This window comes from Photinus pyralis, unplaced genomic scaffold (assembly GCF_008802855.1).
Source record: "Photinus pyralis isolate 1611_PpyrPB1 unplaced genomic scaffold, Ppyr1.3 Ppyr1.4_LG6, whole genome shotgun sequence".
Taxonomy (NCBI): Eukaryota; Metazoa; Arthropoda; class Insecta; order Coleoptera; family Lampyridae; genus Photinus; species Photinus pyralis.
In genome coordinates, this window is record NW_022170663.1 from 2,601,105 (window position 1) to 2,739,849 (window position 138,745).

At 36.3% G+C, this 138,745-nt stretch overlaps 1 protein-coding gene across 2 annotated transcripts; it reads left to right on the forward strand.

The window, feature by feature from the left end:
- The first annotated feature begins 33,811 nt into the window (after positions 1-33,811).
- On the forward strand, positions 33,812-91,382 carry LOC116175175 (protein apterous-like). Of its 2 annotated transcripts, none has more exons than XM_031493294.1 (2): positions 33,812-34,372; positions 90,868-91,382. In XM_031493294.1, the coding sequence occupies exons 1-2, from the start codon at positions 34,325-34,327 to the stop codon at positions 91,375-91,377; spliced, it is 558 nt and encodes a 185-aa protein (XP_031349154.1). In that variant the 5' UTR covers positions 33,812-34,324; the 3' UTR covers positions 91,378-91,382. The 2 variants fall into 2 exon arrangements, with proteins under 2 accessions (XP_031349154.1, XP_031349156.1); XM_031493296.1 differs by having other exon boundaries at positions 90,871-91,382.
- Positions 91,383-138,745: the final 47,363 nt, after the last annotated feature.

Genomic DNA, 138,745 nt, shown 5'->3' on the forward strand with positions numbered 1-138,745 from the left:
CTGTAATGGGTTGGAGTTTTTTAAAACCAAATTTACACGTTCTTTACGTCCTAGAAAGAATTTTTTGATTACAATGTAACTTAGATATAAAGTGCAAAGGACAGATTCTATTTTTAAAGTGCTTTTGTTTCATTTTTATATGAATGCGATTTATACGGTGCGAGGGGAATTTTTATGCGGAGTAAAAGTGCGGGGAGTCGGCGTTCAACCATCGAGTAGTAAAGGTGGTGATTAGTGTCTGGAAATTTGCAGTACGCGGTATACGCAGTTAGCGTACTACGATTTCAATACGCAACAAAAAGTCAAAAGCGGTAGTGTGACGTCGCCGAACGTTTTAAAATTGATATAGCGTAAATAAAGTTATCGAGATATTTTACGCCCACATCGTTATCTAAGGGTGGAATTTGGGGTCTGCGTGCCAACGTAGTTTGTTTCCCAGCCTGGAAGAGGAGCCTATGCAGCGTTAGTTTTTCCCGCCGGCGTATTGTTTTCCGCCAGCGAGTATTTTTGGGTATTTCCACCTTGAGAAGATTAGATTTGGGAAATTTGGCAGTCCACCACCACCAGTTTGATTTCCTGTAACGACAAAACCGAACGCCTAGAATGCGAGGTCACCAACCTGTTCCCAGCGGATGTAAGGCGATTAGATAAGAAGCAACGCCATTACCGAGATGAATTAAGGTAGAATTTGCAGTTTTATATTTGATAAACTTGATTAAATCGTGAAGTTTGCGTATTTTTGATCGATCTGAACAATTTTATATTTGACTTTTGGGGTTTTATGTATTTTAGGGGATTGTATAACAGTTAAATTTGATTAAGGTACCAGTTAAAGGAAATGTCCGTTATTTTTGATTATTAAGCTTTACCGTTCTTTTAAGGGCGGAGATATTTATATGTTTTAAATCCATTGACTTTCAAATAAAGGTATTAAGGATAATTAATGTTAATTCTCTGTAATTTCTCAAGGAGGTCAAGAAGTTTGCTTATAAAGGAAACCCAAATTGTTGCCTTTACATACCAATCTCGGAAGCATATGAGAGTAGTAACGTCAAAACAACATTCTTCCAAATTTTGGTTACGTTTTTATGATTAATGAATGTTATACCGTGAGCTAGAATAGAACGAATTATCTTCCTATTTGCACCCATGTTATTATCTGAGCTAGCGGGTTAAAGAGGTACAGAAGGTAAGTCCTAAGTACTTTGAAGAGAGAAAAAGAAGATTTTTCACACCGACACGAACCTGAAAAATTACTGTTATTTTGTAAAGGGAAACATCCACGGCAAAATGGCGTACCTACGTTCAGTTTGTTAGGAAACCTTTACCAAAATAACGATAAATTGCGAGCAAGTTAAGAAAACCGCCGCAAACCACGCATACATGATCAAACATAATGAATTCTTTTGTAAACGAATATTTACTTTGACGAAGAAAACTATTTGTAAAACATAAAATTGTGTATGTACCACGGGCATAAACTGATGTTTATACTCTCGGGCGACTAAAAAGCTCTCGGGCCATTGGCCCTCCAGCTTTTTAACTCGTCGCCTTCTAGAATATAAACATCACTATTATGCCCTTAATACATAAAAACTATTATAAACTGTCATAAGACTTTATTGCGTCCTAGTTTACCGTTTTTCCTAGTTCACTCCGTTGTAGTTTTGTTGTAGTATTGTAAAGGCGACTTAAGTCCCTACTGGTGATTTGAGTTCAGATAAGCACTGTTTGCTTTCATGTTAACGACTCGAGCCTGAGAAGAGTTTCTTTCTGTACTCGGCGGTTCTAGGGTACCTAAACATTTTGATTTCAGTTAACGTAATAAAGATAGATTTTCCTTTTTGTGCAGTGAATTTTGTGAATGAACGAGCTAACCTTACTTTTACAGGAGTTTGCCCCCTCAATCCCCATTTCTTTTAACATTTGTGACTTACAGATTAAAGGCGAATTTCTAAGAAAATAAGAACGTAATAGGTTTTAATAAAGATTATTGCTTTTTATTCATTTATCCTTTTCCATTTCCTCGAGGCCAGAAAAGGACCATCGACTGAATGCTAGTCGGAGCCCAACAACAATTGTTTTATGTAAGAAGAACCACCCCGAAATAAAGTAGCTTGAAGAAGAAACTTGAAAAGTAACCAGCCGATTACAATAGACAAAAACACTTGTTGGCAGCTTCGGGAATCTTCATTTTGTCTTTAAAAAAAACTGAACATAATCACTCGATAGCTTGATAAGCAAGATGAAAGAGATTCTCGACGGCTGTTCTGACGGTAGAAACTTTTAACTTTCACTAAGCAGACAACTGCTTTGATGACTCCGTTTACAAAAACCTTGCACAAACTTTTACAACTTCACTGGGTTATTAAGACTGTTTAACTTCTTTTACACACTATTTCGCAAAACGTTCGTAACTTACACAATTACACGCTCCTTCCACCTTCGGGAACTAACAACAGCACCCCCCCCCCCTTTTCACCTTGTCTCGCGTATTTAAGGGAACACCACTTCCAGAAAATCAGGTTTTTCGAGTGCCCTGATGTTAGTTCATGTTCTTCCAAGCTACAAGGTTGATTTCACACTATTCATTGATCACCAGAACAAAATCTTGTGTGCGAATGTTTGTCTTTTTCTGTCTAAAGTCAGTATATATAAGTCTTATTTTACTACGCAAGATTTTATTTAAATTCCCAAACTTAACGATGTACGCAATAACATATTGTTAAAATATCGGTTACTGAAATTTTTTGCGTACCCCTTAAAGCCCAATTGCAGGGGTATGCGTACCACAGGTTGGGAATCGCTGATCTAAACTGAAGAGACAATGACGAATCGTACCTAATTTGTGTCCGAGGGTAATGAAATGGGTTAAATATTCGCAGCTCGTTAATCTCTCTAATTATTACCCGATGTGGGCAAATCACAAATTGCAGAAAAACAAGAATCCGAACATTGCTAGATATGAGCCATTTCTAGTCACAAGGCGGTAATTAATTAGTTCTTCATACTTACCATATAGGGCGGGTTAAAACCGACCATCGTCAACCAAGTGTATAAAAATATTGCGTCGCGATAAAAATCGTATGCTAATTAAAAGTAAACATGCCTACGAGAAGGTATTTCAATTTAAACTTATTGAAGAAATTTTTCAACGTAATGAGTTATAAGCGGTCAGCAAGTCTGAGCTATCTCTGCAATCTGCTACTGGTTGATAGAAGTCTTCTCTCAGCCGACTAACAACTTCGATATAAACTTGATCACTTTGTAAACGTCAAGTCAGCATAGCGAACTATAACAGCTACATGAAATTGTAGAGATGCACAAATGGTATAGGTACTTAAGGAATTCTTTCCTTTTCTTTTTTAATTAAAATAATGAAAAATGCTCCAGTACAGATTAGTCGATTGTCGTACGTCTTCTTTCAAAGTAATGTCAGGAGGACTAGATTGCGTTGCGAGAAGGGTTCAATAATTGTGTTATTCACGTGACTGGACGCATGAGACTCTTTGAAAGGCATACGGTCCCGCACGTGTGTTAACGGAAGGCATTGGAAGAGGTAATCGAAAAGTACTTGTAGTTTATTCGAATAAGTAGGTGGTTTATTAAGTTTATTTCGTTAATGTCTTTCTTGCTCACTGAACATAATATGCTCTTTGTTTGACCTAAACCAACAACATTTTCTATATTGGAAGTAGAAATAAAAGTACTTACCTCAACAGAAACTACCGCCCTAGGAAGCAACATCCTCCGAGGTTTTCTTATAGGACTCATTTTCACGAAGGGGTGGATTTCTATTGAGAGCAAGTTTTCTTCGTTGTTTTAAATGAGGAAGTAGGTATCCTCTGAAGAAATAGTGGTTCTATATGGTGTATTATTATAACGAGCGACAAAAGCGAGTTTATGATTTTGGACTTTCTGTCCGTTCGTTTGTAGACACGCTAACTCACTAACGGTTTCGAATTTTCCAATTCTAATTTTATCAATAGGTAGACAACGGTTAAAGGGCAAATTAATTAAATTTTTGCTAATATTCGTCAACCGGAAGTGGCTTTGTCGCTCATTGTTTATATTGGTGCAGTTTATTTAAGACTATTTTGCTGAGGGGTGTTTTAGTGCCTCAACACATGTACCGAAGTATGTGAAGTTGGAGTACAGATCGAAATATAGAACTTTTTTGTTCTATTTCTGCGTTTCATCGAAATTTTGTGCGCTCATGGTTTTCGAGTAAAATGAATGCGAGGAGAGTCGTTAAATATGTCTTTTTGTACTCATCGAATGGAAAGATAATGTTTCCAAGCATCCTCGATGCACGGGAAAACGACTTTCCCGCATCGCGGTGTTTTTTAGTTTCCGCTGGAGAGAAGGGGTTATGCGCGTTCTTCGGTTGGTAGTACTTATTGAAGTCAACGAACGTCATGTCATGGTTAACTGTCATCTGCTGTAAAATCAATTAAACCGTTGGTTGAGGGTATTTAGTGCGATTAATCGGAAACAGACGTACACTAAGTTTTACGTAAATATATAAACAAGAACTTATAACGCAATCAAATTATTTTTCAGAATTGGAACTCAAGAAAAAGTAAAATTTATTGTTAAAACGTCTTAAAATGTGACCAGTGACATTCTGCAACTATTGGCATATGCAGTTTAAGAAAGCACATATTAACACACACAAAGCTTCCAAGGATTTTAAATGTAACGAGTGTATTTACGCAACTCAAGATATTCAGTGCAAACGATGCAATGCCGTGACCAGTAGTAGCACTCATTGCAAAGGCAAAATATGTATTAACCAAAGATGTGGAAGTTTTAAATGTGACCAGTGCAATGGTAGTTACAAAATTATGTTACCAACCAAACATATGATTGTGTTACCAACTCGTGATTAAAAAAAAACTAATTTACAAAACTTTATTAATTTTGACCTTTTTTTACGTAATTCGTTACAAAAAATATTGTACCTAACTCTTTCGGAAAGAATTTTCCCGCATTCGCACTAAATGCAGCACTCCCTACGGTCGTGCTGCAAACAAAGTGCTCATGCGGGAAAATTAACTTACCGAACTTGTTAGGTAAATAACTAGTTCAGCACTGAAGTCGAATGGAGACGATTACAGCATTGTGAACCTGTCATGCAATACAGTAACGTCGTTTCAGTAATCCTTTCATACTTCCCTGATGTTACTCAACTGGAGAGGGCGAACTTGAAAATAGGTGCAGCTATTAGCTAACTCCAGAATGTGAAACGGATTGTCAGAAGGGTCTACCGTACAAATCTAACCTCATTGGCATTCACCGGCCACAAAACCTCCCAGACACTTCTCCGATAAGAAAGCCTTGACCTCATCTTCGCAACATTGCGCTCTTTATATTATCTCTCCGTCCAGGTGCTGTAGATTCGCCACCTAACACAACCTAATAGTCCAGGAGGCAGCGACATTTTTTGTCCACTCTTTTCTGTAGAGCTGATAGTCTGCCATTTTATTGTTTTGATAGTACAAGTAAACAAAACGGTATAGTCCGGTCAAAATAGACATTCCAAATAACAAAAACCCCGACAGACCTGAATTTTGGTACAGACCTTGGGTCCACCAGTAGAAATAAAGTACCAAAAGTCCCCATAGATCCCATGTGTGCTAAAGAAGTTATTCAAATTTTCGGTTTTTTGGATTTTTCTCGAAAACGATAGGTTTTATTAAACTTGTAGCTCAGAGAAAAATTGTATACAGAAATGATGAATTTTTCTTTAAGAATTCCTAAGATATTTTCCTTTGAAAGAGTTACATTCTACACATTTCCATACCGCCGATGAGGTAGTATACTCGCCGCGTTTTTTAACGTGGTTTCCCCGGTAGGCCTACTCCACGATCTATTATGACGGATTTTTATGGAAAAATACTGTACCTACGGCATGATGATTCTTGATTTTGAAATTGATATATAGGTGATTTAAACTGTAGTTCTGATTTCTGTTAATATTTTAATCTGATTCCTCCTTTTCAAATTCGACTTCAACAGTCATGTCTTCTTAGGTTTCTTCTTCCCCTTCTTTACTGGATAAAGGAGTTTCATCCGCTTCATCGCCACAAAATAAGCTCTTTCGATACTTGCATCAATCAAAGTTTTCATTCCACGATTTTGACATTTTTTGATAATATTAATTAGTAATAGTAGTAATAGTAGACGCTAGTAATAAACACATGTATTCTTTTGAAAGGAACATTCAACACTAACAGTATTTCACTTAAGCGACTTGAAAAACGCAAGTTATGAGCGTTTGCCACGCAGACAATAGAGTAAGCAGATTTTGATCAAGGCCATGCGGTAGAAAGGACTGGATAAGAGACTGAGTATCTTTTGAGTGTATATTCTCTGAATTGTATATTTCATATGTGTATATAAGAGGCACAAATAGGCACTTTTATTTATTAAGTGCTTGACTGTATCCTACGTGGCATTTGTACCCATATCATGTGGAATGTAAATCCTTCAACCCTTAGAACGCCGATATCTTAGGAATGGTGATTCTTAGGAGAAAAAGTACAACTATTTTTGTAGATAATTTTATGATCTACAATTTTTGTCTAAGCTATATGTTTGATAACACTTACAGTTGTCGAGAAAAATAAAAAAAACCGAAAATTTTGACCTTTGACCTTGAATAACTTTTTTAGCACACATGGTATCTATGGGAACTTTTGGCACTTTATTTCTACTAGTGTACCCAAGGTCTCTACTAGATTCAGCTCTGTCGGAGTTTTTGTTATTTGATCAGTATTTTTACGTCTATTTTGACCGGGCTAGTAATCTACCGCGTCGGCGTTGTTGCCTATATGCCTATGTTAATAAATGCATGCCTTATATCTACAGGAATGAAAATTTTTACAGTAATTAAGTATACCTAAAAATGAAGTATGGTAATAGTCTACAGAGCTGGAAGCGTTGCTATCACAAATCCACCACCCACGCAAGATGCATAAAAAATTATTCAATTGAACTTATTTCTACAAAGATGACATTTTTGTTTCAAAAAGTTGATATCATAAGAAACCAAAAAAATTGGTCTAACGACCGCGTGATGTTGCTAAGGTCTCGGTAGACTCGCTGGAAGGTCAATTTCCCGAGCGCAGCTGCTGCACCGCTCTACTGAAAGTACCTCTACATATTATACAAAGTGATTCAAAACTGAGTGCAAAGATTTTAAGGGTTATTTACCAGCCAAAAATAAGCAATTTTTGTCATACAATCGTGTCTTGCTTCAGGGTGTAAAAGTTTCTTTAAAAAATCGGTTTTTTGTCATAAGGACCTTCCATTGGCGGAACTAAAATAAATAAAAACAGATTTTTTAAAAAACTTTTACACCCTGTATCTACAAAACGAAACAAGTCAGGACATACGATTATATGAAAAAGAAAAATTATTTTTGACTGGTAAATACGCCCTTAAAATCTTTGCACTCAATTTTGAATCACCCTGTATACACGAGCATAAAATAAAAACCTGTAAAGCTGTTTCTTATATACCGGGTGAATATTTCAAAAACGAACATAGGCAATTAACATGGGAAAAAGGTTTTTTGCAGATTGTTGCTCCCCATAAGTTAACTTAGATGTTTTATAACGACACCAATCGAAAGAAGATTTTTTCTCTCATCTATTGATATGCGAATATGATTCATATTCAGTTAAATTTCTCATTATTTAAAAAAAAATTCGGCAATAAATCCAATTAGGTACCAAAATCATGTAAAACCATGGAAATTTAATTGACACAGACGGAATGGGACGCTCATTAAAATGCATTGAAAACCACTAGAGTAACTATTTCAGCTGTAAACGTCATCGTTTATTATAAATACTTTTTCCTCAGTGAATAAATTTTACAAAAAAAACTGTTGATATTGATTTTGACTTGAATAACCTTTCAATCTGCATTTTGTCTTACAAAACATGGTTTAACATGATTTTTGTAAATTGCGGAATTTTTTATAAAATAATGAGAAATACAACTAAAAATGAATTCATTCGCATATCATTAGATGAGAGAAACAATCGTTTGTCGGTTGGTGTCGGTTAACATGGGGAGCATCTGCAAAAAAACCTTTTTCCCATGTTAATTATCTATGTTCATTTTTGAAATATTCACCCGGTATATAAGAAACAGCTTTACAGATTTTTATTTTATGCCCGTGTATAATAATAATTTAGAGCTACTTTTAGCAGAGCGGGAAGCGGGAAGTCATGTAATTGGACCGGTAATCTTCGATGTAACTTTAACTGCTCACCATTATTTACAAATTCTCCAATAAACTTTGTTAAAGGATATTCTAGAATCTAGACAACGTATGTTTCGCAGAAAGAGTTGGTCTATGGTACCTCTACCAACAAGCTGACTGCCCAGGTCACAATTCACGAATTGTACATTAAAGAATAAAGTATTGGAAGTAGCTATAACTATAATAATAATAATAATAATAATAACAATAATAACATACACAACTGCGCGAAGCCGTTCTAAAGGCGTGTTATAGCATCAATGGCAACATGTTGCCTAAAGTAAACTGTCTTGAAGTGTGTTTGTCTAATAATGACCAGTATTTTAAACATCTGATGTAATTATTTTCATTGTTTTGTTGCCTCGAATAGATTTTTTTTTAAATTCATCACAGACTACTTGATTAAAATATAAAAACCGTTGATATAACTGCTATCTTACTTTCAACCTTATGCTATGATAGCTCGTTGAAAAGAGAATTAAAAAATCTATCAAGTTATTTAAAAATCCAATATGGCGCCTATTTAACTTGAGGAAGTTGGTAAATGTTCCTAAAAAGTAGCCATTCTGAATTTTTTTACATCAATTCTAAATTAAGCGTATCAAAAACAGTAACTTTTATATAAAACTTTTTTTATACCTCTTATACTTTCGATGATACGAGACATTCAAGGAAATGATTAATTTTGGTTTTTTTGAATTTACGTCGAACCTATGCGACATTTTGAATTTTCATAAGGAAATTTTAAATAAGCATCTAAAACTGCAAAACATTGCCCTTAACCAATGGTCTATCTTTAGGTAATAATAAGAAAGTTACCCATACCTGATACCCATGCAATACCACGCGATCTGGAACACAAGGTATAAATGTCAAATTCGGTAATCAGTCGCACTCGCGATTGTTTTGTTAATGTTATTAAAGTTATTTAAAAATCATCTTTCTTCCCTATCTTTTCTTGTTGTTCTATCGCTTCTTCAACGTTTTTATTTTGTAATTTTTCAACCGTGTTTAACTATTCGTCATTCTTGATAATGATTTTTGGATACAGATTATACTGGTTCATATAATTCAATTTGTGTCTATGGCAGCATATAGCGTGCATGGGGACAGGGTTCTTTTTACTCTGAATGGACCACAGATATTACTACACTTTTAAAATATTGTCAGAGATTCAAGCTACTAACATTTCACGAGTGTCTTGATTTGACATTTCACGTTTCGAAGTTTTTCGTGAACAAGCTTCATTTCGTAGAGTTTGACAAATTTACTAGATTTTCACAGCGTTTCCTTATTTGATTTTGTTTATAGGGTCCCCAAGCCACCCTTTAAGTGCACATAAAATGTACCCCGTTACCGTTTCAAAAATTATACATTTTTTATAAAGCTTATACGTGGTGAAGGCAATCATTTCTATAGAACTTATTTTTTTCCTTGTTTGATTTTATTTATAGAATACAATATACGAATAAATGTGTGAATGGGCAATAATTAATAAAATACTAAATTTAGCATAAGCAACAAACATTCGTCGTTCTAAAAGTGAAATTCAAGGGCATAGCGTGCCTAAACAACGAAAATTTCTTTTTCACAAAATTCACCTTCCTAATCAAGGGCCATTATAAGGTTTACAACCTTTTTTTGCACATACACTTCTTAGCACTAGAGTAAGCTTATTGATTGCGCGATAAGAATTGTTTGAAAAAGTATAAGGGTGGAATCAATACAAGCGTATACGAAAAGCAACGTTCTCAGCACGAACATCAGATAAGGATTCTATACCCTTCATCGTCGCAAGAACATTATTTCTTCCCATTTTATTTTTTATTTTTAATGATGTACCCTTAGCATCGTATTATGAATGAATGTTGCGTTTACACGGTGAACTTCCGCTAATTAAACTATTATATTAAAATCTACCTAGTTAATCATACGAACATTACATATTTTTACATAAATATTGAATTAAGGAACAATAGAAAGAAGCACTGGCTGCATAGCATAAGTGTAAGAGTTATTAATTAGAAGTTTTACGGGACCCACACCATAACGTAAACATTTATGGCCAATTTTGAATATTTTCGAACGGTACCGATTGTTTGTCACGTGAGAAGCTCGCGGGTCAAAATCTCATTATAATCGCCATTATTTTAAGTAAATTGATATTGTTACCCGCCTAATTGGTTAATTATCAGAGGTTTACCCATTCTCCCACATATATTAAAAGACACTAATTAACGTGGTCAATACTCATTAGTGCCAAAATGCAAAATTTTACCCCGTTGAAAAAATACAATTGCGTGTAATTCCAATGATAATAAAGAGAATTCGTAAACAAGTGAAAATGAGGCGTATAACTGAAAAAACCGAGATACAATCGGAAAAGTCAGATTTTATGCAAGAAAAAGCCACAAATTGGCCCCAATTCATAAAACAATAAAATTATTCTAATTTTTTTATTATAAATCTTATTGCCGTTTTTAGTGTGCGTTCCTTACGACACCCAACCATTCTTTCTTCATAATAGTTTGTACACTTGACTATTATTTACAGCAATTTGAATTTCTTATTCCGATCGTCTACCGCTGTAACTCAAATGTATTTCGGGAGTAAGTTGCAGGGATATGAGCTGTTACCGGGTGACCTACGTGACTTAAGCGCCGTACACATATTTGTAGTGTTTTAAACGTTGGAAATGAATGGCACAGCTAACCATTTGTTTCTTTCATGTAAGGGTTTGCTATTTCTAATAGTTTGTTATGAATCATTGATTGAGCAATGTCAACTTTCTTCTTTGTAGAGATATATTTTTGAATTTTAACCACAGAGACTTCTAGTATACACAAGCATATCGCATATTCTAAAAATCGAAAACTGCCAAATGTCAACTGCCTTATTTATAGAGATACCTTTTTGAAATTTTAACCAAAGATTCTTCTACTACAGGTCAACATATCATATATTTCAGGTGTACGAATAACGGAATAACAAAAAAATGAAGGTTTCGCCATGTTGGGTGGCATTTTTAGAGTTTGAAGTACAATTGATTCTATACTTCCTACTATTCTAACGGAAAGAATTAAGGAAAGGAATTGGTATCTACCATCTACTACCCTTCCTCCCCGGAAACTCATCGAGATTTGTTATAATTCTTCTCTGATTTCATTTAGAGCACGTAGTGTCGGATAAGAATACTTAAACAGGGAAAACGGAACGTCTGGACGAGACGTACCTACATCTGCAGGGTGTTAATTAATGTCATGCAGACATTTCAGGGGGTGATGTACTTGTCAAAATACGAAAACAATGTAAATATATACGTGGTCTAAAAGGTGTCGTTTTGGTTATACAGGGTGGCAAAGTTGCAAACTTTGTCTTGTATTTTGCGTTTTCTCTCTTATGTTCTGTGATAATTGTTTCAAATTTGATACCTACATCAATATTTTTTAGAATCTCGACAATAAAGTATCAAAATAGTTGATCGCAGTATACAGGGTGTTACATTTTCTTGAATCGGCTACAATTTCATCTTTCAGAATTTTTTTTGGAGCACTCTGTATGAATTTCGGCATGAAATTTGAACTGTCTGTTCTTTCGTTCAGCTTTCTGGTCTCTTGCACTATTCTTGTATGTGTAATCGTTTCTCGATTTATTTGCAAAAATAGCCATCGATGGAAATTATGTGTAGGCGAAAAAGGCATAGTAAAAACCAGTTAGGTGTGCTAGGCGGCCGCTGTCTTAAGGGGGGCATGAATTATTTCCAGAGATGCTGTTTTTGAAAGTGAAACGTGAATAATTTTTACATACGGCAACATTGGTCTCAGATTTTTTATACGCATGCCTGTTGAAAATGGGGGGGGGGGTGTAAACCCTTATTCTATCCTTCATGGTATTCTAATGAAAGGTCTCACCGAAATACATTTTGTACAATTTTGTACAAAATATATTTTCCCCCGCGCCTCTTTTTCGCGATCAGTGAGCGACGGAGTCCTTGGGGGGGGGGGGAGAAATTAATGTATCGTTCATTAGTCTTCTAAATTACTATTCTGATTAAACGTCTCAACGAAAGGAACCGTTTCCTACCAACTACCACCCTTCTTTCTGACCCCTTAGCAAAAGAGGGGGATGAGGGGTGGGGTGGAACTAATTTTATCCTTTATGGTCCTCTAATGAAAGGGCTCAACGAGAAGATTAATGTCTACCAACCATAGTCCTCCTCCTCGACCCTATATCGTGATCGGATATATTCCCCCCTCCACAGCTGATTGTCGGAGGAAAGTACTCTCAAAGGCAAAATGAATCGACTGGACGAGACATTATCTGTTGGTGAAAGGTCCTAGAGTAACGGACATTCCTCTAATTATATAAATATATAAATTTTATTTTGTGCTCCTAAGTTTTCATGAGCACGACCTTCAATTCTAAGGGATAATGAATGCAAAAAGGAAAAATTTGTAGAGAACTAGGTACCTACCAAATGAAATTGCTCCGGTTTGAATTTTAAACTCAACTAAAACATGAAAGATCGGCCTTAATCATTTAAATCCGCAGACTCAGATTCAGCCATATGTTTTTCGAATTCTAATGTCTCGTGAGGTAAGAAATGGCAGTTTTGTTATACTTGCGGACGCTTAACCCTGAGCAACTTACCCCTAAAAATGTTTCATATATACAGAGAGGGTATATATTATCTAAATTCTGTCCAACATGTGGTCTTTCGTTTGAATCCTGGTGAGAATTTGTGAATTTGTAGTTTATAGTAAGAGATGCGGGAACGGTCCATTCTTAGACTCCCAAAATCTGAAAACTCGGTCAACTCAAGAACGCCGGCAATTGATCATGCAGATTCAACATCGATTATTTTGCATCTGAACAATAATGAAGCATAAGCGGAGGACTCGCGTCCCAAAGAAAATTGAAACAAAATCTGAAAAATCAAATTCGCCTACTTTGTCAAGTTTCATTTATGACCTCCCAATTAACGTAAACGCTAACATAAATACCTAATAAATATTAACAAGGTTATTTGAATTACCTACATCGGGTACATTAATTTTAACTATTTTGGGCAGCTGCGTAAAACACGAACTTATGAATTTTATTAGATTATGTTTTCACTACCATATCAATAATTTATTATCGAATTAGGTAAGCGACAGTGCGGCGTTTTGTAATTATTCCTTTAGGATGGAATTAGAATTAGAGAAAGTGGCCGGTTTGGGGTAACAAACGGTAGTTTTCTGTTCCCAAACGACAGTTTGAGGAACATCACCTTAAACAACTGCCGCATAAATTGTTTTTCATATTGTGTTTAGAGGACACAATGAACATGACGTTTATATGGAAGAGATTAATTACATTTTCTTCCAATTAGCGATGAGTTAATTGTACGGAAGTGGCACCAGTTCTTTTTTGGTAATTGGTAACGCGGAGACGGTGGTTTTTCCGTTAGTTTTTCGTTTTATTACCAAAATAGTTATAATTCGTTAGAATGGGGAATTATGTAATTGCATTCGAACTGTTTTGGGGTGATAATCTGTACATCTACCATCAGCTCCGAAACCCTTTAACTTTTATGTGAAGTTCTTCAATATTCCTCTTGTGAGTGAGTTATTCAAAACTGAGAAGGAAGGATGTCAAGGTGTTGCGGTATGAAGAACTATTAGGGATGGAGTACATGTTTTTCATCAACCTCGTGCCAAATGAATGCCAAAAGGGCACTTTTGCTTTCGTAACCTTATTTCGCTTAATTCCAGTTTATGTCTCAAATTTAATCAAACGTGACCACGTTTTGTGGTGTAAGGTCGTGCTCTGGGATTTTTCCGACGCATGAATACTATAGAAGAGAAGATTACGAGGCCAAAAGAATACTTTTGCATTCGGAATCTTATTTACCGTAATTCCAATTCATTATAACTTAAATTTTATCAAAATAGTATAAATTAATTTAATTATTTCTTTGAAATTAAACTTTGAGGAATTAATTCATTCCGAGTGACGATTTAAAGAGTGATTTTTTTTTCTGTACTTACATACATATGGTGTGAGCCTTACAATGGATATATTTTTTATATCAACAAAATGATAAATGTGGTTGTTGTAGAAGCTACGGAGAATCCTAATGACGTATTTTTCAATAATTTCAATTGATTGTTGTAATTTAAGATTTTTGCGTTAGTATGGGTTGTGACCAACGGGGGGTGGTGGATTCATTTGGTTCTCTCTGGTTTTTAAAGAAACGGCACTTTGTATTTTTTTAAATATTTCTGTTTAATAAAAAAATATAGCCATTGTAAGTTTTCAAAGACCCACTCTGTATTGGCAACGTTTTCTTAGTTCTTGTTTGAAAATTGTTTGCTTTTTTATAAGTTTACACAATATTCATACGCGAAAAGGGATAATGTCACTACAAACGCGTTAACTGACGTTGTTTTGAGGTGCAAGGTTGTGTTTTAAGATTTCCCCAACAAAATAAAAGGAAAACATTATAAAAGTATATAAGTACAGAAATTTTATTGTTTTGTCTGATAGCTTTGGTTTTCTTCTTTGTAAAATTGGAAATGCATAATTTGTCATTTCTAAGAGCAGATTAGGTTTGCAATATTGTATGTCTTTCTCTCTTTTCCCTTTTACCTCTCTCTCAAAATCCAAGTAATTTCAAATAAATGAAACGCAATAAATAATCGACCAATCCCCTTTTGGCATTACTCGTCCCATTTGGATTTTATATTTGAGATATGATGAATTAGAATCAAGGTAAATAAGATTACGAATGCAAAAGAGCCTTTTTGGTAACTTAGAACTAATCTCATTGCAATAACGTTTTTCTCGTTTTAATCGAACCACAAAACAAGGTCACTAGTTCATTACGGCACCAAGACTACGACCTCGGCTGGCGGTTGGGTATCTTCTGGAGTCGTCTGTGGGCACCGTTGTTGGATGAATGTACCTGTAGGTAACTGACACGTCAGCTGTCGGAATCTGCATCCAGCGAATGATCTGGTGCGCCCTGGCGGTATCGGTCTCAAGCACGTAGGAACAGTTGGTCGGTTCAAGTACTCGCGGATGATGTTCCGGCGATGCCGACGTTCCTTCTTTGGGGTCACTGGCGGCATTTACCTAGCCCCAAAGGGCTTAGTCTTCAGGCTGAGGAACACTGAAGAGTAACCATTATCGAGGCTAAAAAGCGCTATTGGGTCTTGACCTGCTAGAGAACGAGGTAAGACTGACAACTTCCACTTGCGGTCGCCTTATAAACTCGCCGCGCATGAGCGCTTGTGAGTCGGAGTCTTCGTTTTTACGAGGGGTGGCGAGCGCGCGCGAGGTTGTGTGACGTCACAGCGTTTACTACGAATGCCGAGGGCGCGATATTACGTGGCGTCACAACCCTTATTTTCTTAGTTAAAAGAGATACAGAAAAAATGTTTATTATAGAAGTTTATTTCAAATTACAGTGGAATAATTTGGCGTTTTCAAAATAGGTATACGTGGTCAACTAAAAAAGACAAAGGTAACCTCATTCCTTTAAAGAGAACACCCTGTATATTTTCTTCTAAAAAGATAGCATACGTATTCAATTCTCTTTTCGAACACTAAAATTTCAAAAAAAGTTAATATTGGTTCAAAAGAATTCAAAAAGGTTTTAAAAAATTTCAAAATTTAGTAATTTTTTTAAATTTTTTTTATATCTTTCAACCTTTTTCAATTCGTTTTTAAATCTTCTTTAATCTTTTTGAATTTTTTGACGAGTTTTTTAAAATAACATTCTTAGTGTGTGATACTTTTGAAAATAGAACCTATTTAGCTTAAAATATACACGGTGTTCCATTAAAAAAAATGAGGTTAGGTCCAATAACTTTTTTAGTTGATTCTGTATGCTTATACTTTGCAGATTATGCAGCAATTATTATGATATGCGTTTTTCTGTATCTTAAGAAAATATAGATATTCTGAAATTGACAATTTTTTTATTTTCTCGCGTATGTCTTTATATTTAAGTGGGCCCTCTTGGCAAACATATTTTTCAGACATTATTTTGTTTTTTCGAATTTCGGTTACAATTATTGAGGAAGCGGTTTTACAATCTGACTTCAGTGCATCTTTACTGTGGTTGACCTGCATCAGAGTCAATCCTGTCACGTCAGATAGGATGGCACTGCTTTTTTTCAAAACCCGCCGCATAAACGACCAACTAGCTCAGCAATGATAACGTGTAACAGAGAATGAAGTACTTCAGACTTGATAGTTCGTAGGCCATATAGAATCTTCGTAAACTTCCTCGTATCTTACTAAAAAGTTGAGCGCTATTCAGTTTCTTTAAATGATTGGAGCCTCTTCGTATGAAACTGGGAAGTATTGAAGGAAAGCGATAAAACATAATAGTTACGATTTCCCCCAACTCAATAATCCAGTGGTTTATTTAAAATTAATGAAATCCCCACAAATTCAAGAGAATCAAACTTGACATCCGCATGTAAAATAATCATAACAAAATTGCGCCCATAATGACAGTACCAGTATCCCATAAAATAATTATACCTACCCATCTTACTTTTAATGAAGACATGACTAGCATAGGAAGAGAGCTCCGATCAATTCACTTTAAAACAAGGAAAAGACACAAGGGACCAGCCCTTAAAATGATTTTTGCTTGAGAAACCAAAATACTTGTATTCCAAACCACGATCGACTGCGTTAATGTGCGTGTTGCAATCCCCGAAAGAGGAGGCACACTCACATTATTTATACACCACCAAGATCAATTCGATCATGCATCAATAAGTTAGTGAAGTACAATCCCTTGAAGAGGAATAACCCACTAGTTAAAAATTTGACCAATTGAAGAAAAACCCGTTGAACCAATTTCATCATCTCCGTTCCCAGCGCTGTTTTCTGTACGTTGTCATACATAAGGTGTTGTATTATTGTACAGGGTGGGTCAACGATTGCGCGGAGTAACTTAATGCCTTGAATATAAGATTTTTCGATAGAGTGCTTTTGTATTATGATATGGTTGACTATTCTCCACATTTTAAAAATATTTGGAATTATACAGAATGCTCCCACAAAGTAGGGCGCCCAAATAGTGCATTTTTTAAATATAACCCCCTGTATTTGAATGCATTTTTGAATTCTACGTGTAATTGTACGTCTTTTTTATTATATGGTTAATATCCGGAAAACTAGTAGTTTTAAAGATAATTCGATTTTTAAGAAAAATTGGGCATTTGCAAGCGTCAGTATATTGTCAAAATTATTACTTAAATTTTGATTGCAGGTTTTATATCTTATCCTGAGTTAAGTAAAAGTCAAATAAATACATCTACAAAAGAAACATTAAAAATATAGCTTACAGGGTGTTTTTTGGTAGGTCTAAAGTTGCAAAATTTCATATTAAAAAATCTCACTTTTTTTTAATGGAACACCATGTATATTTTTCTGTCATCTTTTAGCTCCTTCAAAAACCTTCAACTTTTGATAATAATGTCCTATACCTATCTAATAGCTTTCGAAATATCTTGGTTTTCCTGGTTTTTTTATATTCTAATCTTAAATAAGTTATATGTAATTTACATAATAGTGAGGTGGCCATGTAAAAAAGGCAAAAAACAAAAACTGGAGAATAAATTTGATAGTAAAAACATAAACAAAGATCTTGGTTTTTCTACTTTTTATATTTTAATCTGAAATAAGGTCTAATTTACATAATAACGAGGTGAATATGAAAAAAAATAAACTAATATCACTGACTTGTAGTCAAATGTTTTTACTTATTCTCCAGTTTTTGGACTTAAATTAAATTGTTTGAAAAATAAATTAATCGATATGATTTTCGTTTTGGACGAGATAGATAAAAATTGCCTTTTTTTGCATGTCCACCTCACTATTATGTAAATTACATATAACTTATTTAAGATTAGAATATAAAAACCAGGAAAACAAAAGATATTTTAAAAACTATCAGAGATAGGTATAGGACATTATTATCAAAAGTTGAAGGCTTTTGAAGGAGCTAAAACATGACAGAAAAATATACAGGATGTTCCATTTAAAAAAAAAGAAATTTTTTAATATGAAGTTTTGCAACTTTGGACCTACCAAAAAAACACCCTGTAAGCTATATTTTTAATGTTTCTTTTGTAGATGTATTTATTTGACTTTTACTTAACCCAGGACAAAAGATATAAATCCTGCAATCAAAATTTAAGTAATAACTTTGACAATATATACTGACGCTTGCAAATGCCCAATTTTTCTTAAAAATCGAATTCTCTTTAAAACTACTAGCTTTTCGGATATTAACCATATAATAAAAAAGACGTACAACTACACGTAGAATTCAGTAGTTCTATTTAAAAAATGTACCATATTGACGCCCTACTTTGTGGGCGCACCCTGTATAATTCCCAATATTTTAAAAATGTGGAGAATATTCAACCATATCATAATACAAAAGCACTCTATTGAGAAATCTTATCTTCAAGACATTAAGTCCGCGCAATTGTTGACTCACCCTGTAAATACTCGTACGTCTGCATTCCCCAAATTATTATACGCCGGACAGGTCGTACATAAACATGGACGTGAAATTGTAGCTTGCACCCATCGGAGCTCGTTAACTAAATCAGCTGCAATAACAACGGTCCTCAATTAAAAGTTACAGCGACATTGCACATTTTATTGAACCATTTCTTTGAGATTTGTAGACCATTACTGACTTCTTTCTTCTAGAAATGTCACATCTTGTTTTCATTGCCTGGGCAATTATAGTGAAATGATGGAGAAACTATTTTAACGGTGTGGATGATTACCAAGAATTTAGTGGACGTGGATGACATTTTAGGATAGGATACTTGTATCTTTATTCAAGTGCCGGACAATCATGATCAAGTGCCCAAATTTGTGAATACCGTTATATACCAATTTCAGTGCCTAGGCAGTTATAATGGTCTCCAATAGTCAAATAATATACAAACGTGCCTTGTATAGTCAAATATGCAATGTTCGGGTTCTATATCATCTGAAACTTAATTGTGCTCCTTTTCTGGGCCATACATTTGATGGGGTTGTCAATAAACCCTTAAACAAATGCAAGAATTTTTGTAGTGTGGGTTACCAAGTTCATGGGTCCATTTTTTTTAACGAATGCTAAGTGCTATCCGAGATTTAGCTGTGCGCAAAAATTGACAGTGAATTCGAACTGATCCTTGCGGAACTTCACCGATTGCGCTCGTTTCCAGATATACCAATGGGATACCTTGGGATTGAATTAAAACGGACTTATGGAAGAACAAGGTGAGTTGAGATTTATCCTTTCGTAGTGGATTCGAATTTCCCGCAATGGTTGTGTATTCCAAAATTCATTAAATTACCTTAATTAAATAAAAGTCACGATCGCTAAAATAGTATTGTCAAACAATGTGCGAATGTTTTTGTTGACGATAATCTGTATTTAATTTCCAAACTCACAACAAATATAGGCGGCATCGGGAGCGGGCAAGCAAAGTTATTACCACCGGTCACCTTTTATACGTATACAGATGCCATTGTATGGAGTAGCCGTTTAGTAAAAGAGTTGTCCGTTTAGGGTTTGACTATAAGGTAATTAGGTGGCGGTTGGACAAAGTCCACTTATCAGTTATGGATTAGTTGGCGTTTGTCCAACGTCAGCATCACCTGCCCTCTAACGAGACGCATACAAATTGGAAATTCCTTCATCGCACCAATACGACATACCCGTTCGGGTAGTTTAGAGCTTTGAAAAAGTGGTCGTTTTCACATTTTAAGAGGGTTTGTCTATTCAATTTAACATATGCGTGGAAAGAGGATTATTTATACCTGATTGGCTTCGGAGTTGTCACTTTTATTTCTTTTGTCGAAGCGGATGGGTACGTAAGTACCGAATATTTTATGCGAATTCAGTGAGAAATTCTTTATTCCAAGATCCAATCAAAGTTAGCACGGAATCTAATAATTAGGTAAGATTGTCTAGATATTGGTGTATATAGAAGTTGAGAGAGAGAAGTTCCCTATCTTTTGGGCGGGGCTCAATTCAGTATAGGGATTAGAGATTTTATCTTGTTTATATTTGCACTAGTAGTATCTTCGTTAAATATTTCTCAAAACAAGTTACCTACTGTTTTGAAGTACCCACCTATGCATAAGAAAACACTTTAATCTACCACTTTACATTTGAGAAACAAAACAATTTGCAACAATTGTTTTCAGTAATTTGTACAATACAAAAACGAGATAAATAAAATCTTGGGAATGTGAATTTGATATCAGCCACGTCATCAAGGTCATAAAGCGGATCGTTTATCCTACTATCATCATTCTACCTAAATAGGATGATTTATTCTAGAATAGGTCGCGTGGGATCTCATAAGGTTCCGAATAACCGTAAATTAAACAAATTTATGTCATTTACTTACAATAAAATTAATTATCAGAAAGTGCGTTCAAAACAAGACAACACAACAAACAAAACTGGAAACAACCCTTGCAATTTTGCAAAAGTTGTGACCACCGATATGCAATTGCGGCGTCATTATAATCTTGACCAACTTAAGAATTAACTTAAAAGCTCAAGAATCAATTCATGGACCAACTGAAGAGAACAGTTCAAGAACGACATCGTTAACTTTCAGCTTCATGCTAAATGAAAGTACATGTAGCTAGATTTTTTTAAATGCTGAATTTGTGGTCAGGATATTCAAAAAAGGCAATAATATGCAACTTAAGAGTATTAAATTGAGAGTCAGCTCAAAAACCATTTCAAAATCAATTAACAATCCTGAATCAAACACTAATCAAGACTCAACTCTAAACCCAAAATCTGTAATAATCGCTATTTGCTAGGTAGTTGAAATTGTCTTTACATTAATATATAGGTACAAGTTATACCTCTGAGCTTCAATGGTTCTGAAGCTATTTCAAAAATGTACAACGGGGCAAGCTACGATAAAGCCAATTCGACGCAGGTAATTGTTTATACATATCTTTATTGATTGGCTTCCCAGGTGGGTTTTGCACGAACCGATCACGGAATAGACGCGCTGTTTTCTGTTGAGTAAATTCTGAAGTGTTGCGTTCTCGAAAATGCTGCTGGAACTTTCGCCTGGGCGCTGCTACAGCTCTATAGAGATGATACTTAGTTCTTGATATAATTTTCATTCTACTAGGTATAATTACGAAGACGATTCACTTAGAAAATACACGGTTCACATGTGCACGATAATTGGCGCAGTTTTGGCGTCTGAGGCTGCCCATGAAATCACTTAACTTTCGACGACGAATGGACTTATATTTATACCCATTCTCACTACGACGAAGGGTTTATAAGTTCTGCGCAACTCTTTTACCAGATTTTGTCAATTCGACTTCGATATTAAATAGACTAAATAGACGCAACAAACTCTCTTTCTCTTTGCGGTTATTTTACACAAATGACTCACACATTTACCTCATTCTGAATACGTAAATCATGTGAAATAAAATTGCATTTTTTAACCGCCATTATCACTTTATATTTCTAATCCCCTTTTAGCGTTATCACGGTTCAATCATATCCCAGTTTGAGTAATCATAATAAATGAAACAAATATGACTTACCTACTTCGAATACAACACAGACATTCGTACGCTCAAGGCTACATACATGCCTAAATGTTGATTACGCATTCTTAACAATTAAAAAATTCCTGTATAGGAAAATTCCGATCAGATACAAGTCCAAAATCAGCTTAAAAATCAATTCAAGAACTGAAGAATCAAGTCCAGTAATTATCCACTAGTATTTTTTGTTATCGGTTGAGGTATATTGCACGCGATTCCAAAATGTGCAATAAATTCAACACAAAATTGAACCCTGAAAACTGAACTAGAAAAACACAAGAATTAATTAGAAAAATAAAGCCAAACAACTTAAGAACTCTGTAACAGAGAATTAACCCTAAACGAAAATCAAAAATCAAATCAAGTATTCACTATAGTCCCAAATTAAATCAATTTACATCTTCCATCTGTAGCTGGACCCTACGTGAGTATAAAATGTGTGGCAAACCTCGAATGTGGTAATGTAAGGGTGCTACAGAAGAAAATAACGCAAATATGGAAGAAATAGTGAAAAGATGGGAGCAGTTGGAGTAGCAACGAACAAAATGACCAGCAGTGCAATGCTGGGGCTGTGGTAAAAACCATCCAGCAGCCCTGGCACTACACCTGTGGTGCTAGTGAAGAAGAAAGATTGCAGCAGGAGATAACCATGAAAGATAGTTATCCGTTGCTCCGAATAGATGACACGCTAGATACTCTTACGGGTGCAAAGTGGTTTTCCGCCTTAGATATGAAGAGCGCCTACTGGTAAGGTGGTTTGGATCTTGAACATCGCTGTCATGCCCTTTGGTTTGTGTAACGCTCCCGCAACGTTTGGAAGATTATTGGAACTGGTCTTGAAAGGTATATCCTCGAAGACGTGCCTTGTGTAATGGGACGACGAATTGTGAATGGTCAAACGTTCGAAGGGCACCTACAGAATTTTGAAGAAGGGTTATGAGGTGCCAAACTCCATCTTAATACAAAGAAGTGCAACCTTGTCGAAAAAGAAGTAAAAGACCTTCTGGTTTCAAAGAATGGCGAGATAGTGGATCCCGACAAAATTGGTGCAGTACAAGAATGGCCCCAGCCAAAAGATAACTCACAACTGGAGTACAAAATGAAGAACAACACGCACTGATAATAACTGGGCACTCCAACAACTCCTAATAGCTCAAGAAAGCGACTGTGATTTATATCTACTGATATAGGTACTGGAAAATGGAAGAGAAAATGCCAACCTCGGATGAGGTATACAGATATGGCCCAGTATTAAAGGCGTATTTGGCTCAGTGGAACCCGTTACGGTTAGAAGATGGACTTCTTAAGAGGTTAGAAAATGATGATGGCACGACCACAAATGTACAAGTACGGTAGAGCAGAAAGTCTGAAGTACTGTGACAGGAAGGGCATCTAGGAGTGACCCGTTAACCTTGGTTAAGGGGCCGGAACGATTCTACTGGGTGAATGGCAAACAAGATTTGGCGTAATGGTGCAGGAAATGGGCAGTTTGTGCCACAAGGGCCAGTAGCGAAGAAGAAAGTGGGTAGTCCATTTGAAAGAATAGCTATTGATATCGCCAAGGATATCGCAACCCCTTCCCAGAGACAGATTCTGGAAACAAATACATTTTGGTGGCCATGGACTATTTCAACAAACGGACAGAGGCATATGCGCTACCAAATCAAGAAGCGACAACCGTTGCAGAACGAGCCCGAGCAACAAGAAGCAGCGAATGATTCTAGCGAAACCACCATAGTGTCCATAGTCCACTTCAACAGAATTTTTGGCACATTACTCCAGTACTCAGAAAGCACGCTTTGGTGTTGTACGTGAGTAGTCTAAGGATTTGTTTGAAGGACCAGCGGAATACGCTTTGGCTCATTGCTCGGCTCATTGCATATAGATAAGGATGTGAAGATGTCCCAAGGTAGTGTGATAGAGTTCAAGTTACGGTTTGGGCGCACAAAAGAAATTTACTTGCAACATTCCGACGTTGGTATTTAGAGTGTGTTTCCTACAGGAACAGGGGCGATTCCTGTATTATCTGGTAAAAACAGACCGGTCTTGTAATGAACCTGTTCCGAAGATTTTTGGAATGCACTATAGCACTTGAAACGGCAACTACAAATTTCAGGGCACCGCACCAGCGTGGAAATATTGGTCTGTTGATTTATCCCCAGAGCAACCGTTCGTGTGTGGAACGAGGGCCGTCGTGCAAGTACCGCCACCAAGTTCGCGCTACAAGACAAGAGTTACCCGAGACTATGTCTCCGATATAACCGTCGTCCGTGTTCCGAGACGCAACAGTTTTAGGGGTAGAGTAACGAATATTCCAGAAATCCCGGTAGAAATCGAGGCGCCATGAAAGATTAGGATAAAGGGCGAAGGCGGATGTGACGCAATCCTTCCGGCAAAAATGATGTGTTTATCTAGAACATGCCGAAGCGTTCTAAGAACACTAGAATAATTGTCGTTTACTATACAGGATGGTAGAGGGGACCAAAGCAAGCACTTTTTCCTAATAAATCGAGGGTCTAACGTGTTTCGTTCGGGAACCACCCTCAAAAAAGTGGAAAAATTCGCATTTCTTCTTTAATTTTTTGTCTCAGCAACAATAAGAGTTACATAGACTGGTTTTGGGGTATGCCCTTTCCGATTTTGCAAATATTTTTTCAACATTCCTACCATCTTCAAATAAGTATAACTTTTATTTGAAAAGTGTTCGATAATTTTGTTCCATAACTCATCAAGTATGTACAGGGTGAGTTAACGATTGCGTGGAGTAAATTAATGCCTTGAAGATAAGATTTTTCGATAGAGTGCTTTTGTATTATGATATGGTCGAAAACTATCAGAGATAGGTATAGGTCATTATTATCAAAAGTTGAAGGTTTTTGAAGGAGCTAAATGATGGCAGAAAAATATACAGTGTTCCATTTAAAAAAAGTGAGATTTTTTAATATGAAGTTTTGCAACTTTGGACCTACCAAAAAAAGCTATATTTTTAATGTTTCATAGTAGATGTATTTATTTGACTTTTACTTAACCCAGGATAAGATATAACTCTCGCTAGGAAAGATTGCCTGTCATAGAACACTTGACACCGGTCATCAAAATGTAAGTAATAATTTTGACAGTATATACTGACGCTTGCAAATGTCCAATTTTTCTTAAAAATCGAATTATCTTTAAAACTACTAGCTTTTCGGATATTAACCATATAATAAAAAATACGTGCCTACAATTACACGTAGAATTCAAAAATGCATTCAAATATAGGGGGTTCTATTTAAAAAATGTATCATTTTGGCGCCCCACTTTGTCGGCGCACCCTGTATAATTCCAAATATTTTTAAAACCATATCATAATACAAAAGCACTCTATCGAAAAATCTTATCTTCAAGGCATTAAGTTACTCTGCGCAATCGTTGACTCGCCCTGTACAGAAGAAATTTCGTGGAATTCTCCCAATTATCGTTGTCCGCCCAAGAATTGCACTGGGATTTTTTTTCGAATTCTCAAAAACTAATTTCAGATTGGTTATTTTCATCTTCAACCACCCACAGATACCAAATTTCGTCGAAATCAGACCCCCATTTAGGGGTGCGCCCTTTTGTCGTACGAATTTTGAAAAAAAATTGCAAAATCGGAGGGGATAAACCCCAAAATCAGTCTCTGCAATTCTTATGGTTGCTGAAAAAAAAATTAAAGAAGAAATGCAAATTTCTGAGAGTGGCTCCCACACGAAACACGTTGGACCCTCGGTTTATTTAGAGAAAGTGATTTGTTTTGATCCTTCTAGCACCAAATTTTTTTTACCTACATATGTGTGACACCCTGTATAAGCAAATTGTAGCGTATTTCAGTTCAGTTCTATCTTCGGTGTGCTTGTATTATTTATGTTATAAATTGATAGTGATAAATAATAATTATTGGTATAAATCAGGGTATAAATTAATCTTTGCCGCAAGATATACCGAGATCATTCAACCCTCGAAATGTGGAGAAACTGTACGGCACGCTACAAAAATTGACGAGCATTATTTGTAGGAAAACCATCTAATTGAAGATGGGGCTGAAGTCAACTTGACCGATTTTGATTCTGAAGGTGGCGAGATAGATAGATTTTTTGACTGCATTTTGAAAATACAAAGTCCTGATGGAAAATTGCAATATTTCGGTCCAAGTACAAGACATTGGCCTGGGCAGGGAGTATTTTTAAATCTTCTAAATTGTAATTTATGACGGAACTCGTATAATTATACTGTCCACCAATCATTCCATTTACAAGGGTAATAAAATTTGAGATTTCATTGGGAGGTTATATTTTTATGTCTAATAGAAACAAACCCATCAAAAGGGGTACTTCTTGCAATTCGGGCGCTTCTTGTACGACTATGGAATAAACCAAGGGATGAAGTGTATAATATTTGCTATGGTAGCCTCTTTTACGTATTCTAAATACAATATTGTTTCTTCAGTGTTTCTACGTGTGGCAAACATTGAATAAGAAGGTTCAAGTAAGTATATTTTTTTTTCAGCTGTACTTACCTACCTAATCTCGTAGCGATAATGAAAATTTAACCATAATTAGCGACATTAGCTCTCTTATATGCGTGTGCTTGTAATTTTTTTTATTATCCGTTCAAGTAACGTTTGAATTTTTAAAATATGTATAATTTTTGTGGCAATTAGTGCTTATTACCTCACGAAGTATACGTTAACACCAAAATAACATTTGACATTATAATAGAGTAATGAATATATAAAATCGCCGACAATAAATTTTAAGCAATTTTCTATGTAAGCGTGACGCAAACATGCTTATTGTGCAAGGGACGAGCCTGAATTTTAACCGTACATGAAATGGTACGTTCTCATATGTTGATGAAAAATGTAAATTTTTGAAAAATACATAGTGAGGGAAAGGAAAATGGCGGATCTGAAATTATTACCGAATCAGGAGCTTTTATGAGTAAATTAGCAATAAAAGAACAATGTCTTTTGGGCTTTCATTAAAAACTGGACCGAAACTGTAGGTATATTTCACCCTACTTAGTTGGAAATCCGGGCAAAGTAAATGAAAAATCTTGACGTACTAATTAGAGCCTATATTTTTCAAAATGTAAAAATAATTAAGGTGCATTGTTTCATTTCTCACGCTTACTGATTAAATGCAAATAGCTTCGCAATTTTGGTAATTATGGAAGTTCATACATTTTCATTTTTGTGCTCGTTACTAAATTTGGATACGATCACACAATCGCGCAATTTTCCTTAATTAATTAATGCATCATGCAGTACTAGTCAACCATACCAGTATAACTGTAGAAAATTCGGTGTGAACCATGCGAATATTAATACAAATAATCTCTTAATCATTTATAATGTAAATGACAGGTGGTTATTTCGGCAGAAAATCTGAAGATGCATAGCAAGTCGTCCGTGATATTAGCGGTGTGAACGACTTGTTTAAAAATGATTAATAACGCGACATTATTTGTCTATTATTTACTTGCACACTAAACTTACAATAGTCCATGAGAGTCTTCTAATTGAAGTGACGTTTAATCAATCTTTCATCGGGAGACCCAAAAAGTATAGGTATTTAGCCGGTGCCAAGATCTTTAAAATTTCACAAACTTATCTGTTGGGCACTCGCACCAAGATCAAGGAATCGACGAAGCAGAAGTTATGAAGTGACAGGTGTCAATTCTGTTTAACTGTTAACAGTTTTTAGAAAGGTTGGATCTATGAGAGAAGAGTGGCTATAACTATGAAGGGCAGATGACGCTCGTGCCACATTGTTTGTCAATTTGCTGCACCAGATTATTTACTTTGCTTTTGTTGTGGCTGTGTTGTTCGAAAGGTTTAAAGAATTTCTTTCCGACCTAGAGAATGGGACTGAATGGTCGAATTAAGGTGTGTTTTTGTGTAACGTGAATGAAAGAATTAACGCATTTTTCTCAAGTGCAGGATATTATCGGAGGACCCCTAGCGATTGGCAAATATTCTGTATCTCACCCGTTGTATTTTAGTATTCCTTTTGGTAAGATTTTATCGACATTATTCTATTTATTCGGTTACTACCTTTACGGTTGCACTTTCACAATTTTCAGTAGTGGAACCATGGTATAAGCCGGAGCATCAGTGCAAGACAATGGTGCCTCCTCTCCCCTACCCATCCTTATGAGATTGAGTTTATTCGATACATAAAACCTTTTTTCTCCAACCACCTGAATAAGACGCTATTTTGTTGACAGTGTTCGGTACGTAAAATTGACGTTTTGCGGATTAATCGCTTTCACCATGGCAACTGTACAAAAAGTAGATAGGTACTTTTGGTCCTAGTACTCCTAGTACCAAAAAGAAATTGACCTTGAAAGTTGACCAATTAAAAAATTACAATCACGGAGATATGTCACATTGACATCGTTTTACATTGCAGGTTATATTATTTCTATACATACAAATCAAATATTTTTGCATATTCAATGCAAAAATGTTACCTATACGTATGTACAACATGTATTGAAAATGATTTACGCTCGTTATTTTTATTTAAACCATGTGTAACGTAATTTACATATTCGATGAACGTAATTTTACAACCCGCGCGTAACGCCATCTACTTCAAACCCATTGCACTATTATCTGTCATTTTGAATTCAAAATTTGAAAAAGTTAATTGCAATTAATTTTAATTAAAAAACTGTATGGTAAGTTTTTTATTTCAATACAAAATATAACAATATTAATTGTGTATACAATAGAAATGACTGAAACTGATAGCGACATGGATTGCACTCCGCCAGAGATTATAGAAACGGCAGAACATGCTACCTCAAGAATTGGTCCCTACAAAGTCGCGAGAGGTGAGAAGTAAGAAGTAAGAACGAATAGGTTATAAGTTAACCTAAAAACTAGAGTGGCATGACACGTGAGGACAAGAAAGCAGTTCTTATACTAGTAGTGAAACTGTGACTGAATCTAAATTCGAATATAATTTGAAGTAAAGTAAAGCAACTATCTTCCTCGTCCCGAAAACTGACATTTTTTGTACTAATGAAACAAATAACTATTTATAGTAAACAGTAGTTGACGAAAATTATTTTTATTTTCTTAAATGACAGTCTATCTCCATTCTGTGCTCATTTTATAGAAATGCCTTTTCACACATTCATTACAGTACAAAGAATTCTTGAAAGATTCCTCAAATGATCTAGGAACAAAAAATTTTAAATACCTTGCTGCAGTTTGGCCTTTTATCTCCTAATTTAAAAATCAAAACCTGGTATGATTGATGTCGAATAAATACGCACATATATAAATATATAAAATTAATTAATTGAATATAGTAAAAAAAATAAAGTGTATACAATTCCATTTTCTTTTACATCTTCCTTGTTTTAAAAATATTAGTTTGGTTCTTAAAAAAATCTCCTATCTCATGATTACGTATCAATGCTAGATTTGTCCCTTATATACAAATTTATTTTTTATACATAATAGATTCATAGTACACCTTTTAATGCTAAACAAAATTTGAACCCAACCAAAGGAATAGTATCACTGAAATTAAATACAAATTCCCAACTAATAAAAAATATCCAATTATTATCAAAAAGTGCATTACAAATTTGATTCATGCAATTGATTTACAAAGGGCAGTTCCTTATTAGGAAGATTATGATTACGTTAAATAAAATTCATAAAGAAATTCCAAAAAATATCCGACCTTAATACAATACAAATATTTAAAATAACGTAGAGTTAAGGTGTTTAGTTCAGGTTACAATAATTAATATCATCCTCCCTTGGAAAAAACAGCTTCAACTTAGAAATATGGAGAATAGATCGCTTCATGATGATACAGCAGAACTTTTTGTACCGCCCTGATGGTAATATCGGCTTCTTGTTGAATAGAAATGTCAATATCGTGTATTAAAGTATTAATTTTAGGCGAAATTGTCTCAAGAAAAAGTTGTAGGGAATGAAAAAATTAACAACTTTGTTCGCTTAACCTCAAATTTTCCGAGTAAAAGAGAAAAACTGTTTTTTGTCGCTTTCTATTTTTATTTTTGCGAAAAAAAAAGTCGCAGGGGTCTGAAATTTGGAGGAAACATTTTTATGGCATAAAACAAGACAATTTTTCTGAGCCGTTTCCGAGATATTCACGATTTTCGTAAAAACCACCTCTTTTTCAGGGGGGTTAAAAATCTATTTTTTTTTATCGTACAGAGCTGCGTGAGGTGGCAACATTTTTGGAAAGACATAATTTCATAATCAAAAAAAATATCATCCCGATAGAAATTTTCGAGAAAATCGCCAAAAGCGGTAAAAACTTTTTGTTCAGTATATTCAGTGTGTCCCAGGTAGAACGCACCATATTTTTTCGCGAACGATTCACCAGGCTTTTGAAATTTTCATTTAAAGTAGGTGGGCGCTATGGCACTGGGCCGCAAGACAGACATTAGGACGCGAACATTGGACCGCGGACAATGGGACGCGGACATTAGGAGGAAACGGACATTGGGAGTTGGTCCCAGTTTGGGAGGCGGAAGACGCAGACGCATTGGCACGCGGATATTGGGATGCGGACATTAGAACGCAAGCATCATGTAGGTCACCTTCAGTAAAAGGTATATAATTAAATTAAAAACCAATGTTATTTTATTTATTTCATCTGTATATGCGCTATAACGTCTCGTCTTAGCCTATACAGGGTGTTTCATAATTGAATGTCAATATTTAAGGGGGCGATTTTTGGGTCCACTTTAAAAGAAAACTTCGTATGAACCTATGTCCTAAACGTCTTAATTTTTGAGATACATGGTGGTCAAGTTTTCAAAAATAAATCATTTAGTATTATTAATATTTGTAATAGCACTTTAGATATTTTAATAAAATTTGGCATGTATGTACTATGTATTCAGAGGCATTTTTTAACGTGCCACATTTTTTTTATTTTCAACCAGTGGCGTTCGTACGGAATTTCATATGCCCATTTTGGCAGACATTGATGGTATGCCACTGATTTCTCTGAAAATAAAAATTATTCTTGAAATCCCCAATTATTTCTAAGCAAATTTGATCCCTTTGGTTTTTTTCAATCCGATGTGAAAACTTTTTACTTGTTTTCTAAATTGTCCACACTTATGGAATGTTGCTCTATGTTGTTCTAGCACCACGCTGTTTGGTATCTGTATTTTCCATGGTGAGCAAATACAAATTACAAGTCACACGTCACTTGTAAAGTCACAACGCGTCTAATCGGTTAAACTCTTAGATTAGGAAAGAGTATGGATACTACGTGTGCCGTACAGCCCGTGTATGAATCGTGTTACCTTTTTAAGCAAGCCGGTCATTATGTATGTGGCACAAATGTCATTTAAGTAACATGGTTTTTTATGAGTTTTTGCGCTTAAATTAAGAGGAAATGCACAGAAAACAACTTTAAATCATAGTGAATTGTGCAGATTGTGGATGCAAAAGCCGGAGTGAGAAAGAGAAACCGGGAATTTCATTTCAGACGTAAATATTGAAAATGTGCCTAATGCCGTTACAATATATTTTCCTATTTTTCATCATAAAGCTTTTTCTTTGAATATTCTTCTTTTAATATGTTAAAATTCATAGCTTAATGAACGACTAGACTTAATTTCCTACAAGAGAACCAATCCCATGCATTCAAATTTTGATAACAAACGTCTTCAAGGACGGAATTATTCAATAAACTCCATAGGCGTAGTCAATAGCACTCCGCGTTTTTCAAAGAGAAATTTGGTACGGCAACAGCGTTTACGTGAAAAATCAAACAGAAAACAATGAAGATTCATATTTTATTACAGTCTCTGGAGGGACAGTTAGTTTGACAGGCATTCCCGAAAAAAGAAAAGAGGAAGTTTCGTTTATACCCGTGTCTGATTAATAAATAACGCAACGCACGAATTTCATTCGCATGTTCCACGTGCTTTATTATTAGTTAAAAGTAGTTTCTTTTTTAGGTACTTCTGCTATTTATCTGCAATTTACGGATGCTACGCCACTGGCCAATTTCATTATGTGGCAGTCGGCAGATCGTAACACTATCGCTTGCGAATTATGCGTCCATATTCTTTCCTTGTCTAAGGTTAAACTTAAATCAAAAATATACCCATACAATTAAAAAGTTTAAACAGTTGTCAATTTAGGTGGTAAGAGATCAGTAGGTCTAATGCGTTTAATTTTAGGCCCAGTGAGTGACAACACTCTGTTACTAGGTATAAGTTCTGACTAGTTCGTAGCAATTTGACGAAGTGCAGGTATATAAATATTAGCAATATTGCTCAAGTTAGTAGATAGAGAATGACAAATTTGTTATCATTGCTCATAATATTGCTAGAATTTTGTGTGAGCAATCTTGCAAACTTGTTAGTTACAGAATTAGGCTGAATATCATGCAGCCAAAAAGATTTTCTGTTTAAAATCGTGCGTCGAGTTGAAATAATCAAGGGATCAAATCTGCTCATCCTTCGTACTTCGAATTTTGGAACTTTTTCAATAAAACATTAAGAAAACTACTTAAGTAAAAAAGAATTATTTATGACTACTAATTCTGTTGACGAGTTTTTATTTTTTTAAGCGAAAACCGTGCGCATCGGATTGAAAAAATAAAGGGACCAAACATGCTTATAAATGATTGGGGATTTCAATAATAATTTTTATTTTCAGAGAAATCAGTGGCGTACCATCCATGTCTGCCAAAATGGGCATGTGGCATTCTGTACGAACGCCACTTGTATGAAAATTAAAAAAATGCGGTAGGTACGTTAAAAAATGCCTCTGGATACATTACCTAGGTACATGTCAAATTTCATTAAAATATCTAAAGTGGTGTTACAGATATTAATAATATCGAAATCGAGATCTAAATGATTTATTTTTGAAAACTTTACCACCCTGAATTGAGTTAGGTAGATACTTGAGCCACTTGAGGACTGTATGAATATTATTCCAAATAACATAAATTATTACTTTCATTTGTGCGAGTAGGTAATTTCAGCTCTTGTTTTCAACAAACTATAGTGAGTTGGTGTTCAATCTTAGGTACCTGTAGGTAATGGTACCTATCTGTACCTATAGAAACATTTTAATTTTAATATAATTCATTGAGATATACAGATACACCCCTGGAACATATAATATAAACGTATAGGATCGAGCTCTGTAGAAACTTATAGCGCTATACCCACTTTGTTCAATTAATCGACCAATTCTACAACAACTGTCAGAAACTGTTTATAGGTGTAGGTAATAGTTACCATTCTTAAATAGTTACCCACCCAAATAGTGTAAGGGCAGTATCTGTGACGTTAAATTATACGTTACCTTAACATTGATTTTTCGTAGTGATGCTCCTTAGGTAAGTATTAAACAATTCAAACTGTTGATGCGATTGTAAAAATTCTATCTTTCTACAAGATTATTGTGTTTCTAAAATTGAATTAGGTACACAATTTTATTTCAGGATTTACTACAAAAACGTCAGGGGTGCCAATGAGAATTTCACCATAACAGAATTTTATCAATCAATTCTGGAAATTTGAAAAGTAATATAAGTTTAATTCATATCGATAGGTACCCTTTGTTTTAAATCTGACATTCGAGTTAATAAAAAATGAGAAATTGCATGAAATAAAGTCGCCATTTCTTTTGATTTGTGAAGTGTTTTATGATTAAAATTCGTCTCCTATTTATAGCGTTGCTTTATGGGACTGTCCCTCGTAGGAGCGTTACTGTTTAAATACTCACAGGCATATTATTATAGGTATTGATAAAAGATAGTCCTTTCCACAATTCTGCCACTGGCGTAGGTAAAGCCCCTCTTCAAAAGGAGGAGTTTAGAATGAACCTTGCGCTTTTATGTGCGCACGGTTAGCAGCCTTGTACGGTCTGCCGTACTGCGCGGTTGCAAGCGTGTGTGTGCCATGCGCGCGAAGTTCAATATGCAATATCTACATGTGCACCGTGTTTTGGTCTATTTGTTTATATAGATAATAATAAGTGTCAAAATTTGTGTGCGGAAGCTTCCCGTTCAAAAGTCTCCACTTAGTGAATCTGTCCAAAGGACGACCTTTAGGTACCTATTTGCAAGACTGTTACGCAAAATTTCAATCGGGACCAGTACTCAAAAAGTGATTGTAGCACTCAGTAAACAAGAGGTGCTTAGTTAAGCTTAAAATAAGTGCATGAACTTTGAATACTGAACTTTTCCAGTGAACTGTAACAGTGATAGTGCGTGCCAAGAAAAAAGAAAAGATTAAAAAAGTAACAATCACTTACAAAATAGAAAAGAGAAAAACCTGACACTGTTTGTGTTTAAGAGATTTGTGTTGTGCTACCGTCGGCCGGCCGCCTTAAAATTAAATAGGTCCGGCGATTTCTTGTGGTGATTTTTACTGCAGATGGGAGTGTTCCAAGAAGCGAACACTCGCACGCCCGGGATGCATTGGGTAAGTCAAAAATATTTCGAGTAATAAAATTTAACAATAAAAGTCAACGTATCACGACCAAAATTGGAGAAACGTGAGAAGCGCGCGGCGCGCCGTTTTAAATTTATGGCGCTCATTCTTACGTTTTCGTGAATTCTTCTTGTAGCGCGCGTTCATATATGTGAGTCATTATACAATATCAAATTAAGAGGACCTTCCCACACATCAACATCTCAATTATTCCAACCGTGGAATTCGAGAAAAATTGATGCCATTACCGCATCTCTCAAGCAAGCGCTCCCTAATCAGTCCATATTACTACGACGGCACCACAAATGCGTGCCTGCGTGTAAAGAAAACTATAATCCTCTACAAACACAAACAAATCGCCTTCGGCAATCTCGATTAACACATACTTTACACATCACCTTCTGACAGCCACAAAAAATGAAATTATAATCCAAATTCGTGTGTTAAATTAGATTAATTACAAACGGCAGCAATCGATACGATAATTATAGTGAATTAAATATTCGACTACGGCCATAATTACAATAATTACCGGGCCGTAATTAATGTTTAAAAAAATATCCGGCACTAGAAAACCAATTTTTTCTCCCTTCGGCTTCTGTTTTTCTAACGCTGCGCCTTTAATTAAAAATTAAATCGTCAATGACGGCGAAAAGCTTCTAAAGGAAGTTTACCATTAAATAAATTCCAGTTTTTCTAGATTTTGTACACATTGTTACACGATTTAGGTTTTTGCGTAAGGAAAAAATTACGGAAATTAGGTGTATACCGGCGGTGGTCTAACGGGAATTTGACAATTTAAGTCTTTCTCGTTCTAATTGAGTCCTAATAATTTCGGTTATTTTCGGAGTTTTTTTTATTAAAGTTCAATTTTTGAGATTTTTGCTTACCCTGTATAGTACCTATCTTCCCATATTTTTGTTTGTTTGAGGTTTTTACTTGAATATCTCAGAAATACGGTACTCTTTCATTTAGCTATACATTAGCTAGTTTCCCTTCAAAGTTCGATCTAAAAAGCCCTCAATACATTGCGCTTCAACTGTGTCTTTTTGTGCAAAATTGTGCCTAACATTCCGCAATTTGTGCGTCACTGCTGAGACACAGAAAGTTATCGCAATACGAGAACGAAGGGTTTCAATCGCGATCCAAGCTCATGGCTTGAATTGTGCTAGTTTTCCGATTCGCAAGAAATCCTAGCTCCCTCTCCCCTAATTTTAAGTGGTTTTGAGTGAATAATTTTGAACTTGTCAAGTCGGTATTAAGTAATGAAGAAAAACAAAATGTTTACTCCCTGATGTTCAATTGTGTAAATACCTATACCTACCTTATATTTACACAATTGAACATCACAGGGAATAAAAATTTTGTTTTGCCATCGCATTTTAAATCAAATTTAAGGGAGACTATACCTAAGTTCAGCAGTCCTCCAGAGATATATCTTCAGTTTTGCTTTTATTTCGCGGAATTTCATTTTTTATTGATTTTCTGGATTTATTCAAAATCCCCTATCATAAAGATTTTGAGATTTTGCAAATTTATTTTTAAAAATGTAGCTTGTAATCTGCAGACTTTGGCTAAGAGCTCGTATAGAGGAACGCTTGTAAAAAGACGAGGAGTGTACATGTACCTATCGGGCTCGTATAGTTAACAACTTTAGGGACGGGGCTACAATATCTGGGGTCGGCGACATCTGGGCGCCATCCCCGAGCGTAAACTTGGAGATTTTTTAGTTTTTTTCTATCTTCTTCTACAGTTTTTCTCCGATTGTTTTCAAATAGGTCTCGTCGGAAAGACGCGCACAACTCCTGCGTGGCGGAATTTTTTTTTCCTAGCGGCGAAATGAAACCACCTTTTGCACGGCGCGCTTCGAGGGGTAGTCGACTTTGGGGGCCCAAAAGTTTCTTAAATCTCGAATCGCGGTTTCCGTTTCTCATGTCGCCAATAGAAGCTCGAGCTATGGGTAGTACCCAAAAATTGAGAAGGTACTATTTTATGCCGGGTTTTTACCGACATCCACCAATATGCGAATTGCGAGTGAACGGGACGTCGGAACTGTATACCGACAATGAGAATGTGTTAACCCCCGATAATGTCTTGCTGATGGTGGAGTTAAAACATCAAACTCTAATTGCGAGTGAACGGGACGTAGGAGGTGGGTACCGACAAAGGGAATATTGTAACCCCCGACGAGATCTTACTGATAGTGGAGTCAAACGCGAATTGCGGGTACACGCGGAAGTGGTAGGCGGGTACCGACAAAGTGAATGTGATAGCCTTCGACAAGATTTTATTGATGATGAAGTCAATACTGGCTAATAAAACACTGATCTGCCATACAAAAATGCGCTGAAGTCCCTTTAATCTCACACGAGGACTTTGATAATTTTTTATAATTTATTTTAAAAATGTGTACCTATACTAGCTATAATGATAGGTTTTCATTTCATAACTTAGACCATTGGCCACAACAAAATTTTTGAACTCAAAAAAGTAGTACTTACCGGGTGAGTTTTTTCCAGTGTATGCGGACCTAGTAAAATAATGGAGGTGGAAACACTTTTGATATTTTTCTTGGTGTTTTATTGTAGAATTCAGGGAATTTTAAGAGTAACAGTAATTATGCCCTTTGAGATGTGCATATACAGTGTCACCGAATTTTTCATATGTAATTTTTGAGTAAAAAGTTCCTTTATATCATTGATGATCGCGTGCTATGGTTCTCTTTTTCAGTAAAAAATTATGACTTTTTCCTTTCTTTATGATTCAATTACGAGGACATACCTACCAATATTGTCAGATGACCAGACCACTTTGGGAAAATGTTCTATAGACACACTACATTTACATTATTTACTGTAGGTATTTTGCCACAATTGTACTCGACATTTACTATCTTTACTGTCATTTATCTCATTTTCTTACTCGGAGTATACGAAAACCGAGACAAAGAACTAAATATCGTGCCTTGTCCTGTCTTTTGGATCTCTATGGACGGAACAACACTCTCAGACTAATGTAGATTTAGTAGGTAAGTACTTAAGTTACTAAAAATATACTTACCTAGGCTCCGATTGAGGAAGTTAAAATAAATTACAACCTCTACATTAGTTAGGTTCAATACATAGTCGTAAAATATGACTTGTCATACAGAAGTACCTAGTTCACTAGACATAATTGTGGAGTTTTTCTTCGTGTATAGGTATAGGTACTTTCAAGTTCTTAATTGTGTCTTTATGTACCGGGTGAATATTTTAAAACCGAACATAGGTAATTAATATGGGATAAACGGTTTTTGCAGATCGTTGCCCTGGTTACTCCCCATGTTAACTTAGAGGGTTTATAACTTAGACCATACAGTACATGGACTGCTAATTGTAACTAAAATATGGTCAAGGACATCGCCTAGGTATGTGAGTTTCAGGGTAAACGAGTCTGTCCGAAGTTGTCCGATTAGACACGATTTGAGACTGTCAACCTATAAATTAACAAACGTCAATTAATTAATCGCGTAGATATGGCAAAAAAAGCAAACCTATTCTTATTTGTGGACGTATAGAAGATAATAAAGAGTATTTAAAGCTTCCCGTACCACGCGGTTACTATAAATCTGCTCTTCATGCGATCCGAGTGGTGTTCATACGACTTTAGTTTACCCTGAGATTCACATACCCACGACTACAGTGCCCTCTATCCGTGACCACCCATTTTGTATTGAAAGCATAGGGCGAATAGCAGTCCATGTACTATATGGTCTAAGGTTTATAATGACACCAAACGAAAGATGATTTTTTTTCTCATCTTGTGATATACGAATTAGTTCATTTTCTGATGCATTTTTCATTATTATTATCGAAAGTTCGGCAATAAATCGAATTAGCAAAATCATGTTAAGCCATGGAAATTTCCTAAAGAATTGAAATAGGCGAGGAAATAGGTTTTCACACAGACGGAATGGGACGCTTTTTAAAATGCACGGAAATCAAATATCGCGTACTAGAGTAAATATTTCCGCTGTAAACGTTGTTTATTATAAATACTTTTTCCTCAGTGAACCGCATTTTACAAAAAAATTAATGCCAGGCGTCATAAACTGATATTGATTTCGACGCTTGAAGCTGCTTTTGGTCTTAACATGATTTTGGTAAGTGGATTTATTGCCGAATTTTTGATAAAATAGTGAGAAAATACACCTGAAAATGAACTAATTCGTATATCATCAGACGAGGAAAAAAATCTTCTTTCGATTGGTGTCATTACTAACCCTCTAAGTTATCATGGGGAGCAACGATCTGCAAAAAACGTTTTTCCCATGTTAATTCCCTATGTTCAGTTTGGGAATATTCACGATTCACCCGGTATAGACATCCCATGTTATTGTAGATCATTTTGGCCTCGATTTTGGTATATACAACTGTTACCTATAACTTTCCCGCCAAAAATTGTGTCTTCGTCTTCTTGGTTGGCCGAGAGCCGTTATGAACCCATTGCATGGACTAATAAGAGGATCCTTGTGGTGAATCCAGTTCGCATCCCCAGCTACAATTGTATAGAAAAAGTCTTCATTTTGAAATTATCTTCGAAGATTTATCGTCTACACGGTTGGGAATCCATCGGGACTCTGATCGTGACACTTTCCTCACACTTTGCACTTCCATAAGGTCTTCCACAGCTGTGGACGAGGCCGTGGATCATCATGAATTAGTCCACTGCTTGCACTACCAGTTTATTTTCTCTACACACTTCCACCTTTCTTTCATGGATATATTCTTTAGGTCATTCCGAGGGACATTCCCTTCTTATAATAAAAATTTCATAATGCTAATTTGTTATGTTTAATATCACATATTTTTGCCTTTCTAAACCGAGTTTTAAACATACTATAAAGTTGGCAAATGTTAAGCGAATGCAATCAAACTTATACAGATGACACTATAAAATGAGAAACTTGACATGAGAAAATTGTCGTAATAGGCTTGGTTTCATCGCTAGGTAGGTAGCATAAAAAAGCTCCTCTCGTATATCGCCGAATGTAAAGCAGTAATTCTCATTGAGAAATTGCAGCGTGACTATAGTTCCAAGTAGCCATGAAATTGCCTATATTAATCTCAGTGGGATGATTTTGACACCATGATGCTATTGCATCTCTTATAACCGGTTTGTGAAACCGTTATCATCAGTTAATGTTTAAACACCTCGTGAAGGGCATTGAGCCATAACCACATACGCACATTCTACTTTTTTTCTTTGAGAACGTATTGCTAAGTCATATGGGCAGACTTTGCTTCAAAGCAACCTTTTTTGGGCAACCCTTGAATTTGAAGAACCACATCATATCTTCACCAGACTACACCTCCCACAATATTTGATGTAGATCATATTAAAATTGTCACGTTGTCCTCGAGGGCAGCCCATGTAACATACGTTTAATAACAATTAGATTAAATTTGGCGCATGTATCGACCGATCTACAAAACAGCAGAGTGCGACATCAACGAAAAATGAAGTTAAAAAAAATCCTATAATTAAATCCGATCTGAACAATTCGAGGGCACACAGAGACGCATAAAAAAAGTTCCATTTTTAATATATTCAGCGGCAGTTTAGTTGATAATGTAAAAAAGTGTTTAATAATTATTCATTATTAAGACCATATAGGCGATCTTTTAGTTTCCCTTTATCGTCGTACATACAAATACATACAAAACTTTATTTTATAGCAGAAGGCAATTTAATTTAGACGTCCAAAATAGCAAACTGAGATTATTCCATCGTTTTCATTGAAACAATATTGTATTCTATTCTGAACTTCATTTTATTTCTTCCGCTGCGTCCCATTTTCGATAATAATGACAGATGTAATTGGAATGCACAATGATTTGTTTAATTTTGTCTACCATTGTCTTTAAAGTGATCACTTTATCTACTCTAACTGTTAAAGAGGCACTTATCCCACTCATTCAAACTGATCTATTTATTTATTCATTTATTGCCCTACAGGTTTATCGTCCAATTACAGGACAAAGTAACAATTAGTGTTCTGATCTGCCACACAAAATCTCTTCAATATCACACAAGGACTTTGTTAATTTTTAGTTAGAAATTTGGTCCTGTACAATAATTTTATTTATGTTAATATGAATTTCGATTTTTCCTACATTTTCGTTCCAATACATGCGATCTTGATTTTCGTAAGAAACATCATAAGACCTCGTTAGCGGAAACGTATAGACTGAAGCCAAGATTACTGGCTTTCTTATATTGATTGCATCGACTATAAACTGGATTTACTTTGTGCTTATACTAAAGATTTCACTAGATTCGGAGCAGCGAGAAGTTTGTTCTTTATTTTGCATAGGATTTTAGGTATATCTTTTACCACGCGCACCTTCGAAGGTAGGTATTGCATTGGCATGACTACCCACTTTTTTGCCGGAAACACATGAAACACCAAAAATCCGAATTATGTCCGTCGGTTTCTCGATCTGTCTGCCTACCTGTACTTTCATTTCCGGTTAAACGGCCTAATCGATTGGAACTAAATTTGGATACACATATTCTTAGACACAAAAGCAAGACCTGCAAAATCATCACGTGAGTATAATACGCTCGGGGATGGTGCACAAATGTTTCCCGCATCGTGTACCCCCGTCCCTAAAGTGAATTACACGGCCCCGGTAGGTGCATGTACTCTGCTCACTAGGTTTATGGGGGCACGGAAGTTTATGGCATAGACCTCTGCTGCTCTGCTTTTTGCCCCAGTTATTCCGAGATTCCCTATCCCTGTCTTTTGTTTTGAACCGTCTGTGTACTAGTGTGTAGAGCCTTTCCTAAATGTGGGCTTATTTTCCAATCATCCCCCCAAGCATGGTGAGTGGCTCCTCGCCTAGTCTTGCTGATATTTTCCTGCTCCCCAACATGGATTTTCTCTAGCCTATTGTTGTGGAGGTGAGGCCTTTGTTTTCAGTGACCGCTTCGATGGCTCCATGCGAGGTGTTATCGAAAGCACGCTCTGTATCCGCAAACGCTCTTTTGACATAAGCACCTTTTCAAGTTTGTATGTTAAACATGTCGATTTGCCTTTTTGATCGGCGTGTTGTTGGGGAAGAAGCGGATGTCTTGCTAGAACCTGATGGCTTCTCATGAATTGGTCTAAGACTTTTTCCATTCTCTTCAACGGCAACGGGCTGCGCAGGTCGATTGAGCGTTCTGGCCCATTTGGTATGAACACCACATTCACCTCCTCACCCGTTTTGGGTATGTAAGATAAACAGATTGTGACTCTGTAGAGCTTACATATAGTTTGCAGTATGTGGCCCAACAGCACATTACACAGTTGGTATGTTCCTAATCTGAAAGTATTTTGGCATATTTAATGTGGCTGATTTGGCTTTTAGGGTTTTAGAACAAAATTTGTGCATAATTACTTACCGAAATGGCAGATATTTGAAAAAAAAAAAACGTCTTAGGCAACTACAACATTAAGGTTATGTCGTGTTCAAGAAAACTGTATGATTGTTTTCGACATGAGTCAATAAATGTCGATCTTGGTATCATTTTGAGAAAAAGATACTGTGCAACCCAAAAAAATTGCGATCGTTTTCCGAAGCAAAATTGGTGCATAAATAACGATTTTAACATGTTAAGCCTTAAGTAATAGGGGCGTATGGGATCGCTTTCCAAATAACATTTATGAAAAAAAAAGGTTTTGGCATCTTTAGGTTACCAAATAGGCACACGGGCTGCTCATGTATCGAACCGATGAAATTGAGTCGACACGTCAAAAAAATTGGTCATAGGCAAAGATAACATTTTTTTTGGGTAACAACCTAATGAAGAGTAAATTCACTGCTTGACCAAAGACCAACAACTAAAAAATTAAGTCTGTACCAGAGTTTCAATTCTAAAAATTAAACCAATTTAAAAAATATGAAGAAAATCAAAAATCAAAATATTTAGCAATTTCAAAAAAGCTGAACATGGTTTTTAATTTAATTGGCGAATGCACTAGTTGCTATGTTAAATAAAATAATATGTAGAGGGAATCAAAAAAGAATTTTTTTTAGTTATCCAAAGAAATGCAAAGTATGGAAGACCATAGACCTGACTCGGAAGAAATGTAATCCTTTGAGAGCCTTTTAGCATTAAAATTACCTCGAAAATAGTCTAAAGATCCGAATTTTTTTCACTCAGACATCATACAAATAAGTGCGAAAGGTCATCGTTTGTAACTTAATCGAATCTTTTGTAAAATGGATTGACTGGAGCTAGCGCTTGGCTACTATAATCTGTAATGAAGGCAAATTCATGACATAATTACATTTCATTTTTTAAGCAGTGCAAGGATTTTCAGAATTTTAAAAAATCAATGCTCGCATACGTCTGTCCGTCTGTCATTGTTCGCTTATATAGATATAGATATAGATCACCGCTAAATTACCTATGTGTAAAAATTGTAATTAACTTATGAATATTATTAACCTAATTGATGTGAAGATTCACATAAATCAATTTTTTCGAATCTCTTTGTATTCGATCCTTTATTGTAATCACAACTGCAGCTCGTTAGCGTTAATGCATTCAATACTTACCAATTGGCAAAAAATTCAATAAAAAGCGCTATCTTCCCGATGTAAGTCTGTGCCTAGGCGCATCAGATCAAAAAACAACCGTTATTGAGTAACGTTTTCAATAAAAATTTTGAAATTGTCATTAGATAATGAAACGTTCGTGCATAGGGTGAGTGCGTGCTCATATATCATTGCACATTATCATTTTGCTCGAGATTTTGCTCCTTTGCGGGACAGAGAAAAGCTTTGGAATGCAATTTTCCCAGTTCGAAGAAAAGTGGAAAACTCGTTACATAAAAGCCGTTTCTAAAAATACATCAGCTATAAACACGCTGAAGTTTATTATCTTCGATTATTTATGTTTTTTGTTAGGGGTCACGAGGGTCCGTCTGCAAGAGATATTTGTCGAATAGGTCAAACCTTTCGACTATTTTAATCGACATGAAACGCTTGGTACCTAAATATTTGTAAATCGTTAGTTACTATGCAAAATTATGCAGAGAGGGGCTTATTTCAACCAAAAAAAGTTTGGAGATTTCTATACACGCATGTTAGGGTCATAAATATAATGTGGTAGATTTAATCTTTTTGAAATTTAATTCACCTCGAAAACATGTGGTAAATTTATATCTCGCGGTGATTTCGCAAAGCACACTTTTAGGGGACGTTTCTTATGTGTACCTATACTCGAAACTGTGGTAATAATAATTATAACGCGTCGCACAAAGACTTCCTTAAGAGAACAGCACCATGCTGTTATGTAAATTAATTTTGTTAGTTTCTTACAGTTCGTGAACCACACAATGTAGATAGCACGCTTTGTGCACATTTGAATTATTTTACTTATTTTGTTGACGCTCCGCCACAATAGAAAACCAAAATATTATACCCAAATTTACATTTAGTTAAGCTCACTTCTAATTGGTGTTGCAGCTCGCATAAATCTTCCTAAAAACTACATTTAAAAAGTAATAATATGTTAGTTATAATTGGATGAGAATTTTCTTCGGATTTCGTAGATTATTCGAAATTTTTTTGTCATGCCAAATGAGTTAACATGCCCCCTAGTCGGCGCAAATTGGTGGGTTTTTGTGGGGGACGTGCGTGAAATGCAAATTTTAACTCTTTTTTTTAAATTCCAGGCGTTATAAGTGTTTTTTTCGCTTGCAATCACGGATTTCGTCCTCACATCGAATAGCTATTTCAAAACCAATTTTCCGCATAAACAGTTGTGTTATTATTCATAAATGATAACATCTGTACCTATAGTCAGTCACCAAATCATTTTCATAACTTGTAGATAATTCCGCTCTTATCTCGTTTTTAATGTTAGTGTTGAACTTTTCTTTCAGGCGATAGCCTTCCTGTATCTGTGCATACCACAGCCACTATTTTTTATCTTTCATCAATTTTCTATTTTATCTACTTAGGATAAGGACTCGTGGAAAATGTTAAAATTATGTAATATCCTACACATTTTAAGCATTTATTTAAACAAAAGTTAACAATAATATCTTAAAACGAATATACATTTAAAAATAGCCCGCGTTATGTAATCTGAATGCTGCAGTTACGCAGGAGTGTCTGATGCACGTAAGTTATGGGCCAGCTTGTATTATTGCATCAAATCATTCTGGAAAATTTAAAGAGAATGTACGTATTCTTGCTGACAGTTCGTTTAATTAATAGCGACAAAACATTTACGCAGCGGGATTCATGTGTTATACATTTGGAGCATAGTCCAGTCAAATTAGACAAAATAAGGGCCAAACCCGGAAATTTGAAAAAACAAGCTGAAAATTGGCGGACATGTGCAGGATAGTGCCAGAACCAATTTCCGAAAAGTCCCAAAAGATCTCGGTTGGGGAACGGACGCCATATTGAAAAAACTACCCCTAAACTCGATTTCTCGAGTTTTGAGCCAAACTAATGAACCAATGGTCTGATTCTCGTTGCTAAGGTGTCAAAATGTTTGTTTTAAAGTGTATTTGGAGTAAAAACATAATTCGGCACATAAAGCAGCTCTTGGAAATTCGAACTTTTTTATGAAAATCACCCCCAACCTGGATTTTTCACGTTTTCGGCATTTGTTGTTTTGTTTGCTCAATCCTAGGATTGGTTGGGCGAAGTCCTCCACCTTTTCCTATCCTGCGCTAATCTTTTCAGTTCTACATAACTACCCTTCCCTACGCCCCTAACTATTTGGTCTATGTGTTTAAGTATCTGTGGTCCTTGCTTGTCCTCTCTGGTCCGGTCTTGCCCTCTGCCGTACTTTCTATAGCTAGTAGTGCTATTCCTCCGTGTCTTAGCACGTTCGCTATCATTGTATCTCGTCTTCTCTGTACGGTTGCCAACATTTCCCTATTTCCCGTACTAGCTCCAAGATTGCTTCGTTTGTTATCCTATCCATCCAGCTAATCCTCATTCTATCCTACTTTTGCCTGCTTATCGTCCAGGTTTCGCACCTGTATGACCTACGCACTCCATTTGTACGTTTTTAGCAATCTTTTCCTAATTCCTATATTTATCTCGGATCTTAGCAGGTCCCACTTTTATTCCAATGCTTTTTTAGCCTGCGCTATCCTGGATTTTATATCTTCCTTGCAACGATTATCTGGTGTAACCTTACTACCTAAATAGCAAAAGGAACGGTTATCTTAGAAAGTGTTCATTTATGTAATACGGAAACTGGTTTCCTCGTCGGCAGCTAAAGGGGCGCTAGAAGTTAAATCACCTTCTGTTTCCAATTCCTAAAAGAAATAAATAAATCTGGAAGCTACGGTTTCTTAGTAACGAAACACCCAAATTTATATCACGTTTCGATACCGTGCGTTCAGGTGTAACGGTTACTTTTGTAAGAGTAGATCGGTGTCTGATTTTTACTCATAGTATAGATTTTCGTCATTGTGTTGTCGTTCGGTCTCAGAATGTTTCCAGTTTAAAACCTGTGTATGGATTGATTATTTTCACGCCGTTTTTTTAGTTATGTGCGAATAGTTGAAAGGATTCAGCTTATTTACATTAATTGTAAAATGAATTTAAATATTTTTTACGTGCAACTGAACCTGACTGCAAATAATAACGAAAAATATAATGAATAAAATAGTATTCATTTAGTTAGTACTCTCAATCTTGTTCTGAACTTTTTTTAACAGAAATTTTGACATTCAGATAGAGAAGGTCAAGAAGAACGATTACAAACATCAATACTAATTATCCGAAGCTTTATTTAACAACAGTAGCCGGAAAAGAGAGAAACCCATGATGGGGGTGGTTTTTTTAAAAAAGGTCACATTTGCAAGGGCATCGTATTATACAAAATAATTATTTCACTCAAAACAAACGTCAAAACAACCATTTTGACACCTTGACGACGAAATTTGGACCATCCGTTCATTTGTTATGCTCAAAAATCGGAAAATCAAATTTAGGGGTATTTTTTTCAAGATGGCGTCCGTTCCCCAACCGGGATCTTTTGGGACTTTTCAGGATTTAGTTCTTGCACCATCCTCACCAAGTATGCCAATTTTCAGCTTGTTTTTTCGAATTTCTGGGTCAATGTCTACTTTTACTGGACTAGCAGTTTCATTTGCTAATCAGTTTTCAATAGCAAAATTACAAACGAGATTACAAATAACTGCTGATAATACCAAAGTAATATAATTTAAGCAGGAACCAACTAAGTAGACGGAGAAATGGTAGCCTCAGGTGTCATCATGAAGTAGGAACGCTTTGTCATTGCTTCGAATTCAAGAAATTACCACGAAGAGGTTAGTTCCCATGTATAATTGATAACACAGATTACACCTTTTTTTTGTTAGAGATATTTAGGAGTCTTTTGATAGGCTTCCTCTAGTCCTCGTCCCATTCCGGACTCTGTCTGGTAACTTGAAAGAGGGCCGTATCCTGTTGCCCACGTGTCGGCTTCCTTCTTTTAAATTCTCTTCAAATACTCGCTATATCTCGTGAACGGTCTCAGCAAATAACCCAGTTCACCGTGGCTCTCCTCACCGAGTCCATTCAAAAGCGGAATCAGCGTGTGTCTATTGCTCTTCCCAGCAATCTCTCCCTCTCCCATCTTTCGACGTTCTCCTTCATCTTGTCTAGTCGAGAAGCGACTGCGCAACTCGAAAACAAAAAATCAAAACGCCAAAACTAATTGAAACCCCATGGCACATTATCGCCAAGTAACAAATCTGTGTGTCCCTCGGAGGATCGATTAAACCATCATAAATAATTAAAACACAAGAAATGGGAGGAAACTGAAATTTAATTCAAAAGTTAAAACATTCAAATCAAAATTTAAATAAAAGTTGCCCTCTCTTAACTGAGTGTAGCTCTAGGGACCTAGAGAGTAGCTACTGAAAAACGTGGAAATGGAAATCTGCTCACTTACTCTCTTACTTCTTTTAGAATTACATTAAAGTAGTTTTCAACCGAAACGACAAACTTTGGAAAATTTTATTTCCCTCATAATCATGATATAACGTTGATATTTAAAATACGATGGTAAATAATATAAATATTCGGGATGATAAGATAGTGGCAAAATACCATTGTCATTATAAACTCCAAAGGGGGGAACATGATCATAATGAGCATAATTTGTACTCGTGGATAAGGGGGGTGGGGGCGGAAGAAGTGCTAATATAACATTCAATTTTACTTGGATTCCGGATCAAGTGAAGGTACTTCGAGAAATGAGTTCCATAGCGAGGTGCAAATCATTTATAATTAAAATAGAATTATAAACATAGGCTCTAAATTAAACATGAACAAAGCAATCTCGAAGGTTTAATTTTATGGACCCTAATCAAGACCATTTGAAATTACGGGGCTTTCTTTCGGTTAGACAACATTTTTGAATAGAGAAGTCAAGCAACTCACTAATAGACCAGGGAAATTAGAACGATTTTACCGGAAAGCTGTAAATTTTTGCAAACAGCTCGCATCGAAATGCGGTTTTCAGAAAAGTACGAAGAAAAATGTCATCCCCGGGGAACCTCGAGTGCAGGTCTGGACTCTGCGACGGCGAAAGCCCCCGAGTAATGATTTTCGAACAATTTTTCGGCACGGTTAATTTTTCACTCCGCAACACCCCCGTATCGCCACCCCTGAGCATCTCTGGCCAATTTTAAGGGCAGATATGGACTCGGCGACCGCGAAAACTCCAGAGTAATGGTTTCCGAACAATTTCTCGGTAAGGTTAATACCCTAGTGCATCCCCCGGAACCACGTGGCGCCGCGTCTATGTATCCCCGGGAAATTTTGAGGATATATCTCGATTTGGCGACCACGAAAATCTCCGAGCGACGATTTCCAAGCGATTTCTATATCTTTTTACAATTTTGCAAATAATGATTACATTTTTTGCACTCCTGACGCAACTTTCAAAAATTGGCACCAAGAAAAATCTTGACGACTGGGGAATGTTAACTTTCTTATTTTTCCAGATATATTTTTTAAATTTTAACCAAAGATTCTTGTAGTAAATACAAACATATCGCATGTTGTAAAAATCAGATGTGCGCATGCGGAATGTCAACTTTTTTGTTGTGACCCACCAACGGATTTAGAATTAAACGGAGAATTAGTTTTAACCCTCTCTCTCCCCGGCGACACCGAATTCGCTCGGGACTTTATTACACAATCATTAGGGGATGTTCAACCACACATTTCCGGAAAAATGGGAACTCTATGAATTATTTTTTCTATATTTCCTAGACTGATTGCGGTATAAATGCAGTACGGTTCCAAATTAAATTTAAAGAAATGCTGAAAACATATGGTATTATTTACGAACGTAACTTGAAAAGATCAAAAAGACAAAAGTCCCTGCTCGGGCGCCAAATTTATATGCGACGTGCTTTAAAATTATACGGAAAATTAATAAAAATATAATTTTATTAAGGGAAAAAAAGCAGAATTACTCAACTCAACGGTCAACTCCGGCGCCAGCAAGGGATGCTGCTGCAACCTTTTCCCTGGTCAAGGAGGTCGAGGGTAGGGATGGTTTGGGGATCGGTCTCGGAAGCCTCAAACAAACTTTAACTCATATAGATCGTATCAAATAAAGAGTGAAGTGTTTATAAGGGCATAGATGTTTAAAAGTTGAATGTTCTACTGTACAGGGTGTCCCATTAATAATGGTCACATGCCATATCTATGGAACCGTTAACTGCACCGCTTAGGGAAAAAAATTTTGTTAACAAAAGGGGCCAATAGAAATCGCTGGAAATTATTTTCAACTTTCTAGCTTCACCGCTAGAAGGCGTACGATTCATGGTTAAGTAGAAGAATGACTTTTTTTTCTAAAATATACCCAACAAACATACATAGAAAATACATGCATAACAATTTTGTATCAATTTTGCATCATTTTGATGAATAGAGTTTTTGAGATTTTGATGAGTGATAGAGGGCGCGATGTGATATTAAAATAAACTTTGCAGTTTTTTTTGAAAATTTATCTTGGCCCCTTTTGTTAACACAATTTTTTTTCCCAAAGCGGTGCAATTAACGGTTCCATAGATATGGCTTGTGACCATTATTAATGAGACACCCTGTATAATGCATCAAATGAAGTTGTGTGACGTGCGATATTTACTGTTTTATCACAAATAAAAACACAAGCTTTCAATGCTGATTGTCTCATTACTCTGTTAATTTATTGATTGACCTGGTCTAGTTCCATGGGATTTCAGTTTGTCAAATGCAGGAAAACAGGTATTTATTTAATAAAGTCGTAGAGTGGTAGTCACATCCATTGATATTTTGTATCTAATTGTTTGTATGGTTAGTGTCAGAATGTCAAGTAAGGACAATTTTTAGCGCATTTTTTAAGATTAAAAAAAATTTGCTATTGTTTGCGTTTTGTCCGCCCGTCCGTCCGGACCCACTTCTACCGTTTTGAACTACTTCTAGGGGAATGGTCCTAGAATCCTGGAATTTTTTGCAGTAGGTAGCCTATACCTTGAAGGTGTGCTAGACGGCCATCAAATTTCGCTATCTAAAAGTATTATTTCCTGAGATGCTGTATTTGAAAGTAAAATGTGCATAACTTTTACATACGACAAAGGTCTCAACGAAAGGAATTAATTTGTACCCACCATAGCCCTCCTCCTCGGTCTCTTGTCGTGATCGAGTGTCGGAAGAAGGTACTCACAAAGGGCGATTGAAACGTCTGCAAGAAATATATTCATTGGTGATGTCAAAACAAAAGCTATTTCGGTTTAAAAAATGCGCTTTATCTGCACAAGACATGTGCACAATTTATATTACTTGTTTTAATTTCGATATGTTGTTAGAATTTTTTTTTAAATAATTGTGGAATATCATGCAAGGAGGCTCGTGATTGTTATCATCATTTGGCAATCCATGTCTTGTCGGTTTCACATATTGTTGGAAATTGGGATTAGTAATAATATAACACTTTATAGTGCATTTTGGCCTTGCACTGTTATAATCCTTTAGGAAATTTATTGTTTCCTTGAAACTTCAGAAGATTGTTAAAAACACAAGAATGGACCTTCTTTGTTTTGCTACAAATAACAAATTGTAAAATCACATTCTGGACTGCTGATGAATTTTCTGTTAAGATGACTGTGATCTTTAATAGGGGAAGGGGACAAAATGAGCATTCACTAAACGGGACGTCAAAATGTTTGAAATATCAGAATAAGAACAACCTTATAATTGTACGAAATGACTTACATTAATTCGTTTAATTACTATAATTAGTTCAACAGTTTTGATTATCTCTGACATTAAGCGATAATACTATAAATTAAAAAAAAAGCTCATTAGTATTCACGCCCCGCTACCAAAAAACTATTATAGTTTGATTCTCGTCGAAATTTACAACCGGAAGCGGATTATATTGAAAACGGAAAATTAACGACTATTACCACAATGTAACAAACTCTTCGGTAACAAAATAATCTGCTCAATTTTACAGTTTCCTTAATAATTAAGAATCTAAACCGTACAATTAAATATCATTAGAGACGGTAGATATAATAATTTAATAGCTACACGGTGCTCATGAATCCCATTAACGTAATCTCGAAAAAAATCTCGATAGGATAAAAATAAAAAAAAAGGAAACATCACAATGCAAATTATTCGGAAGCGGGCGAGAGTTAAAAAATATTTATAAATGTCGGTATACTTTCTGGCAATGCCAAAAACTGGATGGTTACCTAAAATATAACTCTTAAATAAATTATTCTGGCAGTCATTTGTCTACGAATACGACGAGTACAGGGGATATCCTGGCACTTTACGGTGGACCCGGTAATTAACGATCTTAAACAGACATTTTTCAAAGCCGAGCTACATAATATTTCACATAATAAATTTGGGGAGTGTCAAACGCGAAGCCTTATTTATATACTCGACTTCGTTTGAGATTGGATGGTGTTGGGTTTGCATAGAATTTGTAGCGTCAATGACATAAATCAAATAACGCTTTTAACGTTTCAGATGAAAGAAACGCTTATAAATAAATTACATTCGCTAAATTCGAATTTCGCGTCGCGAGGTTCCCAAGAAGCGCTAGGTATATCCATAGCGTTGATGAGATTTTTTTACAAATTTGGGAGAACAAGAATTGATGTTAGTAGGTTATCATAACCCTTTTGCATAACTTTATCAGTGAAATAAGCATAGGGTGTAAGATTGGGGACTACTGTATCCTTTTTCGAATAGTCACAACTTTTGTTGCTATTGAGGCCAGAGAAATTTTTAACATTTCTTGGAAGATTTTGTAACATAGTGGGCGAGATAAAGTTTTGAAAAACGTCATATGAGATGAAAATTGTTTGGGGAAATTCTGGGGGAAATACGAGGAGGTGGCAATCAAATTGGAGGCCAGATTTATTAAGTAACATATAGCCGTCTCGGTAGCTATTCAGGGTGGCGCATCGATAAGGAGTTGAGCTATTTTCCAAACGCGTCCAACCTCCGCCCCAACGAAAATCTCGAATTTTTATTAATTTGAGAAATTTAGCAGTTAACCGCCTCCAAAATTCCAAATTTTCAATTCACACCTGATGTAATTTCGGGAACGAAATAGAAGAATTTAACTTGCGAACTCTTATCTAGGGCGTAATTTGGACTCGATTAATCACAAAACCAACAATTTACAGATAAACAAATTTATTCGACATAAACCAATCTGGTCAAACAAACCACCACCAAAGGAAATGGAATCGAGCTGGAAGCCGGATTATTGAAATCCATATTACCCCAAAAACGACCTGCTTTCCTGCTGGCGGCCCTAGATTTTGAACATATTTAAAGTGTCCGCCAAAATTAAGGAAATATAATCACCAAGAATAACAAGGAAATACAAAATATTAAAGAAATGTGGAGTATCCTTTACTACGAAATAAACTGCAAAGGTCGTAAATCAATACTAAGCACATTGGTGGCAATATTGACATGTAACTTAATTGATATAGCTTAAGGAATCTATATCTGTGATATAAACACAATGTAAACGCTTACAATAAACATTATCAGTTAACAATCGTCGAACTGTCGGTAACGTACCGGGTTTGAGATATACAATCTGGCTCGAAGGACCAAATGTAGCGTTAGGGTTGTAAACCCTAATACCCACCAAAGCAAAGCTTACACGAGATAAAATTCGGTCGGGGATTATCTTATATCTCAAACCCGGTATGTTACCGACAGTTGGATTATTATTAACTGATGTTTATTGTAAGCGTTTACTAGCTATTTATATCACAGATTTTACTTCCTTAACCTACGTCAATGTCGCAAATGCTGATGCGTCGACCTTGACTAGCTTGTTTGATTATCTTGCGTTTTGCATTTCTTTGTTTTTCCTGAGAACAGTTCTTTCTTAAGCTGCAGCTTGGGCCATGGCAAGACAGCAGGTCTGTTATAAAGGAACACCCTGGCCTGGAAAGTAGGTCTGTTCTATATCAACATCTTAGGCTGACGCGTCGGCAGGAATGGAGGCCAGTAAGAAAACAGTTCGCTTTTGGGGTGATACTGATGTTTCTGCTTCCAGTTCGATTCCCGTGGTGGTGACTTCTTTGACCCAATTTTCCAGAACTCCTGTTCAGTGTAGTCCAGTCCCGCGGTTGAAAAAGGGCGTGCCAAATTTCCCCTTAACTGTTGTGGTGTGCTGTGGTTGAATCGCAGATGGCGTACGCCTCGGCGTATGCAGCTTCTGCGGACCAGATTTGTTGCCCGCAGTATCCAGTAATTTAGTCGCGCCAATGGGAATGTGAGTTGGTTCCCACCATGAAGGGATCTGGCATAGGCATCCTTTACGATTAGTGGGACCAAATACCTTTATGGAGGAAGTTTTAGTGGATGTTTTTCTTGTGTCGACATGTAGTCCCATTGCATCCAGGAAGGGACTGAGTGTCTTGAGGTTACTTTTGCGAGGCAACTCTTCTCCATGTTGGAAAACGCTCCCTATAATAGCTCTGTGGGCTGCCTGTAGTTCCCGTGTTCCTAGGATCGCATTTGGGCCGGCTATCTTTTTCGTTTCTTGTAGTATCCCATTTTTTCCGTTGTAGGACTTTCTATCTTGTTTGTTTGTAGTTTGTTTGGTTATTGTTAACAGCTTGGTCGCCGGTACTCATCCACAGAGCTCCAACCGTGGTAGGGATTTCTTCAACTACATCGGTGCCACTTTAAATTTTGCCATTAACCTGGAGGTTTTTATTTGCCCATTTCTACATAAATCTTCTTGTATTTTTGCACCAGTTAGCATCATAATCATCATAATCTTTATTTTCTCCCATTAATGTACAAAGTTATGTTAAGTAAATTACAATTTTTGGAGAAGGTACACTTATTCTAATTATAATCCCCATCATCCCGTTCTGGCTTTTTCCTGAACTGGAAGTGACTGAGGCGTCAAGGACCACTCGTAATGTTGTGGTGGAACTTTCCTCTTTTAACACTGTATGGTGGGGAATGTAGTACTTATTTTGCAGGTGCCCCCCCCCCCCCCCCCCATTTCGAGCTCTTCGTACTCTTGCAGGAAACCGTTAAACCTGGAATCCGTTCCTTTCTTGTAATTCCAATTGTAAATGTAGCTTTCTGTGTAGTTTTTAATTATAGTTATAGTGCTGGTCCTTTTGATAGGGACAAACTCCCTTTAACTGATAAATTGAAGACCTTCTCTTAAACGACAAACGTTCGATAACCACAGCACTACCAACTGTGTTTTTTATAAACTTCACAAGTAAACAAGACTGTCTCTTCTAAAAGGGACTGGCAGACTATTTTGCAAACAGATAGGTTAAAATATAGATGCGTTTTAACGTAAAAAAAACCTGATATACGTCTTCCGCACAAAAAGAGCCTCGATTTAAAACTGTTCCTTTTTCTCACTTCCGTTCGTCCCTCCTTAACAGAATAATGCGCATCTTCGAAGAATCAAACTGCTCCTGTATTTTCCAAACCGCTGGAACACGTCCTTATCTTGAAACTTTGCAGCGATAAGAAAACTTCTTATCTACGACCGGAGAAACGTATGAGATAAGTCTGTATAAATACTACGCAAATAATTCCAGATCTTTAAACCTAGTCTTTTAACACTTAATTCAAATTTACAATTACGAAAACAAAATAAACAAAACAATTATTTAAACAAAATCAAACACCATTAATTCTGAAACAAAACATTTACAGAATATAATTATTTAATAATAAGTCACTTTTTACATTGGAACAGTGCTGATAACCTTTACGTCGACTCCTTCTCGTTGGTAATCTTCGAGGGTCGTTGAGACGTATCTGGCATTGACAGATGTTGGCATACGGCGTCGAAGTATTTACTTCCAGTTTCCGTTTCGTTTCAGCATTTCGTAGGCGACGGCGGAGGTGGACTACACATTATTTTTTGGTACCGGCGAACGGCGATGGAATTCGCCCGGATGCTTTCGTACTCTCTTTGGGGTGGTTTCCTGTCCGTAACGTCATTTTACCGCACTATAGAAGCTTGGGGTCGACGTCGTGGTGCCGTACTATAGGAGCATGGCTTGATTCTTAGACCATGCCTAGAAAAAACGAATTCGCAGTGATACGTTTCACGCGAATTGAGACAGATGGACCACAAGTTGTACTCGCACACTTTATTAACTACACAAAGCTTTAATGATGTACATTGTAAAACTCTGCGTTCAAAACCATGATAAGGCCTCAACGTCCTTGAGCGTAAGAAGCCTCCCCGCGCGTCACGCAGCGTCATATCCAAAAAAATTCTTCCAGCACTGCCTTTTATAAACAAGCGTTATCGCGAACCACTGCCCCTTTTGTTTTTAAAGACGCAAATAGTCGTTTTACCGAAAAGAAATTAGATGGAATTTCATACCAAAAAGAAAATATAATTTAATGAACTAAAAACCCCTTTGGCTTAGAGTTCTATGGTTTAGTAATTGCCTCGGTAATTGCACCAATCTTCTTGCTATTGTGGGAAAGTGTCTGACCATTGTAGCAATTGTCTATCGATTGTAGCAATATTGTGTGGCGATTTTTGATTTATTAAATGATTGTGACAAAATTATCGTACAGTGAAGTGAAGTTGGTCGCGAAAAAATGGCTGCTCAAAAATAAACCAATGTACCAGTTTCTGTACCCAAAACTCGTTTCCATTGCACCCTCACCGTTTTCGAAATATCCGGTTCCAGAAAGTCACGCACCGGAAAAATTTTGAATAAATCCCCAAACCTTGTAGTTTTACCTTCAAAATTCAAAAAATCACAGTTAATTCCACGCGAGCACCGAGAAGATTTTAATGAATCCCAAAAATATTTCTGTATCTTCTTCGGAATGCAACATACCGCAATGTATCAAAATTTGCTTACTTGGTACCCCGGCTTTTGTTGGAAATTCTGGTTCTGAAAGCTAACCAACTTCGCAAGATCATCGCAAAAATGTACTGTTACTTGTTTGTTTATAGGCGTATATATTAGTACCGATCTATTCATGTTCAGTACCTACCATAAATTATACACCTGTCATGCAACTAACATTTGCAATCGCTTTGCTTTTCCGCTTCTTTATTCTCCATCACATGTTAACTCATGAGCGAGAAAGAGATGGTAACAGTGGAAATAAATAATACTGTGACCCCACGTTGGTCGCCAAATAAATCCAACCACGTTGACTAACAAATTCAACACCCTTGTTTCGCGGAAACACAAGAAATTCCCTACCGTCGATACCTGCACTGGTTATCCCACACGTGGCATTGTTTATCGTAAAACCAATTAATTTTTTTCTGATAATACCTTTTTACTAACACCTGCCCAGATAAAACTTTTAACATTACGATTAAATGTTCCCTTATTTATGCGTTTTAAATTTATCATACAAACTAAATACAAGAAATATAATGGAATGAATTAAACAATTACCGACTAAATTTACAATAAGAAACTGTACATTAAAAATGACAATTCAGCAAATTTCCGATTCTGTGTCGAATTAAAAATAAAAAAATTCCCAGGTCGTATAAAAAATAATTTGAGTTGCGCTATATAGAATGTCCCAACTACCATTTCCGATATTCCGACCGAAATTACGTTAACAACACCAACAAGGCGGCTCGCTCTAATTTTCCGCATTGTTTTAACCTAGAGAAACGACACCCCCATGTTTTTTTTTTATTTATTTTGATCTTCCTTTCATTGTAGAGCGTAGTTCCAGCGTTATTGTTACCAACTTTCAAATGCTAATTGGTGGGGTACAGTTTTCACTTTTCCTCTAAAATTATACGTTTTGTAACGATCCCAAAGATTGCAATGTTTAAGAATACGTGACTAATAAGTCACAGAGAAAGTTTGATGTAGACCTAATAACAAATTACATGCGTGCGTTCATCCAGGGTCGGTTGCGAAAAGTGCTCGCCCCTACGTGAAAAGTAGTTCTAATTTTTTACTTTGCCGAGACAGGTGATTACTGTAAAGGAAATTAAACCAATTTTTAAATGGCAGCTGCGTCCAGCGCACAACAACTTACATAAGTCAGGGTGTTTTAAATAATCACACAGGGACGATTGCGCGCACACATCCATCAAAACCAAAACGGATGCAATACGCAAGCAGACCTACTCGTTAAAATATATACAGATTTCATACTGGTGGTTATAATAGATTTGAAAATATAATTACAGAAGGTAAAACGTGCGTTTTATCGTAAAGATACAATCTACAACTGTACTAGAAGACCAGCTTTGAATAAAATAACAATCCTTAACGCTGTTTCCTGGCAGACAGTTGCGGATTTCCAGATCCTAGTTGCACTTTGTGCAATTTGTAAATGCAACACTTAAATTTCCCCATTAAATTTAATCACTTCATTTAAGCGTAATTTATTCCTATTATTGAAACAATGTTTATTGGTCATTTTATTTTACGCTCTACCGCAGCATTTAATTGTAATTTTATGACAGCTCGTTCTCGTAAAAATTAATCCACCCTTTTCACTTGTAACCCGACCTGTCCGACTGCAATGACAATTCCACTCATGATGAATCGGCGTTTTCGGGCCATGTCTGTCCGCAGGGTGTGTATGAATAGCGATTTTTTTACGGTAGGCACGAAAATTACTAGTCTTACACATGCCTTCCAGATCGTTAAAATATACCGAGTCATCTATGTGATAGAGGTATAATCATAGTTTGTGGTGCTATACTTTGGATTTCTTCGTGTGAACATTTCACAATTCGCCTTGTAAGCCGAATAACGGAACATTACAGTGGAGTTTTATAGTTTGGGTACGTTCATAAAGTTCCTCGCGTAATCCATTAATATATAATTTGAAGGACCTATTTTGACCTTAATTGTAAGTGTCTATCATTCATTCAGTAATTTATATCGTCGTATTTATTATCATATTGGACTACTTTTATTCAAATGTGGAGACTGTTTTGGTAAAAGAAGAACTAAACTTTAGGCTCCTTGATTTTCAAAAATTGGGATAGTTGCTCATATTTACCTGGCAGATAAGGCAGCAATCGTTGAGAAGTAAAGCTCCGCAATTTGTGTCTCTGTAAATAAACAAAATTATTCTGCGTGTCCCAACAAAAAATTGTACTACGACAAGGACTATAGCCCCATTTCGAGTAATACATTCGTTAGTTTAAAGCTTTTTACAGCGGTTGTGAACTCAGAAGGACATTTTCTGCCTTATCTGTAACAGATAATAACAAACAAACAAGAGGGATAGTGAATAGCGCGGTACATAAATATTGCGATATAGTAATGCCTAATGTCTGACACTAACTCAATAAAAATCAAGAATTCAATTTAAGTTAACTAACCAAAAGTAAAATTTTGACTCGACCACGGATTGTCGGTATAAATCGGTGTATAAAAGCCGAGATAAAAGCATGAAAATTAACTCCAGAAAAACTGCACAAATAACTCACTGCAACCGAAGATAACCCACCTCCAAAATCGAAGAGAATCTGTGGTCGACTGCGAATAGACCATACGCGTTTAACCCATTTGCATCTTATCACTAAGGACGACCCGAGACCCTCCATATTGCGAGCGATATGTAAATCAATTGTTACTATCAAAATATATTATTAGAATGTACCGAATACACCCTGGCGCCCTGGAATACACTAATCAAAGAGAACTTTATCACATAAAAGGTAACTTAAACGACGCGCTTGGTGAAGGAGGCTGAAATACAATTATTGTTCGTCAAAAGCATCTTCCTATTTGATAAAATATAAACGTACCTCCTCAAGAGCTAATGGCTTGCATTCGAAGCTTTTTAATAACAATAAAAAAAATAATAATAACTAAATTTGTATAGAACAGCAATGTAATCTAATTAATTCAAAACGCAAATTCTTCTTTCGAACTAGGTCTCGGTAACATCAAAAATTAATTTACATAGCAACGGTAACTAAAATGTTAGTATAACAAAGATATTCGGAAAGTTACAATGTAATCAAACTAACAGGAATGAATCTTCGGAGCAGCAAAAGTAATCGTCGACAAAATCGGGTCTTGGAAGGTAAGGTGCATTCTTCGGTAACGACAAAAGCAAAATACGTATTAAAAAAATGCTGAATCATAACGGTACATACCTCACTCTAATTACTTGGAAATAACTAATATGAGGGCAAGATCTTCACTGAAGGGAAGAAGTACAAGGAATGCATAAGCAGAAAAGAAAAGAAGATAACGACCTCTAGCGGCAAAACAAAGGTGTTAATAAATCTATACAGCAATAACTTATATCGTAACTAAACGGGTTACAAAGGAAATATCTGAATGGCGTAAAAACGAGAGTAAACTCTAAGAGTTACTTAAACGTAATTAAAATTGGTAAGAAAAAGAACGTAACAAAATGTTGATATTAATATACTATGCGATCAAAAATGAGTTGCTGTGGAGTCGACTTTGGAATTTTTGTTTACATGGGAAATCGTGCTTAACTTGAACTTCCAAAGGCGACTCGATAGCAACTCATTTTTGATCGCCCGTTATAATTAATTAAGACTGACAAAAAAAAGAAATGTCATGTTTGAAACATTTAAATTCCCTTAGAGCACAGAATTTAACTTACCTGCAATGAATAAGAGGGTTATTTAGAAAATACGGCAACGGTTTAGAAGTAAATTGCTTCAAACATTCCAGATAAAACGAATTCTAAAAACACCGTATAAGGTAACACAATTTATACATAAGCGAGAGGATCCTCGACAGTGCGATGTATGGCCAGTAGCTTTCACTATGCGAGATTGTCCAAAATATCAAATAGAACGACAGCTACATCACTGCGACGAACGTCGGTACTTCGTGCACAAAAAGTTTGCAATTAAACGATACGATTAGTGGTAGTAGAATAAAATTTAATTTAACAGAAAAAAATGAAATAAATTACAACATACTTTCACTCGAACCAACCTATGAAAGCGGCGGCAACTTGGATGTGGTGGGCGGAGGAACGGTACGGAAATCTCGAGCGGCACCAGGAGGTTCTAAGCCTTACTCCTGGTCAATGGTGGCGGTTTCGGAATGGAAACGTAACCCACGGATACTCAGAGACGGAGAAAAGGAAAAATCCAGGGACATCTAAAGCAAAATTACGGCACAGGGAAACGGTAGCGATCCTCAACGCGGGAACGCAAGCACAAATCAACTAACGGTATCTACCAGCTACGGGAAAACGGAACAAGGAAAACAAACTCCCTTTAAAACCTAAAACAGCCTACAACGCGCGCGAACAGAGCGAAAAATGCAAAAGCTCCTTTTTAAATCAATATGGAATTACAAATTATTAATTATACTCACTTAAATGGTCGGATTAAAATTTCCCAATTCGATAGTCCAGTAGTCAAACATTGTGAAACTAAAATCGATTAATATTTAATTAAAGGAGCTGAAATCTCAAAATATTAATTCTTTTCCTGCTTCTCCATGCCGAGAGTTGTCCGATGGTACAAACATAATTTACATATCTGAACCATTAGAAACTCCACAATTATGTTCGGCCGGTAAAATACAACGCTGGAAATCACAGCAATTACTTTTACCTTCTCTCAGTAAATAACCTACATAGGTCCAGAAGATACAGTTTCCCGTAACGAAGGGCCCGTTTGAGTTCTTCGAAGTACCGAGTGTTCATTATAGCTGGTAGCTTTCATCAGTGTATGGTGCGTTCATTAAATGAAGCGGAGCCCATGTTATGGTAAAGCGTTCATTAAAACTGGTCTAATTCCTTGTACGAAAACGGGTGCTTCGTTACACAACTATCAACAAAATTTATGTGAGCAAACAAACGTAATAAATACGAGTACATTGAATTTCTTGAAAGAGATGAATATATTATGATGTTTTCGGAAATCTGACTTTTGTAATGCGATACCTAGTGCGTAAAAGGGGATATATCCGTAGCTGTTGAACCATTCACAATAAAAAAACAGATGGTTATGCAAATGGCGGCTACTTACTTATTCAAGAAATACAAATTTTTATCCTCCAAAATGAGAGAAATATCGATCAGTCTTGACCCAAACGATTTGGAGAAATACACAACATCCGGTTAATCGCCAGAAAGTAAAAACTTTGCAATTAAACCAGCATTGAATTTATGAATACAACTACGCTTAACATTCCCGGCCATCAAAAGGGTTTGCAGGGAACAAACAGCATATGAAAACATAAAGCTAAAATTTGAGTTTTAAGGCATATTTTATCCCAACATGGTATTATAATTGGTAATTATTTATGTACTTTACTTTCTAATTTTAGTATCAAAAAATTTCGCATTCTTTGACTAAAGCACCTACTACCTACCAACGTTGTTTTTATTATGTACTGAAAAAACATTATGGGAATGGCCGCCCGTTTGTCTATCCGTCGGTCCGTAGGTACTTACATTGATTTTAAGCCGAATGGTCTGACGTAAAATGATGCTTTTTTGTACAATTTTCCTGAAGACGGTTAGTAACTAATATACAAGGTAAAAAAAATGATTTTTGACGTATGATTTTTGGGTGCGACCGCCATCTTGAATTTGTTTAAATGACAACATAGGTAATGTGATGCGCCATTAGAAAGCATATTTTTTTTCTTTTTCTTACTAGCTTAATTATGAATGGTGTTAAATTAGAATATGATGGAGAAAAACCTCTGTCAAATGGTCCGCATTTCACACGCGTAATAGATTAGTAGTAAGGAAACAATCCATAGGTACTGAATTTTTGTCTTTTTAAACCTGCTCATAGCTTTATTGTTAATTTTTGAATTTCTGTTAATTGAAAGGTATCTAAATTTAAAATGCAATACATTTGTTTGTCTTTATTTGTATTTGTATAATAGTTATCCAAGCACATGGTAAGGTGGGGGGATGCCTGAAAGTTTTCATTGTACCCTCATGATATATGATATAGAACAAAGTGTCGGAAAAGGCTACTTACAAAAGGTAAATGATTGACATGGACCACACGCACACCGGTGATGGAGTGAACGCTTCAACTATAAATACTTCAGGAAAGGAATATCGGGAAAAGTACTTGCAAAGGAAACAAGGAACGAAAATTATCTGTCAGTGCGATATCTCAAGAAGAGAGTATCGGAGCAGGGTACTCACCAAGGCGACCCTGCAAAGTGTCACTGAGACTGCATTTTCCAGATTGGTCCACTATTTACTGTCCGGAGCTTAAATTATTCTCAAAAATCGTTTTTCCTCTTCAACGAAGAATGGAAAGTATGTATTTTCACTTATGGTGAATGTGGAAGGTGCGCTAGAAGAACGGCAGGGAACAGTATTGCAAGAAGATCCTATTCACTTCCAACATGATGGCGCTCCGCCACATTACCAGTTCGACAGTGGCTAGATCAGATCTCACTGTAAATGCATCTATGGGCCCATAATTTTTTTGAAAAATTAGGCTGGGAGAATACGAATGGGACGTTGGTATCTAGGAAATTTTACGATTTTCAACGTGACGGTGGTCCAGGCACTTTTAATTTCGGGGAATATATTACCTATTTGCTCATTACGAATAGTATTCGTGGAACCAATGCGGTTTTTATTTACTACCCGACACACACACTTTATCAAACGGTCAAGTATTGTTTATGAGAAACTTTATAAAATATCCCACAATCGCGGGAAATAATAATAAATTCCAGGCGATATAAAATATCTAACGTGTTTTGATATAACACGGATGCTTGAATTTATCAATGCGACCGAAACAGTTTCCTGAATGCTGCCGATAAACCGACCGCAAGTGGGAGTGGAATTCAACACTTTTTAACTTATTGTTGTTATTTCTTTTTTCCCCCCGTCGGGCTTTCAATGGAGAAAATAGTAGATGAAAGAGTAAAAATCTCGACCTAAAAACGATTCGGTGAAAATGACAGGAACAATTAAATACTTATCGCGAATTGGGTACGCTATCGCGACCACAAACCTTAATCGTTCCTGAAACGTTTATTGAAAACACCAGTCTAACCGAATTATGCGTTATCGCTTGCCCGGTCTTAATTTAGACAAATATTTTTCCTCCTTTACACATTTTAGCATCAAGAAAAATGTTGCTGTTGGAATGCCTAAAGCTCCACGCAGTTTTGATTTACGAATTTACGATTTTTTTTCTATATCTATTCATATCTTTAATTCAATGTTCATCCAAGAAATATGTAGCCCTTGAGAAACGGGGCACCAGTCCACATGCATAATTATCTTGTTTGTTAAGGTAAGTGAAGATCATCATTAACCTATTTAATAATTATGGCATAATTTCCTATAATATGTGATGATATTATACAGGATTCATGAAAAACTGGCTTGTATTTATTTTGTTTAAATGGTCGAATAAATTAAAACCTGAATGGCTGCGGGAGTTACGCATGGTTCTAAGGTAGGGCCAGTTTAACTTGACAGGTGTTCGTTTGGTCCCAATCAAATTGTACACTAGCAGAGATTAATTTCGTTAAAGAATGGAAATTCGCAAGCAACAAAGTACAAATTAATTAGCACTAGGTACGGGAAATCAAGTACAGGAAAGCGAAACAAAATCGCCCCTTATCAAAAGCTCACCTTGCAAATAAACGGAGTGGTAAAAATTTCTGTGCAAGAAAAACAAAAACCGGTGAATACGGTGTAGTAAACTTAATGTAAAAGCAAACATTAAACGGAATGAATGCAAAATAAATTTACGGGAAGTGTCACAAATTAATACGGTACTACCAAAACACGAGCAAAAGACACTAAACAACACTTTACCTTTTATAACATTCGGCTGTTTCATGGAGGGATCGACAGTTTTTGCAGTCGACATAGCGTACTCGGTTATCCACATACAAAAATTAAAACTTCCTTAATTAATCGTTGTAGATGTCCTAAAAACCTGTAATTGGTAACATTTAAATTAATTAAGAGCGCTTCTTTTGAGACCCCTCGAGACTTAATCAAATGCTGTTTACTGCATCTCACTTAATTAGCTGCCGCGTACTTAATTTGCTGGATATTTCTAAATTCATAATTCTAATTAACCGCCATTGTCGCTTGGAATTTCTCAGTTCAGGCAAAAGGTATTTTATCAAACTGATACCGACGCAGAGACTTGCAGTTTTAATGCTCTTTTCAAATTACGATTGAAAACTAAAATCTGCTAAAAATGACTTAACGGAGCTGGAATTCTAAAATATTAATTCGCCATTTTTGACGCAACAAAGATAATTGAAATATCTTGACGGAAACAGTTGCAAACGGCGAATTAATTACAGCTTTTGTTTACAGCAACGGCGACTGAAACACAACTGTAGAAATTAAGTAGGTACCTTCTATCTTCAACTTCTAGAACCAACACAAATTCTTTCGGCATGACACTTTTCGTAACTTAAAACGCTTGTAGATACCGGAGGTTCAGAGTGATCATTAAAATTGGTAAGGTGGAAAACGAGCGCTTTGTTACAAGAACACCCCTGTGGATACCATTACAGCATTGATTTCCTACTGCAATTACAGCATTTTTTCTAGCACAATTTATTTAACCTACGGCTTCGTATTTGAGTTTTTTAGTATACAAAATACCACTTTAATTATGATTTAGTTGTCTGAAACGCTCACTCGTACGGTTACAATTAGCGATAGTTAGACTACTTCCGTACTGCTATTCGCACAGTTTTTTTGCACTCGATTAACCATGGCCCTGCTTGTATTCAGACCTCGATTCGGACTCATGGACGGTTTTCGTTTTTTCCACGTTTACAAAAATTTGTGCAGAAGATTTGTACTCGTTGCGTCACCGTCTCCCTATTTACATTGCCGTGTAGAAAAACCCGAAACGGGAACCAACGCAAATCTCTGGACTGCGTCCCTTGTTAGCAAATAGTAGAATAGCATTTTTGTTATCAAACGTTATTAAAATCCACGCGTTCTAAATGCGGACATCTATCGCTAATAAACTGAATCGTGCCTACTATCTCTCTTAAGCGGTACATATGCAGTTTTTTTTATTTTATTGATTAGGAATTTGGGCAGTCCCGGTAGCGTCAGAGAAATGGTTATTGCTTCGTGCTTCACATGGTCGAAGGCCTTTACCAGGTCTATTGCTAGCAGCCATATTTTGTTTCCTGTCCTCCAGTATTCGTCTAAAATCCTCTTGGTCGTGAATATATGGTCGTCCGTTGTCCTTCCTTTTATGAAACCTGCTTGGTATGCTGGTGTCTTGGATGTGTGGCCCTCTAGGCACTGTAGTAGGTAAGTTGTGTAATTTTGTGTTTTAAAATGGACCTTATTCCTGAAAGGATTAGCTAAAGTTCCTCATTGTTTAAACTGGCGGTTTAATTACAGTGTAAGCTACGAATTAGGTCCTAAAAATGAGAACTTTTTGTATAATATAGATATTTTTGAAACTTTCAAAAAACGTGACACGGCAGCAATTTAACTATATTTGATTAATTATAACTTATGATGGCAAAAGTTATAAATGTTACATTGACCTGAGCACGACAATGTTCTAGTATTTAGATAAAGTGAAGAACAATGACATCTAGTCTTCGACCGATACAGTGGTCATCAGCCTCACAATTAATTAGAGTAAGGTAATAAAAAAAGATTTGATACTCATGTCGTTAAATAAATTTCAAGTCAAGCCATATCAATAAAAGGTTTCTTGTAGAATCACATACGTAACTAGTCTTATTGGTCAAAATGACCAAAAAAGACATAATGCGGTTGGTTAACTCGGATGAATTATGAATTGTTTAAAAAAGCCTATATATTGAATTTCAAAACGAGACTGTCCGTATTTTCCTCACTAGTTGTTCAAACATATAATTCCATATAAGTTAAGTCGTTCTCGGTTCTTATAAAATATTTATGCTTCATATAAAGTATATCGCAATTAGATACGTTCTTTTTTGTCAATTTTACAAATACGCGCTTCTGATTTACTGCCTTAATTTCGCCTGCCATTTAGAGTGTCGCAGTAATTTTCAATGGATTAGTACTGAATAAAAATCGACTTAAAAAACGTGTAGGTATGGCTACAATTTAAGAAATTCTGATAAGGCCGTGTGTTGTTCTCACAGTGAACTTGAAAGGAAGGTTACCCAGCCGTGAGTTGTGTTCAGCGGTCCCTTATCTGAACGTCCAATCCATACTTGCAACATGCGCTAACTCGTTTATGAAAGTAGGTACATTGTGTACGTTTTCCAATATTTTTTCGCATAATTCCCTGTTCTATTTTCATGAAAAATTGACCGCGCAGTATCCGTACTTATCAATCCGTGAAACACATGTAATTTAAATTAATTTAATTTAATTGTCTGATGCTCTGATCTATTCACAAGAAATGCGAAACGTTACAGGAGGAAAATTTATTGTTGTCTGAACTCATCCAGGCAACCATCTTGTGCAAGTCATTTCCCACAGAAGCAAGTGCCTGCCATTCTTTCGTTGTGCTTTGTTTACTGTGTACTCATAATGGAAATTTAGCGCATTACGATAAATGTTTTTCCCAAAAAAAACTCAAATTCAATTGCTAATACAGTCGTGGGAAAGTGGAGTTTTTCAAGGAATCCCTGAGTTTTTGGTCGATTTAATTTAAATATATTTCATTGTTTCAACGAGAATTGGGTAGTTCCCCAAATTTTGTGACGACAAAGGCTTATGCGTCGACTGCCTGCTTAAAAAAATTTCCATCACACCCTTTCTGTCTCAATGTACCAAAACCATTTTTCATTGTGGCCTGACCACATTCGAAAATCAGTTCAGTGGAAAATTTCGGGTAGTTTTTAGCTACTATATTTAAAAGTAATAAACCATGAAACGAATTCAGCACTGAAGTAGCGAAAACGGTTTGGTGTTTATGATTATGCTCATTTTAACATTGGAAATGTTTATGTGTATGGGTACAATAAGTTTCGTTCGAGCCCAAAAGAAAACGGTGGCGCTTTAAATAGCGATTGTACCTGATCGGTAGGTGAAGCGGATTCTGTCGATACGGTGATGTTAATTCCAATCTAAAATTCTGGCACATCACTCTGTGTCGCACATCTTTAATATTACGAGCAAGTATTGCTATATTTGTGAATTTTTAAAAATCAGATTAGCAAACGATTATCTCTCTCGGCGACTTTTTGTCGTGGCTTGAGTCGGAACTACAAGCAGTAGTGAAATTATGATTCTGTTAGGACTGGTAATCGCTTCAGCCATCATTATCACATTTTGGTTTTTTGAGTACGTCGTTTCCAAGCGAGGTATTTTGTATCTTGAATTAGAAAATAATTTTTAGAATAGATTCTCAATCCGCCAACTTTGATGTCAACACCTACATCGCTGAGCCCAGAATTTACGTTTTGATTCTCAAAAAGTAGCATATTGTTTCACTAACTGTCATCTGTTCAGGCGTCTTTTAGAATCTATCGAGAACTCCGCATCGGAATATCGTAAAACTTTCGGGTTTTCAGCATTAAATTCGTACTATCATGATATTTCTGTATGGCTTCTTCTGAAAGCTACCGATCTGTTAAGTAACACACAACTACCGTTTGCCCTTTTATACATCTACATATATCTAGATAAAGGAGTAACGCAGCTTAGGGTTTTCAACATTAGTTCGGTACTTTCGAATTATTCCTGCATCGCTTGGTCTGAAACTGTCTCCTTTTATGAATCGTTAGGTTCGTATTATCGAGTTACTCCTGAATCGATTACTCAGCGAGCGGAAAGTCATTGCTGAAGTCCATAATTTACGAATTTCGTTCAAAGGGATTATTTATAAATCGGAAACGGTTCGACCTATTGTAAACCATTTAAAAATGTAAAGGACATCGAAATTGGTGAAAAATACCGAATTGTTGATATGGGCGTTATTGGTACCAAGTTTAGAGATTGAATTGTGCTCGAAACCGAAACCTTCAAGTTTCAAAGTTTTAAATTACATAACAATTACCTACCTGGAAGGCGTGTAATAAAATTGACATAGATATGTTAGGGCGCCTGTTTTTTCATTGACTTCAACCTCTAACTATAGAATATCTCTCTAGCTTTCTATTTCAGATATCGTGGTTTCGATTCCCAAAGCAAATAAAAAAAATTAAAAAAATTTTCTATAACCACGTGACCGATGACGTGGATTCAAGGTAATATCCAAGATAGTGGATGGAGTGAGACAGGTAGACAGATAGATGGTCCAAAATGGCGTCCAACAAAATGGCTGATTTAGTGACTAATAAAATGGCGACCGATGTAAGATGGCGCCCAACAAAATGGCGGGATTAGAGACTAATAAAATGGCCCCAAACAAGATGGCGGAATTAGAGACTAATAAAATGGCGACCGATCCAAGATGGCGGATTCTGTAACTAATAAAATAGCGACCGATTCAAGATGGTGCCCAACAAAATGGCTGAATTAGAGACTAATAAAATGGCGAGCGATCCAAGATGGCGGCTTTACGGACTAATAAAATGGCTCCCAACAAACTGGCGGAATTAGAGACTAATAAAATGGCGACCGATCCAAGATGGCGGATCGAGCGACTAATAAAATGGCGCCCAACAAAATGGCTGAATTAGAGACTAATAAAATAGTGACCCATGCAAAATGGCGGTTCTAGTGACTAATAAAATGGCGCCCAACAAAATGGTTGGCCACACCGCTCATTGGCTGTGACGCCACAGGGGAGGGGGGGTCTAAAGGCCCCGCCTACCGTATCCCATTGCCCAAGGAGAGGGGCATAGGGGGCGTCTCTGATTGGCTGTGACGTCACGGTCTCGTCTCTGATTGGTGTGACGTCACTTCCTGCCCCAGAACGAACATAGGCCTTCTACTAACGTCGTATAGACTATAGCCTTCCGGAGTACAGGTTTAGTTAATAATATTAATAATTTAAAAGAAAATAAATAAATTTGCAAATTATCGTAGCTAAATCGTGTGAGCGAAAAAAGTAGTGGCGGACGAACGGATGGACGGATTCGACAGGTGCAGCCTTGTTCCTGATCAAGGTCAGCGATAGCAGCGGTATGCGGTACAGTGTCGGAAGCCTCCGGTAAACTCAATTAGAGTAAAGGGAAACTCCAGAATCGGACGGGTTCAGCTAACGGCAAACTCCCGAGCGGGGATAAAAGCAAGAAATCACAAATCAATTAGCGGTGCCTTACCTTGCAATAAAATGGAGCGGTAAAAATTACTGTGTAAGAAAAAGCTGTGACAGGTGCGGCCGGTAAAGTAACAGGCGGCAGGAAAAGTAGTCTGGTAAAGTTTTACTGCCTCTGTCATGGAGTTACTCTCCATGACAGAGGTAGTAAAACTTTCCTCACATAAAGTAGGCATGAAAATGAAGGTTTCATGACGATTTTAGGTAAACGGTATGATTGCGAAATAAATTTACGGAAAAGCTCAAATTACGGTGCTTCCGAAACGTCACTTGCGAAAATGCAAAAGGAAAGTAGATTCCCTCTAAATTAACCGTTTACCTCATGTATTATAGTTCCAAAAATACGGAGACGGAACGTAGAAAATTCCGGGCCGGCCGGCGTATTCGGTTAATACTGTCCAAAAATTTAAACTTCCTTTAAGACCGCTTAATCATATGCTGTTTACTGCAATACATTTATTCAGCTACTGTTAATTGCACTTACTTAATTGGCCGGATTGAAGTTTATAAATTCAGCAGTCCAATTAACACCTATTGTGAAATGTTGGGATCAGCCGGCGGGGTCGGAGATATCAAGGTGATAAAAACCTACACTGCACGGTCTCGACTGGTTGTAAGCTTGTTTTTATATACCATTGGAAACCAAAATTATCAAGTACTTAACGGAATGAAAATTAATTCGTCCTCGTCTGCCAAATGACAAGAGCTTTCGGATGTCTTGACGGGAACGCCGGATTAATTACAGCTTTTACTTAGAGTAGGTGCGGCTGAAACACAACAACACGACACTTTTCGTAACGAAGCGCCTCTAGATACCGGGTGTTCATCTACAGAGTGATGACTAATACGGGTAAACGTCAAAGCGGAAAACGGGTGCTTCGTTACACTTGCATCGCTTAATTTAAAAACTGAAGGTCAGTTATATTTATCAATTTCATTCAAAGGCCACATTTTATATATCGATCTGTATCTCGGCAACGGAACATTGTAGACCCTTAGGGTTTTCAGCAATAGATTTGTACTATCAAGTTATTCTTGCATTACTTAATCTGAAAGCCTTTAAACTGCTACATTACACACAGAGGTAGTGGAGGAGGGAATAAGTATGCTCTTGATGTACTTTGGTAAAATTGTAATTTTTATTTTAATTCTAAAGAACATTGTTGTATAAAAATAGTTGCAAAATTAAGGTCTATATTGCACTAATGCGCTAAAGTAGCTCATTTTAGCACTCGAAATGATGACAAAATATCGTGATATTGGTTCATAATTGTAAAAACGTATATTTTTTAGCGTAACAACACGAAGTTGAGGTAAGCTTATCGACAGGTAAACAATCCCTACTCGCTAAGTTTGATCAGCGAGTGACCTAGATCGTTTATCTGCAGGGAAGGCTTCCCCACCGAAATTTCTTCATAAATAGCAATGTTGATCGAGTTTTCGATGGTTAGGATCAAGCAAGCGCTAAAATTTTTCTTGGTTCAGGTATCGGCACTTAACGAATGCCAAAATATCTTCAAAACGGTAGGTGTAATTAAAGTCCGGATGGATAGAGAAGGAATATATAATATATGCGTAGGGCCAATAGTTTCCAATAAATTTTTTTATCCGTCCATCCGTCTGTCCGTGTCAGGGACGAAATTTACGTACTGGAAAACCCTTGATGTCTGATACACAGCGCATTTTTTTTAGTTAAAAAAATTCTTATTGTTTGCGTTTTGTCCGTCCGCTCGTCCTGCCGGCCGGTCGGACCCACTTGTGCCGTTTTGAACTACTTATAGGGGAATGGTCCAAGAGTCCTGGATTTTTTTTGCAATAAGTAGCCTATACGTTGAAGGTATGCCAGACGACGACCATCAAATTTCGTTGTCTTGAGGGGAGCCCCCCCCCCCCCCCCCATGAATTATTTCCTATGGTGCTGTTTTTGAAAGTAAAACGTGTATATATTTACATACGACAACGAATTGGTCTCAGATTTTGCATACCTATGCCTTTAGTGGTGCTAAATAAAACTTTTGAAAACGGGGGGGGGGGTTAACATACGTTCTACCCTTCATGGTATTCCAATGAAAGGTCTCCTCGAAATAAATTGGTTTTTATGAACTATAACTTTCCCGCGCGCCTCTTTTTCGAGATCGGTGGATGACGGGGCCCTCCCCCCACAACCCCTTATAATAATAATAATAATAATAATCGTCATTTATTGGGATAACGGAACAAATACAGAATAAGAAATATAAAATAAAATAACTTCATGAAAAGAATAAAAACACAAACACCGTTAAAGCAAAAGGGCGAAGTTAAGAATGGTAGTGTAGTACTACACTACCATCTGTTCTACCACTTAACACTAGCTTCTTTACTTCTTCTTGATCAGTTATAATGGCAAAAAGTTCATAGGATAAATTGAAAATGAGAGAAAGGTAGAAGAAAAAAAAATCAAACAATAAAACAAATTAGCAATAGTAAAAAAAGTTCACGCCGATCATATTAAGAAAAGGGTCTGCACAAATACTAAGAGCTCAAATGAGGTTGCTTGTCGTTGTTATGGTGATCGCATATATTCCCTTGTATCTCTAGAACGGATAGTCGGAAGAGGGTACTCACAAAGTGCGATTGAGACGTCTGGAAGAAATATAGCCATTACTGATGTCACACTTTAAGAGCGAATATCTCAAAAACGGTTTGTCGAAGGAAAGTATTCTCAAAGGCAAAATGAATCGACGGGATCTAAGCAAAATACCTTGACAACGAAGTGTCAGAAGAGGGTTACTCATGCAAGGTAAGTGGATATACCTATTGGTATTGTCAAAGCTTTCAGTGAAAATATGTGCAGGATGAAATCTCGGAGAATTTTGAATGTATGCCAGGGGGCCTTTAAATGTTTATGTGGAAAGAGCCTCTTACGGATTAATCATTTACCAAGAAAGTAACCATCCATGGCATGCTACTATAATAGCTTATAAACCCAATCAGTTACTAAGATATATCGGTTTTAAAAAAAATGCGCTTTATCTGCACAAGAGTGAACAATTTTTACTTGTTTTAATTTATTCGCCAACTAAGCCAGAGAAGCCACAAGGACTCTATTTTGTATTATATTTCTATCTTGAACATAATTTAATTCATTTTGATCAATTTCGTCCGGGAAACAGTAAAATACACTGCGTGGACAGGAGCAAGATGTTTTATCATAATGAATAAAATACAAAAATGCCCCATCGTCGTTCGTACATTTAATCCATTTCGTTTTCAAATTGAGAGATAAATGGAAAACGGTTGAAAAATATTGTTTTTTTCCAGGGAGCACGCGAATGTGTAAACAATTCTGCACGCACCTATTTCCCATCAACGATAAACAACAAATCGAACTTCCACAGTTTTATCACTGCAATTATAAGGTGTCTAATTACCTATATCCTGCTGGAACACATAATAAAGTCCTAATCAATGTAAGATATTGATGTCGGTTATGGTTAATAATTATTTACCGTCTGGCCGTGTGTTTATCGTAGGTAAATTCTATGAGAACTTTACATCCTTTCGCATGTTGGGCTCTTCTAATGCATTTAGAAAAAAACTACGTGCATCCTTTTTCCCCTAAAAAATATGTATTTTCACGTTCCTGTACAGTCTTAGACGTAGACCAATTTTCTAATGTTTTTACTCCCACCGATTTTTAAGTTTAGACAAAGGTATCAATCAAAGGTATAGAATTGAAATTTTTCAGAATTAGTGCATTCGACAAAAACTATGCTAAATTTAAATTTTGAAAGTTTGGTGTGAGCGTTTTTGAAGTCATTCACTTATGAAAGCGTGGTGTCAAACGGCTTAGATTATTTAACGACCACGATATATTTATTATCAATTTAACGCTCGGAATCCTTTGGCAAAACAAGAAAGCGAGCGAAAATTATTGAAGCCTTGAATGAGTTACGACAACAAAATGGAACCGAAAGATCTATTGATCGTGTTCTACAACCAAAATCTGTGCATAATGAGAAATCTAACGATGTCATGGACCTTGTGCCGTTTACATGAAAGTCATTCGCCATAAATAAATTTGTTCGTGGCGCGCGGTGGTAGAAACTGATGATTAAACTGGGAAACCGCATTAAGAACAAATGTAACCAATAACATTATACAAGACCGATAACTGCTGGAATAGCATTAATAATTAAATCGAGTACCAGATTGTGCGTGCACCACGAGATAATAAATTCATTACCGAAGTGCAAATAATTCTAATTACTAGTCATGTGAAACTAGTGTAGGTCTATGAATATGCAATGAACTCGTACGTATATTGCAATTGTCGGACGACGATAATATAGTAAACTATTTACAGTTGGTTTTAACATGCGATTTTTGTCGCAAATCGTTTATTTTTTCTTTCAGAAATAATTTCATGTGCAGGTTCTGCGGTTACAGTGTCGCAATAAAGGGATTTATATATAAACAGGAATGCACATACATATATTATGTCAGAATGTACGTTCTATGTTGAAAGTTATGTACTAACGTAGGCAGGCACCTGTTAATACAATTAAAAAGCCACCAAACCTGTGCGCTTTTATTTTGTCTGTTGTGTATTAAAAAGCTGCTTTACTCGTTCATTGATCGTCTACCTATATTTGGCTACCCTTAGGAAATTACATCGAACTCTTCCTCAATTATACGGTCGGCTAAAAATCGGCTCTGAAAACATTGGTTCCATTTCCATTTTCCATATCGATTATTTTCCTACCTTTGAGTCACCAATTTATCCCCAAAGGCATGAAGCCAACTACATTTTTTTTATATCATTAGTGAGACCCCTGCTGAAATATTGTAAAAAATCTCAAAAATAGATTACAAAATTTATATATTTTTAATAGGTTCCTCCGTTCGCCACTAAACCTCTGTCTAAAGACGCCGATTTGTATAGTTTTTTATAGATCAAGAACTTTTTCCATTGATCCAGATTGTTTCGATCCTTTGCTTTCTCTATTTCTTTTGGTTCTTCTTTGGATTGTTCGGATTTTTCAATAACTTTAGGTTTCAACCTCGGTTTCAATTATTCGGATTTTTTCTTCCTTCGGTGTCATTAGTTGTTTCCACTTCAAATTCATTTTACTTCAGACATCCGTGGTCTTCTTTATTATTTCAATTCCTTTGTCTGACTACACTGATCCATCAGATATCTCAGATTCTAAAACTATGTCAGATTGTGAAGTTTCTTAGCCAAATTAGTATGTATTTTGAAAGATCGCAAGTGTCCTACGGATCTCAAAATTTGGAAGAACTCGAAAAACGGAAGAATTTAGTAAGAAAAAATTGAAAGAATTCGATAGAAAGAAACAATTTGATGAATTTGAATAATGTGGAGACTTACTTATTACACAAATTTTGATTAACACCTGAAATAAATGTTGGGCACGAAAGGAAAAATCTGACATGACAACTCTATCTGGGTCGCATAAAGGATTCCAATAAACACAATTAATTGATTGACAATGACAAAAATTTATTCCGAAAAGCATTAAACCAAATTAAACAAAATCCCAGAAAGAAAGAACAGCTTACAAACCTTGTTTGGACATAATACCCCGCACTCTGGCGGGCGACAATTAAAATAAGAGATCTTAAAGTTACTTACAGTTTTTATTAATGATCCAAATAAATGGGGGGCGTACAAGGCTTGCCATATAACGCGCACTAAAAATGATACAAAAAAACTTACTGACTGCTTCAGGAAACTTCACTTCTTTATTAAACTGAACTCGAACTAGCTTAATAAATAAGATACTTTGTTTACTCACACTCGAACTTTCTCTGAATACGGACAAACCGTTTTAAAAACAGTTTGACAAACTTTTAGTACTGACTGACTGACTGACTTTTATTCACTTGGCGATAACTTTAACCTCTTTTATTAAGATTTCTTAACTTCTCCTGCACATTTTAATTAGAAACCGACGAAATGCGTCTTTAACAAAACAAATACGGCTAGCTACCCGAGAATTTAGCGCAAAAAAATACACGCTCTACAATCGTCGTGACACTATAGCAGCCTCGTTTTTACGTTGTTTCCAGTATTTAAGGAAACACCACTTCCACTATACGATAAACTACTTCATGATTTTCAAAGACACCGCCAATCACAATTACACTTCATAACGCAGCTTCGAAGCTGCCCGCGTCCCCATTTACGCCGAAATAACGCGCACATCGTAAAACAAGCTCTAAAATTTAAATAAGAATTGCACTGACATACAAATTCAAATGACACACACCAACGTTGTGCTTATTTCGTAAATAATCCATCATATTTAATTAATAAATTGAAATATGCTCATATACAGGGTGTTCCGTCATTGTTTTCTGTGTTTAGACCAACAAAAGATCTACTTCAAGTTTCTAACATTTGTCAAATTATTCAAATTCATCAAATACTTCTTTTCTATGCAATTCTTCCGATTTTTTCTGATTAAATTCTATGATTTTTTAAGTCACATCCTAACTATTGAAATGCTTCAGACGCTTGCAATCTTCCAAAATACATACTTATTTGGCATTTTTTGATCGTTCACTAATGGAAGATACCTCGGAATCTTTTATTTCTTGAGAAATTCCCAGATTTTTTCCATTTTTCTAGATCCGTTCGATTCTCCAGTTCCTTTATGCTATTTTCTGCACTAAAAAGCCAAGTGAAGGAATAAATAAAAAACAACTAACACTCTATTAAATAATTCTACGAGAGCGAATTATTCGAGGCGGGAAGTTTCCTAGGGCGAATTTTCCGAGATCGAATTGCGCGGGCACAAACTGCTCGCACATGCTGCCCGCACATCATCAGGTGTCTAAGATTTTAGTAATATTCCAGATTTCTCAATTGGTTACATATTATTAATTAATATTATATATATTATATGAATATACTTTATGTTATATGTCTTTTTACTTTGATAATTCCTGTAATCCTGGCATTATTGCTGTTGAAAATAAATAAATAAATTAGATTGTGATTTAGACTATCTCATAGAATTGCACGAGAGCCAGAGCGACTACCACTCGCACCGGAACACATGATTTCACCACTTTCAGGATCCAAATTTAGGAAGCTACTGCTTAAATTGTATCCAAAACGAAATTATGTACTTCGTTATAGACATTTTAAAATTTATTTAAAATAGGGATTAAAATTGGTCAAAGTAAACCACATTTTACGTTTTAAACAGTCCCCATGGTTAAAAAAAATATTTCGATGTAAATACAGATATGCGCCAGCAATCTCAAAATGAATTTTATAAAAACTTTTATAAAACTATCGTGAATAGTGTTTATGGAAAGCTAATGGAAAATGTTGGCAAATATAAAGACATACATTTAATCACAAAATGGAATGGTCGCTATGGTGCTCGTGCCAACAATCAAAACCAAATTTTCATAGTTGCACAATCTTTGATAATAAATTACATGCTTATAGTCGAAATGAATAAGTTAGAAATATTCTTAAATAAACCCATATATGCAGGATTCACAGTATTAGATGTGTAAAAAACATTTATACTTATAAAATTTATATTTTTTAGATATAACTTTTGGGGTTCTCTGCAAAGTTTTCAAATTGCTCCGTTTCTTCGACTTTTCTTTATTTTTTAAATTCTTGGGACCAGATCCTTAAGATTCTTCTGATAAGACTTTTCATTTCTTTGGAGCCATTCAGATTTTCGGGAGTTTAGTCTCTTTTGATCCTTGGGTACCTTTCAGTTCTCCGGAAATAGGGCTGACTGCCCGAGAATTTGGCATAAAAAAATTTACACGCTCTTCAGCCGTCGCGAAACTAGCAGCCTCGCTTTCTCGTTGTCTCCAGTATTTAAAGAAATACCACTTTCACCATAAAACAAACCTTTAAGAAAATAATTGTTTAGTAAGTAAATCAGTACACGATTTATACTTTTACAAAACGATTCGTTTATTGGAGGGCTGTAATTTTTTAGGGAACTCAAACATTTTTGTTTTCTTGTTTGATATGTAATATTATAATGTTACGGAAATTAAATGTAATTCTCAATCTATGAAATAAAATAATCCAAATCTTTATCAATAATGTAAGTACAAATCTGTTCTTGCAAATAATTCTCATGGGTCGATTCCTTCAGGAAAAATTAAAATTATTTCAAACAAAATCAAGGCAAAATAATCGATCATTATTTTATATAGTTCAAAAAATTAAAGTAACGTGTAGTTATTGACGTGGGTACAATTCTCTTCTGCTACGAATCGACTTCATCTCATCAGGTAGGTAGGAAATAGATTGCTCCGGCACGGTACAGGTAAACTTACTGCACCGCCCCCGTACGCTGGCTTTGTGATGAATGCCAATTTTTCCGGAATGAAAATGAACAAAATGAACGTAATACCGCGGGTATTTATGCGAATGGCTAATCTTTATTGTATGCCGTTAAATACAAAGGTTTATTTCTTGTTACTAATTACTGGTTTCAATCAGGCCCTTAAATTCTTTTTCTTTGCCTTACAAACTACTGCAACTCATATATCTGCACACGTATAAAATTACGGTAATTTGTGACGAACTCGAATTTTAGGAGTTCTCTGTACGTTTTTACCCAAAATTAAATCGCTAGTTCTTTACTACTACCCAATAAAATGCACGTTCTAGTTCTTGAAAGCGGAACAAAACTTTCCCGGCAAGACACACCTAATGACGTCTGTCCAACTCCATTTTCCTTTTGTTTTTTTTTTGGACATAAATAATGATATACTGTAGAAGCGGTTGTCAAATTAGGTACCGTTATTGTTATGGTTGAAATATGCAAGGAAGCTCAAATAAGCCGTCTTACTTACACAATTGCCAACGGTGCAAATGACGAATTTTTTGACAATTGCGTTTTACTGTGTACCTACGCAGGTAGATACCGGAAAACTTTACCCAATTATAAATGGCATAATTTCAATTTGATACTATAGTTCCTATTCAGATTGTATTTTATCTAGAAAAGAAAAAATCATACTCTGTATAATAACAAATAAGAAAACTTAATTCCGGTGAATTGTTTCAATATAATGAATATGAATTTACTTCACGTCTTAAATGTTTTCTATCCCCCCGATCGCAGAGTTCAAATTGCTGGGACGACCGAAGCCGGGATTGCCCATCGCCGGGTTTAGATGGCCGGGATAACCGAAGCCGGGAAGTAAATGGTCGCCGGGAAATCGGTGCCGGGGTGCAAACAGATCACAATTTTCAAAAAAGACAGAGCGAAACCTCCAAACTTCGATGGAGATTTTTTCTGGCTTGTATTAACCACCACGACCTTACTAGTTTTATTTCTGGTATAATGATGTGTTTCTCAGTCTAAAGTCTAACCGTTCTGTATAATTCCCACAAAATCATGATGTATAATTCGAAGATTAATGTTGTAAGAGCGCCAATTGCAGTAATATCGCATTAACTAAACGTTCTAATAATTTTTCAGTCACGAATTTGTTACTTGACAGGCAGATGAAGCGAAGTGATAATAATAACACGGCAAACGCGTAGGGTGCCAAAAAGTTTCATGGGAAGTAATGGTTTATAAAAGGTCAAATTAGAAATCCGCCAGTGTGTAATTTTTAATTACAAAATTTATTATCACTTTAAATGACGTTTTAATTAAAATCTGATGGGCGTTCGAATAACAAATTGATTAATTTTTTTTAAAGTAAATTAGGTGCTAAAACGAATTTCCCGAAGATATAATAAATAATTAATAAAAACAGGATTTTTTTCTATTTTCTATTAGGTATAGATGCGATCTTGGAAGTGTTTGTTTAAAAGCGCGTGCCCTAGCTCGGTGATATGGGGGTCGTGACCTGCCCCGAGACGGACAACCCGACTCTGACAGCTATCACTCACGTTTTATATTATAATGCACGATTTGTCCGAGTTTACCCACTTATCTTGCGATGGAATGCGTACAACTTTTTCATGTCTGTTTATTCTTGCACCATTTTTTTGAAACTATCAATTTTAAGATTGCCCACCACTATAATATTACGTGCATTATGGGAACAAAGTTGAGCGTGCTAATATAGATACACACAAAAAACATGATGTTTTATAAAACGAATCATCCGGCATTCGCAGTTGACGTTAACGTGACACCTATACGAGTAACGGCAGTACTGTTAGACCTGTGTGGCCCGATGCAGATCTTTCAAAGATATTTTTCTGCCTACCTGAACTTCGGGATAAACTTGGCTGATACTTCATAAATTGTAATTTGACACATTTCGTCCTTTTTCTAGAGCCCATTAAGATGAATTGGTAACAAGTACTCAGATTTACCTTCATTTGATTCGACAACCACTGGCTAACCCAGTGAAAATTAACTCTTAAATACCTAATAGGTATCCAATCCTATGGATATGCAATTTTTACTCATCAGAAAAGCATGATAGATAATATAGACAAATCACTTTATAACATTTGCTGTCCATGAGAACTGAAAATGTAAATTGAATCGTCGACAATCGGGTTCATAATTCATAACTCGGGTGATTAATATAATCAAGCATGAAGCAAGTATTTAATCAATTCCGATGAGAAAAACGGATTTGCATCGTTAACGTACATACGCGAAAAAAACTCAAAGCAAGAATACCGCACCACTTTTTTTTTTAATCAAACCTGATACAATTTATTTAATTGAACATAATTTCTTAGGCGCCAATGCCATACCTGGAGAGTGGTAAGTAAAAATATTAGTAAATCGCTTGTCTTGTCGTCCAAAAAAAAATTAATCATTTCGCCTGCTGCACCGTGCGTTGATGTTTGGCTTTATTTGTAAACCAATGAAATGGATATCATGCACCGTTAGTATGCAAAGGAATTTTTTTGCAGCGCATGCCGGTTGCGCGATTAGGCGTGACGAAATTGATCTTCTGTTCGAATTTGAATCGTAAACAAATCGAGCCAAATACGAAACGACTCAATTTGCGATTTTATGATTTCAAGGAACTCTCATTACGCTTTATGTCGGCTTGTTTATCAAACTGATTTCGACATGTTTAATTAAATAAGACCTGTTCCCACAAAAATCAACAATGGTGTGCCGCAAGGTTCCACATAAGGTCCCTTACTGCTCGTTATTTGTAGAGGTGATCTTAAAGGATTTAATACTAAAAGTGTCGGTGATTTTGATGTTGTTTCATATTATCCTTAAAGGTACTTAACCGTAGTACAGACAGGATATCCCCTCATTCTTCTAAAATACTACCCTTAATGCATGCTCTGTTACTCTCCAAGAGAGTCCTTGCTAGATTTTTTTTAATGACTGCAATGAAGACATGCAAACAGAGTTCGTTGTCCTTTGGCCGTCGAAACTGTATACAGGATGTAACATATAAGTATGTATGAACAATTTAAGATGGAAGTAGCGGGGTGCGGTGACTGTTGTGTAACACAGAAAAGACCTACATCAACTTGTCCAACAACAAAAGTTGCATCGATTTCCAGTTTAACAGGAAATGATACCGGAAATTTTCATCCATCGGATAAATGGTGATATCGCATACAAAATGATATTTGCCCATTTTTTCAACTTAAGTTTAAGGTTACTATGCAACTGACTAATTTCGACCAACCACAAACTCGTCTCTATATCTTAAACCTGACTTAAGTTTTAAATAGTGTTGGAAAAACCGGGCCTTTACATAGTATACATAGTATACAAGATTAAATAGCGCTTGAGCATAAAATTCTCTTCAATAGGTTATAATTAAATAAATATACTACGACGTTAGTTCAAATATATAACGACAACAAATGGTAACACGACGGAAGCTACAACGCAACAATTGTTTATAAATACCTTTCTGATTATGTACCAGGACTTTTAGATGGCCACGACTTTCAATCCGAATAAAATCAGTCGTCCCCCTAGTTGTACTCTGCACGGACCGGTTACAGAATCCTAGGTGAGACCATTCCCTCGATGTAAAGCGAAATTGTTCGTCCACCTGTACTTTGCACAGACCGGCTACAGTCTTGTGTGTTACCGGAAGCAACCAATAGAAGATAGGAACAGCACCCAGCACGTGTCAGAATCTTCAGATTTCTTCAAATCGGAAATACTTTCCGCAGTTGGTCTAGCACTGAAGATGTCAAATCTTCTCTTCGGGTTGTTGGACGACGTGTACTCCTTGCGTAAACTGGCTCACGTTCAAAAGCTGCGAACATGCCTCTTATCACGAGTCGTGGTATTAGAGAGTTCCGTGCATATTATGGTAAGAAAGGTAAACGGCGAGTGGATAAAACGACACTGCATATAAATAGTCCTATGTGCCTCACGTTGAGTGCCAAATAAAAATCTTATGTGCAATGGCAAACGGTCAATAAAACCATCTACAAAGACCTGTCCAGCCAGCTGAAATAAAACAGGTACTAAGATAACCTTTAACAGAAATAATGATAATTTTTCTAAGGCACATCCAGCGTCCGCCACGACGAAAATCTCGATATTGACTTAAATTTTATTAATTTGAGAAAATCAGCAGCCTTAACCGCCTTTAAAATTCCAAAAAATTAAGCAACAAATTTGTAATTAACGCCTTATGTAATTTTAGGTACAAAATTTCACTTGCGAACTCTAGGTAATCTAGGTCGTAATTTCGACTTGATTAGTCACAAAACCAACCATTTTCAAATGACAAATTTATCCGACATAAATTGAAAGAAATATAGGAACTCAGGGTTAGAATAATGCATACCACGCAACAAGCGATCGATAAAACAATTAATTATTGAAAATTAGTCTCCAATCGTAACTGCGATAAATGATGCACAAACACTAAGTACTAGGTGATATTGGTTCGAAACTTTACTTCTCGACTTCAATTATAGCACTCGAATTAGATGACATTGGCTTACTTGTAATTACAATTATACTATTGACTCTTTGAAGGTGGACAAAGCTCACTTTAACGTGTATTGGGAAACTTAGTGAACGTTTGCGCTTAATTCGACTTTTCTCCGTGTATCGTAACACACATACACCTGAGCTTAACTCGACTAGACTTTCTTTTACAAAACTTTATAACTAACAGAACTGACTGACTACGATTCCGGCAAAAGTAACTGTTTTGCAACAAATAATGCCCAACAAGCAAAAAGTCACGATTAACGCCCTCCTCTTCTATTTAAAACAATTTCCCTTTCTTACTCCAGTTCCTCCTTTGTTAACAAAATACTGCGTTTTCGAAAGAATTAACATCTGCTTACTTCTTCGAGAATGCGTGCTTATCTTGAAATTAATCACCATACGCAGCGATAAGCCCCCTCGTCGCAAACGGAGATAACTTTTACAATAACAATAAATTTAATCTTTTAACACGTAAAATAAACTTTACAATTAAATAAACAAAGCCATTGCCCTTAGTAGGACGAAAGGACGGAAAGGTTGCGATAGTATGAAGTATACCCAAACCAAAGATTCGCACTCTTTTTCCCATACAAAAGTTGTGCAATTGAAGGGGACTAATCAATGGTGAACTTTAGGATTACCTTCACCTCGACCATCAAGGTTATTCCAAGGTTAACTTCAGAATTTTGAATTGAACTTCCTAATTTTGAACTCGTAAATGAGAAGATCGTTTCAACAATTCTCCACTTAGGGAAATGTACAGAAAACTAAACAAGAATGGCGAAACAATTACGATAACTGACAAGCAAAAGGACATTCAAATCTGACCTTGAAGCGAAGGTCATATTCGATACTAAGATTAGAGGGTTCCGTTCAAAATTCTAAAGCTGATCTTGAAATAAACTTGAAGGTAAAAATTAGCGCCTTTAGAACTGTACAACTTTTGTATGACTCTTGTTTCTAAAAAATATGATCCCGTCAAGTTATTACATCTCTCGGGATAATAGAATCACCCGGTATATAGGGGATTATAAGCGATTTGGAAGTGGATGAAAGGGGGTGATCAAAATCAATTACAATCAGGGAGGCCCAGCATTTCTACCCGTCACCACCCGACACCCACACCCATCCTATTAAAAAGCCGGGAAGTCCGCGCACAATCAGCTGCATGTAAATGAAACGGAAAAGAAATTATTTGGATTCCAAAAGATCAATTTTAATTCGCAAAACAGAAAATTTGAAATTTTTAGGAATCTTCGGTAGTCGGCAAGGCTGTGCGGTAGCCTCGTTGGGATGGTACAGTTCTCTCGGGTGACAGTAGGAGGTTTTAACAATTGCTCCTGGTCAAGAGGCGGTTTGCGGAACGGTCTCGGAAACGGGCGGCGGTCACCGGTGAAAATCTAAAACAGAGTTACGGCACACGGGGCCGTAGCAATTTCCCAAATCGGAAAGAAAGGACAAATTAACTAACGGTATCTACCTACTAGCAACGGGAAAGTGAAACAATGTAAACAACCTTCCTTTTATACTTCACGGAAAGAAAAGCAACACATGCTTACCTCTTCCAGCCGGCCGGCGTACTCGGGTGGTATCGTCCAAAAGTTACAACTTCTTTATTTAATTCCTAAGCCCCCGGGGCCCAAAAATCTGGGACATATTTCAAAACCTATAGTAATTAAGCGCACTTCTCATGACACTAGGCACAATCTAATCAGATCAGTTTGCTGCAACACAATTAATTAATTACGGTCCTGATTACATTAATTATACTCACTTGATTGATCGGATTAATATTTCTAAATTCGGTAGCCCAGTAAAGCCCATTGTTACATGCAATCGAGAAAGGTCTGCGGTAATTAAATTATTAGTTAATTAGGTAATAGTTAAACTGCACGGCATTGCAGTCAGTCGATGGATTTTTTACTGCGAACTTGTGAAAATTAGTCGCTTATCGGCGTAATTTTATTTATTTACCGGTTGGTGGAGTATGGCCGCCCCCGGATTTTTACATTCGTCCGATTAACTTAATTGGTAGTGATGGATCCAAATTTCTAGTGACTTGCACAGTTCTTTAATGTACTTGCAGAGCTCTTTGAGTGGACATCTCACGAAACGGAATGCCAAATTGAGCTTGATTTTCTGTCAAAGTTGGAACACATACCTACAGTCAGTCGCAATGGTACAATCTAGGGTACAATTAATTCCGAATCAAAACAAAATCGCCTAGCTAAATTATGCCCATTCCCGATTAAACAGAGATTAATAGTGGAATTATGTGGAAACCACCAAGAAGAAAGGTGTGATAGCTTAACTGCAATTCAAATTCGCCTCGCTATAACCAGGCGTAATTATGAAGCGAGCAGATCTCAACAACGATAGCGAAACGGCACATAAGCAAAGAGGTATGCATTGTTGCGAGAGCGGAAAATCTGGAGACGTCCGTGCATAATTAAATTCGCGATTATAAATATAAGATCTTAACGTAAATCGTAGACAATTGCTTTATTTTCTAAAACATAACAGAATAAAAAAATTTTATAAATATATGACTCGGATTCCACCTTAGGAAAGAAAAAATTAAGCACGCAGAGCCTTTTTTTTTCCTTAAATTATACCTTCCTGGTATATGTTTTAAACCTGCTCGTCACCCTAGGTGCTCGCATGCAACAAACCGAGCAGCTATTTCCCAAGCTACTGAATACATGTTATGAATACTGACAAGAGTTACTTTAATTTTTTCACCATAAGAAATCTTAATCTCTCCGTACATTCCTCTTTATATAAATAACGTACATGGATGGTCGCCGTTTTAAAGCCAGATACTTTCCCTAAAATCGATACATAAAATCTTTTTTCTCTCTAACTATGGGAACTTTAAATTGATTATTTATAGCTGAACTAAGTAGCCAGTTTCAAAGTCCATTAAATCTCTAAGTGGTAATTTAAGAATAATCAATGTCCGTGGAGGTTGTAAAATGCCCTGTAATAAAATCTGAGAGCGTTTATCTAATTAATATGTTTAAGCCGAGTACAAAACCGGAATATTATTAGTAATTTGTGCTTATAGATATTTCTAGCCATTCTTGGCACCAATTTGTAATTGTGGTAAATAATACCATCATAGGGTTCTTAGGGCGCAGGATCACCACAGAGAAGAGAATTTGATTCTAGTCAAATTTTGAAATTGTCCCAGAAAATCGAGCAATGGAATCTGAAATTAGTAGAATTTTATGATATCACATCACATTTTTTTAATAAGTTATTTGAAATAGATTATTTTTCTTTGTTTAACCTACAAACATTGGGATAGGGTTTATTACGAAAATAATTTTAAATTGTGAGAATACATATTTTGCATATATCAATGTACTACTGTATGGTATGGTATGCGATCAAGGGTCAACCCGGAAAACATCCGTCTAGCTGGCGCAAACAAATCAAAATTAAAAGAATTTTTATAATTTCTCCTCGTACGCTGCTACAAAGGGAAATCTCAATATTCACTTAAATTTAAAAATAATTGGGAGACTTAGTGGCCTTGATCAACATCTGAAATCGATGGATGCTAGAAAGTAAATCTGACATAAAGACTCGATCCGGGTCGCAAAGTGGGTTAGAATAAACGCACAATTATTTGATAGAAAATGATAAAAAAATTTTCGAAAATTTAACGAAAGCGCTGAAGTAAAGAGTTGCTTATAAAGCTTGTTTTTACATAGTACCCCGTACACAGACGGTCGATAGTGAAAAAATTAAAAAAATGACGAACTGCGGCTTCACCCAATCAAATATGGTGAAACGCTCAATGAAATACCGTAAAGAAACCTATGTACGCTTCCTAACGACCAGCAAGTTCCGTTTTTTCGGTAATTTCAGGTATTTAAAAAAAACACTACATCCACAAAAAATAATGTCTTCTTCCTGCTTTTACAGATAAAGCGCCAATCATAGTTAGCCTTGGTAACGCTGGCTTCAAACGAACGCGTCCCCACTTACGTCGATCTAAATGCGCACACCTGCATAACAGGTTACTTAATTGAATGAATTACAATAGCAATAAAATTGAAACAAGAAAATAATACGCAATTAACCTCAATTCGAAAATCGAAAAACAACTAGAGAAATGCAAATTTAATTAGAATTCTTCTATATAGCCTTCCTAGGAATTTGACTTAAGGGCAATATATTTAGGAATCGCTCACTTTTAGCAAAAGTAACAAAATTACCTTGAGATAAGCACACGGTAAGCTCAGGCAAAGTAGAGGTGCGTCGGGGTGAATAACGGGGTTCGTATACACTAGCAAAAATAAGCAAAAGGGAAAAGTAGTAATAGTAAACCGGATAGGAGCCACTTGGTCTTTAGTCACTTTCAAAAGAGAAGGGAGAATACTTACCAAAAGAGGAAACAAGGCAGACTAAGAGATCCTTGTTCTGGTCTTGAAATGAGTCAACATCAATCCCACTAAAATAGCGGAGTCAAGTAACAATTGCAATATCATCCATTTACTGAATACGCCGATCGTAGGTAAATTCCAGGTAGGTAAACGTAAAAGGTAATTGAAAAGAATTAACGATAAAGAAAATACTGCGTAATAATGTAACATATCTCGTTTTGTTTAAATGCAAATCAGATCCATAAAAACGTTTCAATGGAGCCATCACAGACATCAAAGAAAAAGAGAAACCACTCCAAAGATAATATAGTAAAGCCAAAACAATAAATCCCGTACGGTAGACACGAAGTAATAGCGTACCAAGAGACATTTGAGGACAGAAACGTCACCGAGGAGGAAGAAGTGCAGCGAATGCGTAAAATCAAATTAAAAGAGGAGAAAGCTACAAAACGTGTACTCTAGCAACCAAACAAAGAAGTAAGTACCGTATCATAAATTTGTCAAGACGATAAAACAAATCCTAGTTCTCAAAGCCTACTATTCCCTGGAAGAGTTTATTAGCGATAATTTAGGTATTAAGTAAATTAAATTAAGTAATCATAATATATTATGTTTATCAATATCATAGTTACATTAAATTATACTTATGATTTCTGGCATGTCCTATATCTATTATAATGGATCACCTGGATTAATAAAAGCATTATTATTATAAGTAAAAGAAACCTTTAACACTAGGATAGCCTCTAACGACAAGACAGAGAACTATAGGTAATGAGAAATCTACACTAAGATAATAACAAATTTACTACAGGAGTTAACTTACGAGTATATACTAACTAGTGGATTACAAAAAAGATACGTAAGGATATAAAAGTTAGAGCGAAAAGAATTTAAATAAACGAGAGTATATTTCGAAAGTTAAACGAAACTGTCTCCCAAAGACTATAGCTATTGAAAATCTTGATAGAAACTTTCCTGCAAATGAATGCGGTTAGAAACATTTTTTTAAAAGCTTTTTTAGAGATCCTTCCAGAACTGTTGCTAAACTTCTTGGACTAGCGGGCAGAAGCTTATTAATTTTAGCCTTCCTAGAAAAAGAACTATTACTAGAAATCTCCGTATAAAAAATCCTCTTCGAAATATTCTTAGGAAGGTTCTTATAATAATTATTTCATGAAAAAGTTTTGAAATTTTGTTTTTTTTTTTAAAAATCGTCCTTAAAACTACGAGGTCAAGTGAATCCAAAGGTTGGTTAGGGTCTCTAAATGACCTTTTTGGGATCTCAAACATTGATTTTGGCTAAAAATCGCATTAATGATAGGAAATTGGAGGCAGTTTGCCGCGAATAATAATCGATGATAAACTGTTGCACACCACTATGTGCAGATACGGAGACGACGATTTTCAAAAACAGTCATTTTGTATTGGTGACATTCCCAAAATCAATAATCGCCCTCGCAAATTAAAAAATTCGATTGAACGACTTCTTGGGCGATGCAATTTGTTGCAAAGAACACGTTACAGAGGGTTTCGTCAAAATTCGGAGCCTACTTGCAGTTTTACGAAAAAAATTGAAAAAAAATTGTCAATAATCGTCGCTGTTTTGATGGCATCTGACAGATTTGGTCATCGGGATTTTAAAAATACTTATGAAAAATACATTAATTTCAAGGAAGCATGGGGCATTCCACTTTGAGCGCCATTAAAAATTCAAAAGCGTCTACGCAAAATGACACCAAAGTGAAATTTACAAAATTCACCGAAATTGATGTAAAATGGGCATTTCCCAGTGAAATTCTACGAGATTAAGTGAGTTTGATTCAGATTTGAGACCTCTGTAGCCTTTTTTTGAGCCTCAAAAATAGATATCGACTAAAAATGGCAAAAATGTGATGTAATGGATAAATAGAGCGAGGCAAATCCGAGCCACGAACAAGTATCTATCAGAGCGAGGCGAGGCGGCGAAGGCGCCGGAGCCGAGTGTATGTCTTAAGGCGCGTATTCATCTGAGCACGAACAGGAACGAGGCAAGCCGAGGCCGAACGGATTCCTCGTTTGAATTTTGCTGAGGACCCAACGACGCAGCGATCCACCTGTGCTGCAGTAAATCCGTTGAAATGGCTGACCGGGACTGTTTGATAGCGGCTAGTGCAGCATTTATTGTAACAGCTGGGTTATTAAAAAAGAAAAGTAAAAAGAAACGCTGGCGCTCCTTATACCAAAATGGATTGACCACCAGAGGTCACTCATTTTTAAACAGCATGGTGGAAGAGGGAAATGGCCATTTTCGAAACATTACCAGAACGCAATGGTCGCGAGGCGAGGCAACTGAAACCAAAAACCGTCCACACTACATCGATTTCTAGCGCATTTTTTAAGAATAAAAAAAATGTGCTATTGTTTGCGTGTTGTCCGTCCGTCCGGACCCACTTTTACCGTTTTGAACTACTTCTAGGGGAATGGTCCTAGAGTTCTGGAATTTTTTGCAGTAGGTAGCCTATATCTTGAAGGTGTGTAGACGGCCATAAAATTTCGCTGTCCAAAAAGGGGCCTCCCCCCACGAATTATTTCCTGAGATGCTGTTTTTGAAAATAAAAGGTGCATAGCTTTTACATACGACAACCAATTGAGCTCAGATGCCTTTAGTCGTGCTAAGTTAAACTTTTGGAAAAGGGGGGGGGGCACATGTTTTACCCTTCATGGTATTCTAATGAAAGGTTTCATCGAAATAAATTGGTTTGTACAAACTATAACTTTCCCTGTGACTCTTTTTCGAGATCAGTGAGCGACGGGGCCTGTGGGGAGGGGGGGGGGTGTTAAAAATTAATGTTATCTCTCATTGTATTCTAATTAAAGGTCTCAACGAAAGGAACCGTTTTCTACCAACTACTGCCCTTCTTTCTGTCCTCTTATCAAAGTACGGCGAAGGGGGGAAGGGGGAGGGGTGGAACTAGTTTTATCCTTCATGGTACTCTAATGAAAGGTCTCAACGAAAAGAATTAATTTCTACCAACCATAGCCCTCCCTCGACCTCTTATCGTGATCGGGTATATTCCCTTATACCTCACGAACCGATTGTCGGAAGAGGGTACTCACAAAGGGCGATTGAGACGTCTGCAAGAAATATATCCATTGGTGATGTCAAAACAAAAGCTATTTACGGTTAAAAAAATGCGCTTTATCTGCACAAGAGTTGTGCACAATTTATACTTGTTTCTTTGATGTACCGACTCGGATCGGATGGCGTTGGAGCTGTCTCGGACCGCGCATCGCACAACAAAATTCTGTTTGCCGCGCCTCGATAACAGGTCCACACTTGGTATGTTCGTTCGGCCTCGGCTTGCCTCGTTCCTAGTGAATACGCGTCTTTATGAAATTCAAAATAAAAATTTGGGAGTGCTGATGTTTGACAGGGATTTGACGTACATACTTTAGCTACCTTTTTTTTTGCTTAAATGTCAATATTGCTTAAAAATCGCATTATACTTTGAAGTCAGTTCAATGAAAATAATCAATCGTGAAATATCAAACTCCATTACGATGCACATCCGGAGATAACGATTTACCAGAAAGATTTTTTTCTAAATTTTGCCTATTCATAAACCATATGGCAATCTTCTTTTCTTCTCTTGGAGTCGAACAATGTATCTATCATACGTGTAGTAGATGCTTTGGGAACGTCGCTCTTTCTGTTAGTTACAACTAAATTGGTAATGGTTATAAACGGCACCTTAGTTATTCGTATTCAATACGAAAATTTCGAAAAAAATTTGGAGAACTTAAAAATGTTCAACAGTATCAAAAGTTCACGGTATTTCATTTCGTCAAATTATGAGGCTATGTTACTTTATAGCATGATTTTTTTGGTAAGAATCTGGCCAGGATTTCTGCTGTAACAATTTACATTACGTAAGAGGTTTTATTAAAATTTGTCCACTACATTGTGCCCTGTCTTTCATTTGATAAACGTTAAATAGTGGATTTTTAAACCTTGTCACGCAGTAAGTGCGTCTAATAGCACAAGGGCATTATCTGGAGTGGAAAATTCTTGTAGTCAGATGCACAATTTACTCAAAATTATTGAAGCAAATATAGGATACATGCTGAAGCTGAAAGTCTCTGTGAAGGGTGGAAGATCCGACAAGCTACCCTTCCTCATTGCGATTTAAAAGGCGGTAGATGCTAAATTGTTAGCAGGTTCGAAAAAAATCTGTCCATGCGGGTGATGGAAGATGTAATACGCAACTCTCTCCCATTACTATTTAAAATGAGCTTGATGTCAAATTTGTGTTCCATACGACTACGTATGTCAGATGCGACATGCAGCGCCCTCTATCTTCTGCGTAGATTTATGCCAACTTAAAAGTAAATGTAAAGTTTACGCTTCGAATTTCGTGATACCCACCCCTTACATTATAAATGTTGTAAGACCATTCAAAAAGGTTTTGCAAAACTAATATCCTTTTTCGTTTTTCAGCAGCAGCACGAGCAGTACATAGGCCCGGCATACGACCCATCGCGCGACCTCTCGCCAAATCTTCCTTCATGTGATTCGTCAATGGGTGACGTAGATCCAAGCATTTCGAGCAGCAGTTCATGCAGCACACCGTCAAATAACAACCACCATCAATCTTCCTGCTCGTCGGACATTTGTAGACCACATCAAACCGATATATGCGCCCCATCGACCGAATTCAGACAGCTCCATTCCTACGAACATCAGATACCAAAATTAGAACATATACCTAAATTAGAGCCAATACAACCGTCGGCGACACCGCCCTCGTCGCCCAACAACAATAACGATATAGCCGTTTGCGCTGGATGTGGGATGAGAATTACGGATAGATTTTATCTGCAGGCGGTTGATAGAAGATGGCATGCTTCTTGCCTTCAGTGCTGTCAATGTCGAAACACGCTCGATGGCGACGTTACGTGCTTCTCGCGGGATGGAAACATATACTGCAAAAAAGATTACTACAGGTAAGCGATTTGAATATTATGAAAAACGATAGCGCAGCGATATTGTCGAATATCTTCAGGAAAGTTACACGCATCATTTCGCTCTTAATGCGATATGACACTTGATGTAAGTTATCTTTACAACTTTCTAGGTATAATGTTTCTTGCGTCTTAATCGGACGAGTGTCGGGCTTTATTTATTTTTTTCCAAAAAAAAACAGTTAACAACACGAATTTCTAACATGCTCGAAAATTTATGATGTACTACGCACCATTTAAATATAAAAACAGGCAACTGGCTTCCCATGTTATTAATTGTATAACAAGTTATATAAATGTTTCAATGTCATCCTTATTCACTACTGTTAGTTTATAAAAGTCATAAGTATGCAAAATATTTTCGGTTTTTGATTTACATCCCAAAATTTTATTACAAGCGGCGGCGGTTCGGTGCAATGACCAGATATTTAGATATTTTGGAATATCGGGAAACGTGTTGAGTTTTCGTTGGAGCTTCCTTCTTCATATGTTATTGCCAATTTGACGTTATTTATTTGACTGTCGGATTTTATGCGAGATTTCGCCGTAACCGATTTTCACTATGCGGCTTTTGGCAATATGCAAATGAAGGTAGGGTGCGCCAACTTGCGTATGGGAATGGGACATTTTACCTTTTTGATGTTTACTATTAATTGGAGTTACAAACAAATCGAAAGAGAATAAAGCATTGCCAATCATTGGCACCTGTAAATGCCTAGAACAAATATAGAGTCTTGGAATACTTTTTTAAAGGCAATAGTATAGTATTGGATGTTGATGGTCCAATGGTGTGGGAACACTTTCCAATGGCAATTCCCACGGGCAGATAAGCCGAAAAAAAAAACAAGTTGCAAAGTACTCGATGCGTCGAGCTACTTAAGCGCATTTTGTGCGACGGATAGAGTTTTTTTTAGCGCTGAAATATAATTTGTATGTAAAGAATTGTGACACAAAGCTAATGCTTCAAACCCGAACATTCTACGATTATTCCTTCGAGAGTTATACTTAAAAAACCTTTGCAGCCGGCCGACCAACCGACCGAACAGTCAAAGTGAATGTATAAGCGCAATTTGATTTGATTATATAGTAAACCCGAGTGTTCTCGAGTGCTCGCGAGCCTTCCCGAATGTTCTAGAACAAAACACGACGGCATATTTGGCCCTTTCTCTCCTTTCTATACCAGAAATTCAAAATCTAATGCTCAGATTTGATTGCACAATAATTACGCATATGACTTTAAGTGATTTAATATATTAATAGAAACAGGGGCGGTCAAGCTCCATTTTTTATCACCCGCACGTTAGTAAGGGAGGTATTGCGCTTGGGTAAAAAATTACCCTCTACTTTTTTGACGTTCTGTCTGTCTGTACTCTCACATCCGGCTAAACGACTGAACCGATTTAAAACAAACTTGATACACTTATTCTTAGACATAAAAGGAAGGGCTCAAAAGCTATTGGGAAGAATCCCGCATGCGCAAGTTTGTCAAGGTCTCATTTCCGGATAAACGGCCAAACTGATTGACACCTAGGTTACTACGCATAAAGGAACAATCGCGCATGCGCAGGTTTTATTTCTTCTTTACACGTTCTTGGATGCAATATTGACGAAATACAGAAAATGCGATGTCTATTTCGTCATCACGCGCCCATGCTAAATTTTTCAAAATATACATACATCTCTGAATGTTAAAAAAAAATTTAATCCAACCAAGGGAATGGTATTGCTGAAAGTAAACGCAATTTTTCTATTCAATGAAACAAAACAACCAAAATCATTTGTTTAGATTCTATTCTTATTCATAAATGTAATACACATCTGTTCATACAAATAATTCCTATGGGTCGATTCTTTTAGGAATATTAAAATTACTTCAATCAATATTATTATGCAAATTCCCGAAAATAACCAACCGCACGTTTTGGCTATTGAATTTTGACCGTCCGCATTCACACAAAATTTCTCGTGCACCAAATCGCACGCGCCTCTTTTATAACTTGACTAAAAATTCATGATTCGTGAAAATTAACGTAGGATGAATTTTCAATGATACAAAAATTTAAGCACGGTGTACGTGATCGCTCGCGAAATACCAGCTTAGAATTACCGCTCTCCCACTTTTCTCGCTATGTAAATTTCGCCTGTTAGAACCTCTAAAACGGAACTTATTTTCTGAACACAAGTACTTCGATTCGCGTACCTTTTAAACAAATAGGAAACTCGCATTTCCGTCACGTGTTCGGCAAAATGGAACCAAACTGTTAGGTCCGAAGAGCTCGCGGCAACTGCGCTCGTTTTCCGCAATACGTTTCCTGATATCTGTTATCGCCAGACATATTTTCGTTTACGTTCGCTATCAAGCGGTACATGTGTAAATTTCCCTACGCTGAACAAGTTTGACAATACATTTTTGGAAACGGCTAAAGCGATCACGCGTTAGACACATTCACTATTAACGGATACAGTTTCACACAGTGCACAAGGAAAGATCGTCGCTTTTATAAATTGTAATGCCTTCAATTTATAGGCCTATCTAAATCTCAACTTCATTCCAAAGTACCAATTCCTTTTGCAAAAGAATTTCTAAATCACAATCTCAAATTCAACCAATCAAAAAGAGGCTTGAAATTCCAAAACTCTCAAAAAAGCCCCAGCACTTTTGAATTGAATTGGTGATGTATTCCTTGAAATTTTTCAAAATGAATTAAATAGCTTAAGGCATTTTAAAAGATATTGAACCCTTAAATTGGAATTGCAAACTAAACGCACCCTTTTTTATTGTGCCCCACGTTGAGCGTCAATTTTTAACTGGTTACGTTACAAACGCGCTTCTTTACCAATTTTCTTCTCTTCAAAACGGGAAGTGTCATGATCACCTTAGTTTACATACAAAGAATTGAACTGTGCCATATATCTCCCCAACTCCGAAATAATATTTAGATAGGCTCTTTAAGTTCCTCTTTGCTTTTGATAACAAATAATAAGGCATTAAAGTAACATAAATAAATATACAAATCATTGCAATTAAGATAGTAGCAGCAGTCGGCGGAACGAACAAATGGGTGGACGGACGTATGCACGAACTCGAGCGCCACCAAGCGAACGGGCTTGCGCCTGTTCGAGGTCTGCCGTAGTAACGGTCTGGCGGGTCGATCTCGGAAACCTCAGAAACGTCCAGCTCGAGAAATGGGACGGGCTCAGAAAATCTAAAACAAAATTACGGAATACAAAGAAATATAACCAGGAAAGTGCAGAAGGCAAAAAATTTAAATACAGTAAGAACACAAAAAAGCAAAAACTGATGATTTAAATACGGTACGGTTTACCTGCTTTTACGCCAAAAGCAAAAAGATCCCCCTAAACAACGGCTTTACCTTATATATCTCTTGCAGGGAGGAAAATGCAGAAAATTCCAAATCGGTCGAAATTAACTTCTGTAATTAATTGTGCGGCCTGCGGCTGTCCTAAAAATGTATTGATATTAAAATTCAAATTAATTAAGCGCGCTTCCAATGACACCTGGACCAATCTAATCAGACGAAGTTTGCTGTAACAGATAAGATTAGCTATCCGGAATTCATCCTCACTCCAGTGGTCCGGTTGAAATTTTCAAATTTGATATTCCAATTAACACTCATTATTAATTGAAATTTGTAGGTCAAATGGCGGGATCATCGAGATCACCCGGTATCTAGGAAAGCTTCACGACCTTTGCCGTTCCAATGTTCACTTTAAATTTACCGTAAAAAACTAAACCTTCTCATGTCTGAAATTCTAAAATATTAATTTGCTCTTTTCTTCTTTCGGCGATTCACTAGTTAACTTCCGGGCGTTATCGACGGTAAGGCAAATGATTAAACAAAAATGAAAACACACAAAAGTCACTCCTCGTCTCCTGGAACAATAATAATTCCGAAACTCCTTAGTAACGAAGCGCCCAACATAAAACCCTTTTAGATACCGGGTGTTCAGCAAAGCTGGTTGACTTCATGGTGTGGTCATAGCTACGGGTAGGGAATTTCAGGGCGGAAAACGGGTGCTTCGTTACACCAAAACAATACATCCCTTACTGACGTACGGGTGCTAACAGTGATTTTTTGGATTTCCGAAACCATAGAAGATAGGACGATGGTCAAATTAGAAAAAATGATGAGCAATTGAAGATGACCTTACAATTCCGATTACTTCCGAAGACATGCTAGAAAAACCGAAATTTGCTGTTTTTGTTGTTTTTATCTGATTTAAACAGATACAAAAAAATAAAAGACACTTTCTCATTTTTGAGACCCCGTTGCGAGATTTTCAATGCAATGTTTCGTTTCGGAGAAATCATCATCAACTTTTTTTTTGTATATGGTCCGTAAAAAAAGAACATACTATATTGAGTAGAATTTTTTATTACGAATACAACGACGTACGGCACATCGAAAAAAGAACGATTGGAAATTGTTATAGTTTCAACAGGATGGTGCATCTGCTCATAACGACCAATTTTCTATTTCTCAGGACTCGGGTTGTTTTGGTAACTGAACTTTTGGAACCTAAACCGAAATTTGCCTCATAATCGTTGAATGATAGGCTTTTGTCTCAACCAAACTTATCTGGTAGACGACCTGCTATGTTTTCATAGGAATTAACTTCACATAAAATTATCTGAGACAAACTTGTCCTTTAATTGTTTAGATACGGCATAGACCCACAAATTGATTGTTACTGTCTCTATTCCACCGCAAAAATGGAATTTAATTCTTTCACTGCTTATTATAGGTAAATAAACGACACTCTTATAAAGCCAGACTACAAGACTACTACAACTACAACACTACAAGACAGGACTGGAAATGGATATTTTGCATTTTGTTATTAGTAGTTCAAGAGAGATTCCTGTATACCTAACACCAAAACTGATGGAGAGTAAAATAAACTACTTTAGCATTCGGCTCTAAAAAGCTTCTGAAATCAATTCAATTGGCCAAATGACATTAAAGCAGTCGCAGTGTATAGACAAAACGCAACGAAAATCAAATCTAAAATGCCCCTTCCATGGGTACCAAAATAAGAGCATTGTCGAATTGCCTCACATGACCTTCCAATAAAGAAAAAAGAAAGCGATTACCTACAACAAGTAGTACGCTACATCCTTTATTTTTATTTTTAAAGGAACAAGATAAGTTCGAGCAACTCGAGCAAAAACTTAATTACATATTTCTATACGGTACATAAGTATTAAAAATCGTGCAGGTGTATTCTCAAAGACAGGAAAGGAAGAATTTAGCACTTGAGGTTTGTCGAATGTTAGTCGTAAGCTGTAATTTTTGTAAAATTATGTAAATAATTACTAATTGGAGGGCGAAATTATAATAATCAAAGAGAGTAGAAAATTTTGGTTTGGCATTAAATTGCCTCCGAATTTGGGAGGTTATTATTATTAATGTGCGGGGTCCTTGCATGCGGTTTAAATAAATAAACGTCAAAATTTCCTTAATTGGGCACGTATGGGGAAAGACATTTTAACCCCTAAGCTAAGTAATTCAACCGTTAAACCATCTTCGTTTCCTGTTGTTTAGCGTTTACACATTAAAGGCATGTTCTGATTTTGCCTGAAATATGGTGGGGCCAGTTCGTGACCGGGCAGCTTAACCTAATTTTCTATTACGCTATGCGCAATTTTGACCTTTGCACTTTTGCAGAATTACGCAAGGTAAGAATTGAAAAAAATAAATCTGCTTGGTTTCCTAAGCGGTTTCAATGCACCAGGTTGCATTGAAAGATGTCTTTCACTTTGACCAATGGCCGGAAAATGGGGATAGTATACCGTTATGGAACATGCACCTCAATACCCTTGAAAACACTGATTAATGCTATACAAATTTCAGTATAATGGTGCTAAAATGTCTTAACAGTAAATAAATATACTTTCTTCGCATGTACGGTAGCTGCTCTTCAATAGACGGCATTGCGAAAAGCATTCACGTTAAATCGTCATTGCATAATTAAAACTTCAGTTATAACACATTTAAAATACAACCTCAATTTGCGCGCTGAAGATGGAACGGTACTCTATTCAATCAATTGACTTTGATCATCATCTAATCCAACAGTTGGCATACGTCGCGTTCAACTTAAAAATTAGTACTTTTCGTACTTTCTCCCACGGCAATGACGATCGAAATAACACATTTCCTCTTCGGGTTGATTATGGAAGACCCTAATTTTGGAACCCCTCGCTATGTTTAGTCACGGCAAATCTTAAATCAGACACGTTACTTATTTTTAGTTGACCGCCGATTTCACAGACGCACGCGAAGTTCCTCCTCCAAATTTATGTCATATGATGCCCATTTTTTGTTGCTGTCTTCAGATATGGGTCGTAATTGCGTGGGTAACACGATTTTTCGAGCATGTACCGATCATAATTTTGAATTTATCTTTGTTACCGAAAGCTTTAATCATTATTGGTAAAACGGGGGTATCCGCTAAGCTTACGTCTATTACTATTTTACTTATCAAAAAGTGAGTTCAATTGATACATATGGGTGGGCATTAGAATAAAGTAGTTAGGAACTTAGCCTTAAGATGAGTAAGCAGCCGGAGGTGAGGCGGCGCATCCGCCGAAACACAGCTTATGTCTCATCCATGAAGAATTTCGTCACATTTAACAAACCCGAGCGAAGCGTCAACACAATGGACACAACTTGCAACTGACTCAAAGATGGAGCACACATCAGCTGTCTTGTATGTGGTAGCTATAGGTAACCTTATTGCGATTCCTTTGTTTAGTTATTGATCTTCTACTGTAATTATCGTTGTCTTTCGCATAATCCATTTTGGAATAATACAAATTGTGGATTTCTCGGCATCACAGCAACTACACTCAAAATATATTCTAAATGACTATCGCCCAGGTGCACCAAAAAAAATCCAGGATTATTGTTTCATTCGGTATTAAGACATTTGATTGGCTTTATACTGCAGTATGCACTATGCAGCCCATCAAATGTAAATAAAACTCAGATTTGGCAAATAATTTAGGATTTTGATTATAATTCGCTTTCCTGCAACCAAAGGAGTTAAAAAGTCGCAAAGTTGGGGTGGATAAATTGACAGTTCTAAGCACTTGTCATCATTTCATTTTAAAAAGGTTAATATTCTTTAATTTCAGGCCAAACAACTGCTCTATGATTTTATGATATTTGTGTATGTCCGCCTGAAGACATTTTAGATTTGTTCAGAATCGAAGAAGGCAGTTCAGAGAGAACCCTAATGGGAAAGCATTTACCTATATTATGGGCACTTTCTCAGACCATCCGTTCATTTGTTGGGCTATTAAAATTTTGGTAATATTGGCAAAATATATTAAGTCGCTGGTAGCTCCATCTGTCTATGCCTTCGGCAACACCTTACTAGAATTTGCTCAAAAAAGCTCTGAATTTTTTTAGGTTACGTCACTGATGTAATTATACTATGCTACCACAACAAATAAATTCGTCAAGTTAGCTGCAAAATTTCTTTTGACACCCCTAATTGGTACCCTTCCTCCACTCAAAACTGGAAAATTATTCCACTTATCTTTGGAGGTGCAATTCTCAACCTTTTTTCTGTGATCCCGTAGAAGAAAGCGTGTAGAAAGTAATTAACAACGTTACGGACGGGGCTACATGATGTGGGGCCGGCGACATCTGGGCGCCATTCCGAAGCGTTGTATACTAATGCGGTGATTTTTCAGTTTTTACATATCTTCTTCTACAGTTTTGGTATGATAATTCAAATAATTCAAATTGGAGTCGTAGGAAAGATCATGTAAACGCGCGCACGCGACGACGGAATTTTGTTTTTTTTTCTAGGGGCGAAATTAAGCACTTTCTGTAAGGCACGCGTCTTCGAGGGGTTGTCGACTTTAGGCGCCCAAAAGTTTCTTAGAGCTCGAATCGCAGTCTCTTTTTCTTGGGTCACCAATAGAAGCTCGAGCTATGAGGGTGTTTTACCGAGAAGGGAATGTGGTAGCCTCCGACAAGATCTTACCGATGGCGGAGTACAAACTTCAAACGCGAATTGCCGGTGAACAGGACGTTGGAACCGGGTGCCGACAAAGGGAATATGATAGCCTTCGACAAGCTCTTATTGATGATAGAGTTGGAACTGGCTAATAGAAAACTAATCTGCTACACAAAAACGCGCTGAAGTCCCTTCAATTTCACACGAGGACTATAATTTTTGTATCACTCAGTTCCTGTCCTTTGCGAAATGTTGGTCAAAGGCGAGTGCCCAATATTCCCGTTTTACTGTTTTCTTCCACCTCCGTCTGTATTCAAAGGCGCTTCAGTGATCCTTACTTCAAAAATAATTTTGAATCGAAGCGGTCAAATCACTGAAGGCAGGAGGTCAATATGTTGTTAATTCAACCATGCAGCAAACTGTCTATGGTGGAGTGAGGTTAGCTAATAGATTATGAATATTTTATCATATATACAATAGATACAACGAGTGGATTTGCAATTTTCGGAAATTAAAAAAAAAACAAACGCTCTAAGCAATTTTTATTTCAAAGGATATCCTTGGCCATCCAACGTGGAAATAGTGCATGTATCCTGGGCACTCTCCCAACTGAAAAACAGTTCGACGAAATTTTTTTGTTATAGTTAATTATTGTTTTCTTCTTTGTTACACAATTTTAAATATTTCGTTTAAATAAAAAATAAATAAATAAATAAATAAAAAAAATTAGATTCATTAGAAGAACAATTCAATTCCCGTAAAATACTTTATGTGACCCCACTGGTGCAGTCAATACCATACGTCAAAATAATGGAAATGTGTCCCGAATCAACACTTACCTCAGAAGGGGATAATTTTACCTTCCCTTATTTTTTTTCAATTTAAAACTAACCTACACAGATAAATAAATAAACGTGTAAACAAATATAGAAAACGAGCTCCTTGGTATGGATATAGTATGCGTAAAACCAAATTTTGAACCTGGTGTTAGATTTGTTTTTATTCCGAGTGCCTAACTACCAACTTTCATTTAAATGCTTTCGTAATTAAGAAAGTTGGCACTGGGCATGCGCAAAACCAAATTTTGAACCTAGCGTTTCATTTGCTTAAAAGTATCTTAATTTCTAGGGAAAATTCCACTCTTTGTTCCGGAAAATGCAATGACTTCTTACAGAAGGTGGTGAGTTAATATACGGCATACGACATTCAGAGTCCAAAGAAAAATAATTAGAGTGTTAGCTGGTCTACAATATCGAGAGGATTGTCGATTTCCCTGTCTATATATATTAAATGCCGTTTGCTACATGAAAGAAAATATTCAAACATCTACGCTTCAGTCGGATATTCATCACCACCACACCAGAAACAAGAATCATATTCGAGTGCAATTTTGTAGGCTTACTAAAACCAAAAGTGGAATCCAATATCAAGCGGAAACTTTATACAATTGCATTCCTTCAGATATAAAATCGCTACCTCTTCTGTCCTTCAAAAATCGCTTAAAGACTTTTTTGATTCAAAGCGCTTTTTATTCATTTGATGAATTTAAAGAAAGTTGTGTTAATCTAGTCAACTAGTGTGTTTGTGATGCTAATGAGCTTGTTTTTTATATATCTATATACTTATACGTTTGTTTGTTGTATTTATCATATTATGTATTTTCTGCATGTTTTGTTGTTAGTTTGACGAGCGCAAGTGTTATATTCACGTTATCGCAATATATTATCTTATCTTATCTTATCTTATAGGCATAGACATATTTCGACGCATAATTTTGTGGGAAATTGAGTCCTCTACAAATTGTCTTCTATACATTTTTTCCCTATCTATTTCAGTTTTCCTGGTCCGATCGTGGTTTTTGTAAGAAAACATCATAAGAATCCACTAGTGAAAGTATGGCTACAAAGCATTTATTTATTTATTATCCCTCTCTTGTTCTGGGCCCTCAACAGGCTTGCGTCCAATTACAGAGTGACCCGTATAATGCTTTTTAGAGATGCCTCTGCAGAAGGTCTTAAGTTATTTTATACTACTCCGGTATTTACCTTACGAATTAGGAAAACTGCACGAAAATCTAATTCGGAGTAGCCGGCAGAATGCTCGAAACTGGTCTAAGGCAATTCCTATCTCTGCCACAGATGAAAAATTCACCTCAACCCAGGTTCGAACACCCGTCCTTCGGATTTATAACTCAACGCTCTACCATTGAGCCATAATGCCGGACTAGGCAGTTCATTCACGTTATTTTACACCGTTGTATCATTGAGTAATTAAATATCCTTCACTCAACGGTTGTATCTAATATACTATTGTCTTTAACATTAGTAGTCTTGGGTATGATTGGTCCAAATAAAAAATAAAAGAGGTGCGAAAGTTATACATAAAACAAGACACGGTTCTAACGATCCATCCTATTGGTCGAAACAATTTCGATGGGATCAAGACTACCCAGTATCAGGACAACCGGTTGAGGCAAGAACTGAGGAAACCACGTTGAAGATTTTTTGCTGTTCGATCCCCGAATAAAAATCGCAGTGTGAAAAAATTTGCTGTGGCTAGTACAGATACCACCTGCACAACTGCGCATGCGCAATTTTGCCCTTTTACGTCTAAGAATATGTGTACCAAATTTGATTCCAATCGGTTGAGCCGTTTAGCCGAAAATAAGAGTACAGGCAGGCAGATCGATCGGTATATCATCGAGATTTTGTTTGAATCGGATTCTCGGTGCTTCAAAACGTGTATTTCCGTCAAAAAAGTAGAGGGTAATTTTTTACATCAATGCGATACCTCCCTTACTAACGTGCGAGTGGTAAAAAGCTGGAGCGCCATTCAAGATATACCCGGAGATTTGGGCGTGAAAAAAGTGTCTGCTCGATGGATTCTCCGACTTCCTACACCAGTGACGAAAGAAATTTGTCAGGAGGTTTTGGACGCATTGATCAACGATGAGATTATTTTTTACGGATTGGCACAGCTGACGAAAGGTGGACGTTTCACTGGGACCGTCCCAGAAAGCAGGAATCAATGCATATCCACTTCCACTCCCAAAAAATATAAAAAATTCTGCCTTTGTCTGGATAATTAGCGCCCATTTTTTGGGACTGTGAGGACATTGTTCGTAATGAATACATGGTAAAAGAGGCCACGAATTGAGACCATGTTTAAGCCATAATCAGTTATTTTTTGAAGCGCAAACAAAGGCCGTCGTAGATTTGTATACAGGGTGGAAATGTTGTCTGGAGCACTAACTATAATCTTCAATTTTTTTAATGAAACTTTTTATGGTATCCAAAATTATAAAAAGTTTGCTAGGAATCTACACTCTTTGAATTTGTGGTCAGTGGCGTACTTCTGCATGGTCTAAGGGGGCATATTTTTTTAAATAGCAACCGCTATTTTTTATTACATACCTACCTATTCTTAAAGTGCGTACCTTTTATGCTGCTATATCGAAAAAAGAGTAGTCTTTAATAATATGAAATAAAAATTGGTAGCTGCCATTAAAAAAATATGCCCCCTTCACCATAGAAGTACGTAGATTGGCAACCATTTTTTTATAATTTTGGATACCATAAAAACCTTCTTTAAAGAGGGTTTTGAAGATATATCCAGACAAAATTTCCACCCTGTATAAGTCGAAACATGCATTTAGGAGGCAGATATATTCTCACAAGGAACTAATTAATCAAATCAAAATTTAGGGCTATAGCTCACGAATAAAAAAAAAACAATAAATCAATGAAGTATTATACTGGAAAGCCGCATGGCGTATAGGTAGAGTCAATCTCAAACATTTTTAGGCGATTTTTTCGTTCCATTTTCATATATGAACAGGAAATGGTCTCTAGAAGGGGGCAATTTGTTGCGAAAAAATGCAGAAAATCTTTCAAACACCCTCACATTAAATTTAATATGAACGTCTAAAGGTCGAGGGATAACAGGAATGCCTGCATAATAGGCAACAACTTTTTACAAAATTCTGGCATAAGGAAGAAGTAGTTTCGGGGTAAACAAGGTATATGTATTAGGTATAGAAGGGAATTGTGAATAAGGCAGGTGTGTGAGCAAAGCAATAAGTCAATCCCAATTGAGATTGATCTGGTACGGAAATAGAAGAATAATTAGCGACGTACACGTGTGTGCGGCGTAATGAAAAACTCTAATTGCGTCAATGCCGATTCTTAATTGTTTAACAACGTTTCGGTCGATCTTTGTACACCTATCTATAGTCGAGTCAATTGATGTTGATTTCTATACTGACACTAAACATTTCATAGAACTTTTTGTTAAAAGGAAAAGTATTTCAATATTTACTTGCGTTGCGAATCCCTAGGGATGTGAACCACGCGACCAGTTTGCGACGCCATGTGTGGCCATCTATTTGCAATGCATTTCTGTACTCCCTCGTCGCTATTGGTCCATCGACGATTCGAAGAAATCGTTTCGCTTCCAACTGCATCCAATTACATTCTAGTTTTGGTTTTCTGGAAAATCTCGCTTCACCATCGACGCCGGTTAAAACAATCTCTCGTGCCCTTCCGAATTAAAGCGAAAGTAAAACGGGCCAAAGTATTAAATTACACAAGAAAATCAATTATCAGCATCTAGTAAATCTGTACGAAGCTCATACATCAACTTGCATTACCTAACTCGACTGGTCCGGCTAATGGTCACGACTTGGCCATTTACCTCCAGGAGAGAGACTTATCGGCGGATAAATTGCCGCCGCTCGAATTTTCATGTCAGCACACAATAGATCTGAGATACACACTTGGCCTGTGTGAGGTATATTGACAGTTGTATAAGTCGACTCGTGATGGGATACGAAATATTGTTAATATTATATCTACATTAATTTCGAATCAATTTTATATTTCAGCGCAGCGTATATAAAGTGTAGAGAAAAAGACCAACACGCACGAACTCCATTGTAAGGGCATTCTCTTAACTGGGTTAACAGTCAATCACGTCGGTTATTTGATACCGATCTCTTTAATACCTTATAACCGCACTTTTCAGATAAATCAAGTATCGATTACAATCTGTAGGTATAGTGATGCGAATCGTACAACAAAATACGTCGGCTTAGGGTGCAAACTTCAGCAACAATTAACTTACTTTTATACCTCATTTGCGTGTTTCTTTTTATTACCTTTTGTTTGAATACGTATAGTGCTTGGTGACAGGAACTTTTTTGGGGCCAACTTTCTCCATAATCCGCACAAAGAGACAAATTGCACGTTTCGAAATTGGAATAATTTTTCACGTTTAAAGAAACAAGATTGTTGATAAAGCCATTAGGTTGCAATTTTGTTCGAACAATCGAAGGGGTTGGGGGACAGAATAAAGGGACACTTTTTGGTTTTTTTCGCTGAAACGTCTACACGAAACTACTGCGTGTTGCGAGAGTACTGCATCTGAATTTTAAAAGGAATATTAGGTGTTTGTCAGGATTTATCCCGAATAAAAAGGAGTCCCAAATGTTATCTTGGTCAGGTCAAATTTGGTATCTGGGTTCAACATGAAAATAACGAATCCAAAATTACTTTTTAAGAAAAAAAGCTTCCAACTGTCAGTTTTTAGTCAGACCTGCACACTATTGGACAAAATTTTATCAAATTTGGTGGGCAAAGCCAAAGTATTAAATTACACAAAGGTATTTAAGAATGTCCGGTCCTCTGACCGCACCGGACCGTAATATGAAATGACGGAAAAAATCAGTGAACCGGTCCTCGGTCCGATCCGGTCCAAAGACCGGTACAGAAAAACCATCACCATCTGAAAATGATGACACAATGAACGAGGTTGAACCATTTTTCTTTTCATTTTCAAAAAAATCTAAAAAATGATGGCTGTACGAAATTTTTAAATGGTTCTTTGCTCTTATACCAAACGATGTATATGCGAAGTTAAGTTTAACGAGGGCCGACTGATCGAGCATACAGTAGGCCAATAATACAATACAATAACAACGTATTGGCAATTGCGATTGCAGTATCTTTAGCGGTAATCTCAATATCAACAAAGGATGAGCATGCATTCTTGACTAATCTCAGATATAAATACTCAATTGAGATATTCCTTGTTATTACAAAGGGAAAGCAAAAACCGCCAGGCACTAGACTTCTAAAAATGGATCTTTCTTAGAGATGAGGTGACCTCCAGCTGGGGTGGTACCAAACGTCAAGTAACAGGTTTAAAAAAATGTACAATAATACAACCTGTTTCTTATTGACAATTCGGGTTTTTTTCTCTAAAGTAGTGGTGCAAAGACCTAAAACGAGTATCACATGAAAAGTACAGTTTAGTTGCCAAATGGAGGTTTACGCTCTGAAAAAAGAGTAGGCCCCAAAAACCATTTCAACCATACAAATATCTGCATAATATCAAGAACATCAAGAATATCGAGAGTATCGACAAGTATCGAGGGTATCGAGAGTGTCTAGAGTATCCAGAGTGTCGAGAGTATCAAGAGTATCAAGAAAATGAAGAACATCAATAACATCAAGGACATAAAAAATCAAGAACATCAAGAATAACAAGAACATCATGTGGAGTATCAGGAGTATCAGGACTATAAGAATGTCGGGAAGATCAGGAATGTCAAGATAATCAAGAATGTCAAAAATGTCGAGAATATCAAGAACATTGAGAATATCAAGAATATCAAGAATATCAAGAATATCAAGAATATCAAGAATATCAAGAATATCAAGAATATCAAGAATATCAAGATTATCAAGAATATCAAGAATATCAAGAATATCAAGAATTTCAAGAATTTCAAGAATATCAAGTATATCCAGAATATGGAGAATATCAGGAATATCAAGAATGTCAACAATTTTGAGAATGTCAAGAATTTCAAGTATATCAGGAATATCAGGAATAACACGAATATCAGGGAAATACCAGGGGATCATCAGGGGAACATCAGGAGAACATATAAGAAACAATTACAATATTAGTGATAATTATCGAGATAATTTTATTGGTATGTCGCGTACCTATTATCGTACTTGAAGGTAATAGACATTTACAATAACATCTGAATTACCAACAAGAGCTAATGACCATTGCTGTCGAAGCTCAATACAAAAAAAGTATCAAGAGTATCTCAAAAATCTCACGAAACTCAAAGAAAAAATCTCAAGGACATCCGGAACGCATTAGTATATCTTGAATAAATTCTGAGCAAGAATTTTAAAAATTTCAGGAATTTCAAAACATCCAGATTCTCAAGAATATTAAAAATCTCAGAAGTATCAAGTATCTCAAGAGCCTCAAGCATTTAAAAAATCTCAAGGGCGTAAACATTGTCAAGAACATAAATACTTCATCTCGTTATGACAAGGAATAATGACAAGAAACTTTGTCAGATTCAAAAAATAATCATAAACTGCATGATAGTTTCAGGAGAATAATCCTCAAGAATGATTAAAGAAAACACCTGGAAAGTCCTAGTTCTACAATTTTTAACATCTTGTCTTTATTAAATCTTGCGCCTCGAACGCCTTAGCGTATCTTGAATCCTAAATTCCGAACAATTCGATTCTTTACCTGTTATATCCTGAATCCTAATAATTTTGGAATCCTAAATCCTGGATGTTGAATCTTGAAACATGAGCCTCAAATTTGAATCATAGAGCGAATCAGAAGAATCTTAAAATTATTAAGCATTCAAAGAACCACAAGGTTCTTAAGAATCTGAAGAATAATCTCACGATTTTCCAAAGTATCAAGAGCATAAAGAATCTCGAGCATTTCAAGAAGTTCAGCAACTTTCAGAATTTCTGGAATTACAAGAATATCAAGAATTTTTAGAATTTCAAAAACATCCAGAATCTCTAGAACATCAAAAGTTGTCCGAATTCGGTCCGATCCGATCCAAAGATCGAGCCCGTGACCATACCTACAGATGAGGACGGCGACGAATAATATACTTAAATTTACATGTTCTCAAAAATATAGTTTGTTGATCCTTAATCGTTAGCAGCGTTTTCAGAATAAAAAGGGAAAAAATTAAGGCTGACATTGGGGCCTGATTTTGGGATTGCCTAGACAGATCAACTCAATCAACCTGTTTTTTTTTCACAGTGATAACAATGTACTTACTCATTAAAAACCGTGCAGGTTTATCTTACTTCATTCAGATGAATAAAGATCTGCAACTATCCAAAGCGCCCCCCCCCTCCCTCATCCCTTATTTTATGGTTTTCTAAACATTCTCCTTAAAAGGAAATTTATGTGTTTTTCGACTTTTTTGATTTTGATTATATTCGGAGTAAACCAGAAAGGAAGTTTATTACAACGTTCCCTCAACATTTTACTCGAGATTTACAACCGCCGTTCTTAATTACTCACATCACTCGTGTGATTAATACAAAATTTGCGACCCCTTTCAAACATTTCTGGCTCACTCAAAATTTATTCTTTTACTTTACTGTCAATTTCTAAGCAGCGTTAGATTCGGTCCACCTATCCGTGCCCTTCAAAATCTAACTGATGTGCTATATGGCTGAGCGGTTTGTTCAGCCATCCATACAGGGTGGATATTTTCTCTGGAACACTGAATATATCTTCAAAACAGAAGCTTTTTATGGTGTCGAAAGTTATAAAAAGTTTGCTACCAATACCTTAAAATTGTGGTCAGTGGCGTACGTCTGCATAATTAAGGGGGGGCATATATATTTTTTAAAAGTAACTAATAATGTAAAGTGCATACTTTCGTGGATATAGAAACGTAAAAAATGTTGCATATCAAAATTTAATAGAAAAACTCAAATTAAGGAAAATAGTTGTTCAATTATTATTATAATGTATTCATTAGTTTGCTTTAGAAAAAACTGTATTCTTTTGTTATTTAAGTCAAAACAATTTAATGTATAAGGGGGTCAAATTTTAAATGTGTAAACAGTGTACTCTTTAATAATATGCATTGGGAAACTAGTAAAAAAAGGTGCCCCCTTGACCGCAAAAGTATACCACTGATCACAGAATTAAAGTATATAGATTGATACAAAACTTCTTCTAATTTTGGATACCATAAAAAAAACTTCTTCGCAAAAGTTTTGAAGATATTCAGTGGTACAGACAAAATTTGCACCCATTATATTGTGTATATGAAGCTCCCTATCGATAGTAACAGTAACTATCGACAAATAAGGCTATTGAATAGGGATGCAAGCCATGAACGAATTAATTAGTTCAATATCTTAAGAGGGCTCTTCTTTGATAAAAAAAACGGACGTGATTATCTAGTGAGTTCATATTGCGATAAATTGGTACTTGAACAATCGCAGTTGGATAATTCGCTTGCAAATTTAGCGAAAAGTCATGTCACTTTAAAATATAGAGATTTCCTCTTCGACTTTCACCTCCTGTCGATCCTTGGTGCCCTGCTAATGCAACGACCCGTTTCAAAAAATCTAGGCATCCATTTTCTGCAGCACTTTCGGCACGTTTTAAATGCATTAACGACTGGAATTATCTTCATAGTAATCAATTTCAATAGCTGGGAGTATCCAATAACTTATCACACTGGAGGGAGAGGTCTTTTCTACTGATCAAATTCATTGTGGTGACCATAATTTGATTTTTACAAAAGCCGTTGGAACAACTCTTTAGCTTGTCGTCGTCTGTGCAACCATGTTGGAGTGGGTGCTCGTTCGGATGTAGGACCTTTTCTCTGTAGGCTCCTGATTTAGTATGGTGATTTTTTCCTACATGCAAAAAAATGATATGATTCGCAAAATTGCCGCCGGTAACTTTTTTTACTGCTTTTCTAAATTCGTGCAACTCATTGGGTAAGGAGAATTTTCGTCTCCTTGTTACCTGTCCAACACACTAAACTCGATGCTTCAGTTTTAATTTTAAATCTAGGCAACTGATCCCATTTGAACAATACTAAGTACAGCGGTGGGGTTTCACAAGGATCGAATGCGCGACCTGTCCTTTATGTACACATATCCATCAACAATGCTCTAAATTTTATGCGCTGGACTTTCGCATCGAAATAGGACTGGATGAACATTCGATCTTTATGTTTTGACTGTAAACGTCTCATTAATCTCTACGACAAAACCGTATAATTAATTGGGCAACTGCAAATTGTATACCGCCTATGATTTTGTAGTTTTTTTTTCTGCCAGTTAACTTGAATCATGTTTTCTCGTGCCAGTTTGACTCTTTGTTTATTGCCCAGCTAGATTTTTCTGTAAAATATTTATGACAAGCTGTATAGCTTCATGAATATTATTATAAACGTGAGTAAACCAGCTTTCTGCACGCTCGCTAATAATCGCACACTTTACTATCAATCTGTCTCGCATGGACCACGCGTCACTTACGCGCTGGCATCGGTCACTTTGATCAACTTAGCCCAGCGACGTCTTCGGACGCAGAAGATGAAGATATAGAATATACCGTTAAAGAAAAACGAAACGCGTGAATTCAGTTCACTACGTAAAGAGATCGAGGTGAAGGTTACTTCGGGCAACTGGAATGTTTTTTAAGTAGACCTGTTTTACGAAATAATTACACATTTAGGTTGATTCTGAAAAGAGTAACATTTCCGATTATTATTATACGGTTATTGCTTCGCCGTTTAGTGATATTTACTGTATTATTAAAGGTGGGTCAACGATCGTCGATCGCTTGATTATTTTAAATAAGACTGACACCCCATCGATTTCGTTCGGATACTTAAAGGGGATTAGCATACATTAAACTATTAAATTATGTTAAAAAGTGTAAGCTGAACTTCCAGGTGTAGCGCAGGAAATGCTTAAAAGAGCGACAGGCAATTTATAGATGACCAGACGAGCGCCTAATGCATGGTGGTTCTTACGTGATCGCAGATCGGACTGCCAATCTTTCCGAGTTGAGTACCATTTTGCGTGGGTAGAGGTCATAATCATCGGTTCACAGCAGCCAATTTTTTAAATCCAAAAATCGTTATCAGATGTTAATGATGTGTGACACTTTAAAAATACTACTTGCTCTGAATTCTATTTCACTGCGAGAATAAGTGCTACGACTTCAGGCCCGGTCTTAGAGGAAGATGTTTAAATCCAATTGTGAGACTTCGCGAAACAACCAAAGATAAGGCACTCATTCTGTTATGAAGGTTAAATAACATCGTAAAACGTTTATTGTAGTAATGAACAATGCTTTGCTTTTTACTCTTGTTTTTACTATATGTTCACAGATAACCGAAATATTCGATCATTCCGGGACTTATGGCACACTCTGTAGGTATAATGATTTCGAACAAAGCGGTATAAAACGTTGATGTGGCAGTGAGCTGTGATCTTGCGCCATTTTTTTTAAGGGTATGTTCTTGCGAAAATGCCAAACCATCCGAAAATTATGATTTGGCATAAATATTATTCCGAAAGCGATCCCACTCGTTTCCATTACTCACGATACCATCGAGTGATATACAAGGAACATGTGGTTAAATATTGTTCTGCGAAAAAGGTCTAGATCGTAATTTGGGCTCGATTAAACAGAACATTTACAGATGAAACAAATTTATTCGGAATAAATCAATCAAATAAGCTGAGAGAAAAATAGGCACGCAGGGTCAGAATACACATACCACACCACAAGCGATCGATTAATTAGTTAAAGAAATCTTCATTACCTTAAATTGTTAATAATCCAAAATACCCGGCCAAACTGTGATTTTCAACAATCAGAACGCACAATCAAAAAAAACCAATGGATGTTGCTTTTGATACTTAACTTTTTTGACCCTCAATTTAGACGGCACTGGATTTACTGAGGCAAAATTGACTCTTTGAGGGAGAACACTTTTACTTTAAAAAGTCAAGTCTGATAACCTTAAAGAAAGGCTTCACACAAGCAATAAACACTTCTTAAATTCGACTTAAAACCCTCACTTTTATCACGACCACTTAAATCTCTTAATACTCGTAGCACTCAAGTAGCGTTCTTCTATAACAAGAATTTTACGATTATAGCGACTGACTGTCTTTCCAATAATACGCTAAAATAACAGCAAATCTGCCAATCACCAAAACAAACAATAAATGGCTACGTTTCCCATTTCGCGTTTCACCCTGTGATGGGGAATGGAGTTCATAGGTCAAAGGCTCTGCAATCTCTTCATCGTTCTTTTTTGCTATGACAGTTCTTTGGAAAATTGTCAGAGGGTTAATAGTACCTTTCGCGACATTGATTTTAATGCTATTGCTCATACGCGCTATACTGTGTTCGCAACTCCTGCTGCAGTATGGGGTCTTATGGACACGCCCCTCTTACTAATTTGCGTCATTCTTCGATAACAATATCCTTGTTGATTGAATTGAAGTATTAAAACACAACACAATCTCCTGGCGCTACCATTGTCCGTTTGACAAGCATGTACATAAGCACACTACCACATTCTTGTTAGACTTGCGAATCTCTCTGATGTTGTCGTGATATCCGGATCCAGACAATACGATATTGTATGTAATCAAACGGAAACGAGGAAAAAAAATACCTTTGAACTTCAGATTGTAACGGCCTTTTGAGCTCAGAAGGTCGCTTTCTGCCTTATCTGTAACATAACACAAATAAACAATAAGACAGATAGTGAATAGCGCGGCACAAAATATTGCGGTATACCGATGTCTAACGTCTGACAGTAATCAGGTAGGTAAAATCTTCACTGCGTGGAAGAGTACAACTTGTGGGCAAGACCAAATTGAAGAAATGAATTAGTTTAGCTTAATTTATTAGGTTGTTTTTACATGGTCAGATTTATCATGTGATAGGGGAGGAGTAAGGATTAGTACAGGGTGTTGATCCAATTTACGGCATGTTATACTTTGTGATATGTTGGTAGTGAAAGTGGAATTTTCCATACCTGCCATTGAAGATACAGGGTGTTTATTCAATTTGGAGTGATTTCGTATAAGTAGTTTGCACTTTCTACAGGTATTTTATATTTTGGCGATTTGAGGGAATGTGGCTTTAAAATTTTGCGGTTGTTCAGTTACGATGATTGGAATCGGTTGGTGCGATGGGTCAGGGAGTTTTTGTTTGTTTTGTGTGGGGGCGTGATGCATTTGTTCAATTTGTTTGCATTGGTATTTTACCACTATCTTATTTTGCATAAATACCAAATGTAATTTTTTTTTATCACTCCTGCATATTTGAATTGTTTTATATGAAAACGGTTATGGAATGGATTTCGAAATCCGTAACTCTATATACAATGCCATGTTCTGATGCAGGCGCCTGAAATTCTCGGGTGCAAATTGGAAAAAAAGGTTGTAGTGTACTTAACCCCCAGGTTCTACGCTAACTTCACACTACATGAACACGGAAATAAAGTCAACCCGGCAACGTTTAAAAATGGCTACCCAAATGACTATTCCCTCCAAAACTAAACAAGTCCCGCTTAAATTTGAAAAGTGGCACGTGATCAAACATCTAAGGCAGGACCTCTTACGTTAGTTGTAGACAACGCTTTGACCTGACGCACAGTAGGGAAGGAACGTAAAATAAAACACTCAAATTGTGAAAAGTTTGTATAATAATAATCGCAACTATTAAGATTGTGAAAGCTCGGAAATTTAAGTCGAAATAAATTACATTGCAAAGAAAATGGTAGTTCACCGAATAAAAATAGAAATAGGCTGGGAAAAAAAGAGCTTACCAATAAAAAAACCAGCCGTCAAATTAATATCAAATTATGTTGTAAAATTAATTGTTTGTAATGATGTGAATGCGTAACATGGAATTATAACTTCACAAAAAGTAGCAGGTAAACTTCAAGAGGTACCATACAGGTTAAAAACAAGTTTTGGGAATTATGGGTCAGGTAAGCAGGTAAGTACCAAGATTCTAAGAAAGGGTGAAATACACAGGATGTGACTCATCTTTGATGCAATAAAGTCCTTTTGTTAAAAGCAAGATGGAAAATTACATGTCCTTGTAGGCAAATTTAACTAAAAACAAGATATGTGGGAATTATTGAATCGCCACTCATTTATCGCACATAGATTCTAAACTGAAGAGCTTTGATTAGCCTAATCCCGCTCCTGCAAGATAGGTAGCCCGCCCCTGGTTTCGGGGTTTTGAGCCTACAGTTGAATGTCGAAGACAATCACGGAATTAGGTGTCGTAACTCAATTTTGACTACAGTTTTTACCACCCCCGTGACTGCTTCATTCACGGAGAAAACTGTTAATAACGAAGAACAATCAGTACATACATCAAACTAATCGGTAATTTCCACAAATTAAAATAAATTGATCAAAACTTATATGAATGTAATTTCAGGGACAAGACCAAGTAATCAACATCAATAAACATAAAGTAAGCAAACATTATACCAAAAACAATAGGATAACGGTATTAAACATGTCTTTCTGCATTGCGGTTAAACCAAGTAAATGTCAAAAACAAAGATCGAAACACAAAAATATAAAATACGGCATACAAAACATAAATACGATATAAAGAAATACAAAAATTACCACCTGCATTAAAAAAAAACACAAAATAACAACAAACATTTATGGAGCGACGCGTTCACGACCGCCATTCAACACAAGATGCCAAACGTAACCCCCGTTCGTGTTTTCTACTCTCAAAAAATGTATGTATCGTCGTAAGTTGTATATACAGGGTGGAACCTCTCAAGATGAAAAGTTGGGCAGCTCTTTTTTTCCTTCCGAGTAATCAATTAAGTCCTCAGAGCTATTATTGTGTGATTGACAGGGAGCAACCCTGATTTGGATTTGATTGTTTTTGTTATTAAAGTTCTTAATTAACGGCGTGAAACGCAATTTAAACATGACGATGGTTTGTCCCTTGGGCCAACATTGTGGAACTTGACATCGATCCTATTGCAAAAGGAATTGCATATTATGCAGACTAGAAAATTATGCTAGAAGAAAATTCAAGAAATTCATTAGTACTGATTTTGAAGAAAGTGATAAAGGTAGTGCAACAATCGATCTGTGGTCTGATCGCCTATGTTAGGCAGTTGTCACAGAAGCTTAAAGACACGTGTCTATTTTTTCTTTAATTTTAAGAACTTTTTGATGTCTTTAAACAGAAGTTATACAATTCTATTTTACTATCAATTTTTTGATCATTTTTAGATACTTTCTGTGTCACCCTCGCCAACTGGTGCAGTGGTACAATGGTACTGTAAGAATTTATGGTGATGTTTCTGGGAACAAGTTTTCTTTGGGATCAAATACGGGGGCGAGTTTTCTTTTGAATGAGGGTTAATATACATGGGGCAAGTTTCTTTGGGAGCGGTTTTTCCGGGGCCAATTTATCGCATACGTTCATGCTATAAAGAGAAAACCACAGGCAGCAACTACTGCCATAACATATGCTGACCATCTCACATTAATATAATATTTCGCAAAGGGGGCAAAATTATTTCATGCGTTTCTGTGGTCATTAAACACATTTGCATTTAAATATAATAAATAGAATATAATAGGTATATAAATACGCTCGGGATTTTTAAAATGAAAATTTTGGCAACCAAATCAGGGTATGATCTCAGGTACGATACAAATCATATTAAATGATGATCTTTTTAAAAGTTTCTCCTTTACAATCGAAAAAGTCGAAGATTCAGATTATGATTGCGGAAGTGAACCGCCATAAACCAATGGTTTTTGATTGCGAATAGGCAATATTCTAAATATAAAAACGATACCTTAGGTATCAATTATATTGTCATCAACAAGTAGTAAACGTTGGCAAACATTGAGAAAGTATCGGAGGAACATTAAACCGCAAAGAACGGTCGTTATGTATTTTCTTTACTTATCGTGTACCTATCTAAAGTATGAAGAGTATATAAACTACCAATTAATCATACGGGCATTTGCATAATGTTAGGTTTTGAAAAATTGTGGACCGATCATTTAGTCTCATGTAATGTGGAGCAAACTGTAATTTGAAAAGGAAAAAAGTTATAACAGCTTGCGCATTACACTTATAAGAACTGTCCGGTAATTTACACGTATGCATGGCATGTACATAAACCTCACACGACATGGCATGTTCGGTAAGCAGGTGAACGTACAGCGGACAGACAGACAACACGCGAAGAAAAATTGTCGAGCTCGCGGGCCGTGACACAACAAGTCGAGAAATAATTTAATATCCCCGAAGTGGAAAATATGAACCCCCTCCGCCACTGTGGTGACAGTCATTTTTTATGCCAGTACTAAAGGTCGCAATTGTTTTTATCTACCGATACTGTTGCTTATAGTAATAACAATATAGGACAACTAATTTTAACCCATTATCTACAATAATATGTAATTATAGCGCCATTATCTACTTACTGGAATAATTTATCACAAACAATTACAAACGTACGTTTGCAATTAAGGTGAATGCGAAGGTATAGCTACCCATTCCGAGTAGATATTAAAAGAAAAAAAACCTTCCCCGCTATTTTTACGAGTTGGACCACAAACACATAAATTTATTTTGATACGCTCGCCGAAATTCAGGGACATGCCAAGGAAACGTCAGTTCGATGAAATCACATTTTGGCTTTACATACCTCCATCTAGCAAAAGGTATCAGTTGTAAATAAATGTTCCGTTTTAAACCTTAAATTTATAAGACGTTTTATTCGCCGAGAAACTTTCTGTCGACGAGATGTTTTCTCGAAATTGGTTTTCCTTAATAAAGAAATAAATGTACGACACGCTCGTAAAAAGCGGAGGTTATGAGTCGGTTTTTCTTTTTGCTCGAGATTTCTACATCACACTCATATCTCATCCGCTAAATTCTAATCTAAAAGTCTATGACAGGTTATATCCGGAAAGCAAAATGTACCGTCAAGATTTTTAATTAATTTCACGCTGAGCTAAAAATAAGTTAAGCCGTCTGAACATGTGGTTATTGACACAAATTATTTTATTCCATTTCATCTTTTCGTAAATTGCCAAGACTTTTTGGGGATTTAAGTTGCGGTTTGGTCATTCTGTACCCCACTTGAAATGTTTGAAGCTTTATATTTGTATACTTAAAATTCGAGGTTTTGCTACGATTTAATACACCGCCATGTCCAGGATAAAGATGTCTATCATGGGGATCTCAGAAACCATAGAAGATACAACGATGGTCAAATTAGGGAAAAGTTGAGAAGATATGCCAGAAAAACCGAAATTTGCCGATTTCGTTTTTATTATACTGTTGGTTTCAACAGGATGGTGCACCCGCGCACGAGGCGCTAATCGTGAGAGAATACCTATTGCACAAATTTTCCATTTTCTAGGAAATTTGCCCGATAGGGTATTATATTCAAGCCAAAACGGAACCAACGAAATTGCCTCGTTCGGCGTCTTCTTAAAACCAATAGTAGACCATCATCTTCTGATTACACTGCAATTCTGTATCGGCTAAAACGGAACTGCCGCGCAAACAAGCTTCACTGCTACCTTGGTAACGACCCAAGCGTTGTAGATGCATACGTTTATCGTTAATAACTAATCCACGTCCATACAAAATGGAATACATGCAATTTTACCCATATATAAAACATGTAAAAAAGTGCCAAACGGGCGCCCGTTACACTACCGTACATGTCCACTTTAACGAGTTCGCACTCTTCGGAGAGATCAAATTGTGATGTACTTGTACAACTGTAATTCTCGAGAGTTATAACCGAAAATATGTGAAAACGCTTTTTCGTCGCTGCTTATGGCATCTATCCATCCTAGTAGTGTCGAATTTTTTCTCAGGTTTTATTAGGCGCCCCTAGTATTCAAACCTACTCCATTTCAATTTCGTGACCTATACGAATATTCCTTCAAAGCGATCTACAGACGGTGTACATTAAGTTGAAAGATCAGGGGGTGGGTTTTAAGTGCCGCGAGGGTCGACAATCCACAACGGAACGGCCCCGCGACCATTTGTATTTGTGGGATCTACGGGACCGCGCATCCCGTCTCAAACCGGGCGCCTTCCGTGGGTCTTTTTCGAAAAAATCTTTGAAACCCTTCTCTACCCCGAAAATTGTCGATGACGTATTCCCAGATGCTCCCCCTCGCGCCTTGTTGACCTTTACTCACCCTCCGCCCGACGAGCAAACTTTGGCTTAATGCATGGGAAGAGGCATGGAAAGGACCAATACGTTTCCTCATTCCTCAGTTACGGCGTCCGAACCTCGGTGCGACGGGGGTGAACAGAGAGGTGCGCTCTCGACATCCTGCCCCGCATTTCACGATAATCGATGCGTCAGTGCACAGCACACTTCAACTTTCTTTTATCATGTCGTTGTTATGGTAACAACGTATTTAACTAACCGCGTCGGGTATTATTTATACCATGAAAATCGAATCTCAAATTGTAGTTATGTTATTGCAGCTATCAAAAACGCGCGGACGCGATGTTCTAAATTTTTACAGATGCTACGCATCTCGCTAGCCCTCTGTGCGCTTCACTATTTATATTCACTCAAAAACGGAACCAACGAAATTGCCCCGATCAGCGTCCCTTTTAAACCAATAGTACATAGACATCATCTTTTGTTTACACTGCAAATCCGTCTCGACCAAAACGGGACTGTTGCGTCATTTAACTGCTGGTGGTAACAACCCAAGCGTTTCTAGTTGCGTAGTTTTCGAAAAAAAATTCTGCACTCTAGTTATTATATCGGCGATTTCAAGCACGGAACTGTAAGCTTTTTTTTGAGATTGTCTGCTGGTTGGCAGGTTCTCAGGTGACATCCCTGCTCCAAATTCCCTTCTTCAAATCATTAATCAATTTTCTTTTTCTTCTTCCTCGCTTCCCACGCCTTCCGTCTCCCCTGATCTCTCCAATACCTACGTCTCTCAACATTCCATTTCGCCACAACCATGCCACGCCTACCTAGTTTCTCTTTCTAATATTGCTTAACAGTTGTTTTTCTCCTTCTCATTTCTACCTTAAAATTATAAACTACCGAACTGTGAGACCGCGACACTCATGAAGTCTTAGCCCTTCACGCCAAAATGTCCTCACAGCAAAACTTTTTGAAAAATTTAAATTTTGACGTTTTTTGACCTAAATGTAAATTTGTCAACACTGTTGGACACTGAAGATTTTATGAAATACGTATAATAACATTTTGAAGATTACTGTCCGATGGAATTTTGATAAACGTAATAGTTCCAGAAAAAAAATTAAAAAACCATATTTTTGTAATTTTGGAGGTTTTTTTTGTGTCCATAGCCGTCATTTATGAACCGAATGGTCTTCTAGGGACGATTAACTTTCAAATTTGCAAAAATTCATTTACGGTAAGTGGGGGAGACGAATAAAGTTACGAATTAAAAAAAATCTGTAATATTTTTTAATTTTCGAAATTTTAACAAAATAAATTTGTAAAAAAATTTTTGAAAAAACTCAAGAAAAACGTTGTTTTGAATTGAAATTGAACAAAGATTCAGTTTAGCTGTTCAGCAGGGAAATGCGGCTTGTTTTTTTTAGCACTCTACCGCCACAGACAGCATTTAATGAAATGTTTTATATTTTAAGTATACGGTTTTTAAACAATTTTATTTGCAATATGTTAGTGTTGTAACCTTTTGTTAAATTCATAAATATTCTATACTATATAGTATCACAAAAAAACAAAATAATAATTTACATCCTAAAATCGCTCAACCAATTAATAACGGCCATTCTGCACTACCACCACCACCTACCCACCCAAGAGCTCTCAATCTGTCAATCATTCCGGTGTCCGGGTCCGGTGACGTTTCCTGGGGCTAATCAAAAGCGTGCCTGCTGCCTTTCTTGGATGTGGTAACCGTTCCTCAGGCTCCCTCTCCAGAATCGAACCCCGATTCCCCGTTACCCATTAGAACCATCGTAGGCACATAACCTACCATCGAAAGTTGATAAGGCGGACATTTGAAAGATGCGTCGCCGATGCGTGATCGTGCGATATTATTAGAGTTACTCAGATTTAAATTTTGAGATACGTGGATTTAGTAATTAAGCCGCCGCGCATTGGAAATGCGTCCTATCCCTCCGATAAACATTTTGGATATATATTTACGTACACGATATTTAGCCGGCCCGTGTGGCGCAGTTCATTTAAAGCTGAACTGTGGTGCTAAGGGTCCCTGGTTCGAATCCCGGTTCGGGCATGGATATTTGTAAATGTATAGTGGGTTGGGTTGGTAGAGCAGCCCTGGCTGAAACCCCGCCCACTCAAAAAATAGCAAAATAGAAAAATCTATATGCAAGGGTTTTTGTCCCGAAGAAGGTTTCCCTGGTATAAATTCGATTATGTGCGTAATATATTTTACGCACAAAAATTATGTTTTTTATTTCGGATTTTGTGTAGATTAGAAAATGCCGGTCGTAATAGCATTTGCCGTAAAAAAAATGCTTATATATTGCGCGAAACAAATTAATTAATTTATTTACCTCTTGAAACTGTGGAACTTCAACCTTAAAACAGAAAAGACACATTATATTTTTGAATCAATGCAATTTGAATGCATACATTTTCAACGACAACTGCTTGTAATCAATGGTTACAACTAATAATTTTAAAGTTTTGGACATTTTAAAAACATCAATTAAACCTTTAATGTTCGAGTGTTGAATCTTCATATTTGAAGCTTTAATATTATGAAACCTGAAGCATATAAGGGTTGTAATTCTGAATCTTGAACACTGGAATACTTCGGGCTTGAGAATTTACTCCTGAACATTGATTGGTATAGGTTTGAAGCTTAATCCTTCAGTCGTGCTACTTGAAGCTTGAAGTTAGAAACAAAGATTTCTTAATATCACCCCCTAACTTGCCTTACTAATTTCATGAAGATTAAACGTTTTCTGCCTGTTTTTCTCCAAAATTTACCCAGCGACGTTTGCTTTGTTTTTCCTTTACTGCTTTTTCTACTTTATCTGCACATTGCATTTTCCTTATGCTCTGATTTATCTCACATAACGGTACATTGCTGGGTACATCCTTCGCTTAAATTGTTTAACGATGGCAAGTTTGTTTCAAAATCTCCGCGTGGCGCTTACTACATCGATGGAAGCGGCCGTTATTTGTAACCGTCTTTAATTTGTGACTCTCATAAAATAAGATCGTAAATAAAATGAAACAGAAAACTGAGAGTGGAATTTAGGTTCTTGTATTATAGTGTTACGGTTTAGCGAAATGAATACTAAACGTAATCATCAACATCGATAAATTGCTAAATAAGAGTACACACTGCGCATAAAGTAGGTAATTTCAGAATAAGTAAAATACGTAATGTTAAAATCAGATACAATCTGCTAATAAAATACTGAAAATTATATACCCATAATAATCATGCCTGTATGATGGGAACTTGTTCTCATGCAATCAACGAGATGCTTGTATAACGAAATGTCTCCTGTATGAGGAAAACACATAAAAGAAGCCGGCCAGGAAATCCTGCATAATACGTAAGGTAGGCAATATTCACATAAAATAACGAATTAATACGTCGATGATTTATGTGGTACCACATTTATTAACCGTACTGTAATTAAATATAATTTAATGGGGCATTATATGAGCGTCGATACATATTCATTTGCATTTATACTTCATTTCAAACGACTAATAAAATAATAATCTAAATAATTACCTAATATGCATTAGAAGTGCATTTGCACAAAGTCGTGTGAATCGTCCGTGTATAAAGTTGTGTGAATTTTTCACTGAGAGAGGCGACTAAAGGCCACTTCTCTTGATTCTAGGGTCTTGTCAAGTTAAACAATTAAAAAAAATCAGCAAGATAAAAGAAATTTAGATAACATTTGGGAAACTCTCTAAATCTTCCTATTTAAGGCGAAACCCCTTCTTTCGAAAATCAAAATTACAACAACCAATCATACCCAATTGACAACAAAGACTATCCCCTCAGCGTACGTTATTAGACCAAAAAATAGAGGTAGAAAATAATTTTTATAAATCGATTTCTTATCAGACATTAAGAGATGACTCCAAACTTAAATTCTAGGAAAAATAAAATTTCATCTCTCTTAACTATACAGAAAAGGCGATAAATCACATCCACCTCTCAATTAAATTAAGCATTTACATTTGATAACAGATAAAGACCAAACAAAATTCCCAGAAATTTCTAAGTTAAATAAAATGTAAACAAAAACAACCTTGACCGCTTTCTCGTATGACAATAATCTCCGTGCCGTCACATAGACCAACGACAAATTAATAAAATTTACTTACAAATGTTAATTACACAAAAAGGAGACCGCCCTTATCCATCTTAATTAAGATGTCCGAAAATGTCATCCTGCCAGACGAAATAAACACAGCAACATTTTGCTCTAACACTTTTGAAGCAAAGCCCAAAGAGGAGTTTGACATTTGAAGATCATAGTGAATAGCGAGTTTCTCCATCTATATTTTCCTCAACCACAGACAACATATATAGTCATCAGCTTTACTCATCCAACCGTTACCGAGTACATCCGTAGAAAGTTCGTGAAAAAACCGACCAAGAATTGTTTTTTTACGGAGTTATCAAATGCTCGCGATTTTTTAAAATTTTTTTAAAGAGCTATCATCAACGTTTTCACATGGTGTATAACTTATTTTCTCAGAAAACAACCATTTAAAATTGGTACCTCAAGAAGTAGGTACCGCATCAGCGCCAGTCATATGACGTCGGTTAAAATTTTGATCACTCTCGTTTAGTGGATTTCGAACTAGCTCCCCTACTATTTTAAGAAACGTTCAATCTATAACATACTGATAGCAGCCAGGGGCATATAGGTCCGCGCCCTTTTATTCTGCGCCAAATATTTCTCACCCATAAATGGTACGCGCCATCTTGTCTTCGCGCCCTTTTGCCTTTGCATTCTATTGTCCAGCGCCCGATCGTCCTCGCGTCCTAATGACCGCGCCGTTATATCCTAGAATGGAATGGAATACTCATGAAGAAATATAGATTTTATTGTCCTTCAAAGTATCATAAGAAACCTTTAAGGCTAGCGTCTTTCGAGAGAACGTAACATCCGGGGGTCTGACGGTATGGAATACTTGTCAACAAAATCACTCAGTATATATATATATACAAAGAATTTGTACCGGGTGACCCAATAAGACGGTTTCTCGGCCATATCTGGGGAACCGTTCGTTATATGACTTAGGGGTAAAAAAAATTATTGGGTAAATCGGTCATGAAGAATCGCTGGAAAATATTGTCAAGTTCTAAAAATGACCAACAGAGGGCGTAACTGCCATCTTAAATTTTAAAATTGCATTTTCTTTAAATTTCGCATAATAAACAAAAAAACATTTTTCCACATTTTTAAAGAGAACCAGTTTATCTATCATTTTCGTAAAAACAAAAACTCAGTTATACTTCCAAAGAGGCCAGTGAAAACCGTTTTTCAGAATCTCGTTCCTAACCTCAAATATTGGGAAAGTGAGATTAATTAATTAATAAAAATGCTTAACTTGTATCTTAAATTTGCTTTTTACGTATTTCCGGTATTTGTCGATGGCGCCAAAGAAAAGCACCCTACACGTTTAGGTAGGCCTTGGAAAATTACGGCTGTTATTATTTTATAATGCATCGTGTTTCATCTGTTTAATTTTCCAAGGCCTACTTAAAAGTGTAGGGTCCTTTTCCAAACAATCTTTTGCGTCATCGACAAATACCGGAAATACGGAAATACAATTTAAGCATTTTTATTAATTAATTAATTAATCTCATTTTCCGAATATTTGGGTTAGGAACGATATTTTGAAGAACGGTTTTCACGGGCCTCTTTGGGTGTTATTTGGCTACTTTTTCATAAAGAAAAAGTCATATCATTCCATTCGATTTTTTTGATTTTTTTAGGATTTTGGATTATAGTGTCAAAATAGCCCCCTGGCGGGGAAGGATAAATCTAAATTAACTATATTTTGATTCTTGTTGCCCAAGGAATGCTCTTTTCAACGATACCAAATTTGTTACAATCGGTCGAACGGTTAAGAAGTTAAAGCAGGTTATTGCGAAAACAATTGAACGCCCCATACCATCTTTGTTTTTGTTTTTACGAAAATGATAGATACAGTGGTTCTCTTTAAAAATGTGAAAAAAAATTTTTTTTAGTTTATTATGCGAAATTTAAAGAAAATGCAATTTTAAACTTTAAGATGGCAGTTACGCCCTCTGGTGGTCATTTTTAAAACTTGAAAATATTTTCCAGTGATTCTTCATAACCGGAATGGAATACTCGTGAAGAAAGAAAGGTTTCATTGCCTTACAAAGTACCACCACAAGCCTTGGGGCTAGCCTCGTTTATGAGAACGTAGCACCGGGGGGTCTGAGCTGAGGGGTATGGACACCCCTCCCCTAAATTAAGAATACCCCTTCGCATATGCAACATAAGGAGTATCAAAATGATCATGATCACTTTACGGAAATGATCAGCGTACTTTCCTGGTGTTTCAAAAGTAAGTCATTTGGATTCTCCCTAGTTTTTTGATATCTCTCTTAACAAAAAAATATATAGTCATTGTAAGTTTTGAAAGGTCCACACTGTATATAGGGACAAGATTGGATAAAAGTTAGCCCAGGTTTGTTTTCCATTGAAGTGATACGATATGACCCAAAATTAGCGGTTTTTTGAGGCTTTTGAGTGAAGATTTGGTTGCGAAAGGTACAACAAGTAGTGATTAGAAATTTTTGTATTCCAGATCGTAATCGACAAGCTGCAAGTAGTGACACGTACAATTTCGATCAATGATAAACTATTATTAATATTTAAAATTTAAGGAATTTGTGTTGCAATAACACAACGTCATCCATATCTTGGTACGAGATCGGCCATAAATTATAAATATCACTATAAATCTGTTTTATTTATTTTTGTCAATATAAATAAATAAAACAGATATTTATGATAATCACATCGGCGCTAACGTAAATGAATCGTTAAGTAGATAAATCAAAATCGCTACGATTTCGAATTCGTACCGAATACGCCAGGTCTCTCCGCTGGGCGTCGTCATCGTAATGGTTTGGTTGTCATAAGCTGACGGAAAAATATAATAATAATAAAGTGTACGTTTCTATGTAACAGTGGGCAGTTTTATGACTTTCTGGAATACTGTTTTTAGAAAAAAATATTCTTAGTTGTTCGCTTTGATAACATCAGTTATATGCATACCTTTAAAAAAGTTTTACATTTTCTGCGTTGACCCCCTACCGATCGCCACTGAATACGGCCATTTGGTTTCAACTTACACTTCTGCCATCATCTTCTTTAATTTATTTACTACAACGGTATTGTAGTTAAGCGTATCAGTTTGCTTATTAAATTTTTAGACGCGCGGTGCCTCATTATTGTATTAATCAACAGTGCTAGCGGAAATAATGGGGTGTTTCTACAATTATCCTGGTTAGTTCCAGCTACTTTCACCTGGCGGCGACAAATTTTTATATTAATTGTCATTTGGGTGGAAACCGCGCGGTGTTCGCGCAAAAACGTGTGGCTTAATTCCAAAAAAAAGTTTTCACATGAGTTTCCATGGCGTGGGTATAATTAATTACACTGCGAGATCTTATAATTAGGTGTTAGAGTTAACTCGTGGTTTGTTATTATATTTTTTTGGGGCAAATAAATAGTATACTTTCAGTGTTCACGTTGATGCTTACGTCCGGTGTGATATTATGTCTTCATTACTTTATTACCGTTTCGTAATGTTTTTGTAATAAATCTCCCTATTAAATAGAGTCATTATTTTGACAACTGCTTTAGAATTCACTCTACAGTAACAAATTACCCTTTTTGTTGGACATTGTTATAGGTTTTTATAAATAGTTTTCTGGCGTAATGCGTGAACATCATGATCAATTTAATAAATAAATAGAAAGATAATATTCACGGTTAGTTTGAAGCGTATTACAATGGGTAATTATTTTCCGTTATGGAATTAATTTTCATGCGAGAGCTCTCGCTGAACCTTGAAATTATATGATGTAGAATTCTTAACAATAAATTTGTCAATTTTTCGATGGTGGACAACTGGTAACATTATATGAAGAAAAAAATAAAAACATGTCGTAAAAATTAAAATTCCCATATATAAAACTTCAAGTTTACATTTTTGAGTATTTATAGAGTCATAATAACTTTGTCAAGATCATAAAGAATCTTGAATAATCTGGAAGCTGCTTCCAATGACATGTCAGCTGGACTCCACGTAAAATATAGCATATAAAAATTTATGAAAAAAAAACTTTGTCAGAGAAGAGTGTAATCGTTTGACCTAAGGTCGACGTTAACATTTCAAAAATTTAAATTGTATCTGACTTATGTCAAATATTTTATTGTAGGTGGCCCGCTTCTTTGTCTTTATTAATCGTGTGAATTATTTTTTTTAATTTTCGGAGGGTCCTAAATCTTGTGAACCCAAACGATAGAATGCCGATAAATTACGTAATTCCGCTATCGTAAAACTTTTAATAGTTCTCACATTCTAATACCTCAAGGTTTTAAATTCTGAGCATACATGTTCTTTGGAGGATGTATACTTGAGATAACGTTATAGAGGATCCTTCCATATTGTAGTAACATGTTGTCACGTTTCTGAACTACTGTAAGTTTGACCCCCTACAGATTTGTGGCGCTTTACGAATACAAATTCCAGTTTTATACCTCACTCATAAACAAAACTGATGGATGGCTCTAATTACCTTTTTTTTTTCTTACTCAACAGATACTGACGTTGGTGAATTCGATATTAACGAACTTTACGACACAAAGTGCCACATACTTTTGTGCAATATACCCCACTAATCATATCGATTTAGATTTTTATCTCGCACTAAACTTTGGAGACTTTCTCACGCGATGGGGAGGCGCTACTTAAATATTGTCAATTAAAACGGAAAAGACGCGGACAAAAACCGAGATCCTGCAATTACATACGTATAGAAGATAAAGAAATTGCAATTTCTGCGCGCGTTATTAAGCTTTAATATAAAAGCTTGTAAAACGCGGATAATTACCGAGACTGAGACCCAGTTTTTATCCTCTCACCAGTTCTGATTTATGGCCTGTGGCCTAACATTCACGAAAGTTCTTTATCATTACACAAGTTATCGTAATGTTGTCTGGTCGTAACGTGTAAGAAGAAGGAATGTGGAGCACCGTCCGGTTCACCGTACTGCATAATAATACCATAAAAAAGCTTAAGGTCGACGTTTTATGTTTACCGGTAAATTAACACCTTCAGTTTTTGTTAGATGCGGAGAAAGTGCTCCCTGAAGCCTAAGCAAAGCTTCTCACAGTAAATTTACGTTTAGCTTATACGGAAAACACAATGTAAACCGTACTTCCATATGCCTTAAATCCCACAAAAAGGTCATGTTTCAGTGTTTTAGTTCTTGCCGTTCATCTGAAAGAACTGTCATCTAGCTCTAAATAATAGCGTGACTGTTGTGTAACTCAACACAGACAAAAATATGTGTAAGATTTCCCGACGATGAAATTGTCACCCAAAGTATCACGTGACAAAATTTATTTAATAAAACTAAAATCAAAACCCCTCAAAATTAAACAAAATTATCGTATCCTACCCCAAGACAATAATATTTGTCGAACATAAAAACATGACGTTTTACTTTCTCTTGCGCTATATAAATCCGTTTACTGTCGATAAAAACGCCGTAATGGCCGAGCTCATCAATTCATAGAGTACAATTATACGCATTTACTTTACGGGGAGCAGTAATGGGAAGTCCATCTTGACTTAAACATAAGACGGCAAAATTCTAACAGTGCGTAATTTAATTACGTCGATCGCTTTAGAATTAAAATTTGTATTTTTTTCAGTGTACCGCTTCATAGCGAACGTGAACCAAAGTATGTCTGGCGATAACCAGTGATAACAAGAAACGTACGGTTGTTAAGCTCTCTTCGTACTTAGAAGTTTCGTTTCCTTCTGTGAAAAACCGAGCACGTGATAGAAATACGGGTTTGCTATTCGTTTAAAAGGGTACACGACTCGAGATTGTTTCGCTCAGAAAATATGTCCAGTTTCAAAGATTCTAACGGGCGAGCGATCATGTACGCTGTTTGTCGGTTGTTTATTTGCGAGCGATAAAAATCTACGGAAATAAACCAATCCGTTGGTAATAGACCTGTTACGTTCACTTTGGGCAAAATTAACAAAATTACCTTGCGAGATGGGCACGGTAAGCTCAGGCAAAGTAGAAATGGGTCGGGGTGAATATCTGGGTTCTTACACACTAGCAAAACACGAAACAAAAGGGAAACGCAGCAATAGTAAACCGGATAAGCTAAGCGCCACTTATTTTAGTCACTTTCAAAAGAGAGGGGAGAATACTTACCAAAAGGTGGAAACGATAAGGCAGACTGAGAGATCTTTGTTCTGGTCTTGACAAGCTTAAGAATAAAATACTTGAAAAACAATAATAATTGACGTCACAATCGAGGGTGTTTTAGCAATGCCAATGTCTCACACGGAGGCAATCGGATATTAAAACTGTAATTAATATCTACTCAATACGAATTAATAATTCGAATGACTTTACAATAGCAAAAGCAAAATTTTTATCAACCACGGGTTATCCTTACAATCGTCGGGGTATAAAACATAAGCGTGACGTTAAAATCTCGGGGTCGTACAAAAGTAATCGTAAGTAATGTATCTCAAATCGAATATCCATAAGTTCCTCATCAACAACACAAGTAGTGTAAGTAAAATCAGAGAAATCGAAAGAATTTACACGAGTAATGTTCTCCAAACGCTGCTTGCGATTGCAATTTAGGAACAATTGTCGAATTGTAGCTTCGTGTGTAAGTAGCTCACAAGTAAACAGAATTGAAGTAGAATTTTCCTAGCCGGTAATATAGAAACTCATCTATCGCATGACGCGCCAAAACCAATCCTTACAAAGATGGCCGGTCCAAATAGAAATGCTGTATCATCCACGTACGGCATAGGTAATACGTAATATGCAGGTAGATCAAAAAGGTATTAAAAAAAAACGATAAAAACTCGAGAGAAAAGGTTAAGGGAAGTAAACTTGAGCTAAAGTAAAGGCGTAAAAACATACGGATTAAGGAAAAAGGCTACGTAATCATGTAACGTACCTCGTATTGTTTATATGCAAAAACAGATCCGCAAAAACGCTTAAATGAAGCCATCACAGATATCAGTAGAAAAAGAGAAACCACTTCAAAGATAAATATGGTAAAGTCAAAGGAATAAATCCCTTTCGGTAGACACGAAGTCCAAAAAGTAATGGCCTACCAAGACAAAGCATTTGCATGTGAACAAGGCGAATGCAGAAACTTCATTGCGGGGAAAGAAATGCAACTGCGCGAACAAGACAAACTTGAAGAAAGGATAGAATTAAGTGCAGAAAGGTACAAATTGCGAATTCTAGCAACAAGGCAAAGAAGTAAGCAAAAGAAACCTCTAGCACTAGCAGGGCCCCTAACGGCAAAACAAAGAACCATTATAATAAGAAATCTATACTAAGATTATAATTAGTAAGACGGGAGGTAACAAAAAAACATCTTTCCTTGTAATTGAATGGTGCAAGAAAAAACAAAAGCTATAGTTACGGTGCGGTAAACGTAATCTAAAACGAAATTAAACGGCCTGAAACACAAAAGGTAAAAGATGCGAAAGTAAACCAGATGCAAAAGATCGATGATTGAAGTTTACGGCAAAGCTCAAAATTTTGGTGGCTACTTACAAAACGTAGCTTACGAAAATGCAAAAGTAAAAAGATCCTATTTTATAGTGCGTTTTTTATTTACCTAAACGTCCATTTTGAGTAGCCACAAACTAGAATTCTCGTCTCGTACGCTTATACCTTCTATACGTTCAAACAAATCAAAACTGTTTTTAATTAATTACGCTTTTGCCCGACATCGGAAAAATATGGGACCGGTGTCAAAATTCAAGATTTGTAAGGGCGCACCTAATGGGTATCTCGACTTAGTTAGAGTTGAATTGAAATAAATAAATAAATAAATAAATAAATAAATAAATAAATAAATAAATAAATAAATAAATAAATAAATAAATAAATAAATAAATAAATAAATAAATAAATAAATAAATAAAAATAAATAAATAAATAAATAAATAAATAAATAAATAAATAAATAAAATTATTTGCCCGACATTGGGCGCCTAAAATTAATGCTGTGTGCAATGACAAACGGTCACTAAGCCACCCACAGAACACCTGCCCAGCTAGCTCAATTTAATAAAGCCACTCACAAAAACCAGGATCGTAATTTGGTCTGCAACTGTTCATTGAAACACAACACAAAAATGTATTCGTTGCATGCTGTAAGAAAAAAATTAGCACTCAGAGCCAGAGACAAATACCGCGCTACAAGCACCCGTTCGAAATAGGATAAATAAAGTCTTAATTACCTTGTAATGTCAATAATCTAAATATCCAGTATTTTACTGGGATTTCCATTAAACAGAGGCTTACAAAAAACACACCAAAAGTGAATTCGCCTCTTTATTACATAACGCATATCGCAAACGACCAGATATTACCTTTTCTAAATTCGAAATAACGCAAATTCGACTAGATATGCTTTACGAAAACATTAATGGATATAGAAAACCGTTACAAACAAATCGCGAGTAAATTAAGAACCAATCGCATCTAAAACGGTAAATCTGGGGACTCTCGCTTGATGTTTGATGTAGTTGATCGATCTTCTTTACGCCACATCTCTTGCTTTTAACCAGCCGTTCGTGCTAGTGATCCGAAAAAACTTCTTTGTTTATCACAGTGAGATTTAATATCAGTTCATTTAATCCGTTTTATATTTGCAAAGCGATTCTCCGAAGCGAAAATGCTCCCTCGCGTAAATTTTATCGCTCGAAATTAACCCCTTTGCTACGAGTCAGGCTGCCAGGTCGTTGTATCGTTCTCCTTTTTGCGAAATATTCGCAATTATGTGACATAAAAATTGTCATACATAAATCGTACGTGATAACTCTTTGAAAGTCTCACCTTGTCTACCTAAAACCATCTTACAATTCGTCGCACTATTATTTTATCACGAAATTGCTCACCTTTATCGAAAATGCACACGTTGTTATCGCTCTTATTTCCATCACATACTTTCGTTCGCTATGCAGCGGTATATGGTAAATTTTCCCATATCTCAGCAGCGTTCCATAACTTGAAGACGACGACCTCCAGAGCGCCACCTTTCGCAGAGGGCAAAGGTGGGTAACCACTGGAATAGCACGGCATGAAACTCCTTCCGAGTTTTAGGAAGAACGCGCAATAGATAAATCATAACCGAATATAATGGGTTGTAGCCTAGAAGTTAAAGAAAAATACGATTACCCAATTTTCGGAAAATTTCTTTGGGCAGAAATAGATTGACATATGTGTATTTTTTCTTGATAAAGAAATGAATAACAAAAAGATGTGAGGTAAAAATCTTTTTTACGACTTTTCATCTCAAAAACTCCTAATAGACAATAGTATATTATATACCTAGGGACTAAAGTGTGTGTTTTAATCCCGAGGGTGCAGATTGTTCCCCGAAACGTAGTTGAGGGCAAAAGCACCCAAGGGATTAGGACGCACTTTAGTTCTGTGGTATACACGCTATTTTTTGTACTCCGGTAATCAGCTACGGCAATTTCAATGTTAAAGTGCAAATTTGAAAGAAAAAGTTTGATTGATTGTAGGATCAATATACCTGGTAATGTCAAATTGTGACCGTATAACGATAAATGTCAGTTTGATTCTTGTTTAAAACTACGCCGTACAAATGATCGTTTAAAACTCTGAAGAACAAGCTATAAGGAAACCTACTGCCTTCCAAATTCAAAAAGGTATATGGAAAACGGTATAATAAGTGTAAAATATGGTGCAAGAATAAATATGTACAATACAGGTAACCATTAATCATTAAATTGTGTTTGACAATTCAGTGTGTACTGTCACTTTTTGTCCCGCGTCGCATTTTTCTCCCTACGGGTGAAAATATTGCACTTTAAGTCCCTTAAATGAATGAGAAAACAAGTTGATTTAGTCCACGGAGTACAAGAAAAAATATATAGAAAATGCATTTGTTCTTGGAATTGTGCTTTATTTCAAATTCACTAAAACGTCATGGGAGTATAGATTTACTGGCGCATTAAACGCAATGACTAACAAATTTCATCTTTTGAGCAAAAACCCATGACTTTCATAGAAGCGCGTGTGTCTGATTTCATTATTCGCTTTCGCAACAAATTTTTTTCGGTAACAACTTGTTACTTGCCTGTCTGTTGCACACGATTTGCATAAAAGTTTGTCAGATCGTAGACTTTATGGAGAGCATTCACGAAATAAGCGCGAATTAATCAAATTATTACGACATTAATAAAGAAAACCAACGGTGATAATCTCCCGTTAGAGACTTTATTATTTCCCATCCATTGGACTAATTCCTTTTCGGTTTAGCATGAATTAGGACGAATAAAAGAGTAGAGTTGTTAAAATTCACCGCTAAATTTGTTCATAAATCAAACTGGGCTATAAATTTAATGCGTACCCTTTATGTACACCTACCTATGTATTTTTATGTAAGAAATCAATCACCTGTTGTTTCCTTTCACTCGGAAGACTACATTACAAAGTAACAATTAATGTTCCTATATAAGTTTAATTTGACATTGTAATTTATAAAATCGTAACGCTCGTTAATTTATATAGTATTAAATCTTTGTATTGAACGCTAGATATGGTCTTTCGGTCGATATATTTCTTCTCACTTTCGAACATCTTCCCTTATTTAGATCGCGTTACAAATCATAATCTATCCGCAGGTTTAGATTTATTGTATGGGAATGTTTACCTCCCGCTGTATAGCTACGATATATCCAGAGGTGATGGCAAAATTTGTGTGAGCTTTTTAATCTATCACAATCATAACGTAATTAATTTGTTTTATGTCACTCTTACGTGGGTCGGTGACGTTTGATACGCTGACAGTCAATACCCGGACTTTTCATACCAAGTACTACAAGGGTGCGATTATTTCAACTTCGGAAACATTGTCATTTTACGGTTGTTTCTGTTTAAAGTTTAAGATTCAGAAACCCAATCAAATTTCTTAATTATGTCAGTCGTCTGAACTGTCGCACTACCACGGGCTTGTATTTAATTACCTAGCTTTCGTTTTTATAATTAATTAACTTCAGTATATGTACATGTTTGGATGCTTCGCTCCTATTTGATCTTCATCCCCTTTATTTTATTCTTTAGTACTTATAAAATTCTCTAGTGTCTTTTGGTGGTCATATCGTGGAACGATATTGCTTAAAACGTCTACGCGTAAAATGGCTTGGGCATATAGTCATCTTAGGTGTGAATAGTCTGAATATGTATTGTTTTTTTATTCAAATTACCCTGGTCATTACTTGCTCTGGGTCTGAATGGCCCTGGGTCTGAATGGCCATGGGTACGTGTAGTCTAAGGTATGACCAGACCTTGGTATAGAATGTAGGGTATGAAACCTCCGGGCGTGAATCATCAGGATATGAAACATCAGCTTGATCCTAACTTTAATTTCTTGATGAGCCTCGAGGGCACAAGCACATGCTTTTCCGGTAATAGGAATTATGTGCGAGCGCCATCTACAATTTTGCACAGCCCTTACTGGAATAAATTATTATTAGAATTACCTGGTGCTTTCATAATGCGACGAACTAGCAATAAAACGGAATGGTAGAAATTACTGTGCTGCTCTACCACTTAACTCAGCATTAGATTTTCCGGTTCGTTTAGAGTACCACATCAAGTATACAGTAGTATACTCAAGTAATGCAAATTTTTAGAGTGGGATTCCAACTCCACACGTATACATTGTGTTCAAGATAAGGATGTCTATAATCGAGATCTCCGAAACTATAGAAGATACCATCATGGTATGGTAAATTACGATTACTCCCGACGATATTCAATGCAACGTTGTGTTTCGGAAAAATCATCAACTTTATTTTTTTTATAATTGCCAACTCTGTTGGTTCCAACAGGATGGTGCACCCGCACACTACATCCTAATTGTGTGAGAATACCTGTAGAGCAATTTTTTCATTTTCCAGGAAATTTGGCCCACAGGTATTTTCGCACTATTAGTGCGTTGTGCGCGGGTGCACCGTCCTGTTGAAACAAACAATAAGTGGCAATAAGAAAGTGTTTTTTATTATTAGCGCATTTTTTAAGAATTAAAAAAAATTTACCTACACTTTGAAGGTGTGCCAGACGGCCATCAAATTCGCTATCGAAAAAGCGTAGGGGGGGGGGCACGAATTATTTCCTGAGGATGCTGTTTTTGAAAAGTAGAAAAACGTGCATAAGCGTTTTACATAACGACAACCAATTGGTCTCAGGTTTTGGCATACGCATGGCCTTTAGTGGTGCTACGGGGCGGAGTTAAACTTTAGGAAATCGGGGGGGGGGCGGGGGGGAACCATGTTCTACCATTCATGGTGTTCTAATGACAGTCTCATTCCAAATAAATTGCTTTTGTACAAACTATAACTTTTCCCGTGCGACTCTTTTTCGAGAATCCAAGTGAGGCGGACGTGGCGGGCCCCGAGGGGGGGGGGTAAAAAGGTTAAAATTAATTTTACTTCTCATTGTATTCTAATTAATGGTCTCAACAAAAGGAACCGTTTTCTACCAACTACTGCCCTTCTTTCTGTCCTATTCTCAAAGTACGGGGTGGAGGGGGAGGGGGGCGTGTGGAACTAGTTTTATCCTTCATGATACTGTAATGAAAGGCCCTCCTCCTCGACCTCTTATCGTGATCGGGTATATTCGGAGATCCCCATGATAGCCATCCTTATCTTGAACACGGTGTATACGGTATACCCGGTGTTTCTTTTTAGCCCAATTTTGTAGAACAACGCAAATTTTGTGCACTTATGGTTTTCGAATTAGTCAAAGTCAAATTTAGGATGGTATTTTTACCCCCACTTTTATGCACACTTTGCGCGCTTACTTTTTTAAGTTATACAATATTTTAAAGAATGGCACTCCAGCTTCACACCTATGCTGGATATGTAAAATTTGAAATCTACAATTTTATCCGTTTTGTGATATTTTTGCCAAATTCAGGCTCTTTTGCTTTTGAAGTTATTGACATTTTTATAATGAGACTCAAATTTCATGCAACTCAGCAAGACAAAATGGGTCGCAGGTTCGAATCCGAGTTCGGGCATTAAATGGTGTAATCAAATTTTGTTTTGCATAATTATTGCAGACAATATGGGCAATCTCATAAAATCTATGAAACATCACTGATCACCCCTGAAAAACCACATTTCCTAAAAGTTATCCCGAAATTATCTCAATAATTATAAGAATGTTGTGAAATTCTAACAAAAATCCTTGAGAGGTATCTAAATCGCATATCAGCAAAACTGCTCTACAAATCTGCAAAGAATCTCTGAAAATGCATTGAGAAATTCCCAAAATAATATGTTTAAAAAATCTTTACACGACTATCAGAGAATCTTTAATGAGAGATGTTCTTTAAAACATTCCAACCGAAGGATTTTCTTAAAATCGTTCCGAATGTCTAAAAATTTTGAAAAATTTTTCAGAAGAGTCTCTAATAATCTTTAAAGAAATTGTGAAGGCACTTTAAATCTTTAAATCTCTGGGAACCGGCATAGATATTATTAGGGATGCCGCATCAAAGGAAACTACATCTTCAACAAACATAAAATAACTCAATGCAAATGCAACATACAGAACATTAAGTTCGATCTGGGTGCAGTTGGAATCCTACTGTAAAAATTTGAATAATAACGGCCGGGCACAGTGTTATTGTTTGTAACAGATAAGTAAGTAATAAGTAAAAAACTAGGTCGTAGAAGATTTGAAATGTCACCTCCAAAAAAATTTCAAAATTTCCATTTCCTCTTTAATTTTCCCTTATCCCATGGTTCCGTGGAACTGATGGATTGCCTAGGCTTTTTGGTATACTCTTTCTCAGTTTGTACACATTTTTTTTAATATGTCCACCCCAACACAATCCCTCAACTGGATAGGGGAATAATTTGTTCTCGACGAAATGTAGCATATAAGGATTTTTGAAAATTACGAATCCATGCTTGCTTATTAAAAACTTGAAAAAACATCTCTTAAAATTCTTTGTTTTCCCATCGAGAATTATTTTTAGATTTTTTTTGGCATTTTCAATTAGTATTTTGTACATAACAATTTTAACTGAACTATAAAATTCATTAGCAAAATAATTAACTGGCCCACGACTAGCTCCTAACACAAATTTTACGCTGACTGACTTACTGAAAATTCCTCCAATTTCTCCAAGACTTGAATTACTTGTTGCTTGCAAAAGTGACCATAGAAATGGGAATAGATTGAAAATAAATGAACATTTCTCTTTTACAGGAATTCCTATTTATAGTTTTTCGCTGCAAAGTTCAACCTAACTAGATTAATTTTCGTGGCCACAGTCTTTGCGAATTACCCCTAACTTAATATCAAATTTAATGATAAACGGCAAAACTTTCTATATACAGTTTACTTTTTTGAAATCGGAATAAATCAACTTTAAATGAAAAAAAATTATTCTACCAATTCTAATGGGTTCATCAGTCGAAAAATACATGTGATCCAAAACGACTTCCAATTTGCTCTAAAGTTGATATCTTTAAGAAATCACAGATTCCGATTTTCCTTAATAATTTTCTTAAAACTTCAATCAACTAGAAATTACCATTTTTTTAGAAACAGTAAACCTTAATTTGACGTAAGGAAATAAATACCACTGTGCTTCGTCAACATAATGTCCTTATAGATAACGCTGATGTTACATTAATTAGCGCCGAGCGGCGTTCTTTGACCATGATTCCGTTAAACATTATAATTAGGGGTCACAAAGGAACATATATTTTGTTATATTTTATGTGATTGGTTTTTATTTTGCTTATATTCAAATAATAAAAAAAGCTTACACACGTTAAATTTTTTAGTAATGTTTATTAAACTGCGAAGGGCGATAACTTTTTTATAGTTGCAAATTCCCCAAAGTTCAAACCCCTTTTGCTCACTAACGACGTTAAGTAACTTAATGCGGAATTTTTCCTACTGGTTCATTGTAAAGGAAAAAAAATATCCTGACGTGATTAATTCATTTGTCCTGTTTGAATTTATTTTACTGAGACGTGCGTAATTGTGTATTTGACGATAGTCTTTATTTCGTCCGATGACACAATATTTCTTTATTGTGGTGTGGCAAATGACACATTAACTCTCTTGTACGTATTACTTTATTTAACTATTGAAACTGCGAAATCAACGCTCTCGAATTCTTCTCGACAAATTTCATGGATTCCTCTCGAAGTAAATTTCACCAACCGTGGATACTCAGTGGTACCGATCCGAATTAAAATTTTACTGTGAACTATACCGTTAATGCTTCTGCAGTCCAGAAACGAAGTCAAAAAACCGCATGGACTAACTCCTGACTTCCTATTCTTACTTAATTAATTGGTGCCTGCAAAATAGTGTCTTGTTAACGACAACGGACATCTTTAATCACTGATTAGTGATTCGTTTCTTTCGTTTCTGTCTAAGAATTCAATAAAATCTAGTGCAATAAATCAATCTTAGGTACGATCTAATATGTCACGTTTCATTTCATACCATTGAGAGGTGAGTTCATGCTTAATTCGCAATTTTAATCACTTAGCCCTATTTAAGATAACCGAATCTAACCCAAATGACGGACAGACGGGTGTCAACGATTTCCGGAATTCATGTCTAAACTGCTCTAATAGATAACAGGGCCATCTAAATATTTTTTTATTTGGCGAGATTTGAAAAAATGGTCAAACATAGTTTTATATGCGACATCACGATCTGTCTGATGGTATATTGACGTTTACGGTATCATTTCCGGTCAAACCGGAAACCGATGCTTTTGTTGGACAAGAGCAATTATTTTGCTGTATGACGACATTAAATAATATGCATATGGTTGATATACCAGAAAATGAAGAAATTCGTGATTCAATATTAAGTGCATGCCGTGTGCTGTCAGGATGCGCGGTGTCTGTTATGTTACACGGGGAGATCGTATAGCGTACAAGCAAATTTTCAAAGTGGAGCATTCAACAAGTTGATGTAGGTCTTTTTTGTGTAACACAACAGACAGCGCGCATCATGGCAGCACACAGTATGCTGGATATTCTCATTTTTTTTAAATCTTGATTCATGAATCTCTCCATCAACCATAGTTAGGTTTACATGATTGTATGAGCCAGCACTGCCTCAGTCTTCAAAATCACCCGAGTCGCCATCGTTTCCAGATCGTTCATATTCATAAATCCTTCGAGTTTTCGGGTCCCACAGAGGTTTCCGAGGCAGAAAAGTCCTCACAGACGCCCCCAAGAAGCTCTAACCCTAAATTCTAAATCTTTAATCTTCCGTTCACTTTTCGAAGACTTCGTATACATAGGTTGATGATTTTAGAAGAATATACATACGCGTATTTCAATTCAATCGCGCCCACCCTGCTAAAGAATTAATTAGATACCTTTAACGTTGGATTCGGTCTTGATTTATAAAAATAACTGTTCACAGACGGATCCTCGGAAACAAAATCTTGGTTACGCTCCCAATGATCCAGATTCATTAAGGCATTACAATCTTTGCGCATTTCTCATACGGGGGGGATAGCGTAAATTATGTTAATTACTTTTTTCCCTTGACATTTGCCTACTCATGTATGTATCTCCACTAATCTAATAAAACGCCGAGTGTAATAATATTCTCCGGCGATAAGAATCTGAACAAGGAATGGCAAAACTTTTATGTGTAAAATCTCCATTTCCTCTTTATAAAAAAACATACGACTTAACAACGATTAGTAATTAAGACTTGTTAATGGATTTTTCTTTTTTAAACCCTCACCTACATACAAGCGCACCTCCAGTGAACATATACGCGATGTCTGGACCTGTTAGCTAAACGCTTCGCTGACGCGGCCACAGCGGGAAAAATTAAAACAGGAAACCTTCAGTAATTATTTTCACGCATTACTTGACGTAGGCTTTTGAATTATTAATATTATTAATTAATTCAATGAGTTCGTTCATATAATAACTCCTATTTTATATAATAAGAGCGTTTCCCAGGCGCGCGCGCGCCCCTAACGGACGTCGTCGCAAACGGCGACCGACCTGGTGACTAATGGGCTCTCGGCGAGCAGATCGGTAAATAATCTTCAAAGTCAGAAATGGCATTGTTTTTCGCATTCAGCCATCTTAAAATATATTTATTCACCATTGTATTCCAGGAATC

What these genes read in the sequence shown, in the direction of transcription:
- LOC116175175 (XM_031493294.1), top strand. Translation starts at nt 34,325, where the DNA reads ATGGGAGTGTTCCAAGAAGCGAACACTCGCACGCCCGGGATGCATTGG. An exon ending in GCACGCCCGGGATGCATTGG is followed by an intron (nt 34,373 to 90,867) that starts GTAAGTCAAAAA and finishes TTCGTTTTTCAG; the next exon opens with CAGCAGCACGAGCAGTACAT.